We start from the raw sequence: 144,179 nt of genomic DNA, 5'->3' as shown, positions 1-144,179 counted from the left end.
GGTATGAATACTTGGCTGCAAAAAGACAGCTGTCAGGATCACCGGTATTAATGAATATATATTTGAAGACAAAGGAATGTCGATTTGTTGAGTTACTTTGTTGTGCTGATGCAATAGCTGTACTGCACACAGATGCATTTCCATTTTACTCTTGAGAAAACTTTACTAAAAATTATTGGAAAGTAAAGCCAAAAATCAGATGAAAGAGAAGCAACCAATTCCTTTAGTTTATATCATTTAATGTAAAAAATCACACTCTCTCTGTCAAAGATTTATAAGGCATGGCGGGGGGGGGGGCCCCCGGGGGGGGGGTGTTAATTACGCTGGATTATTACAATCTTCCAGTGCCACCTTGTGGCTTAGCATAAGACTGCAAAATGCATCCAACATTAAACTTCACATTTGCCAAGCATAAACACCCAATTGCGCATGTAGCAGTCCATAAGTTAACAAAATGCAAGCGGGAAGAGAGTTTTTCATCCTGTGTATTGAACAGCATTTTTCTCTGGTTACAAACAACATGCCCGCTTTTGCTGGTACAGAGTTGCACCCATCAAGCCTGATGCTAACATTTGGGTGTTACTCAAAGGACATGCTCCAAAGCATATTGCAGACAGACTCTGAGGGAGGCTTTCCAACAGGCAATATCAGAACTGCTTTAGCAATGCTCCATGTCTATACCATGCACTTTAGTACCAAGGATGTGCTTTTTGGTTTAAAACTGCTGTTCTTACTTTACCATGAGTGTATCACCATGCATGGCCTTACCACATTTGGGCCACTATTTCAGTGCTACACCACTCCCATTTCCTAAACCTACCAGACCCCTCTTGCTGCAATCTGAGGCTTCATTATTGAATCACACTTACAGAAATGGGATCACAGTTCCTGAGCAGAGACCATTGCTACAAGAGCAAAACCTTGCATAAATATGCGTAGTACCTTGGTGATAAGGGATTTGCACCAACAGATAAGTGGACTTCTTAAAGCTGGAACTGAAGAAATACACATTATCCAGAAATAAAATCAGCCCATTTCAGGTGGACATAACCTCTCTGAACAGGAAAAGCACACCTTCTAGAAGGGAAGGTGTGCAAGACAGCAGCAATGGCAGTGACACTGGCATTAGCTGCCGGCTGGTTCACACTCAGACCAGCACTGTGAACTCTGTTTCATGGGTAGGAAAGCACAGTTCCCAGGCTACCTCACCCACATCCTAGAGAAACTGCCATTTTCAGCTGTACAAAACTTGGAGCCATGGCAAAGACATTTAGAGGACATCAAAAATTAAACCAAGGGGAATCCAGTTGCTTGTTTTCAAAAAATCCATACAACTCACAGAAGGCAATTGTATGAAAATAATCTCTAGGTTGCTAAAGCTGAATTGACTACTAAGATCAAAATCATTCCTGGATAATTATGTCTCAAATGATCTTCCAGTGCCAGTCAACCACTATATAACAGCTCTTAAATTGGGATTCCTGTTTTGGAGAATTAACCATTTAGCCTACTGACAGAGCCATCTTTTACGTTTCAGCCCACACTTCTTACAAATCTGTGCTGCCAAATCTGTTGTTTCATGTCATCTGTCGATAGTATATATTATGTCATTTTCAAAGGTGCTGAGCTTATGCACTGTACCACTCATAAGATAATAGGATCATAAAACATAATTGTAAGAAGCACATTTTAGGAAGATTCATCTTCCTCTTGAGGCTATAAGATGTGTCCATGATTTTATATCCACACATAGATTTAAGGAGACTATCAGATGCTGACAGAAGCCTGATTTAAACAGCAATGTTAGAGCAAGGTGGCCATGATCACTCCAGCTCCCCAGGTAAATCCAGCCTTGTAGATCTCATTTTGTCTCACAGATGTGGAGGACAGTCTCAGTATGAATGACTGGACTATTTCTAGCCAAACACATGCTAAGTAGGCATCTATGTGCACTTCAGAACTTGGATGCACTATTTTACTGAGTTTAGATATCTCCAGACTCAGATATACAGTCTCAAATTACTCTGCAATAGGAACAGACTGTTTAGAATTAAATCTGCATTTCCAACACAGAAAGAGTAAATTTGGGTTCTAGCGATCAGAATTCTAGAATGTATATGTCCCTAGTCTTAAGGGGAATTACATTTCAAGTTAAGTGTGTGTGTGTGGAGGAGGAAATTATATAGTTAATTATGTTTTAAACTCAATGAATCTTTGAAACATTGCCAGCATGGCAGAATGCACTGAGATAAAACAGATGTAAGGAGCTCAGTTTTAGAACTTGTTCAGTATAAGCCCTTGTTGACTAAAATTTAGTAAATCCTGGAGCTTGGTAGTTTAAACTCTGACTTTGAATTATATCCACAGATTTAGTGAACAGTCTTTAACTAGATCAAGTATAAAGCTGGTCGGAGAAAATGATAAATAGGTACCTGTTTGTTTCCCACTTGAGTGCTGGGCACTGCAAAGATAGATTAATTACCCTTAATTAACTATCTCCTTTGTAGAAGCTTGAAGCAAACTATCTAATGAGGCCAAAAAGAGAGGGGAAGCTACTTGATTCACTTAATGTGCAGGTATCGTCTGCACAATTATCTGCCCTCTGAGCAAATGGGGTGCACTCATAGCAACCAAGCTCCTGGCCCTCGTAAATGTGACAAATAGAAGGAACTTGGGGAGACAGAAAACTACGAGTGCTCACAGAGACATCATATCACAGTGTCAGCTGTGGGCAAATAGCACCTGTGCTACTAAAGACAAAGCAAGTTTTGTGTAGGGGCAACATCCATCTGAAGAGGATTGAACATCTCCAGGAAATGTATTCCCTGAACCATACAATATCTCTGTATTCTCTTGAACTAAAGATATCAGTCTGAGGACAAGAAATCTAGCTTACATTGTTAAGAGGATACCCTACAGAGATTCAGTTGTCAGGCACACAGATAATCCAGTTTCTGATTCCACAGAGAACGGTCCAATGATTTGCCTACCACATGTAACAGTGATGGACCTCTGAAGGCATTTAGTCAGTTTTTTATGCAATGCCAAAAAGGATCTGGTAGCTGTGGAACATGATAATATCAATGTCGAGGGAAGAAGCAGAAAAGACAAAACATGTTCTTTTAGGCAGGGGGCTAAATTCTAGTCTGAAATACCCCCAGTACCATGCTCACAACCAGAGAAAAAATACACCTGAAAGAATGGTTGAGCATACAGCAAAGACAAAAGGCTAAATTTCTGACACTCTCTGGAACAGACAAGATCTACATCAGAAGGAAAGCAAAGCCAAATGAGAACCAAGTCATTGGTTCATTCAGAAAATTATGCAGAACTTTTAAAATAAAACTCAAGAAAAGGCAACACTTGTGAAAAAGCACCTGCTCTTTCCAATCCTCTGTAATGTTATAGCTCTCTTTCTTTTTAAGCAAGCCAAATGGCATTCCTCTTCACAGAATCCACAGCTCTGTCAAGACACCTTCATGGGGTGTCTACTGCCATGATATCTGAAGGGAAGCTCTCTTCCCTGTCCCTCAGAGGACTGATAAATTCTCATTAAGAAAGGATTTTATGAGTGACAACCCCTAGAGGCAGCACTGCCTCATCTCCATGATGACATGCCAAGATTAATCAAACATCCGGAGTAGCTGTATTTCCCAGTCCATTCACAGACAGCAGGTACCCCATTCTTGACTTGAGGCAGAGCTCGGAACTGTCAGCTCTGAGCAAACTTCTCAGTGCCCACTTTCAAAGTACCCTTAGACAGGGTGAGAGCTAGAGCACCTGAAGCTTTGGGAGGGTCTTGATAAACAAAAGACATGAAAGCACAGTGCTCTCAGGAACTAACTGGGAAGGTCTATTCTTTGCCCAGAGCCCACAGTTAGGGAGTTAAGGAAATAACATACAAGGATTCCTTATTTGTAAGGATTTGTAAGGAATGAATGACTTCTCTCTCCTCATTGATCTGAATACACTAGGGAAAGACTTCAGCTCCTAAATTTCCATTCATTTGACGTTCCCTCCTTCTGCTCCAAGATACTGGTGTTTAAATCAAGCAGAGTCTTTCAGTAGAGTGGAAGGATGGGATCATATGCATTTGATAAAGCATGGCCAGATAGCTGATAAGCATTATTAGGGCTTTGCTAGAGGTACTCAAAGGTCCCAGGGGACAGCTGTTGTACAGAACAGTGTTAGAGGTGCCTGCTCTGTCCTGTCCTCAGGACTGCTTTAGGAACAAAAAAAAAAAAAAAATGTAGACATGGCCCACTTTTGATTACATATCATAACAGCTCAAAGAGTCCACAAGAAAAAAAGACAGTATTGACTCAGCAGCTCTAAGAAGTGTCCTGCTTCAAAGAGACCTGCAAAAGGGCTGTAATATATTCTTATATTACATGCACAGTGACTATGCCCATAGGAGCAAAATAGTTCAAAAAATTAACATGAATTGTATTTGATTTCAAGAAAGTGAACTACTTAAAACAGAGAAAGATGGGGAAGAAGAAAATAAATGTGACAGGCAAAAGGGTAAACATTTTTGTACAGTGTGGAAATTGTTTTAAAATGTCATATTAGAGGCTCTTACTAAGCCAGTAATAACTATCAAAAAAAAATAAAACACTTTTAAAGGAAAAAAAAAAATAACAGGTCAGTTATAGTAAACAACAGGGTGAAGAAAGCTTATGAAAGTAAAAGCAACAAACAAGAAGTTTAATTCAAGTGACAAAAAAATCATAAACCTGGGAAGTTAAACGAAAAAAAAAAAAAAAAAAAAGCTACAAGGAAGTCCAAAATATTTTTAGAAGCAATTTGCTGAAGGCGTAAAAATGTTTCATAGAAAAATCTTTTTAAACACCTCAGAAGTAGGAAGCTTGCCAGCTAGTTAGTCAGGCAGATACATGATCAAGATGTAAAAGGAGTGCTTATGGAAGATAAGGCTGAAAACGTTTAATGAATTTTTCCACTAGTGTTCATGGTGGAGGATCTGAGGGAAGCTCAGGAAGCACAGTATCTTATATGGGGGAAGAATGTGATAATCTGTCCCAGACTGAAATGTTAGAGGAAAAGATTTCAGAACAAATGATACAGTAAGTTGCAACAAATCAGGTGCCAGGACTAAATAATGTTCACTCAAGAGTCCTAAAGGAATTAATATATGAAACTGCTGAGCAACCAACGCCGTTTTGTAACTTACATATACCAGCCTCACTACTGGAGATGTTAAGGGAGATGCCAATTTTTTTAACAGAGTTGTTGACCTGAAACTAGGAAATCTGAATTCCATCTTGGGGGGAAATTGGTGGATATTATAATGAAGAACAGAATTAATAGACCCAGGAATAAATACATTATGTTGGAGATGGGCCAATATGACTTTTGTGGAGGGATGTCATGCTTCATAAATCCATTACCTTTCTTTGAAGAGTTGATTAACATGTAAACGAGGATACTGCAGATCATGAGGAGTAAGTGGATTTCTTAAAAACTTTTGCCAAACTCTCTCAGTTAGGTCTTTAAAAGCAGTAAGCTTTCTTTGAGCGAGCTTGAAAGTCCTGCTACAAATTCTTTTTTTTTTTTTCCAATGGGGGAATTTAGCCATGGGTCTCATAGGGATCTCTGCGGGCATTTTTGGTGTTCAATGGATTTGTAATGATCTCGAAGGATCATGATAGAGATGTTCCAAAATTTACTGATTGTATAGAACTACTCAGGACAGGAAAAAAAGTGAAGTTGGTGGTGAAGAAATATTTCATTAACAAAGTGGCTGGCATGCAAAATGATAATAAATTTAATGTGAAATTCAAGGTCAGAAAGGTAGAAACTTATTTAAACATGTGCTCTAAACTAGCTATCTGCACTCAGGAAAGAGGTATGTGGAAAGTTCTCTGAAACTACCAGATTGACAGTCAGTGGAAATTGTACAGACAAATTGATCTTTAACATTTTTTGAAGATAAAGGGCAAACAAGTCAGAACACATGAGTACACCACTCACAAATGGTTACTATGTCCCCGTTGTTGACTGTGCACAGGTCTGATCACTGTATCTGCAAATGACTTTAACAGAAGTAGGAAGGCTGCAGAGAAAGATAAGAGCAATCACCACTGTGCTACAGTTCCCACATACGGAGAGCCTCTACAAACCAGGCTTCTCTGCTAGCAAAACCAATGGCAAAGGAAGAAAACGATCTGGAGAAGGTAAGCAGGCAATCATTTTTCACTATTTCTCTCAATACAGGAATGCCTACCCAGTGAACTGAGAAAGCAGTACTTTTAAAGGAACATGAAGGTCAAGATGTAAGTGAATTCTGGAGCTTGTGACTGAAGGACGTACAGGTTTTACATCTGAAAGGATGGAAAAAGAGACAACTTCATGTAAGATAGAGCCTGTAGATGCTATTACAAGGTGACAGCAGTCCAGTTGCTCTCTCTAGGTCTGTCAATGTTTAAATTGCTGGTTACCTGAAGCCGGGAATTTTTGTTCTTATACACTTCCATATTACCTGTTAGAGGCAGAGTTTTGGTCTAAACAGAGCTTTTATCTATCTAGCCATCTTTAAACCATGGAAACACAGATGCACAAAATACGACTAGAAGAAACCATTTGAATCACAGGGTCCAGTCCTTGGCAGGACAAGCCTCCAACAGCAACTACCTGGCTCAGAAAGGATCTGCTGAACAAGCAGTCTCCAAGGGCCATAAAAAGCCACACTTAAAAACTAAAGTAAAAGGAGAAAAGACAAAACTGCAGTGAATTACCAGAAGAGAACATACGGTGGAGTTCAAGATGGAACTTGATGGAAGAAGTAAGGCTAAAAGCAGTATTGCTACCCTGGACTTTCGAAGAGCCAACTTCAACATCTTCTGGGAACTGCTTGGGAGTATCTCATGGGCTAGATTGCTTGAAGGCAAGGGTGCTTGTGAGAGCTGGGCTACATTTAAGCAGCACTTCTTCCAAGTTCAGGATTGGTGCACCCTGAAGAGTAGGAAATTGGGGAAAGGGGGCAGGAAACCTGTGTGGATGAGCAAGGAGCTCATCGATAAGATCAAAAGGAAGAGGAAGGTCTATGAAATGTGGAAAAAAGGTCTGTCCTCTTGGGAGGAGTATAGACGTGTTGTCAGGGCCTGCAGGGATGTGACGAGGAAGGCTAAAGCCCACCTAGAGGTGAGGCTTGCAAAAGAGATAAAGGATAATAAGAAGGGTTTTTTCAAGTATGTAAACAGCAAAAGGAAGACTAGGGATAATGTGGGTCCCTTGCTGAACGAAGGAGGTGTCCTGGTCACAGGAAACACTGAGAAGGCGGAGATACTGAATGCTTTCTTTGCATCAGTCCTTGCTTCAACAACTCCCCCCTGGGACTCCTCACCCCTGGCAAGAGGACAAAGGGTCTGGGAAATGGAGAGCTCCCCCCTGGTTGATGAGAGAGTGGTTCAGGAGCGTCTGAGTGGACTCAACGCACACAAATCCATGGGTCCCGATGGGATGCATCCACGTGTGCTAAGGGAGCTGGCAGAGGCGAACCGCTCTCTATCATCTTTGGAAGGTCCTGGAGAACAGGCGAGGTGCCTGAAGACTGGAGGATAGCCAGTGTCACTCCGGTCTTCCAGAAGGGCAAGAAGGAGAATCTGGGAAACTACAGGCCAGTCAGTCTCACCTCTGTCCCTGGAAAGGAGTTGGAACAGCTTGTTCTGGATGTCATCTCCAAGCAATTGGAAGAGAAGAAGGTTATGAGGAGTAGTCAGCATGGATTCACCAAGGGAAAGTCATGCTCGACCAACCTTGTTGCCTTCTATGATGGCATCACCAGCTGGGTAGATGGGGGGAGAGCGGTGGATGTCATCTACCTTGACTTTAGCAAGGCTTTCAATACTGTCTCCCATGACAACCTGCTAGCAAAGCTGAGAAAGTGTGGGATAGAGGAGTGGACAGTAAGGTGAGTTGAGAACTGGCTGACTGACCAAGCTCAGAGGGTGGTGATTGGTGGCGCAGAGTCTGGCTGGAGACCTGTGACTAGTGGTGTTCCCCAGGGGTCAGTGCTGGGTCCGGTCTTGTTCAACATCTTCATCGACGACCTTGATGAGGGAATAGTGTCTGCCCTCAGCAAGTACACCAATGACACAAAGCTGGGAGAAGTGGCTGACACACCAGAAGGCTGTGCTGCCATTCAGCGAGACCTGGACTGGCTGGAGAGATGGGCAGGAAGAAACCAAATGTGGTTTAATAAGAGCAAGTGGAGTCCTGCACCTGGGAAGGAACAACCGGAAGTATCAGTACAGGCTGGGGGATGACCTGCTGGAGAGGAGCTCTGAGGAGAAGGCCCTGGGGGTCCTGGCAGGGCAGACAACAGGTTGACCATGAGCCAGCAGTGTGCTCTGGTGGCCAAGAGGGCCAATGGGATCCTGGCGTGCATTAAAAGGAGCGTGGCCAGCAGGTCAAGGGAGGTGATCCTCCCCCTCTACTCTGCCCTGGTCAGGCCTCACCTGGAGGTCTGTGTCCAGTTCTGGGCTCCCCAGTACAAAAAATACAGGGATCTCCTGGAGAGAGTGCAGCGGAGGGCCACAAAGATGATACAGGGCCTGGAGCATCTTCCCTATGAGGAAAGGCTGAGAGACCTGTGTCTGTTCAGCCTGGAGAAGAGAAGACTGAGAGGGGATCTCATCAATGTGTATAAATACCTGAGGTGTGGGAGACAGAAGGATGTAGCCAACCTCTTCTCAGTGGTTTGTGGGGATAGGACAAGGGGCAATGGCCACAAGATAGAGCACTGGAAGTTCCACACTGACATGCAAAAGAACTTCTTCATGCTGAAGGTGACAGAGCAGTGGAACAGGCTGCCTAGGGAGGTTGTGGAGTCTCCTTCTCTGGAGATATTCAAGGCCTGTCTGGATGCCTACCTGGGCAGTCTGCTCCAAGGAACCTGCTTTGAAAGGGGGGTTGGACCCGATGATCTTTCAGGGTCCCTTCCAACCCCTACAATTCTGTGATTCTGTGATTCTGTAACATGGGAGATTGAAGGGTTCCATCTTCTCCTCCATTGCTCCCAGGTAAAAGAGAACTGCAAAAAGCAGATGCCTACCCAAATATATATATACATATATTAATTTTTGCTGAACTACTGTGGATGAAAAAATAATCTCTTTTGAATGAAGATGCCTCTTTTTTTTTTTTTCTATTCCTAAAAGTACAGATGCCTAGATGCCTAGATGCTGTTTTTGAAAAGTCTGATGTTACTTTTTCCTTTCTGTATTGCAATTTATGTTTAGGTACATCTGAGTGAGTAGCACTCTCAGAAGGCAAAAGAGGTGCCAATTTTTGTAAAAGGAAATGGAAGTGCTGTTATTCAACTCTGCTATACGATCACTAAATCTTAAAGCTTGTCTCATAGTGGAGGAGCAGTGAAGCAAGAAATTGCTAATGCAAAGTATATAAGAGAAGATCCACTAGAGCAGGATTCAGGCCTCATCTCAAAAGCCACTGTTCCAAAGGAAAAAGAAAAAAAGAAATATGCGTGCAGCGGAGAGCCCTACGAAAATACAACAGTTTTTTTCTTAATAATAATAATAATAAAAAAGCTAATAACCATTTTACTACTGTATTCCAAGTTTAATTGTGTTATAATTTTGAGTGCAGTGTTTAGACTTCAGTAACACACATAGATGACAGACAGCACAACTCCCCAGAATCTAAACCACATCAGTACATTGATGTACAGGAGTGCGAGAATAATATAATTTGTTTTAAAATTGGTGATTATCTACCTGAGAAGACAGGCTGGTAGTAGCACTTCATATTTGAAGATTTGTAGCTGAAAGTTGCTTGCTGTTCCTATGGGGTTCCTTGGGACCCTGCAGGCAATGCTGGTGGACAGTCACTGGTGGGATGTTTCTGCAGACTCACTCAGAACATGTCATTCTTCTATGAATGAAGAGAAAAAGCTTTTAGATCTCTCTTTAATCTAGAGCCTTTAAGCATCTGTTTTAACTCTGCTAACTTCAGCACTACCATGTATCAATGATGCTGTTAGTACTCTTTAAATTATGCACACATTTAAAATGTTTTCAGGGTCACAGTTTGTATTCCTCCAGGCATGCGCCCAGCTGTGTCTGGCAGGTATAGGCATGTAGAGCTATGTAATATGATTGATAACTGAAACCATGTGGCTGCATAAGTCTTCCCAGTTTAAGACTATGAAACAGTTCACGTGTGGACAAATGACAACATGTTTTCCTGAGGTGCTGTAAAACATAATATTCCCAACCAAAATTGATTTCACACTATTTGCTCAATCCAGCTGTTGCAATTTCTGCAGTGAATACTTTCTTCTCTTCATGACATTGCAAAGGCATCTCTAAACCCAAAAGAGAATCTTCCCTATCCTACATTGTCTCTGGTGTCTTCTCACAAAAGGAAGGCTAGGAATCCTTCTACAACCCTACTAACTTGGCAAATATGCTACGAACAAAATTGTACCTACATTTTAGATAAACTATAATATCATCTGGGTTTTATGTATTTACTTATTTATGGAAAACATGGAATCATTTGCAAAAGTAATTTGCTGAAAATGTAGCCTTCAGGATGTAGCTGCAGCCGTAATTGACAGAGCTGTAAGCATATTTATGTGTGTGATACCTATATGGCAATATTTTAACAGGTCTTAAATACATAGTTATATAGTGCAGAGTACTTCACTGTCAGCTGTGTGAGGTGTTAATGCATCTTAATATTCAGCATGTTCAGAGATTCACAACTATTGAACAATTCATTCTCACAGTAATAGCTGAAGCAGAGTTTGGTTATACAAGGGAACAGTAAATTGGAAAATGTAAGGGATTGAACATATTCTAACCTTAGGGGGAAAAAAAATCTCTAGTTATTCCACATAAAGCTATGACTAGCTCCAGCCTCAAGGTTAGGCTGTGCACTGTACTTGTTGAAAGCAACTAACCTGGTATATCATTCTGTCAATAGATGCTGCTATGGATCTAATTTCCAAAGGTTTTGCTGGGTTTGTGATACAAAGTAAAATGCTTCGTATTCTTCACAACCCTTTGTGCTCTTTGGGCATGGACCAGGAGACTTTACTCTCTGAGGGACTGTTCAGCTGATCCTTCTTTCTTAAATATTGCTAACTGTATGGAGAGCCAAATATGCAAAAGGGATCTAATTTGAGCAGTTTCCATAGCTATCATTTCTGATGTGGGATTCATCACATTTACATGTAACCATCAAAAACTTTGGCCTGTAGACTTAGCTAGCTGTCTAGTCTTCACAGAGGACTAGGGCAGGAAACTCCATAGGGCAATTCATCTTGCCTAACTCAGACGTGAAGCTTTAAAGCATTTTGACATTTGATTTAGATTCCTGGCACCAATTAGGCACCTGCTTTAGTGAGACCATATTGCGCTTTGAAGATGCCGTCTCTCTCCACTGGCTGCAGAAGGGGGCTAACATAGATTAAGTTCTATATTTCAGGCAACTAAAGCTAGAGAGAATGAAACCCATTTCTTGTGTCCTCTAACCTGCTGGAACCATTAATTGCGGATTTTAAATGATGGAATCGAGGCAGCCCTTTGCCTGATGTTGCTTTCAGATACACTATACAGACGCTAAAATGTTAACCTTAAAGTTCAAATTTCTTAATGTTGAAGATCAGAAGCTATTTTCTAAAAGAAAAAAAAAAGAAAGTCCTGGGATACAAGACTGAAATCACCCTTGAAGGTCAAGCTTCAGTCTTCTGCTTTTTCTTCACTAAGAATATTAAGCGGTCGCTAGGTAAGGGATAATGTAAAGATGTTGATCAGATACAGCCATCTACATAATACCATTGTATATATATAGGGAATGAACCAGAAGCATTTACTGCCAGAGAGCAGCAGTTATTTCCAAACACAGCCAAGGTGCTTCCAGCAGTGAATTGTTCACATGCTGCTTGATGTAAATAAGCCCTTTTTACAAGCTCCCTGGGGCAGGGATCTATTCCTTTGAGAGGCTCACCTCAGCCACCTGGTTAAAAATAAACGAATAATACAACACACAAAGACATCGGGGATACCTTTGCCATTTTAATTCCAAGGAAAACAATTTTTCTTTCACTGTTTAGCATAAAGATTTTGTGGCTGAGGACTGTGGTGATACACCTACTCTAGATGCTTCCTTTGGCTGCAGAGCACACCATGCCCTAGATGGCCCTGATTTCTAGATTTCTGTCTTTGTCATTACTTGCTTAAATTGACCTGCCCTGGTAGGCACCAAAATGAATGGATGACATGACAAACAGTCTGAATATGGTAAAGAGCAGAGCAGTGGAGCACTCATTCAAATTTTTGTAGCATTTGGCCTCTTTCAGCAGAGGAATAATAGATTAATACTCACTGTGTAGCTCTGCTGGCAACGTTCCCTCCAGATTTAACTGCTGCCTACGAGCAAACCCAGAAATAAAAGACCAGTGTACCATTTGGTGGAGTTATGCCCACTTCACTCATCCATTGTCCTCATTAGCAAAAGGCCTGAAGAAAAATGACTCCATTTGTATTAATTTCTTAACCAAAATTCCCACTGGATACCCAGCTGTCAGAACATCCCTATGTTTCAAGGCATTCAAGCATTTCTGAACCAAGATTTGAGTTTTCCTCTGTGTTAATTACAGGAACAACATGCTGAGCTGATCTTCAGTCAGATATCTCCTTTTTACCACCCAAGAATGTGTCACGTACAGCTTATGACTGAAAGAAGTGAGAAGTCACAGCTGTATTTAGCACTCACATAAAATTGAACTTGCATGTTTGAGAGGGCATTGCAAAAGAATTTGAAAGATTCTCACTGGATCAAATCCTATAACAATAATCTGCACCAGTAGCATAACTTTGAGTTTCTCTTGCCCTAACTTTGTGTTTTCTTCTACTGGGAGGAGGAGATCCAACATTATGGATTTCCCAATGATCCTGCTGCCCATACTGCTGCCTACGGGTGAAAGAAAAAGAAAAATGAGATACAAGACCATTTCCAAATGAAGATGTAACAGCGATGAGATGTGACGGGACACAGCCCTTGCGAAGGAAGAGACTGGAAATGGAAGAAGCAAGTGAGATGAAAGCAAGAAATGGTTTATAATTGTAAACAGGATCATTGTAAAGGGAAGTGAAAAGGTCGTTGGACTGGAATCAGTGACTGACAAAGATGAAAAAGAATACTGTGTGATGAAAGGATTCCTATTATGTACAGCAGCGGCTTCTTGAAAATGGAAATACTGTACTCCTGTGTATCAGATGATGCTAGTCAAGCTGTTAGCAAAGGACTGTATGAAAGTGTCATTACTCAAGGAGAAACAGGTTTTTAAAAGTGAATGAAAAGACGAGAGCACGTACAGAATTGCTGCCAAACTGTTTAAAGAACTAGTGAGTGATAGGAAAGTGTCTGCTACTGTATGCCCTTATAAAATATTATCTGTTCATCAGAGCACACTGCAAAGGTAGCCATGAAGAAAGAGCTGCAAGAAATCACAGGGCAAGACTGTGTTCACTGTTCCCAAGAAAACAAGTTATTCGATCCACTGTTACCGGTAGAGCAACCTGTGAGAGGCTTGGTGAAAGGTGTGGGTGGGTGTGCAGTATGTCTCCGATGATGCCGGTGGTGAAGAGAGATGTTGGCTTGGAGCCGGTCATTATGTGAAACCATGGAAAGAAGGCATGCCAAACTGGTGAAGAAAATCTCAGGGAGGTGCAAGTGTCTGCATGGGTTCAGATGTAGAGCAGTATCTTGTCACAGGGGCTGCTACTGCGGTGTCTAGAATCATAGAAGAATCACAGAATCATTAAGGTTGGAAAAACCTCCAAGATTAGCTGATCCAACTGTCCCCCCACCATCAATATCACCCACTAAACCATGTCCTAAATAGAATTCAGTCATAGTCAAAAAGAGCAAGAGTAGCAAGCAGTAAGTGTACGAAAGTAAGACAGCAAAAAGGAATAGTAAATAGCAAGAGAAAAAAAAAATGTAAATGTCTTTGGAGAGTTGTGCAAATGGCAGTCTTGCCTCTTAGAAAGCTTTCTGGTAAAAATGTGAGGCACTGGTAGGTGAGATCAATCAAATAACTGTCTAAGCAGATGAGTGGGGAAGTGGCAAGAGAGAGAAAGTGTCAGCAGGCAAAATGTTGACTGCAGGAGAGGATACGCAGACCACCCAGGGCAGCCTGCAGATTGCCCTCATCTCTTGCCTCACCCTGGTCCTACGACAGAGCCTCAAAGGCAGACTGAAACCACCTCTTCTCCTTTTTCATCCCGCAGGAGGGGCTGCCAGAACAGCAGGTGCTTCCATGTGTGCAGATCCTGTCACTTACTCATGTAGCTCTTCATGAGCCTAAGTTTGCCTGCATGTTTCTGCCCACATAAAACAGAGGAGCCAGACTTCGATGACAGATTTTCATCTCAGCTAAGCTAAAAGAGTGAGAGATGCTAGCTCAAACGATGCCTGAAGGTACAGTGAGATTAGTTCATAGTGCTGAGCCTCAGCTGGACTCTCTGGAAGCTGCAGCTGCTGGGTAGTGTGGCTCTGAATATTAATAGGAAGAAAACACAGAAATGTCACTAGTATTTGTGCCTTATATAAAAAGTATTACTAGTGTCAGCTAGTTATTTCTGTGCTGTACTGAAAGGGCGGTGACACCCTGAGACCCTCTCTGTCCTCCACAGGACTGAAACCTGTGTGCTTTTCTTTTCTTCTCTGACTTAGCTTCCCATGGTGTTTCCAACTCAGAAATGATCTGAAATACCCCTTGGTTATCTTTGCATAGCTGTAGGGTGTTCTGTCATGACCACATACAACCTAACACCTTTAGCAGTTTCTCAGTGTTCGGAAGTTATGTAGAAAGTACAGAAAGGAACCTCCTGGATCACTGGCCATAGCTGGGACAAGTTGAGCTGGTCAGTCCACATTTCTTCTACAGGCCACCAGAAACACAAGTGAAAGCATTCTGCCTCCCTGGCATCTGCATGCCCATGGCAGAGAGTATCATGGCTCTCCTAGGATGCCACAGGGCTGTGTCTTCAACCCACAGTGCCAGACCCCATCAGCCCAGCAGGGAAGTCAGTCTCTGGACTGTGTGGTGTAGCACGCACCCCAAGTTCTTCCCAGAGGTGTACAGTCCCAGAGCTACTTCAGCAATGATGTGGGTGGAGGGCAGCAAACCTGACTGCAGCCTCTTGCCTGGCTTTGGGGGTATCCTCTGCTTTTCACTTCAGGTCCAAGCTACCACATAAAAACATCCTTCCACATTATACCTTCTGATGACAGCACCCCTTCGGCTTCCCTGAGTATGTGTGTGATTACCTGGGAACAACCAAGTGTCAACAAGTGACCTATAAAACTCTTAAAGAAGGTAATGTTTGGTCATTATGCTTTAAAAGACCTGTTTAGTTCTATTTATTGCAAGTAAGTGACACCTGTATAAAGTGAAATTTCAGATTATCCTCAGTCCTATTTTAACTTTCTATTTTTTTATTGATCTTAATTAGAAATTTATTTTGCCTTTGCAGTGGTTCTTTCTGTATTCTTCATAGAGCACATCATAAAATACACATTACTGTAAACTCTTGGTTTGTTAAGTATCATAATGATTTCAGGATGATTGGTTGTGACAAATGCAAGATGCTCTGTGCTACAGCTATCTTGAGAGGGCTGTAAGCATTAGCTGGCATTCCCTAAGTGTATTTCTCATTACATCCTATCATTTTACTGTCTTTCAACAATGATGTCCCTTGTCTTCATTCCAATGTTGCCTTGGGGATAAAGTAATGAGTCCTCAGACCATTTTCCTCTCTTTTTCTCTCTAAAGAGAAGGCAAACAAAGTACCAGACAGAGAAGAAGATAAAGTAGCTCATGTAGTAGGAAAGAAGAGAAAGAGATGGGACTATACGTCAAAGAAACTGACGATTTTATTCACGCTGGGTTTGGGCACCACTTGACTCATCTGTAATAGATACCAGCTTGGTATATTCTGCAAAACTCCATCAATATCATTTTAGGTTTCTCATGCAAACTGGCTCCTTTCTCACCACCTCAGCTGCTGGATTTCAAGTATCCCCTCTGAGCATCAGATCACAGGCTCAAGACAAGAATTCTATCAATTAGAGAATGCTGTGATAGACCTTGGCATTTATGAGATAGAAGGAAAGACAGGTAAGTTATTTTATTTTACACTGACAGTTGCTGGAGACATTTCCATGGTTATTACATCCTCAGCAAGTTCCAGTATATAATATTGAAACTGAATTATGGATAGCACACATCATTTTCAACACCTTTAGCTTTCACCTTGAGGCAGTCCTATGAAAACCATACATCTTGGACTCTCCACCATCTTAAATATGGCATCCTGCTCTCTGCTTCAAGGCTACATCTCTGTTCCTTACCATGTGGAGATTATCAGGACCATTCATTTTCTTCCCCTTCTCCTGGCACATCTCCTTCTGCTTCTCACTTTGTAGGTAAGCTGAAGGCTTCAAGCTAAATGTTCCTCCTCAGCATAGAGATCACCTCAGTCAATGTTTTTGTGCCTAGGACCTCAGGGATCTTTATTTTTATTGCCCAATGGGTATTTCAGTTTCCAATTCTTTTGTTCAGGAAATAAATAACACTGGTTCTTCTCTATGCAACTCAGAAATCAATACCTATTTGAAATTTCCGCAGTTATCAGTGCTGTTGTTCTCTTTAAAGTGCAAAACATTTCACAGCTTTGTACCCTAGCCATACAAAGCAAGGCAGAATATTCTGTTTAAAAAACATTTCTTCCTGCTGAGGATGCACAGAAGCCGTTATGTGTGATACAACATACACAATCTCATCACAGCCCCCCACAGCCCAGCAGCTTTCCTGACCTAAGAAACTCACATCCTGGGGAGGCTTGCAAATAGCTGTAACCTCGTGTGGGAGGCTCAAGGGCCACCCATAAACAGCCACGCAGATTGCCTGGGTTTACTCAGGGAAGTCAGAAATAAATGCGTGATTTATGGAAGAGGTGTGCAGAAAAAAAGGTAGTTCAAGCTCAGAATATGGCTGTTGTGGCACCTGAGGAATCATTTACAGAGAAAGACATTTGGTTTCCTTTCAAACTTATCCACAAAGAAAATATACAAAGCAGAGCTTCCATAAAGGCATTTCACCCTTTTCATGTGTCCAAAGCACTGCTTTAACTGCTTATTGGCAAATTATGTCGTTCAAAGCTAAAGAAGCCACAGACACTTCCAGCAGAAGTATACAAGCATGCAGATAAGAACAAAATATCCTGCCTCCTCATTTCTCCTCCATAAAATTGCATCTTGACTGAAATCCTGATTTTCTGAAACCAGACACCTCTGGCTGTAACTGGGGAAGAATCTCACTTGTTTCTGCTCCCCTGCCATGTCCCACCCAATGCCACCAGGCAGGTCCTCTTGGTCTGAGAGGCTCTGCTCACAGGCAGCTGTTTGAACAGCTGCTTCTCTCCGTAGCAGCACTGAGTAATTGCTCTGCAGCCGTACCTCCACAACAACTCTCAAGAAAGACAAGTGCAGCATGAATGCAGCAAGTGCTTAATCTTTGTCCTCATCTTCCTTCCTTCCAATTTCTTCCTTTTCAATCAAACGTGACCAAGCAATACATTTTTGTCCCCATTAGTTTACTTTTTGCTGAACACCTTTGGGTCTCTCTGGGGCTGTAAGGTGCTATTTCTCATTCCTCCACCCTCAGCTGGTACCTTGGGTGCAAAAACCCATTCCCAGATGGGGAGAGTTGTCCAAATGATCCTAGGACACCTAAACATTCCTAATCACTACAGAACCATGGATAAACAGGCAGATATGGGTTGTGAGACTCTAGGGAAAAGGAATAAACATTTTTGGAAGATAACCTTTCCTCTGGCATATTTCTGCGACGGCACTTTTAAACATCTGCTGCATCCTCCTACCTTGCATTGTGATACTGTCATAACTCATCAGCAGTGCCTGGGCAGTATTTGCATAGTGAACCCCTAAGGAATATCTCAATTTCTCCAAGAGGAAAAATGGTGATTTGGTAGCTTGCATCTTCCCCTCCAATGCTAATTCTCAGGCTGATATCTCAGGGCAATGTGAGGAGCAGTGAGCTGCAGAGGATTCTGCCTTCCAGATAACATGTAAATCCAGGAGTCTGCTACTTGCAGTCACTGAAGATACTATGCCACTTTCCTGTAAGGTGTATTATTTCCTTCTACTCTGGGTGAAATCCCAGCTGTGAACCTTACATCCTGCCTATCTATTTGCTCCTTAAAAATAAATTGGATAGGATGGTTTTCATTTCCTGTCCCCTCACTTCTTCTGTTGTTTGGCTACAGGCAGTTAAACAACCACAGTGTTTCACCCTGGAGGTGCCTGTATGTCAGTAACGGGTGAAATAATCCTTTTATGAAAAGATTTACCTGCCTCATAGGAATGTTGTGAAATTTAAGCCTTTTTTTTTTCTTTTTACCTTTTTTTTTCCTGTTTTCCTTTTTTTTTTTTTTTTTTTTTTTAAGAGGATTGAGATAAAAAGCACCATGGGTATACAGATGACCTGCATATTTGCAAGGAATTGATAAATTTTGTATGCAATTAACAAATACCATATTTTTTGAGATTTAAATTTCCTTCATAATTTTTGAGCGGAAGGAGTTGGTTTTGATTAAGCAAAATAAAAGCAGCTGAAAGATAATCCTGACAGGGAAGAAAAACCAACTGCAGTGCTTTTCTTTAAAGGAAATAGCTCTCTCTGCCAGGCAGGATCTCTACAGGATGCAGAAAAACTATTGTGAAGGATGGCTGTCATATTAATGCATTTTCAGGTCTTTTCCTACAGCCACTTTCAAGACATGTGACTCAGCTGTATTTCTTTCTATTCAGCAAAACCGGTGCTTGCTTTGAATACCAAAGTCAGAAAAGAAGGAAACACAGAGAGATCTCTGTCAGCAATCACACAGGCAGTGCATTTCCTGATGAAAATGATGGCAGAAGCCCAGATTTCATTGGTACCTCACACTTCCATCCCTACTTCATTGAGTTTTGTAGGTCTGGAGACTTGCCATCCAAGAAAAATTAACCCGTTGAGGTGAAACAAGGGAGTGTGCTTAAAATCAGGTGTTAACACTGATTTCAACAGACTTCGTAAAGACAGGACATGTTATTCCATGAAGCCCTGGCAGAGGGAGACATCAGAAACGTATCTAGTTATATTAGAGGATCTTCTGTGTTGGAAGGATAATGGCTATTATTAGTCACTGCTTCTGGCAGCATACAACATGATCGAGAGACTTTCCAAGCAATAGAGACCAGTCCCTAACCTTACAATCCTAAATTAAATACCGAGTGGGAGGTAAGGGAAGTAGTACAAAGTACAGAAGAGTGAGTGCTCCTTAGGACAGTTTGAACTTGTTAACATGAATCAGCCAGGAAGTCTCATAAGTAGCACTAGGGATTATCTTGAGAATCCTCCAGTCTATTTTAGTCATAGTGTTTGCAGAAACTGGATGCTTTACTCATGATGGATTTTGTCAAGTACCTCCTGCGAAAGTAGGTATACACACTGTAGAGAGAAAATTAAGTGCAGCCTATTCTCATTTATTTTCAGGAGAATTTCCCAACTTGCAGCTTAATGAGACTTCACTGAACAAAACCAAAGTCTTCCTTTTTAAATTCTCCGTGTAAACTCAACTTCTTTTTTTTTTTTTCAAAAGTAAATATACTAACTATGGCCTGGCCTCAAACATCAATCTACAAATGTTTTATATTAACCAGGTGTTTATTTTGTTTGCATTATCTCATCCCCTTCTTCCCTGGATATTTGAGGATTAGCATATGTTATGGACAAGATCAAAGAGATCAATTTACAGTTTGTGAGCTTTATTCAGGAATTATTTGATTTTTGCAAACACAACACAGCTGTTGTGTATGCAAAAATGTACTTACTTAATGGTAAGTAAAGAAAAGATTTCTATAGAGTCTTTTGTTTGACAGAATTCACTCTTCCATCTCCTACAAAAATCAATTAAGATGAAAATGCAACTGGACTGTGTATGTGTTTTTTTATTATTTTTTTTAATCAATAGACCCCGTGTTCCCAGATTCTATTGAATTAGGTTTTCAAAGCTCTTTTGTTCTCACCTGTCTATGAAAAATCATTCACAGCATCCTGGATCTCTGTTCACAGTGTCTGCCTGAATCCAAAAGGTAAAGCACTCCATCCCCAGGGAGGGCGCCAGCTGTCTCATTGATTCAGCATGGCTCTTGGATGATTCTGAAGTAGCACTGGCATAATTTCCAGAGAGAGGTGTATAATGAGGTAGCGCCATGTTAACCATTACCAGGGAGAAGTAGAACATCTGGTCTGGAACAAAAGAGAAGTCCAGACCTGAACTATCAGCATCAAAGCATGCATGTGTGGGGTAGCATATGCCAGGATTCACTGCCTAGAAGCAACAGATTTAGGGATGAAATGGGATGTGAAAATAAGAGTAAAAACAATAAGGAGGGAAAAAAAAATCTCATGTATTTATTTTCTAGAATGTATGTTCTTTCTGACTTAAAAAGTACTGTCACAATTCTTGTACGCTGATAAGGGATATTCAGAATAAGCCTCACTTTGTAAAAAGGCATAGTTATTTCCTGTACTTTTTTTTTTTTTTTTTAAACCTAGCTGTCTTTACTCCTTTCACAGACTGGGCTGCCACTTTGATGTAATCCCACTAAAACCCCAGCTCAGTGCAACATTTTCTACCCTTTGCAGGTTCCAGTTGTACAGCAGGAAGTCTGGAAATGCCAGGGAGCTCCCATTCTGTCAGCTGGGAGCAATCTCCCCATGCACTTCTCCCACAGTCTGGAGGGCTGAGGATGTAAACAGTGAAAATTCTTCATCAACAGTTGGTGGAGATGCTGGGGAGTGTTTTAAAAACAGAGTCAGAGGGAGAGAAAAGGAAGGATGTCATCATAGGCAGCCCTTGCTAGCAGGTGCATTCACACCAGGAGCTGGCTCTGTTCTCCACTGATTCAATGAAATCTCTGTCTATAGCAGCAGGACGCTGGCAGCTTTGTCAGGGGTATACAGATGCCTGGGTATGTACGTGCTTTTTTAGGGGTCAGGGAGAGGGGGGAGACTTTTAAGAATTCTGGGGTTTATATGAGAGAAAGGGCAGGGGGAGAGAAGAAGTGTTTTCCTATCATAAGAAATAAAATGATCTCTCCATCAGCTTCTAGAGTACCTCTCTCTCACTGGCTGCACTGTTGGGTACCCTAGTGAGCATATGGTACCTTCACAGCTCTCTCATCATCATTTTGGACATCTTCCTTACTGGCCTGAGTTGCCTTCTAGAGGACTGATAGTACAGGATCTGGCCAAGTCTCCTTGTTGCCAAGTCCTTGTGGCAGATATTTCATAATGAAATTCATCATTCCCTCTGACATTCATGGAAGGGGGTGTCTCTGCCCAGAGGTTTTCTGTTCACTCTGGGGGATTTTTCTGTCTCATGTTCAGCAACATGGCTTGTTAGTTGTGCACCAAGACTTTTGTTCTTTTGCCTGTTCATCCTCGGGAACTTAGCAAAGCAATATGCATTTGATTGCAATGTTATTACAATGTTAAATATGGAATAGTTAAATCTACCAGGCACTCTGTAATCAATATCTCTACCAATTTTCCAGCTGTCCCACCAGACTGTTCATAGTACAGATTCAATGTGACGGACTTAAATGACATAGCAAAGAAAAGTCCTGTTGGAACATAAGACTTCTGTGACCCCTTCCAACCTCAATCAGGACTCCCCAAACTCCCTTATTTCACATTGCAAGGAGTCAAATGCACATCAGGAAGTAATTAGCTCCTAAACCAGAATACCAATCCTTCATCTTCACCCATTTTCTCCTCTTCTATTCACAAACTGCTCCAGGTTCTTTTCTACTATAAATGGCCCATTGCTCTTCCTCTACTCCCCCATCTGCCCCTCAGAGCAATACTTCATCTCCTTTCCTAATTGTCTTTTTCTATCACACTTTTGAACTGCAAAATGTTCTGTGCCCTTTTGGATTTGCAAGTCCATAATTTTCTGTCAGCCCACTCTGCTCACTGAATCTTTCAGGCCCGCCACTCTTTATATACCCCCACATGATTGCTGGGGGTTTAACATATATGCTCTGTTTCTCGGTTTAGTGTTCTGAGTCTGTATCTTTATTACTTGGATGTGAACTCGGTAAAACATCCACTCTCTTCATCCCCTGATTGTTCAGATTGGCAGACCTGTTGGTGCACATTGTGCTCCACATTCCAGCCAGTGTATGTGTGTATTTTTTGTTTGGACATTGAAGCACAAAGAGAGAGAGGTATTTCCCCCAAGTTTTAGCTCAAGTAGCCAGAACGCTGCTGACATGTGCCCCCACAGCCAGGAGCTGAAAAATACTCCCAAAAGCCAAGGTACGGCTATAGCCAGAGGGAAAAAAAAAAAAAAAAAAAAAAAAAAAAAAAAGCCACTGCATTATAACAGGCTGTATAGACTATATAAAAAGGTTCTTTACAGACTCATCTGTAAGGAAAGTAACAGATCCATTTCAATGCTGATCCATTAGGGAAGCTGATCCATTTCCCTATAACACTTCTGATATCAGTAGCCTGAAAAGTTACTTGTGGGGAGGGGGTAAGAAATAACTCGTCATCAAAATGAACTCCTTGAGTATTTCCATTTTGGTGTAGAGAACATTCGATAAAAAGAGTCACTTGTCATCTCCTCCTTAAACATAGTCTTCTGCCTCTTGTTCAAGCCACTATAAGCGAGATAGCATATGCACAGGGAGTAAATTCTTCACAGGCAGGCATCTGGATCAGTATATTGAAATTGAGTCTATTTTTAGACAGCTGATGCTAGCTTCCCCATGAAACTGCATATTTGTAGTTTTCAGGCTTTCTGAAGTGGATTTTTGCCATAAATTGATTGTAAGTCGTTTTGAGAGCATGGGAGGAAGGGCCTGCTCCAAAGTCTATTGAAAATATATTAGAGTCTTTCTATTGATTTGAAAAGCTGAAGATCAAGCCAGCAAGGACTCATTCTGTCCATGTAAAATACAGGCAATTTGCATTAGAAATGCAACATAAATGTACTTCTTATGCAAAACTCAGCTGAACAGCACACTTCACTGCCTATCTAGCAAATTCCACAGCTGGAAATATTGTTCTCTCTTTTATATCCTTATTCTTTTTATCCAAATAGTTAACCAGATATTTGGGGTTTTCTCAATTGTTTCGTTAGGGGGATAAATTGATGACAGAGTCTGTGATTGCTCTGGTACAACCCATTTTCTTTACCAGGAACAAGCATAAATCCCTGATGCAGCAGGAACAAGCAATAGAATGTCATTTTTTTTTTTCTTTCAGCATCCTAAATCTGTCTTTTTAACAATCAGTCTGTCCCAAAAGCTGCTGCTTTTTGCTTTGGCTTTCCTTCAGTTATGCCACAGTTATTTCTCTGTCTCCTGCTTTTCTTGGTCCTTTCTGCTTGTTTTTCTCACTGCCATTGATTCTCTGTTCTATTCATTTGATCGTCAGGCTCTGAGTCTGCTTTCCAGAAATTTGAGGCTGCTGGGATTTGCTGTCACTGCCCATAGTAGCAAACTCATTGTGTCCCCTACTTCATATCTACTGTCACTTAACTAACACTCATTTACCTTAAGAAACGGTGATAGTCATGCCTAGTAACGTCGGTGAGAGCTGTGATTGTATCCAAATGAAAAAACTCTGGTCTATGACTATGTTACAACATATATGTTGTTACCTTGCACTAGCTGATCCACACTGTGTCCAAATATCCATGTTCTTAGGTAATGTCAAATACATAGGAAATTCATTTTGCTAAGTCTGCAAAGAGTGTCATCCAAATCAAAATAAATTTCTTGTTGATCCACTTGTTCTCAGTCCACAGAGACTCACTGAAGGCTATATGTAGATCAATAGGTTCACAAGGGGTCACATGAGAGCAGAATATGGTTTGAAATCTCTTCAGGAAATATCTGAGTAACCAACCAAGCCATTCCTCATTTTGTGAAGTTGTTTTACCTTGAATGACCAAAAATTGTAAAGTAGATGATATATATTAAATTATTACCTTTTGTGAACAGTCTAACTTAGCTAAGTCACACACTGTTAGGACTTAGGGAAACTCAGTGTCCAATGTAATCCTATTATATAATATTTTATATATTATATAATTATTATATAATATTATATCTTTATTATAATATATATCATATAATATATATTATATAAAATAGTCCTCCAGCTCAAGCATTTTTATTTCTTAAAGTTTTGAAATGCATGCAAAGTCATGATGTATTCTTAGAGCATATTTTAGTAAACAGGTGTGGTGTCTGATCTTGAAGGGAGCCTAGTAATAGAAATTCCTAGGATTTATTCTAGGATCAATCATCAATTTATGGAGAGTTTTGAAAACTCTTTATATTTGAATTTTTAGTCTTGTGTGATAGCCTGAAGAATATTTTTCAGTAGATTTTCAAATTCCCATTACTTTATAAATTGTGTTTATGACTGCACTTTTCAACATGGAATAAATTATGAAAAAAAAAAAAAAAAAACAGACTGTGTCTTGACAGTCAGAAGTAATTGCTGAGGTCCTTGTACAGCTTCTCCCCAGAAAAAAATAATAGAAGTCACTGAAAAGAGGGTCTGACAAAGAGCCCAGAAGTCCTGAGAACCTTAACCACAGTACCAATGACCCTTTAAAAATATTTAAAAATAAATAAATAAATAAACAGTGGAATTTGTTTCAACTTTTTGTATTTTTTTCTTACTTTTTTTTTCTTTTAGATCTACAAATCTTCTTTATTTTCCATTTCTTTCACTATTTGTATGCTTAAGTTCTTTTGTGATGGCTGAGTGTGTTTTGCTTCAGCAGTTGCAGAGCTCTGCAGAATTAAATAGCCTGTCAGGACTACCTCAGGAGGGCTCTTCTTCTAGACCTTCATGAAACCAAAACAGTTTCAGCTGAATATTATCAGGATAAAAAGTTACAACATGTAAAATTTATTTACCTAGGTCTTCTACCACCCAATGGAAGGATTTTACCTCTAAACCACCATTTAAAGTTGGGCACTGTTGTTCTCCCTATTCTTTCTCTGTACCTTCAGAGAAGAAATGGATTTCATTATTTTTTTCTAATTAGCTGGCATAAACAAAAGAGATACCTATCCAAGGGGCTCATCTTTCTGCATACATTAGGCACCCAGCTCCACTCCCAGAGCCAGTGCTGTTACACACCTGTACCTACGAGCCTGATTATATGTGAAAAGTTCAGATTAAAGGATTTGACCAAGGTCATGTAGAAGTCTGGGATGGAGCAGTGGACTGAAATTCTTTCCCTGAAATGGTTTCTCACTTTCTATTGCACCTGGAACAGCCCTGAGGACCAAAGCACTACCTATTTGTATAATGAATAACCCTTCTACTAAAAATTGCTCCAGGCACATTTGGCAGCAGTAGCATGGATAAGTGGGAGGACTAAGCTAGCTGATAACACTTGGTAAACTATTAACCAGCCCACACATGGGCTTGAAATGTTTGTATGTGTATATATTAATCTTTCCTTTAAACACAGAGGACAATTATGGACACAGTGGCTAAACTGCCGTTGTTAATAGATTGCTAACCCAACACAATTACTGCTGCACAACTCCCACAGAGATCTGTCCTTTCTGCTCAGAAGGACATCTTAGTTGGTGGGGAGTGTCTGTGTATATACATGTGTATACATTTGGTGTTTGTTTTGCACTGATAAATACTAGCAATATCACAGAAAAGTTCTTCATGACACCTAATATGGAAGATCGTCTTGGGGAGTGTGGGACTTGCCCTTACTTGAACATGGCAACTCCAGCATGCAGAATGCATGGAGGCTGCCATTTGCTGGCAATGGTTGCAGCAGCAGTTTCACAGTCTTGTTCAGTGGCCCCAGGTTAAAGAGAAAAGTTCACCTCTGCAGACGATCTGTAAACCATCCAGGTAAAGCCCCAAAAATATAAAAGCAGAGCACCTCTTGCATGGGTGTGTAAGTATCACGTATCAAAAACCCCACGCACAAATGAGTATGCATGTGTCTGCATCTGTGTACTTGTCCTCTGTGTCCTGGAAGACCCAAGATCCCAGCAAACCTATCACATCCCTCTGCAGTTTCTCTCCATATTCTGTCTTAATGGTTGTATGACATTGCTGGTGGCTGTGGAAAAGGTCTCTGTTCCACTTCAGGAGTCCACACATATCAACTCTGAGAAATGTCATTCTTCTTTATATCAAAACGCCTGGCTTCCTTTTGCAATAAAAGGTGCTATATAAGGCGAGATATGACAATATGAGCAATAAAACAAGAAATCCTAATCTCTTCATGCTGGGCACAGAGAGAAGTTTATTGAAGCTCTGGTTTACTGTAGTATGTTATCGAATTGTGATAAAGCGATAAAAAGGGAATGGAAATGGAAAAGTTATTAAACTAATTGTATCAGCAAGAATATTAATTTAATTTATCTCACTTTATTCTTGCCATCAAGCTCAAATGCAAATCCTAAAGTGTGAGTTAAATAGATGATTGAATTTAGTTTGGGTGGAAAGTAAAGGCTGAGAAATGATAAATGCTGTTTCATTATATTAATTTTGAAAAACAAATCTTTCCCCTAAGTGATCCTTTGATATCCCTTTTGTTTTCTAGTCTTGCCAGGAATTGTTAAAGATAACACTTTAGAGAGACCCCCTAAAGAGGACTAGGGTGTACAATTTTGCTTTACTGGACATAAACATACTCGCCTGACATTAAAACTTAATTCTCAGGTGTTTCAGTAGATGCTTAGAAACATATTGAAATCAGAAGACATAGTAACCTCAAAGAGAAATGTGAATAGTTCTTCTGCTAACAACAAATAAATAATATGCTCTAATTCATTTTTAAAATGTATTAGGGTATTGTGAAGCTAGCATAGCCTCAAAAGTATTAAAATTTGAAACAAATTGTGGGTGTTCCATGTTTCCGTTTCAGTCTATGAGGTTATTTCTTTAGATTTCATCTTTCTTCAAAGAGTTAAGGTTGGGTTGGGTTTCCTAACACTAAGTATTTAAAAGCCCATGTCTAAGGGAAAGCACAATAAACCAGTATTTTCTCATGGATTAAGGGAAATTTCAGGGTGTCACCTAAAGTGTAAATACTGGAATTTGAGATATTTATTATTCTGATGGATGGTATATCTATAATATATACCACAATTTGAAGTTACTTGCCAAGTGCAATTAACTCTTTAAAAGACCATTCAATTAGAATGACTGTGATGCTTCTGGTACCCAAGTACTTTGCTCAGAGAAGTGTGCTCCGGAGATATAACCAGAGCAGAGCCTTCAATCATCTACTTAATCCCTGTACCTTAGTTTAGTTGCTGACAGAGTGGAAGCAAGCATGGAACTGAGAATTCAGGCAAAAAATAGAATGTAAAAAATATGAGGTAACCTTTATTAAGTATTATGAAATTCTTAAATGAGAAGACTTAAGTTTTTAAAAAAAATACAAACAGAAACAAAATTCAAAATTTATTCTGTGAATTCAATCTCCTAGTTCAATTCTAACTTTTCCTCTTTTCATTCCTTATACCTATCACTTCTTATCCCTAGCAAGTTATTTCCAGAAATAACTTCCTATGGATTTATGTCCTACAACTGGGTTCTCTGGTGTCTCATCTGCTGTTGGGACTGTGCTCAAACTGTAGCCTTTTCTTGGAGAAAGAGGAAGACAGTTCTTTCTGTCTCCACCCAGCTACATATTTTATAAAGTCAGTGAAAAAAAATATCTTTGAGATTACTGTTTTTCTCTCGGACTGGTTGGAATAGACCAAGAAATTCAGTAGTTATAAGATAAGGGGACAGTAGAACACACATGTATCCACACATTAATCCAGCAATGATTGCAGTAGCCTCCTTTCTTTAGGAAACTGAGCTGAAAATGTTTTAAATAACTTCTAATAGTAGAAGAAGAAAAAAGAGGAATAACCATTCAGAATTGCAGTGAAGTTGATTCACTTCTGATAAAATTCAGACTACAGTGTATTAGATCAAGTCTTAAAACATGTAACGCTCGTTCTTAAGGTAATGCATTGAAATGGACTTCATGCCTAGAAGATTTATTAAGTTGCAGTCATACTTTGTCCTGGAAGTTCAGATTCAGATCTTATGAATTTCAAATAATGGCTAAGCCAAGTGTAGTCAATGTTTATTATTATAGCTGTGAGAAGCATGGTAATCAAAACCGTGGAAATGTCTGCAGCTGTACCCACAACATCCGTTCTGCAATGCTCCCTTCACTACGGAAGCTGTTGAACTAAGTAGATTGTTGCCTCCCATGCAACATACGCAGAAAGAATAGGGAGTAGAAAGCAAAATATCATTTTGGCTGCCATTTCTCTAAGTTAATAATCATTGTAGGAGCACATGTTGAGTTTTAGTATTAAAACGAAGGGTTTCATATTACAGATTATAGGGAGACTTATGTGAACAATGTGGCAGATATAGACAATCAAAGTGTCTATTGAGGCATGGAGCTGCAATACAAAAGCAATCAGTGCAGAAAGCAAGGCAGTGACAATACAATTTTAAATCCATTTGATAGGCAAACTATATCTGTTGAAATTTCTCAGGGTGAATGAGTATAAAACTCATTATCAGTATTGCAGCATGTCCCATGGCACCACTTTATTTATTCAAATTAAGATTGGAGAAAGTGAGTAAATACAGCATCCCTGTACTCTAAAAATTCTTTGCAGATAAATCCTTTGCTTATATTTGTTCTTTGCACACTTTCCATGAGTCTCTCATGCAATGTTCCTGCACAGTGTAGGAAAACAAGCTTTATAGAAAGTACAGAGCATACACCTGTGAAGAGTATTTACCATTTAGAATGGTCGGTGAATACATTCAGGCGCTGAATGATAGTGGAAAGGACTGAATCCTTAATCTTGGCTTTTATGATTTAATATTCTCAGCTGAGTATCTCAGATGTCTGTGAAGCATCACAGACTACTCAGTCATGCTCTTAAATGATGAGAGTTATTTGGCTGGCAGAGTCCACCCAGTCACACTGTATGGCAACTTCACATCTTGACACAAATGTTCATTTTTACCAAGTACTTTTCACATAACAATTTTCCCCCAGGACCCGAGGATCCCAAGAAGTTTGCAACCCATTTCAATCCATGTCACTGGCCAGCATCTTGGATCCTAATGTAGAGGGATATTCTCCTCCCATTTGAATATATAAACTAACATTACTGAAATATTTCAAAAGCACATGACCAATCACATCTATACATTTTTTCAAGACAGCAGAAATTTTAGAGATCACAGTGTCAGTGATCACCAGTGTTTTGGACTGTGGGTGTTTAGATTTTTGACATCAAAGCCAACACTACCCCTGATAATATATTATCCAAAGCCCGAGAGATCTCAGCACTTCTATGTGGGGATCTATAATTTCCATTTAGGTTTGTATCAGACTCGCATACAATAATTACTACAGTTTGCACTGTAGTGAAGAGCTAGTGAAAGATTCAGACTATGCTTTCTTTTTATTTTTTTTCTCTTCTCATCCTTGCTATAATCTCTGTAATTGTGATGATAACAGTCTAAACTACTTTGCCCTTTTCATTGTTGAGTAATTTGATTAGAAAGTAATTCCTATCCTCAAGCTCAGTAACCTTAGGGAAAAGGTGAAACAGAGAGGTCATTCAAAATACAGAGACTATCAAAAAAGGTTTAAATAACTGAATCATTACAATTCTATAGCCTCCTGTCCATGACAAAGATGGTAATGAGAAGAGGAAATAGCATTCCCAATGTATTCATTGGGAAAATTACTGTAATGAAACTTAAGCACAGGAAATAATGCAAATGTAGCCTGTTCTCATTATATGTGAAAGATTGACATTTTTGTATCCCTTTCTTCCTGTCATTGTTACTGTTGTATGAAAATCAAACCATGCTTTCATCTTAAAAAACACATTTTACTCAACATACAATACAAATGTATTACAGAAAATTGTAAGAACAGATAGACAGTCAAGTGGTCAGAGTATTTATTTACAGTTCATGCAAAACAGGAAACAAACCTTATGCTCAAATCTAAATGCAGTATTTATCATTTGTTATGACTGCATTCATTACGTTGTTTTAAGTATAGAGCAGGTTTTGGAAATATCCCAAGTAAGTTTCTATGTGCAACCTTTTTATGGATCACTGAGAATGGATACTGATTCTGAAGATCTACAAAACCCAATGCATTCTGCAAGAAAAATACCTTACAGGTTAATTTATGATTTAGTATAGAAGAACTGAAAAAGAAACTTTTAACTATCTGTTCAGGTAATAAGGCTATACCTGTCACCAATCTGCCTGTTTCATTGGCTATTGCTGAAAAGATACTGTTCCCAACATTAAGATTTTCTTTTTACAATGAATGAATTGTTCTAAGTTATTCCACTCCAACTTAACTCAAAAATGAAGACACCATTTTTCTCCTCAGATATTGCAAAGATATAACTCTTGCCCAAATGTCAGCCAGAGTCTAGTTCTGAAATCTGTACCTCCAAAGGTGAACATTTTGAAAAATAACAAGCAACTTCAAAAAAATCCCAAGTACTACAAACAGGAACACATGAATAAACTTATAGGCAGCAGTCACGAGAAATCAAGTGAATTCATTTCATACTGTGTGGTTCCAAAACACTATAAATACTATATGTACTGTTTCTTTAAGTAATTAAATGCAGTCAGCAGGAAGAATGGTAGAAAATTTAAAAAGTGTTTTAATGTTACATAAACAAATACTTCACAACAGCTAGATAGATGCCCAAAGCAACAAGAAAATAAATAAATAAATAAAAAGCATATATTTGTGCTTGCTTCATAACTACAGGAAATAGCAAAGATCTTTAGCAGTTACAAATATTTTTTTCTAATTTATTTTGACAAATTTCTGTAAAATTCAGTTAAACTGGATTTTGAAGCCATTGAATTCTAAAGAGGTTTTGTCCAGTCAACCTTCTTTTTCATCAGTCTAATTCTGAACCAACGAGTATCACTTCAGGTAAATTGAACCACTTGAGCCTTTCTCATTATAATCCAACCTGTTCCTTCTGTACTGACTAGAGTACAAAGATCATTATCATAAAATCTACACCCCTGAATTCCTTTCTGATTTAAACCAAGGCAGCTATAACAGCACCAAATTAAATCATTTTTCCTTAGGAGACTTCCATAAAGATGATCACTCCAGTTATCCACAATACTCATGGACTTATCATCCACAATGCAAAACAAGTAAAGTGTCACTGATACTTCTATAGCTCACTCTCCTTGTTGGCCTTGATCTACACTCTTTAAATCACAGAAAGAAAACAGCGTAGTGGGGCCCAGTAATCCTTACTTCATAGAACTGTATATGAACAATATGAACTCAGTGCAGGGTGGAATACTGTATGCAACTTTTTCATAATTTCATCTAAAAATGGATTAAATGAACAGGTATGTGTCAAATGATTCTTTGCGTGGAGGCACTAACAGACAAGAAGATGCCGCTTATTCTTTAGACTCACCTGTAGCAAAGTGGCACTTTATAGCTTGGGATTTCTTTTCTCTTCCCATCTGGCTTACTTCCTTTAAGCAAAATTCCAGCACTCCGTGCCTGGTAGCCCCCGCATCAGTAAACATCCTTATGTTGCTCATGTTACATCTTCACTTGACATAACAACAAATGGAAGTGTTCTTCTGTATATCCACTTCTTTTCACACAGCTTTGGCAACTGCCAGCTGGAATAGGAAAAGATGTTCTGATTTCAGTAGCTGACAACTGATATGCAGAGAAAGCCAACCAGTGCCAACAGAAAAGGAGCAGGACATTACAGAAAACCTGTATGTTAACACCAGAGTCCAAGGCCAAGCAAACCACTAAATAAGATTCAAATGTTGCCCTTTCCAGCCCCAGCTGTCACCAGGCATTGGACCTAAAAAATTGCTAAATTCATGTTTTTCCTCACTGTCTCATAGTCAGTGCTTCTGTATGTGGATAATGTAGTAGTTGTCAAGCACAGATCACATTGAATGCATTCTAGAAAGTGTTGGGAAAATGGAGAAATGAAAACCAAGTGAAAAGTCCTGGATATTCTTCATGGCTTCCACTATTCTCCTGTTCTCCTATGCCAGAGATGAAGATTATGAAATAAGGAGATAGAGGTATACAAGAGAAATTTTGAGAAATGCTAGTAGAGTACACAGAGGGCATGCAGTATAACATTTTCCCTGTGTAAAATCATGTCTAAGACTGGAATACTGCTTTTTTCCCCATTTGAATTCATGGCCCCTACTGCATACTTATATCTGTCCTTAGAAGGTGCAGGTGGCACTGTGTAGATACATCTAAGGACTTGGGGAGTTGGGAGCAAGGCTGTAGGAGTTGTCATGGACAGATTTGATGTGTGAAAAAGTCACGTTTTGATTAGAGTGACATAAAAATCCTCTGTTACTCTGGTAAAACACACAATTTGCTGCTGATCTCACTTCTACTAACTTCTGACTTCCTAAAACTTCAGTGTAGCAAATTCCAGGACAAACTTGTCTACAGAAGAATTTCAATGTATACAGAAACTTTTTTCCAACACTTCACATGATATTATCAGACATGTGACAAACCCTGGTTGGAGCATTTATGACACCTGACATCTAGAGCCTTTCCATGCCTTTTCAATGACAGCTGCTGAGAAGAAATAACATCCTCCAGCTGCACAACTTTATCCTTCCCTCACTTGTGAATTGAGACATTTTGCTTTAAAGTGGCACTCTATACTGTACTCTTAAAACTGCAATTGTCACTTGATGAAAGGAAGCCAAATGCTCCATCAGTGACATCTGACAGCAAATAAAAATCTCCTTCCTAAGGGCATAATGGGCAGGATGCAGCCATATCGTTCTTTCCTCTTATTAAATCACACTATCAGTGGGATTAACTATCAGGCAGTAGACACAAGGGCTCCACGAGAATATACAAAACAGAAGCAGGGTACAAAAGACCAGCACATGCCCCTCCTCAGAACTCAGCACCATGACATTCCATGAATAAATTAATGTGAATAGTCCTCCAAGGAAAGCCTAAGGAAAGCAGTCGGCACTAACACAAGGCCAGGTACCCTATCATCTTAAACCTGGCCTTCACAGTGGGGTGAAGCCACAGGGGAGGATAGAAACAGCAGCTCCTCCCTAACCAGATTCACTTGCAGGCTACATTTTAAAAAACAACAAAAACATATACACAGTAATTGCCAGATAGTTAAACAGGGATGAAAAGCATGACCAGATGAACAAAAAGTCTGAGCTTGTTCATTCTTTCCTCCCACAGCTGCTGTCTGACCACAATCTCCTTCTCAAGTTTAATTAGCAGGCCAAATTAAGCCCTCATGTTACTCTGTTCAGTGGAGTTTGCATGTGGCATACATTTGCACTAATGTGCTATGCTAGAGATTTTCCTAAGTGACTTTCTGTTAGAATGCAGATGTTAAAGAAATCTGATTTCAGAAAGGGCTTGAGTGCCCCTACACTCAGATTTTCTCTCTGTATAAGGACTGAGATGTCAAAGGCAATCCAGAGTGAACCAACTAGTTGCAGCTCTAGAGGGGATGTGGTCCCCATGTCAGACCTACCAGGCACATGTACCCTACAGCACCTTCAATGACACTTTGGTTAGGAACCTTAAAAGTTCCTCACAAGTCAAATCAAAAGGTTTCTGACTCTTATGCATGCTGTATGAAGACACAATGACCCTGAGTTATCACATTTTTTCAACCTAAAAACCAAAACAACAAAAAACAGTGCTAAAAAAAATCAAATAATAAGAGCTTTTTGTTTTTAATCTCTCCTTTATTTACACTTATGATGTTATTTTCAAATTATAGATAATTTCCAAAGGATCCACAGGGGGCTAACAAAAATATTAACTCTTGAATATAAACAACTGCAATACCAGGGTCAGTACTCCTGTCTCCTACTCCACTTGATCAAAGAGAAGCTGCTTAGCTGGGAGAACCTCACTATAAAAACAACCTGCCCCAAGAGACTGTCCCTGCTACACCCTCTCTGCAGAAAGGCTGACCATATCTCCCCTTCAGCATAACCAAGAAAACATGGGAGTCAACAGAATCCCTCTATTCTTATCTGTCCTCACTGCTGAGGAGTAAGGGGTCATCCCTGTGAAAAGCCCCCATTTCCTTTATTCAGTGATACAGCTTGGGCTGCTAAGACGCAATGTTACTGTTTCTCTCTGGCACAGAAAAGGCCAGATTCTGTGTTGCACGGGATAAGTGATGAGTGGATTTGGGCTTTCCCAGGCAGACATCTAGTGCAGACCTCAGACTAGAAGTGTCTCAGATAAGAAGGACTTACACGCGGGGTGAGGGAGGAGAGGACACACATCACTGCGCTATCTCTGACTGCACAGCAAGCCTGGACCTCCCCGATGCTCCAGTCAAAAGCACCATGCAAATTACCTTAACTGACCCCATTTTATTCACAGAGCATTTTATTCTAGAACATACATCCTGTGAATCCCCTTGGCAACTAGCTAACAGCCAGCAAAATATTCTCTGGCAAATGCCCATTAAACTTCACACAACGTTCCTACACCAAAGAGGCTTTATCTCTAGTTTGTAGTCTCATTTTTTTAAGCATCCTGCAGTACCAGATAAGCTTTATAAAAGCTGTTCATTATTTGATGTTTCCTTTGTTCAGAAAAAAAATGACAAATAAATTTGGGGAAAAAATAGGCACCACTTTGATATTTTCAGTGGTGCTATTCACAGGACAAAGAAAAGATACATTTTTAACATCCTTGCCCAGAATATTAAAGCCCTGGGTTTTGCCAGAGAGATGATTTGGGTATAGAGAGCTTCATTATCAAAGGTCTCAGCAGTTCTTCTTGTCTGTACCCTCCCCAGCAGCATCCAGGATGTCACAATCACTTTCTGGAAAACCAATTCTGATCTTTCACAGAAAGCTATTAAAAGTAACCTGGATCTTACGGATATAACACTGTAACCTAAGAATTTTAGAAAGCTGGTAGCCTTTCTTAATTGCTTAATGAAGGTTTAGCACTGGGTATTAGCTCCTGGGCAGAGTTGTAAGTCAAGTATATGTCATACGATTTGTTACTGAAGGATGAACTTTATGTCTGTTGTCACATTAGGAGACAGGCTCAATCTGGGCAATACTTTACTAATAGTTTGCAGGGTGGGAGGACTTTGAATTTCAATCATTTTAAATGATTCATTTGTGTTTTAATGTGGATCCAGGTTCACTTCACATCCTTGGGCCATTGCAGACATTTTAGCCCCCTGAGTTAATCCTGTGTTCATTCCCCAAAATGAATATTCATACCATTCAAATGCATTTTTTAATTAACTGCACCAGCAGCATTATCATTATTGCACCTGAAAGATCCAAAGCCAGATCAGAGAAATGTTGCCACAATAGAATTCACTAAATTCTGCTCACATTCCCTTCTAAGGCTGATCACCTTTAAAGTAATGAGAATAAACTGTGGGATAATATAAGACAGATCTAATTAAGATAATGAACTGGAGATTATGAACATTGCTACTCTGTGTCTGAAGAATTTTAATATATTAGTCTAACAGAAGGTTAAGGATTTATAAAAGGAAAGATATAGAAATATAAAATGTGTTTTTGTTGGACAAAGCTTGAGATTCAGCACCTAAAATGTATAAATGAAAGAAGGATAGAAGGAAATAAAGGCGCATATTTCAGGAAACGCATATCATAATTTATTTTAATTAATTTACTTAACACTTGCATAGAACACAGGATGAGAGAATTCTCCCTACAAAGTGTGGAATAAAAAGAAAGCGGGCAGGGAAACATTATGACAAGCTGAGAGGCACTTATAAGGCTATACTGTGGAGTTTTATCCCAGCTTCCATCTGATATGGCTATTATGGCCTTGGATGAATTTTTCTTGTGGGAGCAGCCTAATTAGCTTGCCAGCAGCAGCAAGGAAGGGAAAGGGAAGGAGGCAGACAGAGAGGAAGGGGGTAAATGAGCTGTTAGGTAAAATAGAGTTGGTATCAATAAGACCCACTGTTCCTGTGAAGCTTCATCTTCCAAAACAAGGCAGCAGAGAGACAAATGTTTGAGGCTGAAACTAGAACTCAACAATTTTCTGCAATCAATAGCAGATTGTCAGACATCGTCCTTCTCACGTTTGCAGAGGTACATTCTTCAAAGCCAGTGCCTGGGAACTGCTGCCTTGGAAAGGTACCCCCAGCTATTTCACTGTAATTATTCTGCCACAGATAAAATTTCAGTCCAGAAAGCATCACTATTATTTTCTAGAATAAAAACGTCAGTTTACAAGCATATTCATTACAGAATTAAAAAAAAAAAAAAAAAAAAAAAAAAAAAAAAAAAAAACTAGGCCAGGATGTGCTGACCCAAAGCTGCATATCGGGTGGACACCCATGTCCTCTGTAGAGATGAGAACATTGGGAAAACTGAATTCTTGAGGGGTAAGTCAGCACAGAGGCATGACTGCAGCACAGGCAGGCGTAAGCCACCCATCACAGACAGTGACAGCAGCAACCCTGCAGCTGCACAGCTTCTCTCAGACTGCACCACCTTGCCCACAGCTGTAGGTAGGTGCTGGGCTGTGAAGCCTCAGCTGCAGTCGAGGGACTGTTCCTTACACCCAACACAGGTAGTGCAAAGCCCCATGTCCCAGGAGTCCTGACAGTGCAAGGAGGGACACAGCTCCCAGGTGTAGGTGGAAGTAGTTTGGGACTGCCAGCCCAAAATGCCATTTCATGCTGTGTTGCTATAGTAATATGATATAAGGACAATGGAATCAAATTTTGCCTGATTAAAGACCACAAGGTTTAGTTTAGAAAAATATGCTTTGATGGAGAGAAGTATCTGAGAATAAAATGACAGTAATCTCATTCTGGTCCATTTCTACTGCTCCAAACAGGATGCCATGGACAATATGTAATGGCTCCAAAGTTCATTTCCAAAAGTACAGTTCTCACTGCTGCTTCCTGTCCAATTTTCATCTTGTTCCAGAAGCAAAGATTATACTATAGATAAGCATAATTGTAATTGGCTTCACTGAAATAGCAATGTTTTTTCTCTGTATTTAGGAACATACCCTTTCCTTGGAAAAATAGCCATCTATGGATCTGGAGACAGAAAAAATCAATTTGTTGGAGCTTTCCTTCAGATTGCTCTACTAAATAAATAAATAATTAAGTGATCAGCCTTTTCTCCCTACAGCACCAAGAGACAATATCCATAACATATTCTCTACAAAGAGGAAAGCCTGTCTGTGAAGCAGACGATTCAATGCTTGAGGTAAGCAAGAAAATAAGGACATAACCAGTCTCATTGCTCACATTCTGAACACCAAGCACATTGCTTTTACCCTCACTTCTCTCTTATTAGCACAGTATTAAAAATAATTCCAAAGAAAAACATTCTGCTGTGCACACTCATCCCCCTGAGAAGAAGATGAGAGAACAAACACACACCAGCTGTTCGTTGTGCTGCTCTGTGCTCTACTGCATGTCACTCTGTTTCTTTGGTCATGAGCTCAATATAAAACCCCAAAAGAATAAACTGGAAATCAAGACTGTCCTAATATCACTGAGCAGAGCCAGAAAAAAATCTTAGCGAGAACACTGAAGCAATTGCTCAGAGGTCTGTCAGCTGTGTACTACACATCAGCTCACCAGGAGAGGACAAATTAAATGAGATGGAGTCATCTTCACTCCTCAAATTTCAAAATAGACTCTTAGGGAATGTCTTGTAAAAAATCTGTAGACTTCAAGGGTGGATAAGCCTGATCTTTTAGAAAAATCTGGTTTATCCAAATGAGTTGTATTGACCAATCACAGCAGTAAATTGTTAATACTGACCCAATACATACACATTTAATATAGGCATTAAACATTATATACCTCCCTCATAATTTTGGTTAGAGAATATGGTGTTTGGACAACAAGCAAGGTGGAGAATCAATGAGACTTTAAGACACTGCTTGGTAAACACTTGGGTGATGCGAGGTTCCTTACCCTTAGGACAGTCTCAGCCTGCCAGTGATCCCACAGATTGTCCTCCATGCACTGAGGAGATAAAGCAATTCTGAATGCATAAAAAGTTAGGATCTCTATACCAGGAAAAGGCACTTAAAAATACAGGGGTATGTTTAAGCAGATATTGTCTGGAGGGGGGTTGAAGGTGGCAGGTAAGTCTGCCTTTCAGAAAAGGAAACAGAAATTCATGGGGACAAAGAGATTTGTTTTAAAAGCTTTTTCTCTAACTGCTGTATTCTTACTGCTGCCTTGGAAAAGTAGCAACCTAGTCACTAAATTCAGTCTAGCCACTGTCCACAGGGGATGAGGATTTGGTCAAAGAGAGGGAGAGTCGCTTGATTTTATCCCAAGAAAAGTTAAAGATGCAAAAGCTAAAACATGAAATCTGAGAAAGAAAAAATACAAGTAAAGTTGGCCTTCCAAAGTGTTACAGATTAGTAAGGGAAGCAAGGAAAGATGCCAGAGAAACTTATTTTCCTGCTTACTAATTCTGATGATTTTTCAGACAGGTATTATAATTATAGCTTGACCATTTCTGATGTAGCTCATAATCATCATGGAAAGATGAGATAGCACCTGTCATCTCTGATTTGCAGAACTAAAGTATTTTTACCAGTATTTAAAAGATTTGTTCATTCTGACCAAGATTTTTAGCTTTAAAATAAATAAATAAATAAAAATCCAACGTGATCTTAGCTCACACAGATACTAACTTACCTCTTGAATTCTGCCTCCATCTTCAGGGAAGAGAGAGAATTCCTGCAAAAATGGAGAACAAAGACCTAGCTGGAGTGTCACTTGAAGTGATTTCTTCTGATTAAACTGGAAATAAAATAAATTATTTGTTTTGAGAACACACTCTTGACTCCAAAATTGTTGTATTACCAATTATTTCTCTTTTACTGTCAGTGTTTATTGTCTTTTCAATATTACTGGATTTCATCATTTATAGATATTTTCCTTCCTCAATGTTTAAATCAATAGTTTCAAATACTCTTTTACTCTCCATTATCCTTCCAACTTTTGTTGCCCTCAAGACCATATTTCTATCCCATGCATATGCATGGAGATGAAAAGATCAAGAGATACGAGCTCATTCAAATCTCATCATCTGTCTTATATCCAATGTACCGTACATTAATGGAGCATTAAAGTTTTTGCATTAAATCAAGGTAAAAAAATCTATTATGATGATAAAGACTGCTCTAATCTAGCAATCACAATTTTAACTGCTGCATGAATACAAGAGCGGGACGTACGATTTGAATAACAATGGGAATATTGACAAATATTGAGTAAGTGTGAAAGTATAACGTTTAATATGGCAGCTGTGTTATTCTTTAAAAATGTAGGAAAACAGACACATCACCTGACCAAGAACAAGTCCTGATTTTCTCACTACTTCTATACTGATCTTTAGTTTGTTCTCATAAAACCAGACTCCATGTGCTGAAGCTACCTTAATGTTTTGAAGGCCTTTGTTATTGTGTTCTTTTTAAAGTGAAACAACTTAAGGAATACTCATTTAGCAAAAAGACCAAAAAGTATTCCAGCCAAAAAAACTCAAAGACTATGTCACTCTCTTAACATGGCTTTAACTTAGCAGCTGCCAAGGCAATCTGCATCAAAATCACCAGAACAGTGAGATGCAATTCCGACCTGGCATGAAAAGTGTGGGGAGGAAACATTGTCACGCTGACACAGCAGCCTCTGAGCAGAGAGATATTAAGAGAAAGTTTCCAGAAGTCTGGACTTACATTGCCATTGTAGTGATGTTTCTGGATGATGTACAGAAGATACTGTAGTTAAAATGAGTCATGTTCTGCACACACACACGCACACACACAATTCTCACTCCTAAAAACTAAAATGACCTAATAAAAAGTCAGGTATTCTGGTTTTGAATTCTTTCTCCTAATTATTTACTTTCCAGCATGGTTAGACATCCCCAGAGAACTCTAGACTCATCTCCGCTAGGGCCAACACATGGAATAAAATCCAAACACAATCTAAAAAGCCTACAATTTAGGGACACGTTAAAAGAAAAGCATCTTATACCTGAGACTTAGAGGGATTAAACAGAAAAGCCTCTTCTTTACTCTTATCCATCCCAAAGGAGCCCTAGAAATCCCTTACAACAAGTCAGTTTTCCTCAGCAGAAGCACTACGAAAAAAGCAATAAGCCTTGTTCCTAACATTCTTTCTCAAGGTCTAGTGTAAGAAGCATGCTACATTTTGGAGTGAGGACAAGAGGAACAGCATTATGGCTATTTCAGCCATGACATTTCTATTTCATGCAATCCTATTTCACATCCCCTTAGGACACTGCAGAGGAGCCACAATTTGAGCCGCATAGATTACACCAGAGCTCTCACCAGACCCCAGGGCAATCCAAGGTGAAAGGAGCACAAAAGTATCTTGAAGTTACTTTGGCCTATCTTCCTACTGGGTCATGACTTCTGCGCTCCTCCTCTAGAGACACTGCAAAGATTTTCACTCTGATTTGTTCAAAGGTTTCAGTTCAAGAACTGAATTCAGGTTTCCTGAGTTCCCAGTCTTTACTCTGCAAGAGCTGGGGCTGCTCAGCCCAGAGAAGAGAAGGCTCGGGGGTGTCTTATCAGTGTGTATAAAGACCTTCATGAGTGTGAGTAAAGAAGTCCGAGCCAGAATCTTCTCAGTGATTCCAGTGACAGACAAACTGAAATACAAAAAATTCCATCTAAATGAAAGGAAAACCTTTTTTATGGTGAGAGTCATCAAACACTGGAACATGTTTCCAAGAGATGTCACAGAGCCTCCATTCTGAGAGATTCTCAACACCCAGCTGGCTATGACCTGAGCAACCTGCTCTAGCTGACCCTGTTTGAGGAAGGACTTGAACAAGACAGTTTCCAGAGATGCCTTCCAACTTCAGCCACTCTGTCCAGGCAATAACTTTATGGTGACTTTATTGTTAGGAATTGAAAGGTATAAATAAGCATCTGGAATGCTTGGTTCAAAATATATGCTTCTCTAATGGAAAACAGGATGTGCTGACATTGAGATGCAAGCTGAAAAATGCAACTAGGAGCTGCTCTGGGATACCAAAGTAATTCAAAACTGTTAATTAAGAACTGCTAATGAAGAACACAGTGCTGGATCAATTTCTTCAAGGTTTTATTTCTAACTGCTCTAGCCTGATTCTCAAGGGTCTCTGAGTGAAAGATGGGCAGCAGAAACTTGGAACTAGAGGACTCCCATATGCTTCTGTGTGTCTTTAGCAATTCTCCAGTTTTAATGCTTAGTTATACATAGGCTTTCTTAGGACTAATTTCTATTATAAATTAATGGCAATTTGGACATCCTTTTCTTTGGCTGGTGAGGAAGATGCAGCCTGCTATATTTTTCCCTTCCTGTATGGCTCCTTGCAATGTGAACTACAATTTCAGTGGTGCCAGGCCATGAAAGGTTCACACCCCTGTAACAATAATAACTCACTGTGAGCCACTTCATCCCCTATGCTTCCGTCCAGTATCTCACAACTTTGGGAGCCATAGACTCCCAGGTTAGCAGAATGCAGCAGGTAAGGAACAGAAATTCTTTCCCAGAAAATAATAATAATAATAATAACCAACAAGACGATGTTGTTTGTTGTCCTAAAATGGTATAGTGGCAGATGATGAACTTATCAGGATTTTTTGCACAGCACCAAGAACATCAGCTTCCTTCTTACCTTCTTTTTTTTTTTTTTTTTTTTTTTTCCCACAGGCTCTGTGGCATCAGCTTATACCACTACTGTTCCCTCACCTTGACAAGCTGTCACAGAAAAAAAAAAATATATAGGGACTATATGCATGCCATTATATGTATTTTACATGCAGAAAAAGGTTCAAAGGTTCAAATCTTCACTATGGCTTGCCTCCATCCTAACAAAGAATTCCTGCCTTTCACTTTGATCTCAAACCCATTTTCTCATGCTAGCAAAATTTGAATTACATCTAGTACTCACATCCTGGATCTCCATGTCCTAGAAAAGCAGGACCCATAAGAACACTTACGTAGCCTTACTTTTGCCTGACACTGGCATCTGTGAACCCCATATTAAATAAAAACTGAACAAACAATGCAGTCTGTCAGGTCTGCCTGCCACAGATAGGAGCTTCTTTGACACTGCTGCAGAGCTAACAAACAGAAGGGACATTCATGGCATGCGCACACTTCTCAGGGGCCTCTGACTCTCGTTTCTCTGAAAAACCCAAAGCTCTTTGGATCTTTACTGCACACATAGCCACAGTGATGCTCAGTTTCTTTGCTTCCACACTGATATTTTGCAGATTCTTAATAACCCCTTAGTAAACAAAGGAGTGCCATTTCATACATGTTAATAAGAACGTAATGTTATTTCAGGGAGCAGGAGGTATACTCCTGCAATGAAGCCAAAACTTTGCCAAAATACCTCAGTATTCCCATGGGCACGTGAAGTATATACTTGAGGACAGAGCAGTAACAAAGCCATATTCACATGCGAGGACATCTGAGCATACATGGCATATAATGAATATGTGTTTAAGCATCTGAACAGAGTGCCTCTGCATAAAATGCTATGAAGGGATTAAGCCAAGAGAGTCATGTGGCAGTGACTCAATAAGAAAGATAAAGCGCAATCATTTAGACCCCAGTTCCCCCAAAACCTTAGCTTCAGCTGTTCAGGCTTCATTTACATTACCACATCTTGCGCTTCAGCTATTAACAGCATACTACATTGTGAGTGGGCTTTTGTGGGGGCACAAAAAGAACGAGTGGTCACAAGGAAACCTTTGTGCCTCTTCCATGGTTGCATAGGAGCTCCAGTCCTTGCAGTCCACAGCTGTATGGGGAGTTTCAGAGTTAATAATGCCAGCAGCAGAGCACTTTTCAAAGGAAAGTGGAGCAGAAGGGAGGGCAGCTAAAGATCTGCTCTCTTTCTCTCATATCAGCTACCAAACTAAACAGAGAGAGTTTATGCTGTGTCCCCACAAAGGAGACATACAAACTACTTGTCATTGCAGAAAGCCTTTCCACAGCACCGAGGCTTTCTGTCTGCCCTTGAGAGCTGACAGGCACGATGCTTTCAGGCATCACCCGCGCTGCAGTGCACCTGCAGCTCGCCCATGCTTTGCTGTGCCCTTGCTAGTGCCTGGAGAACAGGTATCATACAGGATTTACGCACGTCCTGTTGCTGGATTTATTTATGGTGTTTTGAAGCACCGGGCATATGCATGATGCTTAATAAGACATAAGCTTCAGATAGCCTCTGCCTGGAGGAGATTATTTGTTACATATTCATTCTGTGACTCAAAAACATTGCAAAGTATATTTTTAAAGGATGCAAGAAGCTTTATTCAACCTTAAATCAGTGTGTCCATCAGCACAGCTAACTAGCCATTTTTTGCCACTGATTTTTTTCCTAAATATCGAACTTTATGAATGAGCAATCTGGGAATTTAGAACTGAAAGCCCAAATTCTGAGCATGTTTTTTTTTTTTTTTTTTTTCCCTTTTTTTTTCTTTTTTCTTTTTTCTTTTTTTTCTCCTTTTTTTTCTCTTTTTCTTTTTTTCCTTAGGGGTGTGCTTATATTATGCCATATCACCTATAAGCCCCACAAAATAACTGCTCACAACCTATAGAAAACCAAAGAGGATAAACCGAGAAAGGGGACGATGCTGGAACACCAGAGGTCCCCTGATGCAGGGAGGATGCAGAGGGCTGGCTGAAATGGAGGCGGACGTGCCCCGCCTGCAGAAGCCGGGCGGCGGGCAGCTCTGCCGGCAGGTGTCAGCCTTGCTTTGCACAACCCGAGCCTCCCTGGCTCGCAAACCAACGCTGGCAAATTGGTTTGATCTGATTATTAATATTGACAGTAATTTTCTCGTGAGGAGCAACAGTCGCGCAAGCTAACCGCGTTATCGCAGAAGCTTATAGGCAGCGATATTTATATAGGTTCCAGTGTTGAACGAGCTGTTACCGTGGCAACTGCTCCATCGCCTGGATTATAACTGGGTGAAGGAGGGGACAGGAACAGCTTCCCGATGAGAAATTCAATTAATGCGCCGCTGTTCGCAGGCAGAAGCTAAACAGCAGTTCCTCTGAGTGGCCAGTCACGTCTTACATGAGATGTTTTTCCCCAAAGGGGAAACACTGTCCACTTTATTCCTTCTTCACGCTTACCCCTATGCCCATTTTCAAGGCATTCTCTTGCGAGTGACATTTATTTTCCTCCTACCAAATTCTGTGCAGGTTTCCATTCAGCATATCCACACCACACAGATAGCATTTTATAATGCCACATGTCCTTCTGCTATGTCGCAACATGCCAACAAAATATTTTTATGACAGTGTTTCCTTTATTAAAAATGCATTGAATATATATTTAAGATACAGCTTCACAATCAATCAATCAATCAATCAATAAAAATGCTGCTACTCACTCAGTATGCTAAGGGAGGAAAAAAAAGAGCCCAGTCCTTGTGCAATTTAGTTTCTGAAAGGCTCCTTATCTCCTGCTGTGCTGTAATTTTCACAGCACTCTGGATTCACGGGGATGCTGTCAGTCACTCTGATGGGTGCAGCACCCAACCCTGTTCATTTCTAATTTTATTTCTCCCCTCATGATCTTTTAAACCCCACCTGCACAGTCCCCCCCACAGGAAGCACCTGTGGGGAACAGACCACATAAGCAAAAATTGTGTATGTGGAAGAATCCTGACTCTTCATTTTCTCATCTGCATTAAATCACGCCATAATTTGACGTAGGGATTTGTAGTCATTTCTTCTGAGATCTTCAAATCATTTTTGGCCTATGCTCATATGAAAATGTCCTTTTGGTCCTGTACTTTAAAATCCTTTGATCTGCTTCAACCACAAAAACCTTCAAATGCTAGCTAACATCCAAGCTATCTTGTTTCCATTTGAATAAGAAATGTAGTACCTGACTCATCCCTTTCGTAACAAATGAATACAAAGAACATCAGTAGGAAAATATATTGGAAAGGTTTCCCACTTACAAATTTCTCAATCTGTCTTTCCAGCTAATCATCTGCTTAAAATAAGCTTTCCCCTCTCTCACAGTACTTCCACCCAGCACTACATTCACAGATTCCCTAGATCTCTGCTATTTATCTTCAGGCAGACATCTGCACCAAACTGATGCATCAGTCCCTGAAGTTGTGGTCAGTTTTGAGGCAAATCCTTTTGGCCACCCAGCCAAATATTCTACTTGGGCCTCGTCCAGTCTAACATCATTTTCTACTGCTTTACCTACCATCAAAGAGAGTGAAAATCAAGGACTTCCTCACCTAGAATAAGGCAGAAATAACTGTAGTAATGCACACCCAAAAGCATCTTTGAGGTCAGCCAAAGAGCACCACAACACCTTTCACACAGGATATGGTCAAACTTGTTCATAGTAAGCACACACCTAACATGAAGCTTGCTACCGTCACGAGTAAATCAGTGTCAGCAGATACCTATACGACCTCTGAAAATATCTGATTTTCCTTTGAGATTGTGTTAGTGTTTCCTTATCAGTGTAACTCTGTGAATTTGGAAGGTTTTGCTTGCAACCAGAAGGACTGAAAATAGCCTTTAACTTATCTGTTAAATTATGGTTGGTGCAGATTGCAGTTAGGTGGGCTCAGGGAGCATCTGAGTGGCAGATTATACTAATAAATAAGCCACTGGACTGAGACTCAGATGGCTGAGACTCAAGAGACTTGTCTCTTATTTTCAGCTTTCTCACATATCTGATGGGACCACAGAAAACTCACTTCCTATCCATATAATTGTTTATATTCTGCTATCCCTTTTCTGTCTTGCCTGCTAAGATTATGTAGAGACAGAGACTGCCTTTCATTTTACTTATATCATGTTTATACAGAAGGGAGTATATATTGTCTGGATGTCTGAGTACTCAAGCACTACAGTTGTGCTGCTAACAATTACAACAACATTATTAATAAATCATAGATACCATGGCAAATGTCAACTCACTGAAAATAGCTTTGCAATATTTGTCATACAAGCAAGGCCATCCATCTTAGGCTTTATTGATCTTTTAATTTTTTTTTCTTATAATATTGCATTAAACATTTCCTGAAATCGGATAATTTTTGGCCAAGTTCCTTTCTCTGCTCCCTTTACCTAATGAAAGAATCAGGCAGAAATATGTTTTATTATTAAAGAAATCATTTCAAAATATAGTCATACTGAGATTTAATACAGGCAATTGCTGTTAGTATGTTAAAATGCAATAAATGAGTTAATTGTCATATTTTTAATGTCAATGCAGTTTCATTATATCTAAATTTATGGACCTTAGAAGTGAAAGAAGTTGATTTCAATGACACTAAAGTATACTTGGTTTTCTTATTAGGCAGGTTATTATGAATGTATGTAATTTGATATGGAACTGTACACGATATAAGTCTAGAACCGAAGTTGAACCAAATCAAATAGGCAATTTTTGTGAAGATAAAATATTTTTATGCCATGTTGGCAATCATGTTAATGAAGTATAGGATAAATGTATAAATCCTAACTACTCCTTGTACATATTTACACCATGCAGCTGGGAGGCTAACAACATGGATGCAACATGTCTAAGTAACAGAGGAACCAGAACAGTATAAGGATGCTATCGGGACATTGCCTCTGCTTTAATTGGTGTTCTTTTACTAACTTGGAAGCAAGACCATGCCTACAGGATCATAGCACAGTCAGACATCAGCAAATATCCCTCACCTTGGTGAACTACTGAGTTTGCACAAGTGCAGGCCAGCACAAGACTGGGCATTTCTAGAAAGATCCACTGTGCTTTCTAGACATAGCCAAAGAAATGGTTTTGCTGGGCTGTTGCTATGGAGTACTGGCTTAATAACAAAGACTGACATTTACTAACACTTCCCAATATTTATCAAAATAAAAATAAAACTGTCGTCTTTTATACTTGCTTGTTCTTGTCTGCTGAAAATGCTCCACACAAGATAACACAATGTGTCTGTAGAAATTTGGGCACTTGTTAATAAGTTCCTTTAACCAGCTGCTTGGAGATTTTTGCTACATCATTTCAGGCCAAAGATCTTTCATAATCTACTACCATTTCCTGTGCTGTAATTATGAGTCTTACATCTTAACACAACCTACTGAACACAACCTACTGCTCCAGCACTCGCTTTTTTTTTTTTTTTTTTTTTTTTAACTAGATGTTTTTCCAAATTTAGTTTTCAGGAATATGTCAGTATCTGTGAACCAGATTTTTCACCTTGCGTAAAGTTATGCAGGTACAGGATGTTATCTGTGGCACAAATTGCAGGGAGCCTTAGATTTGTCCTGGGAGTTGATTACCTAACTGTCCTTTGTGCCTTAGAAAATATCCCGTGGGGCCCCATATTTATTTTTCTAATTATTTAGAACACTTTGAACCTGAGCCAGCAAGGTTCTTTAAGAGGCACTCAACCAGTTTCTTTATGTAAATTGCAAACGTCTTTATATACACAAAGATAGTGAAAGCAAAGAAAATGGTTTCCTCTGGACCAGCCACAATCCCCTCTGAATTAAAAAAAAAAAAAAAAATCAACCAGAAATAGAAGACAGCTAATTATTTTTATAAAGCTATAATTTTCAATTTTCTCTGTGCAGTACCTTGTACATGAAAACCCAAAGCACTATATTGAACTCATGATTCCTCTATGACTCTGTGATCAATAAAAATGATATGGGCTTTATATTTTGGAAATACAGTTACAATTAATGAAGTCCAAAGAAGGGGAAGGGGAAGTGTATGGAATACTGACCAAAGTGGATGAATGGGTGCTCTCACAGTACAATGTTAATACAGTCAGAAACAGCAAAAGTGAGATCATGGTAAAGGGAAGAAAAGGTAAATTTCAGTTTAATGTGCATTTCTTCTCACAAAACCAGATAAACTGGCAATGGGTGTGAGGAAAGGGCTAGACAAAAACACCAGATGAATTAGAAGACTGTTGGATAAGCCAAAGAAATGTCCCTCTCTCTGCACTGGGTGTGCATCTGATCACTCAAGATGACTGCTGCAGATTTACAGGGGGCTCAGGGAAGAGCTAAAAGGAAAATAAATAAATAAAAGAGAAAGAGAAAAGTAGTTTTACAGAGAGACACTGAAAATACTAATATTGTTTTTCCTCGAAAGGAAACTAGCAGAAGGGTGACAATAAAAGGAGAGTCCATTCTAACTCCTTGTAATACTACCCATGTCTACACACTAGTGGCATCAGGGTTATAATGGTTAATAAGAATAACAGATAAGTAGAAAGAAGAAAACTTTGTGGTTACGGTCTTAAACTGATGGATTAGGGATTATGTAGAGATCTACACGTGACCTACAACTGGCTCCCATATACTGTTTTGTGCCTTCACGTAGTGCTGGCCGTGGTTAGATAGAGAACAGCATACAAACCCAGTAATTCCTTTGTTCCTTTATCCAATAGACACATTCTATGCAAATGTGAAAATGTACAGGATTCCCAAACCTATTAACTGGAGTCCTTAAAAGGAGGAAATTGCAATTACAACACTACTCAAGTCTGACTTTCATTCCTGAATATCGGAATGTGAAAGTCAGTCATAACACATTCTGCTTCCATGTTCAGCACAGTCATTCCTTCTAGCTCTTTATCTCCAAGTTGCCTTGGATAAAACCTGCAGGAACTAAAAATAACAGCATTAGCTCATCACCACATTCTGGTCAATGAGTTGAGTAATGCAGACCTTATGAAACTGTACGTTTAGAGCTTTTTCAGATGAGCTGCATAACACAAGCCATTAAACATAACTCTATTGATCTAATTTCATTATTTTCAGCAGACTGGAGTTTAGAAATTATGAGCTCCCCTAATGAAAACCAACCACGGGAAAAAAAGGCTATAATTTATTATAGCTTACTTGAAAACGCCTAAAATGAGATGTTTGTCATTATGGATTAGGGTTTACTGTAATGTAAGTCTATGTTACTGCAAAATACTCATAGCCTATATTTTTTTCAAAGAGACATTATGAAGAAAATTGATTAATTCCTTCATGCTAATACCTGATTGCTTTCTAGTGATAGGGTTTGAAAATTTTATCTTCCTGGAAACATATAAAGGATGATAAGTTTAACAGAATAGTATGTCTGCATTTTTTTTGTTGAAATAGAAAAGAGGACTTCATAATGTTGTCATTAACTAAGCCATTTCTTCAGAACGGGTGGAGAGAACTAGCCATACAAAGCAAATATTTCCTTGCCACACAACAGCGGTATTTCTTCTTGGTGACAAGGGCCTCATGGACTCTCCTTAGCCACAGATGTTGGCTGGAATGCACCTAATCTGCCTTTTATCCGTGCCAAATATCAGGACTTTCATTGAATTCTCACTGAAAATTAGTATAATTTTACATAAGCAAGACCTACCGACTTCTTTGGGATTCACCATGGCAGCCAGACTTGCTTGATGCATTAAGGACTTGTTGACTGTTCTCTCACTTGATTATTGTAGCTTCATGGGTAATATTCCAGCTTCAGATAGAGACATACCCGAAACTCTAAATTCCATTCATTTCACATTGACAGCAATGTAACAGAATTTGGCTTTGATATGATGAAAGAGGAGCACGTAGCAGTGTTTACATGTATCTACAACACTGAAATATATGTATTTTTATGATAAAGCTTGTTTTTATTCTGTGCTTTAGAGCAACATAAAAGGTTAATCTGTGCTATTTTCTCTGAAGGCTGTACCCAGCTGACATGACGTTCCATTAGAAGTAAGATCCTGGCATGACTGAAGTTGGCACAAATATATTTACATTACTGCTCTTTGGAAGCCTGTCCATCAAATTGGACTTATACCTGGGTGCAGCACACCCATTGGAGGATGCAATATGTGGTAGGTGTTCTGCTTCATATCTTGATTGCCAGTCAGGGCATAGCATTGTTCAGATATGAACCATGTCACTGATTAATAGTTCTATTAAACACAAGTAATGTCCCTACACTTAAAGCAATTTATCATAATTAAATCATATTGCAGAAGAGATAATAGACGTTGTATCTGCCCTGAGCTATGTCTATGTATATGCATCAACTCATTAAGACACATGCATGTTAAGCAGCAAATCAGCCCTAAATTCCATGGCCAGGTTTCACAGTGAGTGCACGAGATTTATTTCAATTTATTTTCTTACTGAGGGAAGAAAAATTTGCCATTTCCCATCTCCTTAAAAAAAATATATAAAATAATATATATGTATTCTATTCTGTTAGAATCATTCCAAAAGTACTTCAGAGTGTGAAAATACAACTGGTTGTCTTGCTCATGTAGACTAAAGTCTTGGAGGGATCCTACTGAGACTAAGCGGATGTGCCCTCTGACATTTGCACAATACTGACAGAAGTTATAGTTAAGTGGGTTACAGCCCCTAACCAAACTAGTTTTGATGGCTGGCAGTATGTATTTTTGGAAAATGACCTTCGTGAAATCACAGAAAGGTTGAAAGGCATACGGGGAGGCCTTCTAGCCCAACCCACCAGCACAAAGTATGGCCTAATTCAAAGTCAGAAACAATTTTAAATTCAAATCAGACAAATTATATGTTTTATTATATGTTTATATGTTATGTCCAGCCAAGGCTTGAGTATCTCCAGGGATGGAGATTTCAGAGCTTCTCCAGGGACCTGTTCCTGTGCAATGAACTTGTGTATGTTCAGTGTTCCTTTTTCTAAGGATGTTCACTCAGCCTTTCTCTATCATGGATCATACTTCCCTCCCTGCATTTTTAACACAAGACTCAGGACCTTGGGAGGCCTGCAAGCAGATCTTGCCAACAAAGCCCTATAAAGATATTCATGATTGTACACATTCTTCTGTAGCTCTCAGAATGGCTTCATAAAGGGAGATATAAAAACAATAGGAAGGGAGGAGGCTTTAATTGTTTTTTTATGTTTTTGTTCATAATTCATAGTTCATGTTTCGCATGGCTAAATAGCTCAATGTCTATAACATTATTCAGCATAAACATTTGGCTCTGCATTGCTGTTCCTGATTCAAAAGAGAATTGTTAATTTGAGAGATGAGGTTATAGGCATGATAAATGTATCTTGGTTTAGTCTGGGTTACAGTACTAATGTTTATTTTAGACCATTTAGATTGCATTCATTTTGGTTTTAAGGAACTATTGGGAAAAAAAAAAAAAAAAAAAAAAAAAAAAAAGCTTATTACTAAGGGACTGAACAAGGCTCACTGGGCCTGACACTGGGCCTGAGATTCTAACATCACATAAACACAGGGCCTACATGAACTTTTACCAGTAGCCACTGAAGTCCTGAAGTCACAGAGACTTTGAATTAGGCCTGTAGTTCCTGAAAGCAATGTTTAAGTGGCTCAAACTCTCATTTTTTACTTAGTCACAGGGAAGCCATTCAGTAAAATGTTGCACTGTAAAGAACACCACTTGCTCATCCATATTACAAATACTGTCAAAAAAAAAAAAAAAAAAAAAATTCTAGCTGAAAAACTGTTGACTGCATTTTCAAAAAGGAAAGGTGACATTGGGGTTGTGTTGCTCTCTCAGCACATGTAGGTGTGTAAATGATTTGCCTTTGTACCAATGAGGAGGCTACTTAGATCTTGTACCCTACTATGCAGAAATATTAAATCCCAGTTATATTTTTCACTGCTCAGATTCATTGGATGGAGGATAGAGCTCTCTTTCCCTGACACAATTGTGAAGGAACCACCTCTAGAGAACAAACTAAAATGAGCAGTTGGTGTAAGCCAGTGCGAAACAGAAACGTAATATACCAAAGAAGAGTGTCTCAAGTCTTTGACCTAATTTTGAGCTGAGCTGATTACACACCATTCATGGATCAAGGTTGTGCTGAAACAAGCAGTCTAGCCCTGAACATTGCATTTTTCAGAATTCAGTCTAATGAATTCTTTCACTATATGGGTAACAGATTAGTAATAGACATGTGAGAATAAGACATGCTTTGCATTTCCACATGCAAAGGAATTTTAAACTACCAAAAATATTTACATATTTTTAAACTACCAAAAATATTTACAAAAATATTTACAAAAATATTTACAAGCCAAATTTTATCCTGATGGGAATTGAAATGAATGACTTAGGATCCTCTCCAAAAGGGACGTGATAATGCAAAAGGTGACATTTTCCACTGCAGCAGCTCAGCACGGTAAACTATTGTGGTACATACCACTGAGCTGAGAAAACGGCAAATTTTAGCCAGGCTTTATCTCTACAGCATTAGATGATTCACACGATTGGTAACTCAAAATGACAAATTATCAATCTAGTGTGCTTTTACAATAAACTCAATAATGTGATTTCTCTAAAATTACATGGACATTTTACATCTTCTTACTAACAAATCTGTGAAGTTTAAGAACCTTTTACAGGCCCTTCATTGAGATAAAAGATGAATCTCAAGATTTTTTTTTAACGTATGTTCCAAATTAATGTTGATTTTTCTTCAGCAGTAATGAGCAAATCTACGATACATCAACCTAGTGAGCAAAATGGTTTAATTGCCTATGACATTTCAGCTTTGTTAAATGCTCTGAAGGTGTTGAAACACTTCTCACAGAATCAAACTGAAGATAATGTCATGGACAACATGCAAGAAAGCTACTCAAATTTAGTTATGGGGAATATGAATGTATGCAATAGAAAAAAAGGAACAGCACAAACAGCAAATACTGAATATCTGTGAGTGTACAGTTTGTCTCCCGGGACAAATGATCCATATTGTTCCCAAAAGAGAAGGAAAAAAGACATAAAAATCATTTCATTGCTGAATAAGAGAGGCTGCAGTATTTTGAAGAACACTTTCTCTATTTAAAAGCACAGATCTACCTTTTTTTCTAGGTCCAACTCAATAATACTCCTATGGTGAGCTGAAGTGCTTTTCAAAAGCATAGTATGAAACGGGTTAGAAAATAGAATTTTCAATAATAATTGATATTTCTCATCACTTTACAAAAAAAAAAAAATCTGCCTCACACTGTAGAAAATTAAGAGGTTTGTTTTTCAAATGCAAAGATGTACTGGAGTTGCACTAAGCAGTATTTTCAGAATAGCAGCCTCCAGGGCTCTTGTTCAGGTAAGGAAATAAAATTAAAAAATAAATTGATTGGTAAAGATATTTCCAGAGATGGGAAATCTCGGGATAATAGGACATGAAATGTGTTCACCAATGTTCTGTTCCTCAATTTCAAGCAGTGACAGATTTTTTTTTTCTATTAGAGTGTAAAAATAACATAAATTTCTTATGTTATCTGTCCTTAAGGAACTGAAAACTAACTTCTGTCTCAATGTGGTTATCTTCAGACAGCCAGATCAGATTGCCTGGGAGGCCAAAGGGATTATATGGCGTGGGAAAATCTCACTCAATTTGTTGAGATCTCAGAGATTACTTAAAAAACATGATGTTTGGTTTTACTTCAGTTTTATCACTAAGAATTCTTTGTCGCACATGACAAAGTTTAATCAAGCACATTGACTTCTTTTTAATTTATTTTCAGGCAGGTATCAGAATACATGACAAAAGTGAACAATAACATGTTTTGGGAAGAATCAAATATTTAAATGAACTGCAGTTTGGATTGTTGAGGGTGCTTCTCAGTAGGAACCTGAGATACCAAGCCATAGTATTACATGGCTTGATATCAAATCTCTATTAAAGATAACACCTTCAGAAAATTCAGTAGGTATACATTTTATTATAGAAGCAATAGAGGAGCAGTTGAAAGCAAATCAATCTCTTTAGCAGCATGCAATAGTTAATGGGCTACAAGATTTATTTTTTGACATAGTAGAATTATTCTCACATTTCTGAGAGTATGCAGGGTCTACAATTCACAGCATAACAGCTGTTACATTTTTTATAATAGACTTTCATCCTCCTAACATATGAATCGTCTCCAGGAGATCTTTAAAACTGGTGTGACTCATACTCTTAATGAGCGAAAATATTTCAATAATGTAATTGTTTCAAAGTTTTATTTTCAATGGGAAAACTCTCATGGACACATCAAGGAGAACATGGTAACAATCAGGAGCTTCAGCCCATATTTTTTACTATGTATTGTGCCTTCTCAAGAATTGTATTTTCCAGAAAATATGTCATGTAGTTCATATTACCACCATGTAAATCTATTCAATGAACAATTATTTTTTTGATACGACCTCCGCCCAAGAAGTTTTTGTTTGTTTGTTTTTAAGTACCTCACTCCTTTCCCATGCTTGACCTTGTGGAAAAAGCAAGTGCATTTCTAGCCTCTGAAAATATTGGAAGGAAGACGGGATGGTTAAAAGCAGTGGTGAATGACTGTAAGAACCCTTGGCTAGCTCTGCCACTGACTTTTTTGACAAACCACTCTATTAATTTGTTTCTTAATTTCTCATTTACCAAGTAGAAACAACGATCCTTGTTGTCTCTTTCCTATTTTTTCATTTTCTTACAGACTGTAATCCACTTCAGGTAAGAAGCTACTATTTGCAACATGTATGTACAGAGCCTAAAATCTCCAATTTAGAATACAACTGATGACTATGGGTTGCATTTGTGTTTAAATTAACATTTTCAAGCAGATGCTTAGAAAGATTTTTTTTCTTTTTCTCAGATGGAGATCAGTGCAAATCACCACCTTGCCAGTTCTCATCTTCCTGCTGTGTACTTGCCTTTATTAAGGATAAACCTGGCTCTTGAATGCTTCACTAATTCTCTAGTGGATTTCCACAAAAACCAACTCCATCTAAACAATGGATTAATTAACACAGCTCTTTGATTCAAAATGTCATGTATGAAAAATAGATGGTCACTCCATGTGCTCCGTTCCTGCTATTCCGACGCAAAGTATGTGACAGAAAATAATCATATGCTGTTTGCAAGAGTATCCAAAGGGGTTCATAATGACAATTAGGGAGAGAATCAGTGTAGGATAGTAGAAGAAACCACAATAACAGCAATGCTCAGTGATATGCAGACAAGGAAACAGGGGTATTGCACACTTCATTGATCTTGAATTACATAAAAGAGTATCCACATTAATCTCCATTTGGACAGCAACATTAAAAGTTAGGACTGTAGGCAGTATCTAGTATGAAACCAATCCTGCATGCAGAAAGATCCTGGCACACCTATGCTCACACCTGTTTCATTTTCAGTCCACAGAAGTATAGGAAAGTAATGCTGAGTAAACTCATGAAAGCTACTAATTCGGGCTGACCCTCTGCCGTTTGGCAGAGTTTTGGTCCAACCCTGAATTTCAGAGATACTGGCAACACTCCAACCAGAGCCCTCAAGTTCCAAACCTGGATTTCTATTTCTGGGGTTTCAGTACCCTAGTATGTATTTTCCAATCTATGCAAATTAATTATTTATTTCCATTTTCAATCTCCGAAGCTGCCAATAGGCTGGAGGTTTTCAGCAGATAACTAAGCTGTAATCGCATTTGCCACAGGCAGAAGTGGCCAAACACTCCTTACATTATTTCCTCAGCTGACGACTAGAATTCATCTACATTAGCCTCTCATGACTGTTTGTTAGTAGGAATTTAACACTCTCCAGAGCCTCCTCCATCCTGTGTGTTGGCTCCTACTCCTAATGCTACTGCCCAAATGAATATGCTCTACTTTTTGCTGACTTTTCATCTGCAGGGCTGTCACACAAATGATACACGTTAAATGCCTTACAGAAGTAAATTATCTAAATATAGAAATTAATACAGAAGAGCATAAGGCAAAATGAAGAATTAACCATGATTAAACTGGATAGATACATTTTACTAAGAAATCTTTGGAAACAAAGATTGAAAAGCCGTTTGTAAACAGCAGTGATGTTCCAGACATTGTAAGCACTGTGGCAAGACAAAAGATGATCAAACAGATCAGAGATGACTGAAAAGAGTAAAAACATTTATCTAGAACTGAAGGGACTTGAAGGGAAGTGTCATTCCATAGAACACACCATGAAATGTTTGTACTTCCTTATGTGGATGAGAAAAAGAGAAGGCAAGCGTAGAGTTACAGGAAGATTACAAAATACCGATGTCTAAAAGTTCAACCAGCAACTACTGTAACGTTAAAGTCCAGGGAGGATGAGAAATCTTCAGTGTCATTTCTGGATACTGTACAATACTATACAATTTCCTAACTAATTAATTTCCTAATTCACAAATGCAACTAAACAGAGGAGAGAATTAAAACATACATAAACCTTAAGAAAATATATAGAAGGGAAAATGTTCATTCTTACTTTTTCAATTGGCAAACAGCGCACTATCATTGGGCTTCCAAAATACTTTAATTTCTAGTATACTCTCTCCCTCCGGATGGATTTCCATTCTCTTATTTTAACTTTTTTTCTTATTACTAAGAGAAATGTAATATCCTGGATCTGGAGGAAAAAAGCACACGCATTTGTTGAAATTATATAAATAGCATAGAATGCAGATGCAGGAGAATGTACCAAATGAATGACAAGAAAAGCATATCTCACAGTATGCTTTTGTAGCAATGTAATATTGTAAACACAACTGCAAAGTACGTCTCACTGACTCAACATATAATTACAATCTTTATTTGTCCTTTTACAGATTAAATGCAGCCAGGGCATAGTGTAACACAAAGCTCAGATGTAGAAAAGACCTTACAAGAAGAGGGATAATATTTGTTGCTAGTTCATCAAGTGATAAGACGACGGGAAATGGCTTCAAGTTGCGCCGGGGGCATTTAGGTTGGATATTAGGAGAAATTTCTTTACTGAACAGGTGCAGCATTATTAGAACACACTGCCCAGGGAAGTGGTTGAGTCACCATCCCCGGAGGTATTTAAGAAAAGCGTAAAATATAGAACTTAGTAGCATGGTGGGGTGGACTTGTCAGTAATAGGTTAAAGGTTGGATTAGATGATCATGAAGGTCTTTTCCAACCTGAATGATTCGATGATTCACCCTTTCAAAAGCTCTAGGTTTGCATGACAGAGGGCATGGAAGTCAGTTCTCTCCCCATAAACTGTGACCTTTCCAACTTTGGTGTGACTACCAGTTATACCTCAGAGGGCTGTAATTATCTTCACTTGTATCTTCCAGCGCTTCTGATGACGTCTTTCAGGGAATCAGTTTGCATATGGAGCTCTATAAAACAGCAAAAATGGTGAGTCTGGACATTTTTAAGACCACTGTATCAATTGGTTAGTTAATGTGAGCAACTAGAGTGCTTTGATGCCCAAAGAGGAAAAAGGGCAGTAACAGAATGAATGCAGCACCATGTTTTGGGGTGTTTTATGCATCCATTCAGCTTTGGTGAAGAACGAAGCTTGTGAAAAGTAGTGGGTACACCTCATTTCGTAAAGAAAACAGCCACTGCAAGTGATGTATTTCTGCTGCACTAAAAATATCCCCATGGGAGATAAGAGAGGTGCTAGAACAACCAGATGGCCCTTGCTTATATTTATAACATTCATGTCTGGTGATAAACTATATGAAACATACTAAAATACTAAGAAATGCTTGCAATATAGTAAGGAATAAAAGTTTAAAATTAATTGTTTAAATTTATAAAGCGATTTCAGCTTACAATTTAAGAGATTATCACAGACAATACTAGGTGTCTGTAACTTGCAGAATGCTAGGCTCATGTAAACAGAAATGAGCCCAACTCAGACCCTCATTCTAGGTATATTCATACTCACACATAACCGCTGACATAAAATAGCTCCTAAATTAGAAAAGTATAATGTTTTTCAGAATCAAGGTTTATTCAGGACCACTTGCCCTCCTACCTTACTCTGGTGCACCTAAGAAAAGTATTATGTTTAAATTTACCAAATAAAATCTCTCTTTTAGTCTTGGCATTGTTCCTACAGAGGTTAAAGTACTTAGTTCACGTGCTGTGAGATTTTCTTTGTTTATCCTTCTACAATCTGGGTGATTAGCACACATAAACTCCATTAAAAACACAAAGTTCTTCAGGTTCACTTATAAACAAAAAAGACTAAATACCAATGTCAGATCTTGCTGAATGGATCCCAGATCCCTATCCAGGGCAGACAGACCTTTTGTCCCTCATTAGCACCACTTCCCTTTGGAGTAAAGAAGTAACTCTTGTAAACAGCCTTGTCTTTGAAACAGCAATACCAATAATTAATTTAACTAAGTCAGTAATACCTGTAAGGCAAGTTATCCTTTCCTTGCCATGGGAACTCCAGTCAAGAGAATGATTAAACTCATTGGAAACTAAAGTCAGATAAACTACACCCTAACAAGTGCCTTGTTTTCCTACATTTGATTTAAAAATCTCTGGATGAATACAGCACAGACTGGGAGGGAGGCAATCTGCTGTTGGTGGTCAGACCAGTGCCGCAGAGGGAAACCACACAACCTTCCACGTCTTACCTGGAATTCCTCAGGTTATACAGCCATCACTATCTGACAGTGGCGTCCCATTTCTGCGTCTAGACGTTATGACTTCCAACGAAATGGCTCTGCTGCACCTCACAGAAACACTGAGGCAGTGACATGAATGCTTCAGACCACTAAGGTTCGGTAGATCCCCATCAGCGTCCTCATTTCCACCCTTTTTCTTTTCCCTTTCCTTCTCATTTTCCACAACACCGCAGTCCACTCCTCACCCCTTCAAACTCTACCTCATCTCCTTCACTCCTGCTTTTGTTTGAGCTAAACTTGCTGCTCTCTTCACGGGTCCCATTTCAGCAGGAAAGCCCTTTACTCCCATTCCTGCAGTTCCTGTTTCTCCTTCCACCTGTTCAGACTGATTTCAATTGCCACCTCTGAAATTCTCCTTTCATTCCAGGCTCAGAATTCAGCTTAAAATCCAACTCAGGTGCTTCACTTGAAGCAGCTCTCTCCAAAATCCTCCCTGAGCCGTTCCCGACCCAGCTCAAAGCCATCGCTCTCCCTCTGCCCTAACCGTTGCCACCAGTCCGCCCTGTCAAACAATCTTTTCCTTCACGACTCGGCTCCCTTGTGACAACAGCTGATTTGGGCAGCTGGAGCCTTTTAATATTTCCTTGTCTGGGACAGGCTGGGGCTGAGCAGAGGGACTCGGCTGAGAGCAGCCCCCGAAGGGCCCCAACCCGTGCGCCTTTCCCTGCCACATTCCCTCAGGCCTCGGACGGGGCCCGGCGGGGACGGAGGAGGAAGCGCGGCGCGTCCGGCCCGAGGCCACCGCCGGGAAGCTCCGAGGGCCCGGCGGCCGCCACCCTCCCGCTCCGGGCGCTGGGCGGGCGGCGGCGGCTCCGCCCCGCTGCGGGGGCCGCCCGCGCCGGCAGAGGCGGCTCCGTTCGCCGCTGTGACGCCGGCGGCGCTGGAACACCTGGAGGGGCGGTGGCGGCGGCGCCTCCGGTTCGGCCCTGCCCTGCCCTCCGCTGCTCGGCTGCGGGCAAGGTGAGTGCCGGGAGGGGGGACCCGTGCCGGAGCCTGGAGGGGGAACGGGCTCCGCCGGCGGCTGCCGCGGCCGGGCTCGGGCAGCGCCGGAGCCGCGGGTGGGAAGAAGGAGGCGGCGCGGCCGGCGGGCCCGAGGCGCGCGGTGCCCGGCAGGGCTCGGCGGCGGGGCCTCCGGGGGTGAAACGGGAGAGGCGCAAGATGGCATCTGCCTGTCCTCTCCGCCTGCCGATCCCCTCCCTCCCTCCTGCCGGCGGCTGTCTCGCCATGATTGCTGCACGCATCCGCTCCTGCCTGCCTTCCCCCCGGGCATCCTCTCTGGCCGCGGGCCCGCAGGGAGCGGGGAGGAGGGGGGAGAGCGGCCGGGGCCCTTCCCCGCCGGGCCCTCACCTGCCAGCCGGCTGCGGTGGGCCCTCGTGCCTTGTCCCTCGTACCACCTGCCGAGGCTAATGAAATGGGAATTAAAATAAAGTATATATATGCTTTTGTTTCTACACCTGTATTTTGGAAAAGGTTGATCTTGGTAATCAGATTTGACCTGCATCCATCCACCTGGCTCCTGAATGTTGGTCATTGGGTGCATCGTTCTGGAAGATAAAGAAGGAAAAAAGAAAATTACTTGCGGTGGTAGTTCTTAGTAAGGGGAAAGGATGAAGGGCACGGTGCTCTTTTATTGCCAGCGCTGTGTACACGTTCAGCACCAAATGTAAATAATCCCTTGTTCCGCGGTGCTGTGCCCTGTGCTGGCACCCCAGGGTCCTACATGGATCCTCCTCAAGCACGCCTTCAGTTTGCCTTGGGGGGTCCAGGTCTAGTTCATAAACGTGGAACCGAACTAGATACTCTCAGGAGCACATCAGTTGCCCCCCTACCCCCAAGTTACACTGTGTGGATGTTCTGGAAGGTTGGCGTTAGCGTTGTTCTTCTGTTTGACACTCTACCCACGCGCCTTGCTTTAAACCAAGGCAGTAGCTTATTTCTGGGAAGCACCTGTTTGTTTTTTGTTTTGTTTTGCTTGTGTCTCGTTCTGTTATCCTTCGCCTTTCAGTTTTGAGATGATCAAAGGGTTTTATTTATTTTGGGTCTCAGAAGGTAGCTGTGGCTCTTGTTCTTGAGCAAACTTATTAGAAGTAAGCTGCTCTGGTCTAGCAGGGACATTGTTGAAAAAAAACAAAACAAAAAAAAAAAAGTATGCTTGGTTGCTTTGCCAAAGTGTTAAGCAGAGAAAATGGTAGGCTGAGTTTTGGAGTCTGTAGTGTGTGGTGGCTTTGGGTATGGACTTCCACCTATTTTTATTTTTTCCTGATAACCAACTCTTTTTCAACTCTGTCCGTGCAGGGTTCCCAGGGAGTGAGTAGAAGTGTTGCTTGCTAGTGCTGTCTTTCCAGCACTGATCTAGGAGTTGTTCTTGATGGTGCTTATCTTGAAGTCTAGGAACATCTAACTGAGACAGTAGCATTTTGAATACACTATTCGAATAGCGTAGCCTACTGGTTTAACCTGAGCTGACTTTATGATTTAAGGTTTGTGTTAATACCACTGCAAAAGGAATTTAGCATAAAGCCACGGAGGTCTCTTGTGTAGTAAACTGCCATAACGGGTAAAACCAGTCAGGTTTTTCCCATGGCAATTTCTGCTAGAAGGTGATGTGGCAGTTAAAGGCTGCCAAACCTTGGTCTAAATTTCCCGTACTGTTTAAACTTCACGAGTGAGATATGGTTACTTCCAGAATGGTTTGAACAATGGTACGGTCAAAAGTTAGATGGTGGTAAATGGAATTTACCTGCTTCTTAATTGAGAAAGGATTGTTTTTAGGTAAAGGTGATTTTCTTCTTCATGAGAGCTAAGATTCAAATATACACACAACTGAATGTTGCAGGTTCAAAAAATCAGTTATGACTGTACAGAAGGGAAGGTTTCTTAAACTTTTTATTTACTTATTTTTCACAAGATTTTTATCATTGTTGGAGTGAGGTAAGGAGTCACTTAGTGCAAAGTAAAATTCCTGCTGAACCCTTTTGCAGGGCTGGGTTTTTTACCCTTAGTAGAGTCTCAAGCCAACCAGTCTTGCCCGTTCTTCTGCTATGTACACTTTACAGGGCTGCTAAATTGTTCTGATGAATTCTCATGTAACCTTTTCTGGAGAAGCTGAATAAATAATAGCTCTTTTCACTCTTAAGCTAGTGTTGAAAGCTGTTGGTATGAGTTGGCAGAAAAATGTGCTAATATCTCAGCTAACAGTAAATGTCTAGAAATGTCCTCAAAGATTCTTCTTAATACTTTTTTCAAAATCTTCTCCAAGTGTTGCTCTGAAGTCGTTGGTTCTTCAGGATGTTTTGCCATTGCTCAACCGTAAAATCACTCTAAAGACAAAGTTATACCACATGATGCAGAAGCATTAAAAATACAAAAGCCCGGAGAGTGAAGAATGTTAAACAAAGAGCCAAGCAGTCAGGAACAGTAGAAACCTTTGACCTTTTATGTGTTGCTAGTAATAGTCTCACAGTAGCTTTTCCTGCGGCTATTGTTAGCCGTGGCAAAATGAGGGGCATTTTGGCCGGTTATGCAATCACTTACGTCAACCTTGGGAACTGTCTGTTCCAAGTCACTGAAACAGTGCTTAGGTCTGTAACGCGAGCAGCTTCGTAGGGATCACCACTGCTCAGGGAACTGTCGGCTGGTGTGCCAGGATCTGAGAAGTTCCTGCTTCTTTGGCTGAGAAGCAGAGGTTGCGTGTGGACTGTGCATCTATCGAGAATATGCAGCCTGTATCGATCGTGTTGACTCAATGTGCAGTGAAAGAAGATCACCCTGTATTGCTGTTGCTGTGCATGCTAAAACTGTTTCGTTAATCAAATTTCTTACCCATGGATGTGAAATGATCTCCTGAGGGATTCTAGAGAAAATTATTTTCCCTGTTCCCTCCCCCTGCATCATTCCCCCTCAGGTATAATAGCATTGCTTCCTGGCTTCCGCACAGATGAGAAGGGAGGCAGACTCTTGAGTGTTGACTGTGTCAACAAATAGGGTATCAGAATAAGAGAGAGATTGGTTTGAACATTATAACCATGTTTATAAACCACATTTATGACAACATAAATGTGAAAATGATTTCATGAGTATTTATTTGTACATTCACTGCTTTTTTTCATCCATTCTGCAATGGGAAGGGTTCCTAAGATTAAGACTGTAGACTGTTTACGGATAGAAAGTGTCACAAAAACCATCTTCCTATTGTCCTTTATAATCTGTGCACAGCAGGTGTCCTGGACTGTCATGGCACTTTCTTTAATAGTATTTGGCTACGAAGTTTAAAAAGACCGTTTTAAAGCTGAAAGAACAAATGTGTATTACAAAACAATTTGATAGTCATTTCGGAGAAATGAAGCGAGTCTGCATTTAGAGTGAAATTAAATCCTGGATTGTATACATCCCCAGTTTCGTTCATTTGCAGAGGGAGGTTAGACCCATCACTCAACTTCTTTCATAAGACAGATACAGTACTTATTTACAATACCTATTCCTTCCTAAGGACATTTGCTCAGTGTTCTTCACATATACCAATGGAAAACTAGTAGTTGAGTGAAAGCTCTTACATAAGGACAAGCTAATACTATGTGCTGCTCTTACATTATTTCACAATCACCTACTGAAAAGTCAGTATAACATGGAAAAGCAGCCTAAAATTAGTTTTGCCTGTGTATAAATACATGTCTTTGTGTATATAAATAGTGAAGTTCTGCATGTAGTTTATCAAGAAAGGATTATCATTTGCTTATCTTCCTACTGTGAGTCTACCAACATTTATTTGAAATATTTTGTTCTGAGACTACACGTATTGTGTCACGACTACATCCTATCAGTGTCCTTGAGATAAACCACTATTTTTTTAAGAATTTGTAATTCAACTGTTTGAAAAACAGCTCAAAGTTTCATTTCAGTATATTTTATGTTCTGGAAGGACAAGATCGCTGAGTCTGTAAGTTTATCACTTGATTGTCTTTGGTATAATTTGGCAGGTGTATAGTACCCAATATACACACAATTGTTTTTTGAAGAGAAATACTAGCAGTGGATTACATCCCTGCACTTGCATGGGAGCAAAAATAGTTTTTTAAAAAACTCGATGACATAGTGCCAAATTTCTGTATCTTCATGTTGGTTAAAACTTACCCCTGGCAACTCAAATATTGAAAACCGGTGCAGCCCAGATGGGTTTATACTCAAGTTCTGGGTGTAAGTGCATAGTAAACTTCTATTGTGCAAATTTGCTGTATTTATCTGCCACTGCCTTCTATTAACTTGTACACAGTGAGAATAGAAAAATAAAAGACTCAAAATGATAATAAAAGAAATGGGACCCTGGCTATCGTCCTCTGTTTTGACTGCATTAGAAAATAAAGCAATTTCCTATGTTAATTGTGTATTCTGCAATAATTATTCTACACTAGAAACATAATAATTGCTTTCGGAATAAAGCAGCTCGTACAGTACTCTCCGCAGTAGCTGTTGGTCATCTGCCCTGTGGAGAGAGTATTAACAATGAGCTTAAAACCTAGTGAAAGACAGATCGTTTTATACTTAATGACAATAGTGCTGCACATTTTGTTGGGTGTTCTGTTTTCAGGCAGGTCCCTAGGTAATGCTACTAAATGCCAGAAAAAACACCCCGAACCTCCAGATTTCTTCATACCTTATGCATTGTTTCTAATGGTGCAAGTCTTTAATCACACAGTCTTAGTCGTTCAAGATACCTGTTTGTATTGCTGTGGTTTCTTCTCCCTGCAACTGATCGGCCTGAAGAAGGCAAAGAGAGTGTTACATTGGCTCAAACTACCTCCCTGGAAAACAGACTCCAATTTCTCTGATATTTTTGTTGTTTTCAGCTTGTTCTTGGTTCATTTGCTTTGCATGTCTAGTTTTGTTGTTAGTATTTCTTTTCTTGATGCTTTAAAGGATCAGGACAAACGAATAAATGGAATGGAATAAATGAAGTTTTTGCTGGGGTCTTTCATAAACCTTGATAGACCAGCAAATCTTCTGTTGGCTGCCTTTGCAGGGGCTTAGTGTTGAGAGACTTGTATTGTAATTTGGGCACCACAGTTAGAGAGATGACTGGGATCAAACTGCACAAATTTCTTTCCCTCTCACTACCCACCCAGGTGAAAACTGCAAAAGAAGTCCCCTCTCTGTGCAATGGATGCTGCTTCCCGTGTTTCTGTTACAGATGTGTGAAACGTCTTTGTAGATGTCAGCTCCTGAAATAGGTTGAAAGAGTCATTTTGTTGATGCATCTTCTCCCCTCCTAAGTCTGCAATATTTCTACTCCTGGGAAGTTGTGGGTAACACTTAACATCTCTCTTGGGACCAAGGAATAGACAAAAAGTTGTGGTGGATGCAAGGAACTGGTAATGCAGCACTTCCACAACAATTTTTAAACTTTTTGTATTAGTAAGTGCATCAGTGTGTAGTCTAACAGAATGAAAATATGGATTTAAAGCTAAGCATGGATGATTCAGCAGGATTAGAACAGCAGTGATGAGCTTTGGAGGAAAAATTAAATCTCGTCATTTGTCATATCAACATAAACTGTAGATTTGTTTTATCTGGATTACAGCAGCACCTATTCATGTAGTTAGACTAGGCATTATACTTGTAAGTCCATGTATAGTTGTGATGGTGAATGCTTGTAGAGACCCTGGCTTCAGTTTTCACTCTTCTCTTACGTTTGACATGGATAATTCAGAGCAATAGGCTGCTCTATTCACTTTTGCTTGTGAAAGGCAAAATGAAACGTGGTTTGAAGCCCTGACTCATTGGGTCTGCATGTTTGTAGAAAGACCGTAGGAGATATAACTGTGCCGTGCCTGATCTTCCTCTTGCAGTGAGACTGCCTCTTGCTTTGGAGACCCATTTACTTGATCACAGCTTTCTGGCAGGAGAGGAGAGAGGTTGTCAGGCAAGAGTTGTTAAAGAGGCACAGATGGCAATGATTCCCTCACCTAAGCACATCACAGATTTTCCTCCCATCAAAGTATTTTACATAAATGAAACCATCACTGTTTTACAGATAGAGCTCTTTGAAATTCCTTTTTTTTTTTTTTTTTTTGGTTACCCAGTACCAATGTACTGTTACTGTATTAAAAATTTCCTGGAGAATTACTGATTATGTAATGCCATATCTGTAGTTACAAGTTGTGGCATTTTTAAGGTGCAGAGAGTTTGAGGTTGGAAGACCTTCTGACCATGTTAACTGCTTCGAAAGGACAGTAAACTGAGAGGACAGTGCTAACTATCAGTGAAAATGCAAATCCATCTGTCTTTTTTCATAAACACATTACTTTCCCATCAGGCTTGCTGAATTCTGCTCTGCCTCTCATTCTGTTCCCTTTTGTTGCTTCTGAATGCATATCAGAAGAATTCAATTTACTGCTTTCCTATGTAACTATGGTAGGTTATCTTTGGATGCTACATTTCATCTTCAGCATTTATAAAAGCTTTGCAAGGATTTCAGCTCAGCTCATCATTCTAAGAAGTTGCGATTGGATCAACACAGTTTGTTTTAGATACAATTTCCATGGATGAAAGATTCCTGTTTGCCGAGTCCTGCTTCCTTCTATGGGATCTGCTGGCTACTCTTAGTAGTGTATTAGTGTAATGCTCAGCCAAGGACAGATACTTGAATGAGGAGAAAAGATTTTTTATTTTTTTTTTCCCATAACTAGGAGAGCATTAAGATCAGAATTTCACCTTGCTACATGACACATATTATTTTTCTTTTCCAATGAACATTAAATATATCTGAGTGACATTAATACACAGATAATGTTGTTCAGCTCTTGGAAAACCAGACATCTTATGCTGCAACAAACTATAATATAATAAAGCTAAAAAAGAGAAGCAAGGAAGTATGAACGTCATACAGAGGATGAGCTGGAAGGAAAGCCTAGGGAATGTTGGAGTTCTAATCATTCAAAACACCAAGCTAGCATTGTCCTGTTTGCACAGGAGAATGTTGATGGTGTAATCAAATGGTTTTGGAGGGGTGCAGAGAATCAGAGGATTTTCTGTAGTTACGTGCAATAGAAGTGCCATTGGCTAATGAAGATGTTCTCCATCACAAGCTTCCTTCAAGCACCATGGCACCACTAAAAGTTCCTGGTAGAAAAACTGGGTAATTCAGTATTCCAGAAATATTATGAAGTCCTGTAACATTCCAGATATTTGGCTACTTGTGGAAATAATTTGTGGATAAATAGCTCACAAACCAGATAAACTGCCACAGATGCGAAGGTGCCGTAGCTGGCCATGTGCAGGGCCATCTTGGTTCCAGCATGTCTTGTTAGCTCTGGCGGAGCACTGGTGAGTGCAGCTGTACTCCTTCTGAAGCCAAACTGAGTTGTGAAACACTGGTTGTATTTCAGTGTCCAGGCCAGTGACTGTGCCAGACCCGAGCTGGCTGCATGTAGTCCTGTCTGGTGTCTGTCTGCACACAGAGCGGTTTGTTGAACGTGGTGCTGAGGCTTCTGGGTTGTTCCTCAGAGGGCCAGCTAGGGATTTTCAGGGGGGCAGCAGAGCTAATGGGCCCAGCTGGTTCCACATGGAAATGGATGTTTCAGCACTGTGATCCACTGTCCTCCAGGTAGGCTTGTTAAGACAGGGCCAGCTCAGGTTTAAAGCTGAAACCGAGGTAGCATCTGTCTCAAAACACTGGAAAGCACGTGTAGAATTAGCAGCATGTGGACATACTCAGACAACCTCAGATCCACTGCTATACAGCTATAACCATGGGTTTGTGTACAGTCAGCTGTAGCGTAGCACTGTTTTCCCTAGCAGGCTCCACAGCACCTATGTTTGCTCTTTTTTTTTTTTTTTCCATATTATCTAGAGTATCCCTACCTTTTGTTAGCCAAGATAAAGGCTGTCATAGAGATCACTTGTGAGTGTTGCATCATTCTTTGTCGTCAAAGATAATGGAAACTTTCTGATAGAAATGTTTTCCAATGAGGTGGTGGATGCTATTTTTTTTGGTCAGTGTCAGCGTAACATTATTTCTTGAAACATCTTTTAGTCTTAATACACTGGGAGGAAAACCGGAACAGGAAAAAATAACAATCCTCTCACGTTAACTTCCCTGTGGCAAATTAAGCTTAGTTAAATTCTATGATAACAAAGGTTAATTTTAAGACTGACTGCAGTTTTCAGGTCCGGTATTGGTGTGCTCCGGTGAGTGTCATGTGCTTTCTCTTGTAGTCAGTTTTGGCAAAGAACAACTCTTGTTACTTCTGTCCAGGACATTCAAGCATTATTCTTTGAAAGCATAAGTGTTCAAAACCTAAAGTAGTTGAAGGTTGTGTGCTCATTCATTGGTGTCTTTCTGCAGCCTCAGGGTCAGCCTTCCCTGACTGTGGGGTTTCTTTGTTATGTGGTTATGAAGTTTCCTTTTGATTCCTTGATACTTCCCTGGACTGTTTCCAGTCCCTGTTTGTTAGCATCTCTCACTTTTTGTGGCTAGACTTATGACTTTGGGTTTTCTTTAAAAAAAGCTCACTGCATTCAGCTATGCCAGATGCTTTCAATAATCTCCTTTGTTACAGCTGAACCAATATCTTAACCCTCTTTTGTTCCTGGACTTGGAATAGGCAGTAGTAGCATGTGAAGTTACAGACTATTCCAAAAATAAAAAATGTACGGCCCTTTTAAATGACTGCAGGAACAATTTGCATTGTAGGTGTGGTGATATCTGAAAAATGAAAAATGTTAATCTTCAAAGTTTCTGTTTAAATAAAAATAATATGACCAAAAGCTGAATGTGTTGTAGATAACTCTTTGAAAGCAAACATTCAGTACTATTTTTCTGTGTGTGTGTGTCGCCAATGGTCATGGTACAATGTTATTCTGCTGTCTGCTTACAGCATGTTTTTAAGGAAAGTTTTCTGCATTAAACGAAAAGTAGCAGCAAACTGTTGCTCGCCAGTCTAATATTTTACATTGTACAAGTTGTCACGGACTCACATAGGTATCACAAGAACCTGTAAGGTTTCTGTGGGACACCATGACAATGGCATTGCTAAAATCAGCACACAACATCCCCTGCTCTCCCTTCACTCACCAGAGGCAGTCATCTCATTGAAGGCCATCAGGTGAGGAGTGACTTAAATCCATGCTGGCTGTTTACTCTCTCCTTGTCTTTCATGTGGCTGGGAATAGTTTCCAGGAGGGATTTCTCCAAGGTCTTTCTAGGAACTGAGCTGAGGTTGATGGGCCTGAAGTTTCCCTGATGCCCTTTCCTGTGCTTCTTGAAGATGGATACAATGTTTGTCTCACTCCAGGCATCTCCTATGATCAGTATCCAAGAGAACAGAACGTCCTTGCAATGACATCAGCCAGCCCCCTCAGCACCCACAGAAACATCTTACCTGGTCCTGGGAATCTGTGTACATCCCAATGTCTTACATATCTCCTGACTCTTTCTCTAGTGTGGGTAATGCTTCATACCCCCAGACCCTGACCAGTAGGCTCTCAGAACTAGCAGGCTGAAGGGCAGATCTACCAGTGAAAAACAGCAGAAAGGCACGTTTGACATCCTATATTCTTTGTCACAGTGGGCCTGTGCCTTCCTTAACTTTTCTTTCAGTGCCACTATCCTTATAGAGCCATTCTTCGTGCTCTTTGTATCCCTTCCTAGTTTCAACTCCAGCACAGCTTTGGTTTTCCTAACTCCATCCCTACGTACTCTGGCAATACTTTTGTATTCTCTTGATGAGTAACCTGACCCTGCCTCTGTCTTCTACATGTTTGTTTTGCATTTGAGTTCAGTCACAAATCCATCAATGCTGGCTTTCTGCCACAGGTGCTCCGCTTTCTGTGCATTGAAATGGGGCGGTCATGTTCTTTGAGGAAGCTGACCTCAAAGATCACACAGCTGTCCTGACCTCCTCCTGAAAGACCAGTTTAGGATATAACATAATTAGTAATACTATGTTTCTTAAAAGAAAATCCTAAAATCAAAAGCTAAAAATGTATACATTTGCAGTTGCACTCAGATACAAACATGAGAATTCCTGTAACAGCACATCTGCTACATCCAGCTCAAGTAAGTATTCCTATATTACGTTTTCCTCTACCCTTGATTCTGATTTTAATGTCTACATTAATAAATACTATTTCCATTTCAGTAGACCTTAGCTATAATGCTGAAACAAGAAATGTAAATTAGTATAAAATACTATAAATATCACACAAGCGTATCTAACTTGAAACAAGGTCTTTGTGAATGGAATCATTTAGGGTACCACTGAGATCAGTGGGACCCAAACTGAGCGCACTTTTGTGGTCTAAATTAACAGCTTAAAAAAATGGCATAATAGTAGTGGGCATTCAGGTTTTTCAGAGCATTCTCAGTCAGTGAGAAAGGTGAAGCTCATCTGGGACTTCCAAAGCATAACTGGTTTCATTATGAAAGTTCTTTGAACAGCATCTGGGATGAATGTGGTCCAGGAACTCTTCATGATGGAAACTGCAGGTGATACAGCTTTTGCCAATGCTTATGGTATCTGATTCTTTTCAAGCAACCACAGTTCTGTTTATTCAATGCCGGTGCTCACTAAGCCATCTTTGTACAATTCTCATTTAGGACCAAGAGCTAATTCTGTATTGGTTATATAAGGGGTCCAGGTACTAAGCTTGAGCACGGGGCTGTTTCTTGTTCCTGCTGTCTAATTGCTGCAATCTCCCTGGAGTGATTTTTGTCTATACCACATAGAGCTCTCTGGGGCCCTTCTATCTTTTGGCATGTTCTGGGGGATACAGCATGCCAGGAGCCATATCTAGTAGACAGCTTAGGTAAGACTCCACTTCTGTTTCCTTCCACCCTATACTGCCATACAGCACTATCTCAGCAGCCTTTTGGCCTCAAACACCTCATGTGCCTTCATGTCACACAGCGGGGCCAGGAGCTCATGCCCTCATTTTCATACCATGAAAACACTGTCCTAATAACTGTGACATGGTCCTCACAGGTGCTCTGAACTAAAAAAAAAAAATACCACACAAAGAGTATCTTATGGGCATAGGGGCACTGTGTAGAACTTGGAGTATAACTAAGAAGATCCCAGAGTCAAATATAATTGTAGGAAAAAAGAAAGTGAGCTATGCTTGCAAGATGAGAACTCTATGTCACCATGACCCTTATGTCTTCTTTTTTTAGAGACACTGGTTTCCAGGAAGGTCAGGTGAACGTGTACAGTGTTTAAGGTCAGTGCCTAAGACCTGTTCCCCTTGCTGAGCTACACTTTGTTCCATATTATATGCATTATTTCACCTAGATGGGCTGTTCTTTGCTTCCTGTCCAGCCAAGCATGCTGCTCAATAACTGAGTCATGGATGTGCGTACAAGCCAAATCCTGCGTTCTTATCTCTCGCACACACCCACTGTTGACTTAAGCAGAACCTGTATTAAAACAATGAAGTTGAGCACATAGGTATTAGAAAACTGGAGTTAACATTGTCTCTGCCTTACGGCTCTAGAAACTACAGCAAAGCTGTGGCTGTTGCTGTTCATTCTGTGTATTGTCTGACATGACAGTGCTGTAATGCAGACAGCAATCCAGAGCAGTTCTTTCTTCCTCTTCATTATTTGGCTGTTGGCCTTACAATTAAATGCTGTTGAAGACAGGGTTATGAATTTATTTATGATCTATACTGCAGTGCATATGAGCTCTTCACAAAAATTCCATTTCAGGAAAATGTCCTGCTCTGATAAAATCTTCCAGCATCTCATGGAACTTCGCCAGGAAGTTTCGCAGGTACAGAGCAGAGAGGCTAGAATCCAAAGCCTGGGATTTGGCTTCAATTGGCTGTAAATGGAAGTGCAAGTGCTTCACAGTTGCAGGAAGCACTCAGGTTTGCATTGCCTTGTCCGAGTCCTTGGAATCTGTTCCAGTCCCGTTACCATCCAGTGCTTGCCATGCTGTCTTTAGGCAGCACCTTGTTAGACGTGTTGCCAGAGTCATGGCTCCCCATTGCAGCCCCTTTTCTCTCTCCAAGATTAGTGCCAGAGAGTCCTTTCTGAAAGCAGGAGAAGCCAGGTGCTTGGTTTTTTGCAATGAGTGTCTGGCTTGACTAGTAAATTTGGCCTGGAATGAATGTGCTCAATTACTGATGATGGGTGCGCCATCTGGTCAGCTCATTGTGTATCCAAACTGGAGATATTAACTTTTAAAATTTAAAGTCCAAGTACATGCAAATCATATTCCATTTGTGGGAACTGTGATGTCCCTCTGAGAAAAACCAACTGGTGGTTAAATTTTGTATCCATTGCTCAAGACACAAGGTAGCTCATGCTTTTCAAAAGTGGATCAATGGGACATTGGTGAAAAGAGTAGCTGAACTAGGTTGTGGTTAAAATTCTGGTTTTTAAAAAAAAAAAATGACTGGGGATTATTCCTAGCATGTACACTTTTGGCTTGCCCTGTCAAAAATGACTGAGTTAATGACAGTGAAACTTGTTTCTCTGGAAAACTTGCTAAAATACAAAAAAAAATCAACACCACTTAAATGTGTTTGTCATGGATTTAAGTGAGAATTGTGTGTTACATGAGAAAAGCATTGGGTCTACAGATGGAAAAATTTTCTGTTGTAATGTGGTATACAAGATGATAAAGTATGGTAATTTTTACATGTGAAAAGGTGGGAGTTTTTCTGTTGTCTAAATTGAGAATTATATTTTAAAGATGTTAGTATTAACTGATAATTTCTTATTTTATTTAAGTGTCTGAAGAAAATAAGAAACATGGAAGGTCATAAGTAGTAAGTACCTTGGTCGTTTTTTATTATTCTAAAGAGTTAATCGTGTTTGGCATGTTGATTTGTGACTGCATAATCATGCGTATTATGTTCTGGCATCTAGTATTTATATGAAGTCACTGGTAGATGTTCTGTTTAAAAAGAATAAAAATAGAAAGTGAAAAACTGCCAGCTTATCAAAGAATGGAAAAACAAGTGAATTGACGAGATGGAAAAATAGCATATGTTATCAATTTTCTGCTTAATGGCAAAAACTGTATGAACTATCTTATTTCAATGGATTTATCTGTGGTCGTCAGCATTAGAATAAAGTAGATCCTTCTTTTAGTCATATTTTTGGTTGTTTAGTAAAACTTAAATATACCCATGACTGCTTGACAAAATCCATTTTTAAAGGTATTGACAAGAACCTTTAAACCTTCAGAAAAATTGTCCACCTACTATTTCATTAAGATAATGATTTATAATCACATTAGGCATAAACAGAAATTTCTCCAAAGGAAATTAAAAGTTGATTTTGTCTGCACTGGTAAAAGATTGTTCATATTCTTCCAGTTTGTTTATCTGTGTCCAATTCAGAAATCTCTATTGATCCCAGGACTGTTTTTTGTGACCTTACATTAATGACTCATTTTTATTTTTTCCATCCGGTCCCTAGAATTTCTGGTGACCTCAGGCAAGGTAGCTATTAAGGCTGGTTGACAGCAAATGAATTACAGTGTTTTCTTTGTTTGATCACTGAACTGAGATATCAGTTATTTGCACAGCTGTAGCACAAGTTAAAGCACACAACTAGCCAGATAGCTAGGGTCTTAATACTGCCATGTGATCAGTTTGATTTTATTTATTTATTTTCTTTTTAAAGTAATGTTAGTTTTATTAGTTAAGCTCTCATATTCTGCTTTCTCATAATGCAGGGGGATTTGGGAGATACCTAAATGTTCTCCTCATTTATTAGAGGTACAGCAAGTCAGGTCAATACAGGCTTCACCTAACTTGATAGGCTGGAGTTGTCAGGGTATGTGTAATGACTTGTTTGTGCAAAGCTGCATGTGAAATGCGGTGTGTTTTGCAAGTGTTGTTTATTTTGTACTGTGACACCAAAAAAGTGTCTTATTCTAAGCTTAATGAAATTCGTAAACTAAGAACTTTGGACTGATGCTTTGGCAAAATTAAATGGGTGAATACCTTTTCTTTTAAAGTTTGGGGAAGAAGCCAGGAAGTTCTGTTGCATTTTGGCTTTTGTCTTTGCTCATTTCCAGTGCAATTTCTTACCATCTCTTTGGAATTTAAGTCACTGTCTCCTAACTCACTGATTAGAAATAACCAAAGCAAATAACAAATCCCTGTCAAGCAGATTTTCTTTTCAGGATGAATTGTGTCATTAGTAACTGCACAGGGGAGAGCTGCCTCTCTTGGTGAATATGGTGCCAATGGTTTGTTATTTCAGAACATCCGTAATATTTCACAGCAAGTGTATATATCTGTGTGTCTCTCTGCATGACTTGAGGTGTATGTTGAGTCTGAGGACTCTCTGGGGTAGCACCAGTGAGTTACCTGTGTGTTGTGTGTATTGTGCTAGTGAGCAGTATCTCAGTAATGTAAAACAGATGAAGAGTATCTTTACTTGAAAAATAATTTCAACCACTTTAATTTTCTTGGAATATTTAATATAATAAATTTAAGCAACCATGTATTTCCAAAAAAAAAGCTGTAGTGATTTTGCATATCTTAATTTATACACGTAAGGGAAATTAGTGGAATAACTATTACTGAAGGAAATCAAGATTTCATTGTGAAACTGTTAATTTGTATGCTTCATGTGGTTTAAATATTGTGGAATATACTGGCCAAAAAGGAAAGACCTGTTGCAGGGGTTGAGGAGGGGTGTGTAGCTGAGCTAGGCAGCCTGATCTGCTCCCAACATATCAACTAGTGCAAATGAGAAAAGGTGGCAGGTGACAGCTGGCTCTCTTCTGAGAGGCACAGACGCACCCTTTTGCTGACCTGATCCACTCTTGAAAGAAGTTTGCTGCTTACCAGGGGCTTGTATCAAGGATGTCGCCAGGAGACTGCCAAGCCTCGTACTGGGCACCAGTGATGCAGCCAGGAGCAGTCTGAGGAGTATCAAGAGGGATTGCAGAGCCCTGGGAGCAGTAGGTAGTTTTTTCATCAGTCCTCCTGGTCAAAGGGAAGGAGACTGAGAAGGCAAGTCAAACGTGTCACATCAACAGATGGTTACAGGACTGGTGCCACAGACAGGGGTTTGGCTACTTGGACCATGGGACTTGCTTTGAGAGCTTTGGTCTGCTGGGGGCTGATGTGCTTTACCTGCTGGAGAAGAGGAAGAGCATCTTTGGTCATAGGCTTGCCAAGCTGGTGAAGATGCTTTAAACTAGAGTTGCAGGGGGAGGGGAACCTCAGTCCATCCCACTCCTTCCAGTTTGATGCCAGTGTCAGTGATAGATGCCCAGAGCCTGGAGAAGGGTCATGGGTCAGCAGGATTTTGTGGATCTACCTGAAGAGCATAAAGGAATTCCAGCCAGTAAATCATGTTCATTGGGGCCCAATTTCAATATCTCTATGCTAACGTACATAGCATGGGGAATAAACAAGAGGAGTTATATGTATGCACACCTGCAGGGCTATGACCTCACTGGCATTGTGGAGATGTGTTGGGATGACTTCTATGACAGGAGTGTTGGAATGGAAGGATACAGGCTCTTCGGGAATGAACAGGCAGGGAAGATGAGGAGGTGTCATCACCCTCTGTGTCAATGTGCAGCTGGAGTGCATGGAGCTCCTTCATGGGGAGTGTGAATCTCAAGGGCAGCCTTGGCTGCAGTGACCGTGAAGTGGTGCAGTTTAGGATCCTGAGGGCAGTGAGGAGGCAGCACAGCAAGCTCGCTACCCTGGACTATAGGAGAGCAGACTTTGGCCTCTTCAAGGGTCTGCTTGGTAGTATACCATGGGACAAAGCCCTAGCAGGAAGAGAGGCCCAAGAAAGCTGGTTAATATTCAAGGATCACCTCATCCAAGCTCAAGAGTGATGCATCCCAACAAAGGAAGTCAGGCAAAAATGCCAGGAGGAGGCCTGCAGGGATGAACAAGGAGCTCCTGGCCAAACTCAAACCAAAAAGGGAGACATACAAAAAAGGAGGGTGGAAGAAAAAACAGATAACCTGGGAGGAGTACAGAGAAATCATCCAAGCAGCCAGTGATTGGGTTGGGAAAGCCAAACTCCTATTACAATTAAATTTGGCCAGGGACATCAAGGGCAACTAGAAAGGTTTCTGTAGGTACAACAGTGATAAAAGGAAGATTAGGGAAATTGTGGGCCCTCTCCAGAAGGAAATGGGAGACCTAGTTACCCAGGGTATGGAGAAGGCTCAGTCTTCCAGACACATATCCTGGGTCCCAGAAGGCAAAGGCAGGGACTGGAGGAAAGAAGAACTGACCACTGTAGGAGAAGATAAGGTTCAAGACCAGCTAAAGAACCTAAAGGTGCACAAGTCATGGGACCTGATGAGATACATCCACGTCTCCTGAGCTAAATGGCAGATGTAGTTGCTAGGCCACTTTCCATCATATTGAGAATTCGTGGCAGTCTGGTGAAGTTCCCACTGACTGGAAGAGGGCAAACATAACCCCCATTTTAAAAAAGGGGAATAAAGGAAGACCCAGGGAACTACAGGCCAATCAGTCTCCCCTCTGTGCCCAGCAAGATCATGGAGCAGATCCTCCTGGAAACTTTGTGAAGGCACATGGAAAATAAGGAGGTAATGGGTGACAGCCAACGTGGCTTCACTAATGGCAGATCGTGCTTGACAAATCTCTGTTTTGCACCTACATTATTGGTGATTGCACAGTGAAAGAAGTGGGCTATCTTGTATATAGTGTGCTCAAAAGAGATGAGTATTCTTTTGTTCAATTAAAAAAAAAAAAGGCTGTAAGTAGTCCAACTTCATTCATAAAATGTCATAAAACGTACTTTGTGAAATCCTGACAGTACTAAAATCTCATGAAAATTGCTGTCTGCTTAAGCAATTCCACTAGCGCTCTTTAAACTTTCCTATTAGCTATATAGAAATAAAATTTTCATTCCAGGAGCTATAAATCATTCCCTAACGCATTGGGAAGAACTCTTTGCAGTTGATGATTTGGAAGTACTGTACACTAAATACATTCATATTATATGCAATGTATTATTCTCCAAAGGAGAATGGGAAATGTTGGTGGAAATATATTACTATTTTAATTGGTTTGTTGCTAATGCATAATGAGGAAATGCATACTAGAATACATGTGTCTACATGTAAATGCAGTATTCCCAATAGGGGTTTATTAATCTAGCGTTAGTCTTATTTTTAAGTATCCTATTGAAACTTTGTAATTTTCTTCCTTAATATTTTAGTAATTATCCAAGGGAATTTTATGATCAGTATGCTCAAAGCCAAGAAAAATCTGTGGTCAATAAAATGCAACAGAAGTACTGGAAAACAAAACAAACACTTATAAAAGTCACAGGAAAAAAAGAAGATGAACATGTTGTGGCTTCAGATGCAGATCTGGATGCAAAGCTAGAGGTTTGTAATGTCTACATAATGTGTGTTCTCTGATAACTTTTAAACTGTTTTCATTTCCATCAAGCTGCTAAGATGTGTACTTAGAGATACCAGAAAATAACATATATAAATTTTACAATTATAAATTTTACCACTGTTTTTGTGTAATATCCATTCTAATTTTGGACAAACGTACTTATACAGATGCAGGGAATGTAGTGGAAGTTTGTAACACAAAACTTTATTCAGAACTTTACATTTCTCACACCTGTTTTCAGGTGTTGAGGGCAGGTTTTTTTTGTGTTTTTTTTTTGGTGTCACTGGGAGCAGGACAGCACCCTTTGTATCAGCCATCCTTATCCTTTCCTTATATCAGTTTAAATCATTTTTTAAAATACTAGACTGTAGTATACATAAATGATGTTCTTTTTTATAACTTTGAAATGCCATATCATAGCATAGACCATAAAAATATGGAGTATGCAAAGAAGGAATAGATGCACATTGCAATCTGCTCTCTGAGGCTTTTGTGCAGATTACTGTTTTTTGACATGACCAAAGGCAGATTCTGAAAGTCAGTGAAGTGTAACTGAGAGTAGAAATCCTACTGGGTGGTATCTACAGTCCTACTGTCAGTACCCTCAGTCCTGCTGGAAAAGAATTAAGGTTCTAGAAACTGAAGAGCTTAAACATCTTTGACACAAATCAAAAGACAGAGAATGGACTTCTGAAGTTAGTATCTAGCTAAATTTTACTTCTATCATTTTGTTATATAAGAGTGAATATTTTGTCATGATTTTTCTTAGAAAATTGTTAACTTAGGAATCTGTTTCACACAGGTTTGAACTGGAATACAAGAGGCGCTTTTACAACAAGCAAATTTTTGTAGTCTACCTATTATAAAGACAACTTATAAAACTTAGAAGATTCTAACTATGTGTGTGGCCTTCATGATAGGTTTTAAGTCAGAAGTATTGGTGCTAAACAAGCTGAAGAAACTGAAATAGTATTTTATAAATATATACCTGATTTCCCATTGTGCTTGTTGTGTGGCAGATTGGTCAGGAAGGATGCTTTGTTACTTCATGTGGGATTAAAAGTAGGGCAATTTGTGTATACCAGATAGAAAATGCAGACATATTTTCACTTGAACAGTTTCAAAACTGCAAGTGACGCTCTCTGCTGAAAAGACAAGATCCTAGTAAACATACAGGAGGTTAAGCAGATGCAAAAGGAAGACAGTTACTGTGCCAGAAGTCCATTTTACTAATATTTGCATGGCACTTGATATAGCGGAGCTGAGGTTTAAATTACAGTCTAGAGGTTTTAGATGAGCAGAAAGAAAGAGTAGTAATTTCTGTTCTCCTGTTAATTCTCCAAACTTAGTCAAGAGTGACTTTTTTTTCTACTTTCTTTGAAAACTACTACTCTGTCAATTTGGTTAGAATACCAGAGCTGTGACAGTAAAAAGTCCATTTTAAAATCAAAAACCTTCCTGTTGGCATACCCATGCAAGTTTCTTCCACTAGATTTTGTGGTATTAAAAATTCAGTATACATATTGCCACTTATCACATTTCATTGCAACTACTGGCAGCCTTTTGTTCCGTTGAGGGTTGTTCAGAATCAAAGATTTATGCATCTTCATATGTATCAAAAGATAATAATAATAATAATAAAAAAAGTAGTTTGGTTAAGTATGATCTATGGAATAGATCTGTTTCCAAAATTATTTTTGCTTTTGTTTACCTTTATGTTTGGGTTGTCTGTCTATAGATTCAATGGGCAACTTGATTGAAAGAAAAGCACAATTAATAAGGAAAAAATACTTTCAAGCTTGAAAGATTACTCAGTGTTCAAGAAGGAAATACCGATCCCTAATAATTTCTACAAAACTAAAGACAAGCTCTTTCTTGTGTCTTAATCTTCACTGTTTCTTACGTACACTTTTTTTTTTGTTGTTTCTATTTCAGCTCTTCCACTCTATTCAGAGAACATGTATGGAGTTGCTGAAAGCAATAGGACTTTATCAGAAAAGGATTTGTTGTAAGTATGAACAAATACAGTAGTTGATAAGGAACTCTGCAATATGAAATCATCTAACAAGTAAAAAAGTAAAAATGAAATTGGAGAACTATTAGTTTTGTCCTAGTTAAAATTAAAGGTAACATTCCCTGCAGACAATTAAACGTAGAGTTCTTTAACTGCTTAAAGATCTAGTTTATGTTAAGCTTTATATTTGATGTTATACAGTAAAAAGTAGCAATTATTATGGGAAACAGCTTGATTTTTGAGTTTTTTTCCATTAGTTGCTGTGCCTATCTAAATTCAGAACCGTCTTGCTTTTGAAATCCCAGCTCCCTTCTGAACTCCTGTGTTTTTTAATTGGGATTAACAACAAAGAGTATTGGTCTTATTACTAGTTTTATAATTAAGTAATCTGTGTGATTATGATGAAATTGATTATGCTGACTTGGCTGCAACAGGTAGGTGTTAATTAGTGGCAGTCATTAATGAGAGAGAGGAACCTCATTTGGGAAGTTTCAAACAACAGGTTGTATTAAATGACCTAAAGAAGTTCCCTCCAAACAATATTTTTGATTCTCTGACACTGTGATTTCTGTCCTGGAAAAGAAAATCAGCTATGGATACATCTTTTAATTTACTTTCTTTTTGTTGAATTATATGCATATTTTCTCCATTCTTTCCCTTTTCTTTTGCCTGTCCAAAGAGGGTCTGCGATGATGTTTAAGGATATTAAAGTAAAATTGTAATACAGAATTAGTAGTGTATTTGAGTTCAAGAAGTGTTCCACAATAGCAGGTAAAATCTCTTATGCAAAGATGCATGTGCATACTCTGGCAAAATGTGCTGCTATTAGACTGCAATAGATTTGACTGTCAGGATTTAAAAAATGACAAGAGGACGTAAAAGACCTTTTTTTCAGTATACTAGACCATTTTCCTCATTAAGCCTGGGAAAAAAATAGGCTCCATAGGAGACAGCCACTTAAAAAGACTAATAGATGAGGCCACAATGAAATGCTTTTGTAAGGATGTGAGATCGTGAAGACTTATTGTTCCAATTTGGAAGTAGCCAACATATCAATGCATAAACACTTTCATTTTTCTTGATCCTCATTTAAAAAACGAATTCAGAAATAGTATTTTTCATATTTAAAAAAATCTGTATTGCAGTAGAACATGAAAAATGGAGACCAAGAGAAAGAGCAGCTAAAAAAGTTTTGGGTAGTATAGCTAAGAATTAGCTTCAGCGAAGTTACGCTAACTAAGATCAATGGAGGTAGTTCATGTACTAAAAAAGGATAATGAAAGACAAAACAAAACACAAGACAAAAAGATACTGTAATCAAGCCTCAAGTGGGCCCTTTATGCAGAGTCTAACCAAGCTATTTTTTTTTGTTCAAGAGCAAAGTAGCATGTTTCTCCTACCAACTTTAAGCACTGACAGAATTTTGTGATTCTTGTCAAGTACAGCAACCCCCATCAACAAATGTCTCAAGTGAATCGTATTTTCTGATTGAAGATATATATATAAATGCAGAAATTCCATGGAATTATTTTTTTTCTGTGCTGCTTGGATTTGGAGTGACTTAAGGTATTTGATGTTAGGCCAACTTTAAAACTGTCAGAAACCTATTAAATTACATTTGACCACTCATTTATTTTTCATTAGTTCTGTCTCAGGAAGAAAATGAATTGGGAAAATTTCTTCGATCACAGGGTTCTCAGGATAAAACGAGAGCAGGAAAAATGATGCAAGCCACAGGAAAGGCCCTCTGCTTTTCTTCTCAGCAAAGGTGTGTATATCAGCATTACCATCTGATTACATGGGATAATGGTAGTTGATACATCATTGCCACAGTTCATTTTGCCATTTGAGATACGAGGAACCAAGTGGTACAAAAGTTGTTATCAACCAGAATCGCTACAGTATTGGCAATATTACTGCCTTGCTGTGAGTAGTTTTGCCTGATCCTAGTTTTTGTCCCATGGACATCTGTCTCTGGATCTGCATGCAGATTTCCCCACCTATGCCTGTTTAGATCAGCACTTCTAAAGCTGTACAGGTGCTATCTGCATGGCCTTTCTATCAGTGGGACAGTAAAGGGAGCTGATATCAGTTCCCTCTCCTGCTTGATGGCAGTTCTCATTCAGAAAAAAGAAATTCTGCTACAGCAGGCCTGTTGTAAAAGTGTCTGGGTCCTGGGAGAGTAGGAAGTGCCTTTTTCTGGACTAGAGTCTCATGCATTGAGTAGACAGAGAAGAAAGGAGTCTGCCATTTCCTGCTTTAACCTTACACAAAAGCCTTCAGGAGGAGATCCTAGGTTGCAACCAAACTTCTGCAGATTGAGTAGGAGCAAATTGGTAAAAGGTAAGGAATACAGAAGGACTCATACCCACGTAAACTTTCTTATACCTAGCGCTCTTGATATGCTGACCCTGTGTTCATTCAAAGAGTTTAAAAGTAACAGTACTTGATGGTGTTACGGATTTTACTTTATAAGGGTTTCTTTTGGTTTTGTGATTTTTTTTTTTTTTGTTGGTCCCCTCCCGTTCCATATTGGTACTATGGAAGCTTGAATTTCACCATCATTCAGAAGGGAAAACTCAATTCCATGACAAATTACAAATTCTGTGCTTTTACAGGATTTTGGGGGGTTCTTAAATCTGGAAAGTTGCACGATAATTAGCTTAACAGCACAGCTGTTTGGCTCAGAATAAAACATCACATACCAAACACTGAGAATTTCATGTTTATCTTGGGCTACATTTTGGTCATTAGCACGTCCAGTAAAAGCTATGAGTGGGATCTTCAAAATACATGTAAGGTACCATTAGAAACTTAATGTTTTTTTAGAAATCCCACTGAATGACATGTCTACATAAGCTGAATTTTTCCTTTAAATGGCTGTTTGTCTGCTTGTAAAATGTGAAGAAATGTGCATTGCACCTACAAAAGCCCCAATAAGAAGTTCACATTTTGTCATCTGTCTTACTTGATGCATTTTTAAGGCATCTTTATAAACAAAGAACCATAAAAATAGAACCAGTTGTTTGTCTTCCTCCTCTTCTTGAGCCATCCCCAAGCTCGTCTTAGAGTCAGGACTGCTCTTATTTATGTTGTATGCCAATAGCAAGCTGGATAGCATGTAGATGAAATTTGCTGGCTATTGGAGCTGAAATTAGAAATTCTCTCATGCCTAGGAAGTCCCTAAGTGGCAAATTAAACTAGCTGTACACTGATGTGGAGCTGATTGAACCCATTCCAGAGAGGTGGCTTCTGGCAACAAACAGGAAAGCAGAAGCAGCAGGAGGAAACAGCAAAAGTTGGAGTAATTCTGTCTAGTTCCGAGATCCCGTTAGGAGCTGAAGTGATGGCATAGGGAAGACAACAGTGTCCCCTACTGCCTTTCCAAAGTGTGGTATCTCGAACAAACATGTAAGAAAACGCCTAAAACCATCCCAAAGATAAATGTCCTTCAAAGGAATTGTTCAGATTCTTTAAAAAGAAAAAAAAATATCAGATAATTATCCACTTGACAGATGACTTCTTTATTTACACGTACATTTGAAGATTAAAGGCTAATAGAAGTACTTTTTTTGAGGCTTAACGTGACAATCCTGATGCATCTGTGGTATGTATCCAGTAATAAATTATCTCAGATATATTCTTACATCTGTTAAATGCAACTGACAAAGAGGAATTTTAATAGCATAAATACAAGTAGTTTGCCTAAATAAAATACACACGTTAGTAAAAGTTCCTTTTCCACTCATGTCTAAGAGAAAGGAACTGTAAAAGGTAACTCTTTGAACAGGAGTGTTGCAAGCACAGCATATGTGTAAAATTACCGCATTAATGCATACCTGTAACTAACTTGTAGAACTGTCTGAACGCAGAATAGCAATTACATGAATTATTTTAACTGTGTGTCTTTTGATTGCTAGCAAAGTATCAGGAGTTGTATTTCTGTACTTTTGTGGAACGGCTTCTTTAATGTGTTATTTCATTCATTCCTTCATGCCTTCCCCCAGATTAGCACTGCGTACTCCTTTGAGTCGATTATATCAAGAAGTGGAGACTTTCAGATACAGGGCCATCTCAGACACATGGCTAACAGTGAACCGAATGGAACAGTATCGGACTGAATACAGAGGAGCTCTGCTTTGGATGAAAGATGTGTCTCAGGAGCTGGATCCAGATCTTTATAAGCAGATGGAAAAGTTCAGGAAGGTATGACATTTCCAGTAGTTTCCTAGAACGGGATACCTGATGAATGACAATGGAGCGTGATTTTGATTCTTCTGAGGAAGACATAACTCAGCAGCGCTAAGGATGCCATTAATCGTAACTAATCTTTTCCGTGTGACAGAACTCCAATTTTTCTGATATGGAATACAGTATCCTTCACAGAAGAGTGGGCTGTAAGGGAAGATACGATAGTAAGAAATAGCATTTTTCAGTAGTCAATTCAATTTCAAGCTAAATCTTCATTCTTCATAATTTAAATAAAATATATGGTTTAAGGAATGTTATCTAATTTTAAATACTTAGCTGTGATGCCTGAGTGACTAATGGAAGAAGATTTGTCTTCTTTCAGCTGGGAAACTGAAAATTGAATTTTGTAACTAAAATGGACAGAATAACAGAAATGCCATAGCATCAGCTGATAAATCTTTGGGTGCAGTAAAATGCCAGCATTTCAAAATTGACTGTTGTAGGATTTTGGGGAGGAGCTGCAAGGTTGGAATTTAAGTTCCTCATGCAGTTCAGCGTAACTCTTGGGCAACCACTAAACACTAAAATAGTTAAGAATGCACTCGCTATAAATTGTCTTCCCTCAGTGTCTCTCAAGTTTGCTATACTCCTCCCCGGCCAAAGGGCTTCCAAAAATCACAAGTTATAGAGGATAGTCTGCAGATTTTCTACCAGGTGTGAGGGTGGAATTTATTTGGGCTGATTCTGTTCAGGAATGCTCAGACCTTTGCATTTGTTAGTGAAACTTAAAAGCTGTTTTTTTTTTGTTTATTTTTTTTTAGACTATAATGTTCACAGTTTGCTGTTTATAAGTATTGAGTATTATGAGGAGTTAATATTCTAGCTATAAGTTGGTGGCTTGTGCTCTGAGTAAATGCAGTAAAAAATAAATTACAAAAACTGCAATAATTGAAAACAGAGGCCTAATAACAGAAATTGCATTAAAGCACATGCATGTGCATGTAGCCTAGAGAAAGGTAACAGAAAAGAGAATCCCTGTTCATTTATGTCTGTAAGTGAAAGTGTTTGAAGATGAAAGATGCTTAATTTGGGTTTTCAAAAGCTTGACTAAGCCATCCTAATGGGAAGGAACCTGTATGCATATAGACCATGCCATTTTTGTAAACTGAAGTGGTGACAATAGCAATTAAGAAAGGGGTGGAACAGATGAAACTCCAACTAGTCATCTAATCTTTATTTAATATCCTTCAGTACAGGATATTCCTGTAAGTCTTGTGGCACCAGACATGTATTTTATTATGCCTTGTGGGAAATGTTTATAATGGCAAGTTCTTGCAGGTAAAATAATTGGTATGGTCTTGGCCTCAGCCGATTGCTTATGTAAAATGTTTGATTTATTAGAAAAACACTTAAAAAATGGAATGTTAGAATGAATAAAGCAGTGCTGGTAATGGTCATACAAAACTGATTTATAGCTTTCTTGCAAAATAAATGCTATGGAAGGTATAAATTATATAAATGACAAAGTAATTAAAATAATGTATGCCTTGACTTGTGAGCTGCTCTAGTTAAAAAGTTACATGTGAAATTTCAGCCCTCTTGTGTTGCTGTGCTTCAAGGTCAGCAAAAATATGACTTTTTAAGCTCTCCTAAAACTTAGTAGCATTTAGAATTTTCCTATTTTTACCATATTAAGTATATTTGAATTATTTCTTGGTCTAAAATGAGTTATGTTCTGACATAAAGAAATGGTCAATGTGTTAGATGTTGATTCTAAAAAATTCTGTAGCATTTCCTTGAATAGCTCAAAAATATCTTGGAGAGGGTCTTTGAACCTTTCTTTTCTCTGGCTGTCAGCACAAAACCTTTCAGATCACATTGTATTGCGAAAGCAAAAAGCTCTATCTTTTGTAGCCAACCAAGTAAAGAAATGCTTTTGGTATCAACTTTCCTGTGTATTTTAACACCTGTAAAAAGTAAACTTTTTCTTTATTCATTTTGGAAAAACTTTACAAAAATAAAATACTAAAGCATAATATACCTAGATGGCTGTTGCTGAACAAGGCGCAACAGTATGTTTCAATTGCTTTATGAATGTAGTAGACAAACGTAACGGTGAATACTGCAATCCTAAATAGTTATAGGAGTTCTTTTGTCTTTTTGTTATATTTTTGCTTGCAGATCTTAATGGTACCATAGTGTGGCAGTGTAATGCTGGGCTTTTAAGGCTTATTTGGATCTCTAACAACAGTTTAAGTCATGCTAGCTTTGTGTTGAGAGAGATGTTATAACTACATATGTAGGGGTTTAAATTCTAAAATATACCATCACCAGAGAGAAGTGTTTGATCTGGAGCTGCTTATGTAGGGATACACCAGCAAGTAGTTAATGAAGCTGGACCTGACAGAACACTTGAAAAAAAGTTTTCTTCAGACTTCTAGTTGTAAAAATCCTAAGTATTACTTCACTAAACATCTTTTTTTATTTCAAGTAAACAGTGCTGGTTTAGAGATTTTTAATTTACCTTGTGCATCAGCAGTATTTATGTCACTTGGCTATAGGACTGTTTTTCAAGTTTGTAGCCTTTTATAATGTAATCCTAAATATATCACTATGTATACAGATACGGTACTTGTTTTAAGAGACCAAAGCTAAATCAATCCAGATGGGTTTTTCATACCTTCCCTCAGAGCAGCTCAGGCTAAAAGATCAATAGTTGAGTCAGTATTTTCAGAGCTGATAAAATCTGAGTTAAAACACTGACATTTTTGTAGCTCTCTTTCCAGACAGTGGGGTACTTGAAAGAATTTTCTAATGCTGTTCCCAAGGCATCAGTGTAAAGATGCCAGTTCCAACAATATTGCAACTTTCAAAATGTTCCAGTGTTGATTTTTCAGCAATAACCTGCAGAACAACCCTTTTACACTATTATTTTAAGATCCTTGTGATAGTAGCTACTTGAATCAAACCAAGGAAACAGGTAAAGTATTTACTTCCCCACAGAGTTCTCTAAATGCTATGTACCTCCATTGTTGTACCCCCCCCATTTGGGGACATTTGTTGTTGTTGTTCCTGTAAACAGAAATTATGGATGCTCAGGTGTAGTACTAGTTCAGTGACCTGTCATCCCCAGTTTGGAGTTTGAAGTGTTGCTGGAGAGAATCTAACCAGTGCCTTGCTGTGCGATGCTGTGATATTTAAAAGAATTTGAACAAGTTAATGTCCCCTTACCAAATTCTCCACCACTGATCAGGTTTGTAAGGCTCTTAAGTTTAAGCTGTTTTACTGACTGTACACTACAGCATGAGCTCTGCTGTGATACTGTAAAATTACAGACCAAGTAGCCCAAGTGATGTTGGTCCATGTGTCTCCTTGCCACAGCTCTGAAAAACAAGCAAAATTTTCCATGCATTTCCTGAGAAGGAACATACTAATGTGCAATGATAAGCTATGCCACCAGGCAACAGCATCCCATGAGCTGCCTATAAGGACCACGGAAGAGTTTCTGTTCAATTTTACTTAGCTAAGGTGCTTATACAGTGTGACACAGAGATTCTTATCAAACCTAGAAATTACAGTGCCTCCCATAACACGTAAACAAACAACAACAAAAAAAGCTAATTAAAAAAAAAAATCATGCTTATCTTCAGGCCAACTATAAATATATATATAATCTGTCAGATATGTATATGTAATTGTTACGTTGATAGAGCAAATTAATCCTTTGCATACATATGGTTTTTGCTTCCATCATCCTTCTGCTGTCTACCTCCCCTTCATTCTGAGGTTCAAAACAAAGCTGGGGCAGCTTGGTAAATACCAAGAACAGCCATACTGTGATCCTGCAGCCATGCTGTGCTGCCTTGGTATCCTGAGAACCGGGCACATGAGCACTGGGGCTCAATTTCCCCCTTCTATGTAGTCCTCTCTGCTGGAACTGCTTTCCTAGGAGCTCTGCTTCTGTAAGAACCAAGCAGAGTTTAGGTAAGGGGAAGAAAAGTTTGAAACTGCAAGGGTAAGAAGCAGTGCATGGTCTGTTTGCCACAGAGCTTTGTAAATGCCATCAGATTCATCTGCTTGAAATATAGTGCAAGTCCTATCTCTGTGGTACTGAGATTTTGCAGCAATAAATATGTTTGTAAGGCATTGTGTATTAGGCAGGGGTACTGTCTGGAAGAAGAGCTGGTTCTTAATTAATACATTTGTGTGGCAGCTGGGGGGAACAAGAAGTGTGGTTTGTACTGGGCCTTCTTGTTCTGGGAGATTAGACAGGCCCTACCCTACAGTGCAGCACCATAAACTACTTCAGTGATGCTGAGGAAGTGGCATAGATCCTACTGTGGAAGAGAAGTTTCAAGAATATTCCCGGTTCCCCTAAAGATCCTAAGAGTTACAGGACCCTTAATGTCTAGCTGTTACTTTTCATGCAGCTGTGAGAAACTGGCAAGCTTGCAGCTGAGCTGTTTGGGAGCTGTTTATCTCAAGTTCTTCCTAGTTGTAGCACTCTATATACCTGAAACAAAATTAATGCCCTTAAATGGCATTTTAACGTTAAGCCTGGCAAAAGAAAAGGCAAAGCAGTGAGAAACAGGAAGGCTCAACAAGAAGGATTTGTAATGACTTAATGATCGTTTAGACTTGTTTTTATAAATGTACTAGTGTAAGGAGTGGCTGGTCTGCACAGTTCTCTGTTAAATGTCTTTTAGCAATGAAAAAGTTAAAGCTTGTGTGGACAGTTGGGGAATAATGAGGATCTAAATAAATTCATTGATCAGAAGGTCAGAAGGGAAACATTTAAATATATGTATATATTGTAGAGATTTCAGCAACTATGGATAAGATACATCTGCCACAGCCTTACAAGGAGGGCTTAGGAGGCTGTGGTCACCCCTACAGCTTTGTCTCTGCTGCCTCCCTTGCTTATGAGCTGTGCCTGGTGTGAGTACGCTTTGGCTTGTGTGGTGCTGAAGGGGCTGCACGATGTTACAGCATCATCTGCTGCTCTCCTTCTACCCCCAGCCCATTGACATCACAGCTGCAAACAGCCCTACAAACCTGGAGGCACTATGGAAAAGTGCTCAAGGATTGTTTTTTTTAATTGTCTGTTACATTTAAAAACTCTTGGAAAGCTGAGGAAATGCAAAAGCCTAGGGAGGGGAAAAAAAATAATATGGTACTGATCTTTGAAACAAGACCAGACTTGGCAGTACCTATCCTTGTAAACTTAATTTCAGTTCATGGTAAAATGATGAAAAGAAAAATCTGTAGGCATTTAGAGGGTAACAAAATGAGGAGTAGAAAACAACACAGGTTTATAAATAACATTACAGAATTTTGTGATGTTATTTTCTATTTTTGATTCAAATTATGAAATTAGTAGAAAAGTGCATTACATGTAATAAATCTGGATTGTTCAAAAGTACTTGTTGCATTTTCTTAAAGATTACTGGGAAAATAAATTTGAACTTGCTAAAGTACTCTCAGGAGTTGAGAATGTTGATTGAGGAATGTTAAAAACAAGCTTCCGAAACTCATAGAAAACAAGGATGGAAAATACCTTGTATATCAACTAAACTGTATTCCTGCCAGGATAAAATTGTGCATTTTGTAATACATTTTCCAAATGTTCATCTAGTAAATATAATTCAGTTGAGGGTGACAGTCTTAGAATTTTTGTGGGTATTGGTTGTGTTCTAGTTTAATTAGTTAAAATGTCAACCAAAAGAAAACTTGCTAATGGTAATTACTTCTGCAGATGACATTGATCTGGAAAGTGTTTGGGTTTTCCAAGCAGTAAAGTATACCAGTACCTCAAAGAAAAACGTCTTTGGCCTTTGCAGTCACAGTGGTGTAATCAATAGACTTTCAACTGCCATAGTTAGAAATAGCACTGTAAGGGATTCATGTTTAGACCCAGCAGTGGTATTCACTGTTTACCAACTTCATTAAAAAATAAATAAATAAGTAAAGTTATAAACAGTAATTAGCTCTGTTTCTGTTTTGATGATACTTCCACGTTAACTTCCAAGTTTAACTTCATCAGCAAAATGTAAAGCTCTTTTGCCTTTAGGTGACAAGAATATAAGAATATAGGTCTTTGCATGCGATGATTATTGTTGCTCCCTGGAAATGTCAGAAAGACCTATGTGTAGCTTTAGTAGACTGCACATTATAGTGCCACAAACATCTCATATCTAATGTGAAAAATAAAAATAATGCTACCTTTTACAATACCTATTAGGAATGTGGGATGGTAGAATCTGTCACTTCAGTAGTCCATCTTTATTATTCTCAGTTCAAAACCGATATTTTTATATATTGAAATATATAAATCCAATCAAAACAAAAAAAAAATCCAATCTATTTGCTAATTTGGAATGCTGCTACTCATTAGATGAACAGGTGAGCTTCCGGGAGACCCAATAATTTTGCTGCAAGATAGCTGCATACTCCAAAATTAGTAAGACATTATCACTCTGTGCTCAGAGATCCACATCTCAGTGTAGCAAGTGATGGCAGAGATAATAGCATGTTCTTATAATATGATGATGAACAATGCCTACAACCTTCACTTCTTGTGAGGTGCTTGTGGCATCAAGACTACATTTGCTTTCATTCTGGTAGAGAATAACAGAAGGAATGTTATTTCTTTTTAGCATTTTTTTTATTTATTATGGAAGTATATTATTCTGGAAGTGTTAAATTTAATGATTTACCTGGAAATCATGGTAATGAAAATCAAAACATGTAAAAAGTGCTCCTTTCCACGAAGAACTGGTTGGTGACCTGCTACGGCACTTGGATGTGCACAAGTCGATGGGGCCGGATGGGATCCACCCAAGGGTACTGAGAGAACTGGCAGAGGAGCTGGCCAAGCCACTATCCATCATTTATCAGCAGTCCTGGCTATCGGGGGAGGTCCCAGCTGACTGGCGGCTAGCGAATGTGACGCCCATCTACAAGAAGGGCCGGAGGGCTGACCCGGGGAACTACAGGCCTGTCAGTTTGACCTCAGTACCAGGGAAGCTCATGGAGCAGATCCTCTTGGGAGTCATCATGCGGCACTTGAAGGGCAAGCAGGCGATCAGGCCCAGTCAGCATGGGTTTATGGAAGGCAGGTCCTGCTTGACGAACCTGATCTCCTTCTATGACAAAGTGTCGCGCTGGGTGGACGAGGGAAAGGCTGTGGATGTGGTCTACCTTGACTTCAGCAAGGCTTTTGACACTGTCTCCCACAGCATTCTCCTCAAGAAACTGGCTGCTCTTGGCTTGGACTGGCGCACGCTTCGCTGGGTTAGAAACTGGCTGGATAGCCGGGCCCAGAGAGTTGTGGTAAATGGAGTCAAATCCAGTTGGAGGCCAGTCACTAGTGGCGTCCCCCAGGGCTCGGTGCTGGGGCCGGTCCTCTTTAACATCTTCATCAATGATCTGGACGAGGGCATTGAGTGCACCCTCAGTAAGTTTGCAGATGACACCAAATTAGGTGCGTGTGTCGATCTGCTCGAGGGTAGGAAGGCTCTGCAGGAGGATCTGGATAGGCTGCACCGATGGGCTGGGGTCAACTGCATGAAGTTTAACAAGGCCAAGTGCCGGGTCCTGCACCTGGGGCATAATAATCCCAAGCAGAGCTACAGGCTGGGAGATGAGTGGTTGGAGAGCTGCCAGGCAGAGAAGGACCTGGGAGTGATAGTGGACAGTCAGCTGAATATGAGCCAGCAGTGTGCTCAGGTGGCCAAGAAGGCCAACGGCATCCTGGCTTGTATCAGAAATAGTGTGACCAGCAGAGCTAGGGAGGTGATCGTCCCCCTGTACTCGGCTCTGGTGAGGCCGCACCTCGAGTACTGTGTTCAGTTTTGGGCCCCTCGCTACAAGAAGGACATGGAGGTGCTTGAGCGGGTCCAAAGAAGGGCGACGAAGCTGGTGAGGGGCCTGGAGAACAAGTCCTACGAGGAGCGGCTGAGGGAGCTGGGCTTGTTCAGCCTGGAGAAGAGGAGGCTCAGGGGCGACCTTATCGCTCTCTACAGATACCTTAAAGGAGGCTGTAGAGAGGTGGGGGTTGGCCTGTTCTCCCACGTGCCTGGTGACAGGACGAGGGGGAATGGGCTAAAGTTGCGCCAGGGGAGTTTTAGGTCAGATGTTAGGAAGAGCTTCTTTACTGAAAGGGTTGTGAGGCATTGGAACAGGCTGCCCAGGGAGGTGGTGGAGTCACCATCCCTGGAAGTCTTCAAAAGACGTTTAGATGTAGAGCTTAGGGATATGGTTTAGTGGGGACTGTTAGTGTTAGGTTAGAGGTTGGACTCGATGATCTTGAGGTCTCTTCCAACCTAGAAATTCTGTGATTCTGTGATTCTGTGATTGTAAAAAGTCATAGCTTTTGCTTTGTCACTGTCTCTCCGTGTAAAGTCAGGTGGAGTTTAAGTGCTGAGAATGTCTTCTTTGTGCAATTTCTGCTGTAATGTTTTTTCCAGGTTCTCCAATGTCAATTTCAGTAGCTTTAAGTGGAGAAACCAAAACAGTCCAAGATAACCTTACATACAAAATACTTAAGCATTTTTAGTTGGTTGTAAAAGATGTACTTCTTCTGACAGCATGACCTTAAGCAGAAATGTTTTTCACAGTGTAAGTATTTTATAGTCTTATAAATTTAAATCACCATTTCAAGTACTATTTATAAGAATCGCTGTAGACAATGAGATAAAATCAATGATTTTCTGAAGCCATTGCATGTATATTAAATATAACTGATGATTGTTACTGAGTTAAAAGCAAAGTAACAATTTGTGATAGAGATGCCCTTTTAAAAGCATAATAAAAGGATGCTATTTAAAAATAGAAGCAAGCTTCTTGGAACAGATTACATCATCTTAGGATGTATTGCTTGTAGAATATAGTTGCTTCCAGAGATTGATGCTTGCCCTTGAGACGTGGTTCATCATCTCTTCAATTATTTTTAAGAAGAATCTGAGATATGAGAGCCAGCAAAATGGCTGTAAAAAGAATAAAATGAAGTGTCAGACTACAAATATGATATGTTTTTGAATGATCTTGTTTAATGTAACCTAGCTGAAATGCAAAAAAGGTGGACTTGGTTTAATTCTTGGGCAATTTCAGACTTTTATGTATACCAAGAAAAAGCAGGCTAAAACTGCTGTTCTTATAATTAGAAGAACTTGTAATGCTTCAACAGAATATAGCAAATAAAAGTATATAATAATAATTTAAAAAAAGGTAAGTGATTGAAATCAATAATGGTGTTAAGTCAAACTTTAACGTTGGGGTTTGTAACAATAATTATTGCATTAAACAAGCACTCTCAAATACGATGTGAGAAACGTTGTGCTCCAACAATATTTCTTAGACTTTTACTAGACTTTTTCTGAAGTCTAATAATTATTGAATGTGTAACCATTCAATGTAATCCTGAAATTAAATAAAAGGGGGGGGGGGGGGGGAGAAGAAAGGAACTACCAAATGCTGTTTTCACTTAATTATCCTACTCTGTTTTGATCTTAAAATCAGAAGGAAATGATGATTGCGTAGGCAATTTCAAATGCTCGCATGAAAACTCTAACCCTGCAAACCAGTCCGTGTGGGTAAAGCCCCTAACCCACATGGATCGTTATGTGAATTCAGAACCTAAATGAAGTGTAAAAATGTAAACAAGATAGGTTGTGAAAGGAGAAATGAGATTTGGAAAATTCCCTCAGTCTTAATAATCTGGAAGGCTAGGAGGATAGCTAAAGAAATATTTTTAAAAAATAAATGAAATACAGATGTGACTGAACTGAGAGAATTCTGCAGGAGAGAAGAATAAACAGGAAGGGGAATACAGCTGTTGGGGAAAACATTGTTTACACAAGAGAACCAAGTTTTTCTATGGTCGCCACTGCCCAGGAATTCCTTTTTATACTTTCCTAAAATGCCTGGGCACATACATAATGTAGTCCATCTGCTTTCACTTCGTAAGGCCTTTGCTGTTCAGTTATGTGCTACATAGGCTTTGAATCTTTACAAAGATGCTAAGTTTGATTTTTCTTCTTAACATACTGAAACCAAATTGAAGATATGAATGAAAAAGAAAAAATAATCTAAAAAAAAAAAAAAATCTAACCAGAGAAATGGCTCATGTGACATTTCATTTTTTTTTAATGAATATTCTACCTGAACCCTTTAAATGTTTTCTATGATAGAACAATGTAAAGTCAAAAAAGCAATGTAGAAAGATTGGGGGATTTTTATAATAACTAAAATCTTTCTAAGTTTGCATCTGGACAAAATATAATTAAATTGTTTTGAGGTGTACCAGTGAGATAAACTCACTGGTGTGTTAAACATCAACTGTGAAACCTATTAATCATCATGCATTTATTTTTCTGTTTAACAGCATTGTCATTTCAGGTAATATATAGCTTAGTTGTGTTTCTCGCTGGAGCAGTAGTAGTGTACAGGATTATGTATAACTATGCAAATCAGTAAGTATCATTCTATTATCTATGCAGAAAAAGATTAAATAGAAAGCAAAACCTGAAACTCAATTGTACAACTTATTTTCTTGCATTAGCACTGTAAACATGGTGGCTTTATGCTCACAACAGTAAGAGTTTCTAAGGAGTAAAAATTGAAGGCAACCTGGTCATCGTGATGATGTTGCAGGAATTTTTCTTGGAGTGTTGGTGTCATACTGATAAGATCTGCAGTGTGTCAGTTGCACTCCCCAGCATTATCTCATATCCACCCATCCCAAGTATACTGCCATCCTTTGTGTTGGCCAAGAGGACCTTGAAGGTCAGCTTAGTACATTATGGTGCTTTAACTGGGGAAAATGCTACTGTCCCTAAGCGTGAGCTTTTCACATCCCATTCCAGTTTATTTACTTTCCCTGTCTGCCTACTCAAAAGGGACTGTGAGTCAAGTAACAGTCTTGCCCAGGCCCTGAAGAATTTAATCTGGAGGTAAATAAATGAAAAATATAAATGACATTTTCTAATTGTGATGATATTACACCTAAAGGATTCAAGAAAACCACCACCATATTCACCACTTCAGCAAATGAGATAGAAACTGAACTGTATAATTACTAAGTGAATAAAATCTTGAGCGTAGTAGAAAGTTTAGTTTTACACTGTATTGCAGTTTTCTTTACATCACCCTTCTTGCTGGTCTTTCAGTCCCCAAAAGTGATGATAACCTGTCTCTGTTTCCTGCAGGGGGTAACTGCCTAATTGCTCTCCTCTTGCCATCACCTCCCCAGTTCCATGTGTGCCAACCATCCTTTGCTCTCCATTTCCATAATATAATCAGCACAATTGACTTGTGGAAAAAACATGGAGCAATTCTCAGTACATTTAACACTAAGTCCAGCTTTCTTCTGGTTTAGAGCTGGTAAAGATATTTTATACCTGAAAGCTTTTTTCTTTGCCTTTGCCATCTCCTTTGGTTGGTCCACTTCTTGCTGAAAATCTTTACAACCATTTTGGCATCTTGCAGACTTGCATCATACTATCCCCAGAATGACTGGATTCAAACTGTATTGAGTCACGTGCATGTGTGCAAAGAACTGTTGAATTTTATCAACTCCCTCACGGTCATTTGAGGAGATGTTCTGAGTTACCAGGACCAACCTCTTCCCTAAAGAGGATGTATATTCTTGTACAAAAATGTGCACTTAAGCGAGTGTTGTCCTGTTTGCAGTTAAGAGTTTCCTGGTCAACAGAACAGAGAGATCATTGGTAATTATTTTCTGTGCATGTCATTGCTTCAAGGTCTGTATTCGTGTCAATACATTTTTTTTTTCAGCTTAGTATAGCACACATCCTGAGTTTGACTAATACTGAAACTTGTCATGAACAGAAAGCTGAGGCACGTATGTAGGCTGCTTAAAGTAGAAAAAGCAGACCTGCTAGGAAGGTTAGATGCTAGACGGTTACTGCCTTCCCTTCCTTTAAATTGTCATTTTCTGTTTGTTCCCTTCTAAAAACAATTTCCATATTGATCCAAGCTGTAAAAATGAAGTACTGTGAGAAATCTTACCATTGCAATTGCTTGAGTGATATGTTATGTGTTGGCTGATAATCAAAGAGTAGCCAGAAGGTGTTTACCGTCTGAGGGGTAAAATTGCTCTTCCACACAGTTTATGCCTGTGAACTCCTCTCTTGGACTGGAAATTATTCCTGTCGCAGGTTTGACAGGGATTTGGTCAGGTAAAGAGTTTGAGTGAGGCTTCATCAGCCAAGTGAATCGAAACAAAGTCCATCTTCCCTGTACAACAAAGCAAAAGACTTTGAGGGAGGATGTGGGTGTAGAAAGTTGCAGCAGGCCAAAGCCTGCAATCACACAGACCTAGCAGTTGTGTGAGTGGCTATGTACTGCCCAGCTAAGGCTCTGCATGTCACTTTGGCCACCCTGTGTAGCTGCCCTGGATGTGCTCCTGCTTTGTGGTCCATCCACAGCTGCTGTTCTAGGCTTTTTTTTTATTATTATTATTATTATAAAACCCCTTTTTGTCATGTAAATATCAGATGGCCAGGGAAACTGCATTCACCCAATGTGAGCAAGTTTTGAATGCTCTTAGCTGTCACTACCTGACTGTATAGCAACTGCCCCTTCTTTGGTGCAGTTCAAAGTTATACAGATTACTTTAACCCGAAGAAGTTTGTCCGTATGCCAGACCAAAATAGAGAAGAAGCCTCATGCAGCCAGCAGTGGTGTCAGTGGGGATGGAGCTGCTGACAGCACCCCAGTGCTGTCCCATGTCCTCATCTGGAGCAAGAGCTCCTTGAGTCAAAGCCCCTGAGCGTAGACCATACCCTACATACAGTGTAGGCACATTCATTTGGAGTTCATTTCTTTCACTCTGCACAGGCAAGAGATGTGGAAGTTGGTAGTTAACATGTAAAGAGTACAGAGCTATGTATTTGAAAAGCAGGGCAAAATTTTTAGAAATAAAAAGGCAGTAGTACCAATAGGAGGTTTATTTTTTTCTTTTTTTTTTTTTTTTCTTCTGGGAAGAGGAATGGCTGTACAGATGCACTGCTCTTCTGAAAGATGGTGCCTAAATGTAGTTTAACTGGTGTGAAACTCAATGCAAATGTTCACTGTGTTTTGAGAATAGCATATATGAACTTAGCTTAAAAATGTATTCTTCACAGCTTAAATCAAGTAAACAAAGTCTTGTTTAAACATGCTTAGCAACTGTTTAATTCAAAATCATTTTTAAAACACTTTAGTTAAGCTGCATAAAAGTAATACATCTCTTCCATCTCTAGGACTGAGCGTGGAAGATCTTAAATCTTGCAAGATGGTGTGCCTCAGTCATGTTTTTTGCTTTGCCTGAGTTTTAGTGTGTGGTTATGTTGTGCTGTGATCTTAATTTCAGTAATGATTTTGAGTGTGCATCTGATGGATTGAAGACTGTTGCTGCTTTTTGCTTCTTAAAGTTAACAGACTTTCCCCTGTTTTATAGGAAGTCATGATTGGAGTGATGAAAGTGACCCACGTCTCATGTCTGAGAGTTGGTTGCATCCTGTATTTGATAGATCTTTTCCTTAAAGCTGACTTACTGATTTTGCTTTGTATTGTGTGATTTGTTGCAAATAATTCATTGCTAGTAGAGTGGTTGAATTCATATTCTGAAAGTGCACTGTGGTGCTATATTTGTAAAAGCTGTTGTGAGGCTTATAGCTAAAGATTTGTTTTCTGGTTTTTGGCTGGTTGAACTTGCTGGATTGTGCTGAGAAATGTAACTTTGGTCAGGGCTGTGTCCAGCTGCTGGTTATGTGGAAAGGATTCAACAGAGGCTGCTGTCACCAAATAATATGCCCTTGTCTCTCTGAGTTGGGCCATGCTAGAGGGGCATGGGAAATCGGGAAGGAATAAGAAAATATCTCCAGAACCCCTTAGCAAAACAAACTTAAGAGTTTTTCTGTTGCTATTGGGCAGTACCTCTCAGCCTGTTGGTTTTGTTTTGTTTTTCCTCCGAAGGGACTAAATTATTTTTTAATAATGGAGGAGAAAGTGTATTCATATTGCTGCAGGGCAGTTGTTCAGAAAGTTATTTTGTACAGAGAGCAATGTTACTCGCCACAGACTGTTTTCATGTCTCAAAGATATTTGATTTGTATGTAACAAAATTTTGCTGCTGCAAAGATGCATTTGGATCCAGGTCTTTGCACTACAACAGTATTGATAGTAGGGTGGAAAACATGTCAGATTCAACTCAGAAAGTTAAAGAGACAAGGAGAAAAATGCACTCCTGAGATGTATTCAAGTAGAATACCTTGTTGGTTGAATACCAGGAAGACCTTGGGCATATGAATTTGGAGTATCTTTAACTGATGGACTGGTTCTGATTAGAATATCTAACCCAGTAGTAGGGCTCGTCTAACAATATTTATTTTCAGCAAACTACCTTGGCACAAAATTATAAAAAAGGAAAAAAATAAAAATTAGCTGTATATATATTTTTTTCAGAGGATTCTTGTAGATTATTACTGTTTAGTGCACCATTCCCCTTTTAAATATCATGAGTACAAGTTTCACTCAGCAGACAACCCTCTAGGACTTGAACAAGAAGAGTGTTGCCTGCATGCTTGGGCAATGGATGCTGGAAACCAAGCTAGACCTATCCAGTAGGTTTTGGCAGTTCGCAAAACTGAAACCCCATGTCTAAATATATACATAGACTTCGGTGCAGTGGTGTACAAAATGTTTTGAAAATGAAATGCCGAGATCTGGACTTCTCTCTGCACTGCAGTTGTAATTGTAAAAATGTTGGGGCATTTGAAAATTGTTCCCATCCCTTCCCCAAATGAATCTGTGTGAATGCAAAGCTTACTTGTAGTTACAATGTAGGGAGCATTTCTACATGCTTTCTGTTATTTAGGCATGTTAGGGCATAGACAGTGCTTGAATATGCCTTAGCAATTGAAAATGAACACTCTTAGAGTTACAAAATTCTTTAATTCAATGTGCTTTTGAATCTTCATAAGGGAAAACCTGCTATTACTGCAGTGAGAAAGAGATTGCTACCTTTTTGGAAAAATGGAAGTATCCGTGGTGCCTTACATAACAGAACAGCTTTCAGACAGCACCACAAGAAGGCACTGAGCCTGTGAGAGTCGAGCACAGCACCTTGCTCACAAAGCCACCTTGACCTGCCTCAGGGTTACCTTATTTGTAAGGATGGATACATTAGCTCAAACAAAAGTCCCACCATCTGTCCATCATCTTTGTTTGTGGCCAATGGTAGCAACCAGGCAGTTGCACAGAGCAAATACATGGTGACATTTTCTTGCGATACTGTGGCCAATGGAAGTATCATAAGCTGCAGTTTTTTGTTACTGTTGTTTTTGTTTTTGTTTTTCTATAAAATTGACCGTTTGCCTTTTGAACTCTGGACCTCAAAACATTGCTGTGATCTGAGAGGTGCCGTACTAACACAGATGTTATGCCAAAACTGCTGGTGTAGTATAGTGCTCTCTGCTTCCTGTGTTGGCCAATGTATAGTCTTTTCTAATGCTTGTATATGCAATCTGATGGCCTCCCAACACCCTCCTCATTCAGCTCTTTTTTTCTATACTGAAAAATCGTAATTATTCTTCTCAGAGAAGCTAGTTACATCTTTGATCGTACATTTGTTCTCTCCTGCCTTTTTCCCCTTCCTGGCATCCTTGCTTAGTGGAAGAGGGGAAAAAGACTACTTCCCACAGTGTTAAGTCTGAACTGATAAGCTTTTGCAGATCCATCTTGGCTCTGGGCAGAAGAAAAATACAGAGTGGGGAAAAAAAAATCTTCATGTCACTGTATAATATTAATGGAACCAAATGCACAATGTGCGAGGAGGTTCTTGTTTTTCCACATACCTAAAGAGACACAAGAGAGCTACAGTGTAAAACAGCAGGAATAAACAGGGCTAGGAAGGAAGTGAGGTGGTAGAAAAAGGGAAAGAGAAAGGAGTAAGGTGTTTCTGTATTTGTGTAAACCAGAGAGGAAAGCTACTCAGTAGGATTCAATTTCTGTGATAGCCATCTTTGAATATGTAAGAAGATGGTACAACCAGCCTTTGTTTTTTTTGTGGGGAAAAAAGGAAGAATATTCAAGTCAGCCATAATTTTATATCCTCACAGGGGTCAGAGAATTGCTCACATCTGCTGATTGTCAGTGGTTATGAAGCAAGCAGCCTTGACCATGGCTTAGTCATTACTGCCAGGCTGGAGTTAGATGGCATGTAAGCCAATAGACTCCGGGCAATAAAATTTTTACAGGCTGAGTGCTGAAAAACTTAAGAGGCAGATTAGACAGAAATCTGAAACAAAGAGCAAATTTCATATTCCACAAAAATGATGGGTTGTGTCCGTGACCTCACTGTTTTGTAAATATATTAGTTTAATATCCTTCAGAAAAAAAAAAAAAAAAATCTCTATTGGGATTTAAAAATAGCACTGTTTCCAATAACATATTTTGTTACCTTATATATTTTTATATTGCTCTTAAAGAAAAAACAAAATACAGGAAAGTTCATTAAGCACTTTGCTTCTTGCCATGACGTTGTCCTTGACCCAGGTGGCTTACCACAGAAGAACACGTTGCAGACAACCAGCTAGGTGACATGGGTTTCGAAACAGGAAGAAAAAGGCAGGTATCTGACCCAAAGTAGTCGGAGGGTAAGGGCAGGGCTAGAAATTAGGAAAAAGCTACATGGGCAGGTAAAAATATAAAAGCATTAGGCAGTTAAAGAAGAAAACAGAAAATGGAAATTGTAGCTTGGCGTATATTTATACCCTGAGCCTAATGACTTCATCTCCATTGACTGCAGATACTAACAGCATGGTAGCATCTGCTTGGAGTCCTGTATTTAGGAGCTCTTTTGTGCATTTAATTGTAATCTCATCTCTTTGTATATTCTTCTTTAGTGCTCTCAGGCAGCAAATTGCTAATTGCAGTTATGCAGCTGCATTTGCAAGGTGTCTGCACCAGTTCTTGTCAAGATCTTTTGTGAAGATAGGTGTAGCTTAGCCAGCAGCAGGAGTCTCTAGGAAATGTTTTTTTTGAGCAGTCCACACCTCTGGCTTGAAAAACTGGAGGGGGAGAGAGAGAAAAAGAGAGAGGGAATCAGAAGTATAAGAGGTAACTTGAGGACTAGGGGAAATTGCTTTAGACAAGGTGTTTCTAAGTCAATCTGTCTCATTTATCAAAGAGAAGATGAAGTTGGCTTGACTGTGGTATGTAAGGTCCTGAAGCTCCTCAGTCCCCTCTTCAGGAGTTTAGCAAGAATCATTTCTTGGAAGTTTATACTAGATGAATTCAAATAGTAGATAAGCACATATTTAAATAGTTGGGGTTGTTATTAGCAATAAAGGAACTTGTTTTATTTCCGGACATCACTAAGGTTAGGATTCCTTGCCTTTTAACTTCTAACGTTAGCAGTGTAGGTGTCAGCACTTAAGCTAATCTTAATCTTTGTAATAATACAAAGCTCCCTTTGTAGTCCAGTGGAGAGAAATGGACAGTTTTAGCTTAACATGAATCAAGCACTAGAGTCAGTAGTGTATGGAGATCTATCTGGCCAGCACAAACTAAAAAAGACTGCAGAGTTACAGCATAGATGGCAGCAGCTGAGCTAGTCGCGCCTAGTATGTCTTTCTGGAAGATGTGTCTTAGGGCAAGTGCAGGAGTGATGTTTTGTGATTGATCTGTTCTGTCCCTAAATTCTCTAGACAAATACATAGTAGCTAGCTAGGAAGACTTCTAGAAAACTTCTCAAAGCTGGATCAGGTATGAATGATTTGCCTATGCATAAGGGAAAAATCTGGCAAAATATTGACTACAGTTTTAAAGATTACTATGGGAGTTACAATGGCTCTCAAAGAATTGCTGAAATTGGCCATGTCCTATCAGGATATGTGTTGACAATCGCAGAATCACAAAAAATAATGGATCCCTCTTAGTACTTCCTGGAGTTTAAAAGTTTGTTACCACAAATACCTGAACGTTTTAATGAAGTGCTTTTAACATATCCAAAAAAAAAAAAAAAAGTACAAAATTGTTTTACTTAAAATCCAAAATTGGAATATTTTAAAAATTGTTAGTTCAGCTAAAGCTAATGACAAATCTGAAGTGTTTTTTAAGCTCTGAAAATTCAGTATATTTGCTGGCAGCCAAACACCACACTGCAGTTCGCTCACCCTCCCCCCTCCCTCTCTGGGATGGGGGAGAGAAATGGGAAAGTGAAGCCTGTGAGTTGAGATAAAGACAGTTTATTAAGATAGAAAATAATAATGATAATAATAATAATATGTACAAACAAGTGATGCACAATGCAATTGCTCACCACCCGCTGACCGATGCCCAGCCCAACCCCAAGCAGCCAGCCCCCCCACCCCAGCTAGCCACCCCTATCTATTGTTCAGCATGCCGTCAGATGGTATGGAATACCCCTTTGGCCAGTTTGGGTCAGCTGTCCTGGGTCTGTCCCCTCCCAGCTCTTGCTGCACCCCCTGCCTGCCCGCTGGCAGGACAGAGTGAGAAGCTGAAAAGTCCTTGGCTTGGTGTAAGCCCTGCTCTGCAGCAATTAAAACATCAGCATGTTATCAGCACTCTTCTCATCCTAATCCAAAACATAGCACCCTACCAGCTACTAGGAGGAAAAATAACTCTGTCCTAACTGAAACCAGGACAGCTTCGCCTATTACCTAATTATGTTGTTTTCTAGGTAGCTAAGGTTTTAATGTTGTAATTACTGATGGATTTAAAGTACAGAATGTTATCATTCAACCTTAAAAGATTTTCAGGCTGTTCTGTTCCATTCTGGGAGATGATAATGATTTCTAGTGATAAATATGTATATGTATGTTTGTATATACAGTTTAGGTTCCAAGTAATGCAACCATGCAAACTTTCTTAAATATAGCTTCTTAAAAGGTTCTTAAAATTTCCCTTTCAAATTACAGTATATGTAGTGCCTCAGGTCAGCACAGCATGTTAGAGGCAGAAGTAAGAGCTGTCAGAATATGATCAGTTCCCTGATGAAAAAATAATTAAAACCCCAGTTCTGTGGTGTAGGGTCAGAGACAGTGATGGGAATAGAACACAATATCACGAAATGCGTTCTTTTATTTCTGTTTTATTTCACGGGCCTAAGAAACTCAGTTGTATTATCCATTGCATGCCACACACTAATTTAGAGCTGTACATTGTGTCCGAGCTATCACGTGTCAGTGTAAAGTGTCCATGTGAAATTTAGTTCTGTCATGTAATCCTTTCCTTGCCTGGTGCACAAAAATTTTCCTGTCTATAGCACCTTTATTATCACTTCCAGAGGGGGACAGAAGGAGAAGAAAGAGGGAAGTTTAAAATGCTATGGCTTCACCCCTGAGAAATGGTACACAGTGTGCAAAAAAGCCCCCTACAAAGCCTGAAATTTTAAGAAGTACTTTGAGTTCAGTTTTATCTTCACTTTAGTCAGGATACATTTATATTTTTATTACAAAACAGTAAAAGCAAAAGAAAAATCCAAGCCCTTCAAACTCTCCTAATTATCAGACCCAGGAGCACAGCTGAAGGCTGAAGTTCATTTGAATGTGTTTTGTCCAGACACCCCGTGGCAGCTCTGATGCTTTTTAGTTGGTTGGTGTAGTGGTAGAGTTGTGCACACGTGCTGGTGTGTGTACTGCACTGAAGGTTTAAGAGAACTGTACCACCCAAATCGAGAATGGTGCATGCTGTTCACGATCATGGCTACAAGATAGGGATGTTTAGGTGTTTCATTTTGGAAAACGGAAGAAGGGCTTGCTACCTTGTGAAGGAACCTTTTAATTTCTCCTACCTTCTGTGTTTTGTGCTCAGCCTGTGTTACCAAGTGCCTGACTCCACTACTTTGGAGATGCCCAGGGTGGTCTCATCACAGGGCTCCTTTGCAGGTGCATTGCACGGTCTCTTACAGTGTGTGCTGGTGCTGGACTTGGTGCTAGCACAGCTGGCATCCTTGCTTAGTGGAAGAGGGGAAAAAGAAAAGTTTTACCACGGGCTACCACATTCTGGTGGGGTAGACTCTGCTATCCCCAGGGCAGGAGTCATCCCTTAGGTACCCAGCAAGGTCTTGTTTCCCAGTGCAGTCCCAATTTAAACCTCCATCCTTCAGACAATGGGGCTTGTACTTCAGTACTGCATATCACTGGGGCAAGACCTGTAACTTATTTGGTGCTTTTAGTTGTCTCGTGCAGTGGGGCCCCATCTCATTGAAACCTCCAGTAACTGCTGCAATACAAACGTTAAATAATAATGAGCAATAGTATTGAAATCAAAGGGGATAGATGAAAATGGGAATTATCATCAAAGACTATTGTTCTTATGTGAGAATTAAAACTATTACAGCTGTTACTTTGTCTCACATTTTGATTACAGAGGTGAGTGAAAAATCCTGTCTTTGACTAAATCTCATTTTGTGAAAAGGAAAACTGAGTGTGAGAATGATGCTAACACACAAATTCAAATAGGATGAGATAGTGAAAATGTCTATAATAGAGCTGGTTTGAATGACAGAATTTGCATGCAAGCTACCAGGTTTGGGGGAATAACATTTCTATTATAAAGTGACTTTTTACTAGTTCTTTTCTTAAGACAGCTTCCTCAGCGTGAAAGCAGAGTGAAATGTATGTCAGAGTCATGGAGATTCAATTGTTCTGACTAGAAATGAAAAATATTGTGATTAAAGGAAAAAATAATAATTAAAAAAAAAAAAAAACTTTTACCAGCATATGACAAAGACTTTATGGTCATTTTGTTTGTACACGGTGTTTCAGATCTAGTTTGACAGAGAAAGGTGATTGTTCTTTGTCCCATTAAATACAGCGAAATGGTGCTACTGGTTCACTAATCCGTATTAAGCTGCGTTTCTCTATATTCTGCTACAGAATGCTATAGCATTTCTTCTGCTTCCTCCTCTCCCCCCCTTCTTTCTTTGCAGTGCTTCTAGCACTCTTGCTTTATTGCGTATGTTCAATTCTGGGACTGTGCAAACATGCTGCAGTGAGGACTCCGAACAAGTGAATTAGATGTTCAATTAAATCTAAAGTCTCTAGGTAATTATGTCAGGTAAATTGCTAGTAGGTATTTGCAATTATTTGAATAGAGATTGATTTCATCACGTTATGTTGGATATCACTGTTTCAGTTGAAGGTTTAATGTTCTTTCCATAAATGTTTCAGCTGCTAAAAAAAAAAATGGTCTCACATGACTGAAAAGTCTTTGTGCTGTGTTGTATCTTATGATAGACTTGTCTTGATCAAGTCCATGCATAATGAGAGTTTTATGCCACTTTTGGATACCAGAACGTTTTCTCAATCTCCTTTCCAGAATCTTTCTGGTTTACAACACAACTGGCCTAATATACGTTTAATTTAGCTTTCACTTACATCTGTTGTCTTTTCTCATGGATTTGCTGATACACAGACACAACCTTGAAACAGGACGTTTTGGGTTTCAATAACGCTGTTCCAAAGCATTTTTTGCTTGTACTGCTGTAGTGACTGGGATCGGAGTCATGGGTAGCAATTCCACTCTGCTAGTCTTGTATAGGAATAGAAGAAAAAGGCAGTTTGTAGGGCAGGCATATCTGCAATTTTTCCACTCATCACACAGAATTAACCATTACTTCAAAGCTGATTTATCTGCTGTTCTTCTGTGGCAGAAAGGCTGACGATATTTTTTGTTCCTTTAAAGAGTAAGACAGGTAGACAACTCATGGTAATTAAGTCCTTTATAAGAATTGCAACACGACTGCGAATTTGCTAAATCAAGCTTAATAGGGTGAGGTGCCTGGGAATATGTGCACAAGCAGGAGAAATTGCAATTAAGTCCAAAATGTCAAACTTGAGAAATGTATCATTGGAACTTACACACTTTTTTTCTAGGTTACTTAAACTCATACCTCTTTCAAGAATTGTTCCACTTCTTGAACAGATTTGGTGTATGTCTGCTTAGCTTCAAACCTGGCAGATATTATTAGGATCTATTACACTGTTCAAGTGGTTTTCCTTTCTAGGTAGGCATTTCTCACTTTGTAAATTTCATCTCCTAAAATTAATTTTTATCAATGTTTCTCATCAGTTCATAAATGAAGGGCTAAGGCAGATGAACAGAAGTTCGCTACCTCTTCTTTAAACATTGTTTTTGTGTATTATTCCTACAAGTTCATGGAACAGAGATTAATACATGCAATAAATACTATTCCCACTCAAGGGAACAGTTGAGTCAAAGTATAGCCTGCAAAATGCAGAACATAGTGAAGCACACTAAAATCAGGCTTAGTACTGTGCAAGACTTAGGAAGTCCGCATGTTGCACATGGAATAGTTTAGTTAGTCATTATTTTGTATAAAACATTACCTTTTATGTTCTCAGACTATGTGGCATCAATCTTGACCTTAAAAAAAATAAAAATCAATCGGTGCTTGCATGTGTTGGTGTTAAATTGTAATGGGTGTGCCTTTTCATAACTTCGTAGCTTGACTGGTGTTATTACGGTTATGTGGGAACTGTGATAACCTAGTTCCTTATGCTTTCTGTGCTGTATGCTACTTTGTCCTTAAACTGCAGTCTACTTTAGTTTCCATTTCAGTTTCCCGTAGTCTTTACAACAATCAGGTATGCCAGAAGGTGCTACACTTACTGAATGCGGAGATTTGTGTCGATTCCATCTGCTGGTGGAGTTTACCCAGAGCCCCCAGCAGGAAGGTTTGCTATATTCCAGGAATTTTTCCCTCTTGATTTACTTCCCCCCCTTTTCCACCCTGTACACACAGTGTGCATGCTTTTCAGATCAAGTAAGTGAGAGGCTGGGTGACAAATTAGACTGAAAGCATCTGTTTCTGCTTCTATGCTGGAAGTGCTGAGACAAAAATATACAGTATATAGAATGAGTTAGTGCATTTATCTGGTTTGGAGATGATGCCTCACTAGCTGAATTCTCCCTGAAACTGGGCTACTAGTAGAAATAAATTTTGCATTTTACGATAGACTAAAAGAAAGTAGTAACATAGAAGTACTATAGAAGACACAAAGTTTCCTTGAAAACACATGAGAAATCCATATTTCAGTAACTGAATGTACTGAACAGGATTTTTGATTGCGTCTGAACATTTTTATTTTTATTTTTATTTTTTATTTTTTGATGATAGCACTCTTGAAAGCTGGGCCTTTCCTGTTGGAGTATAGATTTAGGAACCTGTGTTTGCAAATATTTGCCCTTACAATCAAGCATCCCAGGGTCTGACTTTCAAACCCCCAGGATTTAGGATCTTAACACTGATTATTTATTTATTTCAGTCTATTAAAATTATTTCAGTTTTATCTGGCTTCTTAGAGTTTATCAAGCTATGAATTTAATACTTTGTTTTCTCATGTGTTCTCTTTAAAGAATTCTGTCTCTTAAATATTGTACTTTGATATTTGCTTTGGAAAATTAAAAGCAGATTGTTTTTCCATGGGAAAAGGAAAATAGGGAGGGTAATGGTCTTCTTTTATGTCAGTAGTGCCATGGCAAGATTTTCTTGTACAGCATAAATCTCATAACTAGCACCTATGTCTTCAGATGCTTCAGAGCTTTTTTATTGTAAAATGTCTGCCTTGCCTTTGCCTCAGCACAGCTCTTAGTCAGTAAAATCCCAACACTTCTCAGACCAGGATTTTGAAGGAATTTTTTATGTTGTGCTCAAGTGAAACAAAACATACAAATAAAAATTTGCAGGACAGAAACCACAATGAAGTCCTGTTTGTAGTGTCTTAAAGAGTAATTGCAGAGAAAGGAGAAGATTAATATGTATTACATTAGCTTTCCATTGAGTAGAAAAGCAAAGGTTCGTTCTGATAACTTGTGTGATATTAAGCAGATTACTCCTTGTAAGTATAAAGGTTTTATACCTAATTCTTGAAGCCACAAGTGATCTTAAAAGATGTCTAATATTAACAATTAGAATTGAAAATGCACTTATAGACATACGTAAAAGGCAAAAGCTTGTGCTGATGCATTCATTATGTGGTGTTCTTCCTGGGCTGTCCTGCACTGCTGCTGTGAAATGGAGAGTGCTTCTGCTGATAAAACTTTAAGTATATGGAAGAAGCTGAAAAACGTTCTTCATTGAACAGTTCTTATACTTTTGCGTCTTCCCTGGTTGGCAAGATAAATGTGTGTCCCTTGGTAACAAAGCACAGCATTAGGTATTTTGGATCATCTATATGGACATATCGAGCATATGTGTTTGTATTCTACACTGTGTTATGAATCCTTTTTGTCAGTGTTCTAGGTTTTAAAAGAGGCAATAATTGCAGGTTAAGATAAAACATTGATGTTATTTCTTGCCAAGTGTCGCTGAAGACTGTTTATAGCAAGACTGCAACTAGAAACTTTACAATTTTTTTGTTTTCTGGCCTTTTTACTTGTCTTTTAAGGAGTTGAAGACATGAAGTAGACCCAAATCCCAGTCTGTTGTATGAAGTGGAAACCATGGGTGCAATTTCCTCCTTTCTGAGGGAATTCAAATCTGTCTCTGCCTCACCAAAACATATCCTAACTGCCAGAGAACTCTTCCAGCTATGGACAGTCCTCCTTAGTTTGAAGGTCTTCCAGTATGCTAAAATAACACAAGTAGAATGGAATCATAGAATCACAGAATGGCTCGGGTTGGAAGCAGCCTTAAAGACCATCTTAGTTCCAACCCCCCTGCTGTGGGCAGTAGTCAGTAAAATGCTGTAGTCTAGTGGTTAGAGCACTGGATCAGGTCAGAAGTTCAGGATTTCGTTTTGTGACCAGAAGTCTCATGTAGTATAAGTGAGTTTGGGTAAATGTGATTGGAAATACGGTAACCATAACGCTTCAGATTATGTTATGAGGTATGTCTCTGTCCTTCGCGTGTAAAAGAGCACAGGTACTTGCTGCAAGGTGCTGTATTCACTTCTGAAGACCAGAAGCATACAAGTTTGTCATAGCTTGTGTGTTAGTCTGTGTATTTTGAACAAAGTAAGTTTACTCTCGGAATTAGGCAAGTAAAGAAAAGAAAATGTATTTGATTTGAGTTTGTTGTGGGTTTTTTTCCCTGAACTGTTTTGGGGTAAACATTTTATTATGACAGTGAGAGTTATACAAAAAATTATCACATTTTCTGCTTTGATAATTTCATATTTACTTGGATGAAAACTAGATTGTGTACAAATTTTGTTGTATACAAAGTCCTCTGCTAATACAATATTTAGGGTATTGTACAAAGCTGTTTTAAAAATGAGGTATCCTGTGCACAAAGTACCTACATCAACTGTCTACCCTGATATGTGATAATGAGAATACAAGTCTTTTTGTTAAATGTGCTGTTTGTGTAACAGACAGTATCTTGTATGCACCTAACACTTAGCAGAAGAATCATTTGAAAAACTAAAATTCTTTGGAACACAAATTGATTGCTCCTAAGAAAGAGGGCCATGATGTTTGTGTTATAGCAATGAACCAGGATAAGCACTCCTATTTGAAGTAAAACTTTAATGAGAGAACTTTTTCTAACAGTTCAAAGTTGTTGAAGTGTTATACTATCAGCAGGAGTTTCAGACTGCCTTTAAAGTTTGTCAGTATAATTTGTTTCCTACTGTAGGTACATGGAGATGTCTTCACGTGTGCATGTATATTATGTTATAAACTTATAATTCCAAATTTGTTGGCCAGGATTTGAATTGATATTTCTACAGAGAAAGATCGAAATAAGTGTGTTTTCTAGTTATTATCTTCCCAGTGTGTATATATAATACAACTATTCATCTTATAAACAGGTTAGAAAAGTCTCTTCACTGAATATATTAGAAAAGTAGTAATAATCAATGATAGTAAGAACCATATTTTAGCATGTTAGCCTGCCATAGCTTATTTTCTGTTGAACAGATACTATAATAAAATTCTATATAATTTTTGATTGAGTCTGTTCAGAATTTTGATTTACCCCAAAGTTGTATGTTTGCTCTTTCATGAGAAAAACACAGAAAAAAAATCACTACATAAACAATTTTCCTTTGTTTGAAGGTTCAAGCTCAAGTGCGACATGCAAAACTCAACTTTGACAAGCTGAAGACTGATGTCTGTCAAAAAGTCGATCTTTTGGGAGCGAGCAGATGCAACCTTCTTTCTCATGTGTTAACAACATATCAGGTACCAAAAAAAACAAAACCATGAACCTCCAAAATAAGATTTCCTGTTAATATATGTTTTTAACAGGTTACTATAGCAATTTTCAAATACAAGAATATGTAACTAATATAGAAGGGGAGATGTAAAATCTGTAAAAGCAGATTGGTGTTTAAGCTAACATTGCCTTGAAATTTTACTCCCCCTTACAGACAACACTTCTTCATTTTTGGGAAAAAACTTCACACACGATGGCAGCTATTCATGAAAGTTTCAAAGGTTATCAGCCATATGAATTCACTATGTTAAAGGTAAGGAATACATCAGTATGTTTGTCTGCCCAGTGATAACAAATAAGAGACCGTATAACCATGTAGAAAGCACACATTCACATTTTGTCCATATGTTGTCTGGCAATTTAATCCCTGTCCCATCTTTTCATTTAAATACGTGCTTTCTGTCAAAGGCATTTCTGGCTAGTAAGATCAAAAACTGCTTGTAGAGTGTAGTGATAAAGGACATATTTCAAAGGAAGACGATATTCAGGGCTACAGTTAAATATGTGTTCAACTGGGATTGGTTTTGATTGTTCCTGAAGAATCGTGAAGTCCAGCAGAATTAGGGATTTATGTTCCCCTCCAAAATTCCACAATGAATTAATACTATTTTGCCTTTCTATCTGCTTTTCAAAACTCCCATGCTGTAAGAAGACCTTATCAGACTAAGTGTAAATACAGGGATGCTCAGAGTCTCCACACCTGCTCTGAAGTACTCAGACTTTCTACCCCTTAACTGCTCTGGGAATCACTTTTTTTCCGTGACTAGTGGTTATTTGCTGATCTTTGAATATGGAAAATGTGCAGTATCTGACTGAAGTCAGAGTTCAGTCATGTTTCTAAGAAATAGGCACGTAGCATTGTATGTTTTCCTGGGCATGTCTGCCCCTGCATAAGAGATTGCCTTGCCCATTGTATATTGAAGTTCAGTAGAGAAAGAGGGAAATGGGAAAAGGTCACTAATTTCTCAGTTATCCACATAGATGTCTTTGTCCAGTAGTTGTTTTTTGCAACATAATAACTGTGTCATTGGCTGATCCTATTTGGATGGGAGAAAAATAGCATTTGTCTGAAGAAGGTCTGATGGAAGGGTTACCACTGGGAGGAAAGTGAGGAATGAAGAGCCTGCAGCAAAGCACTCTTTACTTGGAGAGACAGCCCAGTTTGAAAGCAATTAGGAGTCATCACCTCAATCTGTGAGATGTTTGCGCATATGACATGCGGAAGTGGAAGCTGGTCTGCAGTGTGCTGTATAGCCTGTGGCTACCCCAGAGCTCCTGGAGAACAAGCACCTGAAGGTATAAAGTTCACCCCAGGCTACCATACTTGCCCGTACATGACTGTGCTATATTTAAAGTTGTTTTCTAGAATGTGTTTTGGGAGGGAGTGGTTTCTGAACTTTGAAGTGCATAAAAGAGCTTGTGGAGACTGTTATTCCTGCAGCTTGAAACATCACAACAAAACAACCAGCCAAAAACATTTCAAGCTTCAGCCTCTCCTGACCAGAGGACAGAAAGAAAAGGAAGTTCTGGTCAGGACAGCTTTAAAGACTCAAAAACTTTTCCATCTTACCCAGTCTCTGTCCTGCAGGAAAAGTCTGCATATGCTATGAAGCTAACAGAACTCTACACTTCCTTCTCACATCGTCCATACATGGGTTCTAGCCAGAGTGTATCTCCAAATTCCAACAGGAGACAGTTGGGAATAGTTATCTTGACACTGCCAGTAATTGCCTACAGACTCACCAGTTAAACTCTAAATCAGAAAAAAGGTCCTCTTTGTTTCCCCATCATCACTTCCCATGGCAGTGACGGCTGGTTCACAGCCTGGGTTTAGCCAGAGTCCTGTTGAGGAGCCTGGGAAGCACACGATGGGGCTGTTCTGCTCCTAACCTCTTGATGTTTGAAGTTTTCTGAAGAATTTTTTCTCTATGCTTTTAATCAAACTCTTTCCAATCTAATTTGTGCAGATACCCAGCAAAAATATAGGCTATTTATTCTCTTTCCTATCTAAAACCATGATGATTTGAACAAGACTTATCACGTTTCAAAATGCATAACATTTAGATACCTTGGAAAGAAACTTGTACAGAAAATGCACTGCTTCTGGAGCATGAAGTACCCTTGTGATGGAGAATGAGAAGTACCCTCGTGTTGGAGGATGAGAGAGATTTTGGAATGCTTATTATCTTTTGAACTTTCTCCTGTGAAAGATTTTACTATAATCTAAATCTGGAATTAAATTGGGAATCTGTGATGGAGAAATGCAATCTATATTGTGTGCACATGTGCAACAAGCACTCCCTGGAACAGAAAGTAATTGTAAAAATGATTGTGGATATTGTAGTATGTTTAGGGTGAAGCCCTAACTTTGTTATGAGAATCATAACCGTTTTTATTGCTGGCCTCCTGCTCTGAAAAGATGTGATTTCCTGTTTGTGCAGTTATATGTATGCTGAGAAATAATGCTAATCAGGGGTTAGTTTTATACTACAGAATTTCATGGAAGTCTGTGCTTGCAGAAAACAGCTGCTTGGGGATAAGATTCTGTTGCTGCCTTTTAGTATCAGTTCTTTATTTCTTTTGGTCTCTGGAGTGTGGGATTGTTCTTTTAGTATATCAAAGTTCAGTCTCCTACATGATCTCTTTTGCCTCAATTAGTAGTTTCTGTTTGTTTACTTTAAATGGTTGCTGAGAAGATTCACTTAAAATCTGTTGGTTGCATCAGTTGAGATTCTGTTGCCTGACAGCTTGGGTGTCTACTGCTGCTTTAGGTACCTTCAGGTCAGTCTCCAAACCTCCAGAAGGGTGTGGACTCCCTCAAGTCCCATGCCTTCTCTGCTAGACATGAGTGTGGAAAAACAAGAGATGTTTATGGTTAGGAACTGATCCTTGCCAGTCATGTCATGTGCTTATGCCAGAGTTTAAGGAGTTACAACCTACTTAAAGTATTATTTTTTTATAAAGTATAATAAGTGGCTTTAGGTGATCTCGGGTAGGTGCAGTTTCTAATGGAGAAACTTCTGGTCAAAAATTACTCAGTGAAGATATCATGTCTGCTGTTCACTTTATGCATTAGAAACATACAATTGCTTAAAATGTACGTAAAATATTTTAATGTGCCCATTTCTAGATATTTAACTGGGAGTTGTCTCAGAATATTTTTCCTTGTCTTATATCTTTAAAGAGATCTTTTCTAAAAGTAACAGTGAATTTGGTGCTTGCAAATCATTTTGGTCTTTTATGATTCTAGTTCTGTTACTAGCAGCTTAACTTTACTCATTCTTAATTCAGAAGTGGTCCTGTTGAATAAAGCTAAGCTTACATGTATGTAGGGTCAGCATTTTACTTCAAAACAAGAATTTAAGGAAACAGTGTTAATATTTGACTTAGATGTAGATTGTCTTACTGAAAAATTAGAAGGTGCCATGTACTGGAAAATTACTATTTGTATTTTGTAGTATGAATGTATTCGTGTACTAGGTTTACCTCAGGAAGGAGACTCTTAAATGCCTCTCAGGGTTGTTTCTGGAAAGAAAACATTGTCTTTAGAGATGTTTGCCAAACTCCCTTAATGAAAAGCAGCCCATTTGTTTTCTTTGCTTCAGGGTATATGCTGAGAGTAGTATAATTGTGCTTTTGCAGCTGTATTTCCTAACTGCTAGTGTTATGCTTGATGAAAGATGATTATTAATGTGCTAACAAATCACGATGTAAAAGTATCCATTACTGCAATGTTAAAGATGATGGGCTGTTGCTTTGCTAAAACCTTTAAGGTTTCATTGCCTTGAAATCACTATATATCAAAGGAATTCAAATTTATTTCAGGGGCTACTTTTCATGAATGATACCTATTTCTAATTTCTGTCACTGTTTATTTGTCTCTGGTACTCCATGAATCTTTAGTCACATTGTTTACATTTCAGTACTCTAATACTAAACTTCCTGAAGAGTTCACATGAGCCTAGAAACAGTAATAGCCCTGGCGAGGGAGTCGAAAGGCCTAAATCTCCATGCATCCATTTGTGTGCAAAGTGGAAGGCTGCTGCTTCTGCTGCTTACATGGTTTGGAGAACCCTGCCCTAACAGCTACTTCAGTACTGCTGCCTTCTGCTGACCCTTGCTGCAGACTGGTATCCTTTCTCATTTCCATTTGTTGCATCATGACTTTATTCCCTAGGCAGAACTGCATATAATTTTACATCTCTATGTTCTTTTCTTTTTATTTTCTGTTCTTTTTTTTTTCCATGAATCTCCCTGAGGAAATACTGAAGTTACCTGATTTTCCTCATCCCTTTCATCCCTCTCCCAAAATGAAGCAGATCCAAGCTTTTGTCTCTTCAGCAGTGTTATGCTTCTCTGGATGTTGTTATGGTGTCCTGGGATGTATCTCTGGCTCCTGGGGCTGCCATTAACTATGTTACTTTGATTCCTTCTCACTAAAGAGGAAGAACATAAGTTGTCCAAGGCACTTGGGAGGAACTGTGGGCAAGCTGAATGTATTGTCAGCACTCTGGTGATTTAACTACAGAGGACAGGTTTTGTGTGCAGTCCAGATCATCCTGGCTTGTCTTGAAAGAAGCCGTAACGTAGGTGGAGTTTCACGTGTAGCAATCAGCTTAGGAACAGTGCCTGAACTGGAACCAGAGCCACCTCGGTGGTGGAGGAACCTCACAGTTAGCTGGCTGGCATATTCAGTCTGAGTGGTGGTAGCAAGCAAAAAGTCCACTGGGTGACTTTTGGTTCCAGAGTCAGGAGAGGCACAAGGAATGACTGTGAACTTGCATTACTAGTGTGTACGGTCTTATCCTGATTTTTATAATTTAAAAAAGACATAATGAAGCTAAGAAGAAAGCTTTTTAGATCTGACACCTTTGCTCACATACCTGTGTGGCGTACAACAAAGTCCATGTGAGTTCATGCAAGCATCCAGACAAACGCTGTGAAGTTACACATCTGTCCGTTCGGAGCCAATGAAGTCAATGATGTTTCACACACCAAACTGAGTGAAGTGTGCTTGCTTTTGTCTGAATTCAGTCTGCATCTTACAACCGTGTTTAATCATTTTATTTCCTAGATGATGGGAGTTCTTCCTTTCTTCAGATGTAACCTGAAACAACAGAATGTCACAGTGTCGTTTCTATGCATGTTGACAATAGTGATCACATTACTGTGGCTTTCTGTTTAGAAAACAGTTGAGAATGGCTTTTTAACACTTCTTTCATACCCATTGTCTAGATGTGTTTTTTTTATCCTTTTAAAAAGTTATTTCATAGTACACACTGGGATGCAGAGTGGAGGAGGCAGGGGAGAGAATAGTAATTTAATTATTTGCTGTTAGAATTGGATAAAATATTACATAAATGTTAAAATAATTAGGTAAATTGAATTATTGTTTTAAAGTACATCTGCTAATTTTCAACAATTTTATCATAATCTCTATTTAAACTGAAGCTATATTTCAGAGTTATATTTATTTTTCTAATACAGGAAATAGTAACTCCCATTATTATCATGCTGTTTCCTTCCTGAGGTACTCATGAACTTCATTTCTATATTCTGTTTCTATGTGCTGTTATCACAGTCCTTTAAAAATGGATTTCCTGAAACATTCTTTAACAATGAAGGAAGCATCATAATATAGTTTCTTGAAGAAGGATGCTGATTGCTCTGTATTTTTCTTGAAGATGCAGAAGGTTTTACTTCTGATAATTCTCTAAGTTGCACAAATTCTCTAACTTCTGCAAGTTAGGCTGTAGTTAACGTAGCTGTTTGTTGTTTGAAACCATTACATCCTTTTGGGGGCAGGCTCAGTGCTGCTGATTAGCTGCAGAGCACCACACACTGTTGCAGCATCACCTCCTGAGTGCAGTGCACAGTGTGCTCTACAGTGGAGGTATCCAAAATGGGTCAAGTGCCAGAAGCACTGCTGTCTTTCTCTGCACTGCAATTTTGTGCATATGTTTCTGAACTTTAACTCAGGTTCTCTTGGAATCAATGGATTAATCCCCACCAGTTTTAGTAGTACGCAGTGCGATCTAATCAACAGCTGGTACAAACACAGCTCAAGGGTAGCCTTCATTCACAGTCCAAGAAGTACACTTACCAGTAGTTCTGGTTAGCACTGTTACAGTGTTAAAGGAAAAAAAAAAAAAAAAGTGGCAACCATAAATAAGGTACATTTCCTTAAGGCCTTTAGTTACTATTGCTGCTTTTGTGATCCCTTGTCTTCTGACACATGATGTCTGCAGTACTCTAGGTGCTTATGACAAGTTAATCCATAGTACTAGATAGAGGCATTAACTTACTGAGAGGAAAAAAGTCCAACTGCACTATATGACAAGTCCGTTGGTTTGGTTTCTAAAACACAGAAGTATATGTCTCCATACAAGTACTAACAGAAACAAACTGGAATGCCCCTTCTGGTGACTAATGCATTCTGGTTAACAGGGCAGTGCATACAAGAGCTACAATGTGTGGGAATATTTTTCTCACAGCAGGTGAGCTGGGGACTCTAACTTTTATTCAGTAGGTGAGACAGACGTAGCAAACATGTTAAATAACCTTCAGTTATTTAAGTTTTCATGCAGCAGCCCTAATTAATGCATAACATTAATTATGGGGAAATTTAGTAGTATATTAATACTTCATAATCTCAAACAGTCAGTACATGATGCTTTATGTGTTGGCTTGTTCGCTTGCCCATCTTTTGGTTATAAAAGTGCAGACCATGAAACTGCTCATTGTTATCTTATAGCCTGGTCTTTCACATTGCAAAGGGTCAGCAGGCTGTGGTAATATCACACCTGGCCTCTATCAAATGATCCAAGATTTTAACCCCTGCTTTTGGATTGAGGATGTGAGCAGTACCTTTCTACTGGCACTGCAGCTGCTAAGGTTATGTGAAGAGTTGGGTCAGGAAAAAAAAAAAAAAAGAGAGAGTGAAGAAATAAAGAAGCAGTACAAGGAAAAGATAGGTTTAAAGAGTGCATCTATTCATTCTGTTTGAGTCAGATATGCTTTTGATACTAGATTAATTTATGTAGGCTTTATAGTCTGGCTTGGCCTTACACGGCACATTTTTGCTTCCCTGAATCTTTTATTTCTTCTGTCTTTTCATTTATAATGATTATGATCTAGAGCTTGCAAGATCCTGTGAATAAACTAACAGAAAGAGCAGAAAAAGAGGACCTGCAGATTGAGAGCACCAAATCAGTAGAAGATCAGCAGAGTCAGTAAGTCACATGTCCTGTATCTCAAAATAATAAGTAATTTTATCTATAATCTTCTTTCTTGTTGCTAAAGTCACCAAACATTTAAAACTGGAAATGTAGACACAGGTAGTCTGACCACACTAGCAAACAGTAAGCTTAATACAAGCATTACTGAAATGATGTACGGTGTGTATGAAAATTAGTAAACTTTATGATGAGCTTAAAAGCTTGAAAAGGACCCATTTAACCTTTATACGTCACTCATTTTTCTTAGCCATCTCTATTTTTCTGCTTTTGCTTCATTTTTTTGTTAGTAAAAGAAGTGGTAAACAGCATCACATTGGAGAAGATATATTGCATTTCGCCCTTCAGCAGCGTCTCCTTACACCTGGGAATAGGATATGGATTCCTGATTGCTTTGAGCAGCGATTAGTTTTTGTAATGTATACATCATTGGTTAGTAATCCAGCGAAGTAGGAGGTACTTAGTAAAAAGTACATCTAAGTGAACTGATGCTATCGAGGTTTGGGTTACCTGTAGCTCTGAGGTGAGAGAGAGTTATGAATGGGCTGCTATAGAGAGAGAAGAACAGGAGAATGAGATGTGATCCCTCCCTTATGGGACCATCAGGATTCAGTTGCAACAAGATGCTATGTTGATACAATCCTGCTGCCACCTGTTGTTTTGACTATCCATGGTTAAGTGAAGCACCCAGCTAAGGATCAGTTGTCAAAAAGCAGAGAACAGCTTGGACGATAATGAGTGTATTTTGCTTGGCTATTTATAATAACAGTATTTGAAAGAGTTCAATTTTCAGTTATTTTTGCTAGCTTAGATTCACATCCACTGACCAAAACCAGTTTATAAATTGGTCAGGTTTTGGATTAAGCAGATGAGAAATGACTTGGCCAAGTACCATTTGGTAGGTGGCTGTTTTCACAGCAGTTCCTTGAGTCTGATGCCTCTCATGTGATAATAATAGAGAATTTCAGAAACAATTGTTTTCTTCAATGTTGAAAATAAAATTCTAGAATAAATGCATGATTAATGCAAAATCTATGCATTGACATCTACCAGCAAATGCATCAGATCCATGTAATGGTTTCACTTGTTTTTTATTTATGTGTTATCTTTTTCCTTTCATTAAACTGGGGAAAATAACATTTCCTTAACATTTTGGTGTATCCATCAAAGCATAAACATGCATCTAAGATTCTAGAAGAATGATGCAAAGTAAAATAAAGCTTTTAAAATCTTACTGATCTTTCCATTCATACTAAACATTCATTATACTACGATTTGACCTGACTAACTTTCCTTTGTGTAAGAACTGCTTGTAAACCATTGTGTTTTTTTTATTATTATTTTTTCTTTATGCCAAGAGCTTTTTCATCAACACTGCTGATCTGGTTCTTTAGAAACCTGCTGTCATGGGACAAAACTCACCTGACTGTTATTTTTATTTAGTCACTGTTACAAAGTTAAAAAGAGGGGTGCAAATTGTTTTTCTGTGGACCAATTACACCTCCTTAGTGGTATTTATGAGAGACCAAATCTGGAAAAGCAGAATATGCTATGCTTTTCATTACAGATAGTTAGGTAGGTGGTAGGTTTTGACAGTTGGTCTTCAATATTATTGTGGTTTTCAACAGACTTTTTGCCAATGAAGCAATAAAATTTAACAACAAACCAGCATATACAGCAAATGCAGGAATCCATATGAATTAGTGTTTATTTGTTGTCAATATGATTCTGTAATGATTGACCAAAAAGAGAAAAATATGATAACATTAGAATTGTTTTCTCAATTTTTTTTCTTACTTTTTCAAATTAAGGTTGATTTCATTAGATGAGGAGAGCCATACCAAGGAATCAAACTATTCAGGTATTTTATTTCATGTGTTCATAACTTCCTAAATGCTGTAATTTATGTTGTTTTCATTTCTGTTATTTAATATACATTCAGCTTCAACAAGCAAAGCCATATAAATGCATAAAACTTAAGGCCAGGAAGATATGGTAAACATAGTATCTTATATATTGTATCCTAATGAATTTCACTCAATTACTCTCAGACAGGTCAAATAGTTTGTCTTCCAAAGTGTAATTCTTACACTGGGCATGTCCTCAAGGAAGGGATTTTCTGATTAGTAGATGTCAAGACAAGGAAAGTATGCCACTTAGCTTGCTAGTTTATCCCAGTGATTAAATATCCACTCTGTTAAAAACTTGTTAAATTCGGTGGAACTTCTGGCTAAGTTAGGCAAAGTCATATTCAGCTGCTGCCAATGACCCGGTGGATGGTTATTACCCAGTGACACAGCCAGGCTCCAACTGGAGGTGCACAGTGAAGGAATGGGAGACAATGGACACAAGTAACAAGAAGGGAAATGCTGGTCAGATACTCAGAAAAAAGCTTCACCTTGACGGTGGCAAAGCGTTTGCAACAAGTTTGCGCAGAAGCTGATGAATCTTCATCCCTGCAGATGTTCAAGACTTGATCTATCCCAGGGAAACCTGATCCAGCTTTATAGCTGGCTGTACTCTAACAAGGGGCTTGGACAAAATGTCTCCCAGACGTCCTTCCAGCCTAAATTATGCCATGGCTTTATAGTATATTTTATCTAATAAATTAACAGAGAATCCTTTCAACATGGAGTATTTCATCCTCCATAAAGGTGCTTAAAAAGTACTACATTCAATTCAAAACTCCCCTCAAATCTTCCTCTTGATAGGTTAACCATATTAATGTCTTTAAGACATCTTCTCTAGGCCTTTAGTTTTGAAGCTTTTTTTTCCATTCCACTTGCCAACATTCCTTTTAAAATTTGAAAAATACTACTGTACAAAACATTCCTGATGTTGGTCTCACCAGTAGTGTCACCAGTAGTGTTTATAGAAAGTAAAATCACATTCCTTTGTCCAACTCATCACCTTCCTTTTTGTATTTCCAGGAATATTTCATTTTTCAGTAACAACATACTAGAAGCTCATATTTGATTTTGTTGTTGTTTATAAAAACTCAGGTCATTTTGGTCACAGATTTCCACGACTCATTCTTCCATTCTGGAGCACATCTTGTATTCCTTATTCCTTGAGATATAACTTAAGGCTTAGCGGTATTAAATTTTCCCAGCTTGACTATAGGAACTCAATGACTGGCCTGAATGACCACCTCTAACAGTCTGTTATAGTTGTTTGTACGTTTTATTCAAGAGGGATTCTGTGTTTACTTCCAGATGACTGTTAAAGCCATTGAAGAGCAATGGAAATAACACCAAACCTTGCAGATCTAAACTAGAAACACTTCTACTTTGCAGTTGTTCCTGCTAACAACTTTTTTTGACATCTGTTAGTTGTCATGTTCCTAATCCATTCAATATGTTCCTTATAGTTATTATGCAGTGCTAACTTTTTAGCTGGAAGGCTATGCAGTGCAAAGTCAACTTGTTTCTAAACAAATATCTTTACTAAAATAAGCTCACAGTTTCATCAAAGAACAGAATTAGTCATTTTGTATTTTTTTTTAAACTAGGCATGCTTTCAATAAAAATACCTTTTATAGGAGCATTTATTATGCTCCTATTCTTCTATTGCATCAGTTAATGTTTTGCCTTGGAGTAATGATGAGCTATGAGCCCCTGGTTACCTACAGTTATTTGAATCACCCTGTTAATTACTGTTGTTGTTTGCGTGTTTTTTTAATAGTGGCACCATATTTGGACTTTTTTGGTGTTCTGAAGTTTCATCCATTTTGCAAGTAATCAGTCAGATCAAATATCTGTTTTACCAGATATTTTAGCATTCCTGGATGCAAAATCTGACTTTTAAAATATTTTAGTAGCAGACGTTTTCTAGAACCTTTCTCAATTATTTACAGACTAATATATTCCAGCATCATCCATAATGTAAATACCTTGTTCTGTCTCTTTCTGCGTCACCTTTAAAAGGAACTGAAGTATTCTGTAATACCTCTGCTATTTTTTTCCATTTCCCTATACTAGTGAGTCTAAGATGTTTATTTTTTTTTCTTGAAGTACTCTGTACATCCTAAAATAATAGACATAGCACTGCTAGTGATGGAGCTGTTTCGTCATAGCATTCCTCATAAACTGCTCCAATTTTGTAACTTCCAATCTGTATCATTTGCTCTGCATTTGCCTTTAATGTGCTATGGATGTTTTTAAGATTGGCTCCATCATATATGCCATTCAACTGATGTATGGTCAAGAAAGGCAGTTTAAGGAACAATGGGCACTTTTGTGCTCTCTCCTGCCCTGTGCAAGTACAAGCTTCTGGAAAAAAATAATAAAAATCTCTGCTTCTGCAGAAAAGCAGAGACCTGTCTGATTCTTGCATTTACCTCAGCTGGGTGCACCTAGCCTGGAGATGGGCTGTGTGGCAGGTGGTAATTCAAAGGAAGATCTCCCCTTGTTATTATTCAGAAATTTGACTTGCTTTAAAATGCTTACATCTAGGTTGGGTCTTTCATCAGTTGCGATGAGGTTAATTTTAAACATGAATACCAACAACTTTTTCATGTTGAACTTACAGTGACATTGTTTATGAACATATATTCTTGTGCCAAGTGCAATTTGACATGTTTATGGATCTTGATTACAGCTGCCGATGGCAAGGATGCCCTTTCCAAGTTACAAGGAAATTGTAATCACAAGCAGAACTCAGGTGAAGTGTCTTAAGAAAACTACCTCTAAATATATATATCATAATTGCCAGAGTACTGCAGGTCTTCTTTTGGTACTTTCTAATTTTTTTTCCTGCTCTTAGGTGCCATAGATGACCTATTAGACCTACAACCTGAAGAAAATGGTATGAAACCTTTGTGTATATCTCTTTCATTTGCCTTTCCATTGTAGGTTTAAAGTATAATTTTAATCCTAGATGTCTTTTTTTTTTTTTTTTTTCATAATTTAAAGGGTTCATGTGTTTCTGAACAAAATTTTTCAGTTACAGTTTTTAAACAGTTTTAAAAGAAGCTCAACTGCATAAAGGTACGGAGGCACTATACCTGATGTTAGAATATAAAGCATACCTTACTGGTATGCAAGGGGTGATTCAAGGTTATATTGTGTTTTCCCCATTAAAGTAGGTTCCACTGTAAACCTACCTTTCTTATAACTTTTCAAAATCTTTTATTTTTAGTTCTCTTGTTGCACCCCAACTGTTCACTTGGCAATACTTCGTAACTACAAGATTTTATATCAGAAATGGACATATAAGAAATAAATGATTAAATTCTCTTAGAAAACATGTAAGAATGGGTAACATTTACAGCCACACAGTGAAATAAATCTGCTGTGCTTTTCTCAAATACCCATGCAAAAGCAGTCTTTAATTCCAAACTTTACTCCTATTGTTAAACTTCTGTTAGATTAGTGGCAGCTCAAGGGGATATGCTGTACCAAAGGGGCTGGTTTACCATGTAATATATGAAATATCTAGACAAAAATTGATACCAAGTTCTCACATGGAGTAAGGATGTTACTCGTAGTTTCTTTATTTGCTCTTCAATTCATTCATCTCAGAAGAATGAGCAAAAGCAGTCTTAAGAACAACAAAAAGAAAAACCTGTGGTAAGGCAAAAAAAAAACAAGCGAAGAAAAAATCCCTCCATGTGGTTTAGTCAGTCAGCCTGAGAGTGTTACTTGGAGTACTTAAGGCACTGCCTTCATGTTGGGTAAGGAACAGTGGATATGCAAACACTTTGACTTTGGATTTGCCACAAGCAGTCTCTTGCACTGAGGGGAAATTACGTCTTCACTCACGAAGGCAGAAACAGGGAAAGTTTCCTCGGCTACCTGTGCAGATAGCAGCCCTAATCTGTGAACAGATAAGGTAGTGATTACTTCTTTTCTGTGGTTAATAACAAAAAGGTCAGTGTGTGGCCTTTTTCCTCCTGGTTTTCCCCTTAATCATTTGCATTCCTTCTTGGACCTTCTTAGAGCAGATACAGATAATGCATACAATTACTGGTCATACAAGTTTAGCCTTGTCAGTTGGAAGTGTTTTTTTTTCTCTCTCTTTTTTTTTTTTTTTTTAAGTGAAATAGCTATGTCAATATGAAAGCAGTTGTGGGACAGCTACATCAGATAAAGATGCTTATGTTAATGTTATGATATCAGCTGTCTACCCTAACTTCACACAAAAGCTAGCTTTAGGCTATTGAATATTATGTTATTTTAATTGCTCCCAAACACACTTTTTTGTGTTTCATAATGTAGTCTTTATCCTATATTTCAGACCACGTATCATCATAAATCTTTTTAATTTCTCTTCCTATGAATATTTTCAAATACCAGCAAAATGAGGCATCTTTGCAAAGGAGTACGAGGATTGTTAGAGGCTTGTTGAAATAACCACAAAAGAGAATATAGTGACATTAGTTTTTTTTCAGTGTTTTACTGGAAGGTTTTTTTTTTTTTTTTTTTTTTTTTGTGGACATTTATAAGATAAGGGGCAGCATGTGAAGGCAAAGAAGGGATCTTGACTGTGAAAATGGGCAATGAAAACAGAGAAACAGGAAAAGAAATAATAGAAGTTTTATGGGTGAGGTGAGAAACTCCATATCATTCTAGTAATCTAGCAGAATAGCACATGAGCAATGTCTTGATAAGCAAGACTGGTTTCAAGATAACTTTTATTGCAAACACGTCAAACTTACTGCTGTTTACTTGGGGTAGTCTCAACATAAGCATCACCCTGTCCTCCCCTCCTCTGTGTACATTTTCTCCCCAGGAAAACCAGAAAGACTGCTGAGACATTAAATGTGTCACTCTTCTTTTCTGGTGGTCACGTGGAGTACAGCAAGATCTAACTGCTCTTCAGATGTAAATCTATGTTTTGCTTTCTCCCACAGCAATAATGGGACTACTGCAATGGGACAGCCAAATGAAGCACAGTTTTGCTCTGAGCTGTGTTGCTGCAGAACTTCTGTTCCATTATAGTAAACGTAATTTGTGGTTAGGCACACTCTTGGTGGTATGTTTCAACAGATCTGTTACTAAGGATGTTCGTTTATGCATCTCCTTCCAAGTTGATGAAGGGGCCTAGTGAAAGCAGTTTTGAGATGGTTGCTGTCCAGTAGAAATTACAGTTCTTACGTGTCTTAGAAATAGTAATTGTCTTTTCCCTATGGAAGGATTCACCCTGCTTCCTCACATGATGGAATAGCTACAGGCTTGAGAGAATTATAGGTGCTGGGAGAACGTTCACATTCATTGCCAGTTATCTGAAGTTTGGAAAGTGCCTGAAAGTTCACGAGAACAAGTTGTTTTATATGGTTTTAGTTATAGTCTAGTGGGAATATTAGAAGAATTGATTTGTTTGTAAAGTTTCTGTTTCTATTTTTTTGGTTCTGTCAGGGAATATAGAATGTAAATTAGAAAGGAGCTGAACCTCAGTGTTGGCTTCAGCAATTTAAAAAATCCTTGTATTATGTGCTGGCTTATTTGTTTCTTAGTATGTAGGTGTGTATGTTGACTCATCAGCCTATTTTTAAAACAGTATCATACTTTTTTTCTCCTATGACTCAAATTCAGCCATTTCATTACAAATGATTACAGCTTCTATAAGGGAACTTTCCCGAGAAGGTAGTTGCATTTAAATCAAATGACCTGTTGCTCTGATAGCAGCCACTTTGCTGCTATCCATCCTTTGTCCCAACCCAGAAGGGTTAAAACATCTTTGCAAGCTGTATGCAGCTTGGAGAGCTCAGCTGATCTACCAGAACTTTGGAAAACTGAAGTTGTTTCTGTGCCTTACCACAAGTTTTAAATGAGTGTAATTAAGATAAACTGATTTGGGGTTTGAGTAACATAGCATTATCAGCGTTGTTAACCACCATTTTTGTCCTCCACATACTCCCACAGTGGAGCTCTAAATGTTTCCAAGTAAAATAACACTTGGGATTCCTTGATAGTTCTTTCACTCTCCAAAGATTTTATAAGCTGGAGAAAAGGTTTGTAATCCTGGTTACAAGCTTCATTTATTTTATATAACTGTTTAACATTTCTAAAATAGGAAAAAAATGGCTTTTAAGGAATGTCAGCTTAAGATTCCGCTGCTGCAGTTTTGGTACTAGGAAAACTGGTAAGGGTAATCAGAAGGAAAGTGGCCCCAGTTACTTCTCAGTGGCCTAAGAAAGAAAAAAAGAGTTACTATAGCATTGAACAGTGTAGAAATCTCATTTTGTGTGGAGTAACCTGTTCTCGAGGGGAAAAAAATAAACAACTTAAGCAATGAATAGAAGGTCATAAAGGCTATCTTAAATATGTTCTCACAAAATTCTAGAATCATCCCCAACTGTTCCTTATTTTCAGTTTGTACCAATCTGATTTTTTTGAGAGGAACTTCATATGATGCTTCAAAACAAAGTAGTTTTCTCCAATGATTTTAAGTATTGGACTATGTAATGGTTTTGGTGGGACGTTTAATAGATTTTTAAGTGTATTTTTAGTTGTTTTTTTTTTTTTTTAATGGGAAATGAGTCTGAACAGTGAAGTTATCTAAGATAATCAAGGAATAATTTGTTGCATAAGCTACAGCCCAACTGTTCAAGAGAATTGGTTCTAAAAAAAGAAAACAACAAATATTCACAGAAAAATATCCCATCTCAGTTAATATATAAAAACTAGATTGGATTTTTTTAATGTTCCTTCTATTCTTTGATTGTTTAAAAATTGATTTATCTTTACTCTCTCTTTTGCTCTGAGACAGCATCGAAGGATCAGTTTGTGAGGCCCTTGGAATCAGAACCTAGTGATAAGGATGACATGGTGTTACTGAATGAGATCCTCAACGCTTCCTCCCTGGATGAGGGGGAATTCAGCAAAGAGTGGACAGCTGTTTTCGGGCAGGTTGCGCTTACTGATCTCACTACGAACTCTTCAGCGGGAGATGAGGAGAACACTTCATCGTCCATGGCATCAACACCATCAGGCTATTTGCCCTCACAGCTGTTAGACCAAAACATGAATGACTTGCAGTCATCTTTACACGGTGAGAGCTCATCTTGGTTTGTTAGATACTTGTTTCTGCTTTTGGGCTTTAGAGTATGTCTTTCTGCTACTTATAAAGGTGGTGTTGTCTCAGATCACGTCAGAGCTGCAGAAACCCTGAAGTTAAAGTAAGGTGTGGCCTGGAGAAAAATAAGCATATTTGTTTTTCAAGCCCACTCAGTGTTGAACAAATTAGTCTAAAGCATGAAGTACAAATAATCATCTTAAATATTTTCATTAAACTTTCTGAAATATTCTGTAGGCCTTTGAGATGTTTTTTTTCTGTAATAGAAAATATGTTTTGGGTAGGTTTTACTGTTTAAATCACAGCTGCTGTGTCTGTTAAGGAGTGAAAGAACCAAAAATGATTACTGTATTTTGTCTGGAAATACTATTTTTAAACAACTTAATGAAAATCAGTTGTGGTCATTCGCTGCCTTATTTTTAATGCATCCAACTCTCTCCCCCCCACCCACCCAAATGCAAATACTTGGGTTCACTGACTTCAATGATTAGATGGGAACTGGGCAAGTGACATTTGCAATGCTGCGCAATTTTGTGATGATATATAGGAGGATATATATATATATATATATATATATATATGATATATATAGTGGTATACGCACATAGGGGTATGATTAATGGAGCAAAGAGGGACTGGAAAGGATTTGACTCCATAAAATATGAACAGAAAAAAATCACTGGGTTTAGTCATTGCATTGTCAAACTGAACGGTTTCTGACCAGAAGTAGTCATGCTATCTACTGAAAGGAGAAGAAGGAGCAATGAAAAACACCTTTTTTTTTTTGATACAAAGATGTAAACAAATTTTAAGCAAATTACTAAAAATAGCAGATGTATTGTGAGATTGGGTTGTGTTTTGTGTTATTATAGTTTAGTTTTTGCATGTTTATCTTCAAAATCATGTTTACATTTAAAAAATATTTTTAAGGTGTAAGTGGCAAACAGACTTGTATATCCTTTCTGATGTTATCTCTTTTATTTGCATGAGAGTGTCATTGGCTGTGTTTTTGCCACTTCAAAATCAGAAGTCAGATATATGGCATTCAAGAAACACTAGAAATAGAAAATCAGTTCCAGTCAATATAATATCCCAGAATTGTTTTGAATAAGAAAAAAATATAAATATGTATTAAAAGAGTAAAATATGTTGATGTTTTCAAATGAATTTCCAAGGTTTTGGCAGAAGATCATAGTAATTGATCTACTGGCATTTGAAAAGTCACAGCTAATCAACTCCATGATTGTATCTGATAATCAGCATGTTCCCAGATGACTCTAATTGCCAAGTGAAATACATTATTTAAACTAACTTTTACAGAATATTTTTAATTTTTTCCATATTTTTAACTGAAGGTGAAATTCTATCCATTTGTGTTTCAATTTTAATTGTAAACTGCATTTAATTTCACGGCACTTCTTTCATCATTTGCCCTTGCCAATAAATTTGGGAACAGAGACTATTTTTAAGAAAAACAAAATACTAACTGCAGAGTAAACATATCTAAACATTTAAAGTTGAAAAGATTAGAGAATACGATTTACGGATATTTTACTGAGGACCTGTGATACATATTTTATACTGCTGTACTCTTTTTTCCCCTAATTGATAATGCTTAATAATTATTCAGTGTGAGGTGCTGCAGTAGAGCCTAGATGGTGCATGCTTCCTGTGTGAATTTGGCTTTAAGACCATAAAGATTCTTAAAACTCACATGCTTAACTTTAAGCACATTAACTTTTCTATTAACTTCAGTGGGATTACTTACTTATTTTACGTTAAGCACACTCATAAATCTTTGGGGCTTTGTTTTCTCTCTGCCTCAGATCTTAATCTGTAAAACAGGCACAATGCTATGCAGGTTATAAACTGTTACGGGCAGGAATTCCCAGCTCCGAGTTTTCTCTGGCTGTATTTATGGACAGGATCTAGCACAATGGGACTTTGAGTTGCTATGGGACTACCAGGTGCTGTTTTAAAATATGTATAAATATGTATAAATATTAGAAGCAAAGCATGCTCCCAGCAAATCTTTTATATTCCGCTCCAGATACAGCTTTGTAATTTGGTTGCCTTGCCATTTTTTTCAGACAGCATTGGCTTTCTCTTTCGTAATGTATATAGCCCTCTTTACTTACACCACCGAGAATTCCTCTTTATATTACCTACACATGGTTGTGTTCTGGTTGGTAAGAAAATGTGCAGTGCACTGGTTCCATTTCTAAATTTAATTGTGGCAGCTTTTGTGAAGATGCTAGCTGAAAAGAAAGCTGTTTGGTTTCCTTGCTGTCTCAACGATAATCTTTTGTCTAGTCACGTAATGAATCCATCCTGTGAACAGGCAAACCTGAGTAGGCGTAGGGCCAGCGAGAGCTTGCGATTTGATAAAGACTGCAATTTGGTTTTGAAAGGCAAAGCTTTTCTTCTCTGTAACTCACAGTGAGCGGACACTAAAAATAAAATTCATGGAAGTATTTCATAAAAAAGCAGTGGCAATCTTTCCCAAAGCCTTTGTAGATCCCTAAGTTCATTACGAAAGCATCAGCTATTTTGTGGAACAGTTTGGGCTGGATTTTTTTTTTTCCTTGGTTAAGTCCTTTTTGTTTTCTAAGCGGAGCTTAAGCTAGCTGTGTTTTAATGAACAGAGAACTGGAGCACAGCATCTCTCATGGACATGCTGCTTGCCAAGACCCAGGCCAGGGAGTCAAAAGGAAGGCTCCAAAGGAGTTAGGTGCCCTGCGGAGTTTTGCCTCATGGTTCGCCAGTTGCGTCAGTGCAAACTCACCTCTGTGAGTCCTTCAGAGACATCTCCTGACCTCACTGAAGGCAGTGGAACTTGCACAGAATGTCTCTGAGCAGCACTCCTATTCACTTACATGAAATTTGAATTTGGCCCTGTTCATTTCAGCCACTCAATTTATCCGTTGCCATCCATTATATATAAAGCAATTTCTTGCAATATATCTGGAAAGAAAAAAAAAAGCGTTACACTTCTTCTCTAGCTGTTTATAATCTCCTCTGCCAGTCTTCTCTTCTGTAGCACAAGAGGGAAAATGCCTGAAAAAGTATGTCATTCTGAAGTGGTAATGCCATACTTTTTTATTAGTTATGATTCAGATTTGCATATTTGAAAGATTAAACGCTTAAAACCTCATTTTTAGGAGGCACAATCTGGCTTACAAACCATTATCACCTTTGCCTAGAATAAATGTTTGTGAGCCCTCTGCATCCAGATTTTGAACAAGTTTTTGTTTCCTCTCCTTGGAGATACAGAGGATGTTTGTGGCTTAAAATTCCCTTTCTAAGCTATGTGATTTTATGGAAACATTCTTCTTGCCCCCTTTTAACAACACTGCTTGGGCCTCGAGCCCTTTAAAGTCAAGGCCAGATCAGAGAGTGAAGGGAATAATCTGTTAGAGGAAGGAAGGGTTCCTGTGACTTAGCAGCTGTTGCAGGAGCTCTCAGGATGCTGGGTACCAGTATCTGACAGCAGCCTCAAAGATGGAGAAAGTAAGGGGAGGAAGGAAGAAGAGAGCAGAAAAATGATGTGGGAGCATGAACTTGTAGACTGAATAAGGAAATGCTAGCTGTATGTACAGATGAATATCTCGTTTCTGATACTGCAGAGTTAGATATAGCAGCTCCCTGTGATGGACAGATAATTGACCAGGCAACACTTAGAGGAGACAGAGTTGAAATAAGAAATAAAAGCTATCTATACAGGCCTGCAATGTAATATTGGTGTTAGAAATGTGAACGCTTGTCCTCTAAATGTGATAAAGCATAAGAATTTAAATACCTTAAACCGGGGATAAAAATGATCCATTATTTCCTAATATGTATCCACACTATGCCATCCCTAGTTCATTTTGCCAGCCTAGAGCATCCAGCTTCAATAACTGTAGTTATCATTACTCTCTTGTGGATATGGAATATGCATGTAGGAACAATAAATTGTGAATACAGTTTCACTTTTTCCCATATAGTTGCTCTATCCCTGCTGAGAAGATCCTTACAAACGAAGGATAACTAAAAAAATTTTCAATTAAAACCTAGATTTAAGTTAACTGTAAATACTGCATCTAGAATTAAATTCTTCAGGGCGTTTTGCAACAAATGAACTTTTTCAGAATTAATCGTTTAAAAATTAATTTAAAAATCCAGGGTCTCAAAATATGTGTTTTCTGGAACAGCTGGAATGAAAGCCTTTGGAACTGTAAAAGTAAAGGAAGGAGGAAAAAATGTGTAGTATGTGTGACATTTTTGCCCAAATGTAACTGATATTCTTTGCTCTACAGCTGTGCTTGACTTGATTACTGTACTGGCATTTCTGTGAACAAGTATTAGCTGTGACTGGATAATAGAATTGAGAAAAAAGTCTTTGTTTAGACATACTAAAGGTTTGAGGAGAGTACAGTTACTTGGATCTGGAGATGAAGAAACCACTCCACAGCTATTCTGTTCTCAAGGATGATGGTTGTCTGCAGAATCTGACTGTTGATTCCTCGTGTATGAGGAAAGATACAAATAGCCATAACCAAAACAGATAACTGCTCCTTCACCTGGTATGAGCACTGTGCTGCTAGACAGTGGGGTGGCAGCATTGACAAAATAATTCTTAATGGTAACGCTGCTATATTATTGAATTCTAGGATGGGCAGCTAACAGTGGGAGCCCTCCATCTATACCACGGCCCTCTCAGAAACCAAACAGCCTGAATGTGAATGCTAACAAGACGCCAATGAAAGGTGGTAAGTCATTTAGTTCTTCAGTTATTTAGCTTTTCCTGTTTAGCTGTGACTCATGCATCTTTCTAGTCTTCCCACCTAACCTACCATAATAAAACTTATTTTTGTATTAGTTACATGTCTTGTCTTGTGCTTACTGCTAAATTACTCTTTCGGTGTCAGTTATACATATAATATGTGTGTGTGTCTGTGTATTGTCTGTAGGCTTCAATGCTGGTAATCTGTCAGAAGAGTAGTGTGCTATATAAATAACAAGGGAGCTGATACAACAGCTTATTCTACTAATTTGATTTTGAGTCATGCAGAATAGCATCTGCATGCACTTAGTCTAAGCTAAACACTGTTTTGAAGCTCTGGGAAGACACTGTGGCTAAAATACAGGCTCCTGATAAGGCAGAAGAGCCCTGATTACAGATTTCATTGATAACACGCATCATATCAGTAGTCAAATGAAGCAATTCACTTGTGGCAAGTGAGCCAAGAGTCCCGTCATCAACTGATACCAAGCCCCAGTATTTTGACTTTTTGCCACTTATTGCCAGTTTGCAGTATATTTTCTGCATTCATATTCAAACAAAAGCTACATGAAAGGTGTTCAGTGCAGAAGGAAGGAGCAATGTGTATTCCTTCCCCTGCCTCCTGGGATTAAAAGATTGACTAGTTTCAGCCCAGCAGAAAAAGATGGTTAAGATGTTTTGGGAGCTCTTTTGGGAATGAGTGAGATGTCACAGCCACAATAGCTCCACCAGAAAAAGGAACAGCCTTCAGCCACTTCAAAATCTGTATTTGTGAAGGTGACGATCTTCTAGCCTTGCAGACACAAAGATGGAAATCATGCCAAATTGAGCCTATTCTGTCTGAATTCCTCCTAGCACAAAGGGTGCTTTCATTTAGCATGCAACGTTATCTTTGAGTAGAATAGCACATCTCCACATCTTATTTCTCTATGAATATAATGTATGTTGAGCATGAGATCACAAAAAAAGAAAGTGGTGATATAGCTTCTTTATAGCAGCTAAACTCACATCCTCTTTAATTTGAAAATCTGCTCTTTTGCAACAATCAGGTTCCAAAGGAAGCAGGAAGGTAGGAGACCTCTGCAACATCTGTATGTCAATACAGACACAATAGATGCAATAGTCCAACTGTTGCTGGTATTCAACGTATTCCTGATTCACTTTTTTTTTCTTTTTTTTAAATATAGATCAAAAAAATATACCCTAATACCAGAAGCCACACTTGGGACATGACTAATGACATTGTATGGTCATATACAGGGGGAACAGGACAGTCACATGAACTGGATTTAGGTTAAGGAATTCAGGCCTGTAAGATGGTAAGGTGAAGTAGCGTTTGCTTAGCTTTTGGTCTTTCACAGGCCTGCAGGTGCACACACAAGTAAAATACCTTTCACTAAACAAAGCTAGACAGAGAGAGATTGTTTCTATTTTTAATTAAAGTGTTCCTGTACTTATCATGGCAGGAGGTATATAAAGCACACAGGCAGCCAGATGTAAAACATTCATTCTTACTAAAGTTCCATATTCTATTAAAGGTGGTGTTTTAAAATGTAATCACTCATTCTGATTTTCTTGTCAGAAGTGCCCTTAGTAATAAATTAAACAACAGCATGGCGTTTGTTTTGACCTCAGTCAAACTTTCAATCACTTTTGTTTTAAAATAGCTGACAAGCAAGAATTCCAAGTTTGTACTTTTCCTTTTTTTTTTTTTTTTTTTTTTTTTTTTTTCTTTTTCCAGAACCTACAAGGAATCCTAAAGACTTGACTGCCTGGTTCAGTCTCTTTGCTGACCTTGACCCATTATCCAATCCTGATGCTGTTGGGAAAACTGATAAAGAACATGAATTGCTTAATGCATGAGTCAGCTGCCTATGGTAACTCACATTCTTCCATTCATCAATGCTATTCTGGGGTTTTAAAAAAATTAAATGAAAACTAGTATGCTGTTGTGAAACTATGAAGTATGTGCCATGATAACAAAACTAAAGGGAATGAATCCCCTTTTATATACGTACAGTTATTTGCTCTTGTTTTGTATAAAGACTTAGCATTTATTTTCTACGTGGATTTACAAAAATGAGGTTAAGAATTAGGGCAGATTTCTTGCCAAATTAGATTATCTGCTGAAACACTGTCTTTGCCTGAGGTGATGCAGAGCTAACACTGGAGTGAAATACAAATTGCAAACCTATTTTTTTATAATGTTTCTTGAGTAAATTAAAAAATACATATATCATGTAACTGAGGAGGCTGCATGAGTCAAACATCTATCACATCTATAATATATATATTACTGCTATGTTAAGATGTCAACTGAATTTGTTTTGTTAGTACTCACAGTGAAAAATCTGTGCTGGAGCTAATTACAAGAAATACATTTGGGTCTATGCAGCCATGGAAATTGTGCCCTTTCTGATTTAAATTATTAGACAAACTGTACTACCTAAACAGAAGTAATGCCCAAAAGGCTTCTTTTCTGACTTTTTTTTCCATTGCACCAACAGAATTTGCACCTGTTTGCAGAAGTTTCTTGCAACTGATGATTTACCATGCCTTCAAAACATATTTCTGTTCAGAGTGTTTTTCATCAAATTTATTTCTGAAGCATGTGTTATTTTGAGCTTGTTGTGACATTAACTCTTTAATAAAATGATTTTGACAAAAAAAAAAAAAAAAGATATTTTATTCCCCCTGGAATGTTGGTGTGCTGTTGAATTGGTACGTAACAGGCATCTGAAGATAACATGTATAACTAGTTTTTAGAAAGTACCTAATAGTTCATACCATTAGCTCACACTCTTTCTGAATAGTGATGCAGTAGGACAGTAAGAAAATCTGAACTTGGTGGTCTCTGGCAGTAGCCACAATATCACAAGTTCTGCATGTTTGCTATGTGTGCCGTATAGGACCTGCTTTGCAATTTATTATATTTGACCTTTTTTATTGATTTATGTTTTACATTGAAGTTTTTCATCCCCAGTTAATTTGTATGCTCAGTTAGTTAATCGACTTCTCATGATCTATTAGAAAACTACGTACCTACACTGTAAGCCTCAAAATAACCATGTAAATATAAGCCTCAAAATAACCATGTAAATATAGAAGTTGTCTGAACTGTCCTGCTTCTTAAGGACAGCAGAACATCATCTGGTGGCTGCACTGAGCAGTATTAATGTGTGATTGATATGTTCTTGCTAAAAAGCTACATGCTACTTAGTGGATGGGTAAGCTGGACTGACTGGGATCCACCTGACTGAACCCTCAGCAAGTTTTAATCACCACTGTACAAATCTGTAATGTTCAAAATCCTTCTTACGGTGCCACATAGCTGGAAAGTCTCAAGGTACTTCCATGTTTGCCAGAGATGTTCTTCAGCTGTTTAGCAGTGTATTATTACTGGATAATGGACAGACTGGTCTTCTCTTTACGGAGTACCCAGCCGATACCCAACAGTAATCCACACGTTCTATCGTGTGGCAATTAAGACATGGAAGCTGATACAGACATGGATACCTGTTTGCAAAGACCATTGTTTCCTGCTGTTTGGTAGTGTCAGCTCCTTGCTCAAAAAGCTATCACCTGTGAAGTCTCTCCTGAGATGTGTAACTGTCTTGAGCACTAGAGCTGTAGCCTGAGGTCCTGTCTTTGAGCTGCCATCTCTGGCATTAAGGAAGGCATCTGCAAAGAGGATTAACTGGGAAACACCTAACAATTGTGCTGAGGTGCATTTACACTTATGAGTGCTAGTTTGCACTCATAACACAGGATGTTTGACTGAAATCCTCTTCCTCTCAAACTGTATTTATCTGCAACGCCAAAAATGTTAGCAGCTCTAGAATACACAGGCTGCTGGCATTTTCAGCCCAGCTTGGTTACCACTGAAATATCAAACAGATTCTTGCAACATTAAGCAAGTCTGTGGTTAGTGAACTTGTTTTAGATTATGTTTGTCTCAATACTTGTTAAAACACTTCTGGACGATCTATTCTAGCATTTTTAATGGCTAAAGCAGTTCTGATAAAAGCAAAGGTGAGGTTAAAATATGGCCTATATTCAAAATAGCTAACTGTACTTTAAGTTAGAATTAAGATTCAGAAAATGTTTGTGTTGTTTTTTATGTCACAGATTCTAGACTTTCAGGATGTTTAAAACAAACAAATAAAACCCTCCTGTCTTGATTGGGAAAATTAAGGACATTGCACAAGTTTCAGCTAAATGTGTTGTGAATCCTTGTCGTGTTTTCAGGTAGAAAAACAGCTGAATAATCATCCTTTTTACACAAGAGAAACCACAGCTGCAGGTTTTTTACCCCAAGCTGCAATACTGATGAGTTCATATTATGCATTTTTTTTGTAATATGTGATTTTTTTAAAATTAAAGTTAGGCAGAAAGCACAAAATTCAAAGCTATGCATTTTTTCACATTTTTAAATTAAAAAAGAAGCCAGCGGTTTTTAATACATAATTAAATTCGCTTAAAGAAAAGCAATTGCAATCCCTATGTACAATGCGTTACTATCACGATCATTATTTAAGTAGAAAACTAGAGCAAGGAAAGAAACACCCTGCAAATAGCAATTTTTTAGGCAGAAAAAAAAATCTTAATTGTAGTTACAAACAATACTTCCTTAATCAGAGAGAAGTGTATGGCATGCAATTCTCTGTGCAGTCTGGGCTGCAGAGTAACTCCAAGCCACAGTGCCATTGTTATAGGATTTTCTGTGATGTGTGTGCAAGCTCAGCAGTAATTGGGACAACAGGGTAGTTAATCATCCTGGTAAAATTACAGATTGATTGTTCTACATACATAATGTTCATCTTGATTTAATATGCTTCATTCCAGTTGCATATTCTTGTTTAGTAGTGGATTGTCTTAAAATAAAAACAGCTGCAGAACCCCTATGGCAGATGAAAACAGTGGTAATTGATTAACTGTCTTTATCAGGAAGTTTATTAAAGTTGATGTAATTGATTTAGGTGAGTCTAGGATTTTACAAATTTAAGAACAACCACTTCAGGAGAATTGGACTGTTCACCTTGGGAAGTTGAATAGCTTATGGAGTAAGTAACATTCCTGACCTCCTTAAGTGATCAGAATTCACTTCCAACATAGTAATATGATGCAGGTTGTTCCTTTCTATTCTTTCCATATACAACACTGCATGGGCATGAAATTGTTGTTCTTACTTTGAAGCAGGACCACCTGGTCATGACAACTCCAAGATCTGAGCCTGGAAGGGCTCACTAGAGCAGCAGATTGACGTGAGGACACAGCACCCAGGCACTGTCATGCTTCAGGCTGTTTTCCCAGGGCCTCTACCATCTACCATCACAAGCCCCTGCTAGGGCTACTGGATCAGCAAAGTACAGTGATGAATGGGGTTGTACTGTCCCTGGTTGCTGCTGAGAGCACCGTTGGCAGCCTGCAGCGACACTTGCTCACCTCGCAGGATAGGATGAGTTGAAGAGCCAGACTTGTGCATAACCTGTGGCCATCCCAGGGGTCCTGTGCGTTTGTAGGCTTTTGACCCTCAGGTGTGTACGTATGGGGACATTGAGCCCTCACTGAAACCTATGGTTTGCTGCACCCTACTCTGGTTGACCTACTTTTACAATTTATGCTCTTTGTCAGTGCCTTATTTTTAAATAAGCCACCATATGGGAAGGCAGGAAGCAGAGCAACAGCTCAGCTTGCCAACAGCCGGCAAGCAGAGGGTTTGCCTCAGCTGAGAAGCAGCAATGCTGACAGTCTAGCGCTGCGTTGGTGAGCTGGGCCCAAATGGGCTGTTAGCTCTGTGCTGCCGTCCTCACTCAGCCTTTGCATGGTGTGCAAGGGAGGGGAGACTGTCCTGGTACTCTGTGCTCCTGAGACCCCAGCTAGAGTGCTGCCTTCAGCTCTAGGGCCCCAGCACAGGAAGGACATGGACCTGGTGGAGCAGGTCCAGAGGAGGGCCATGAGGATGATCAGAGGGCTGGAGCACTTCTCCTGTGAAGACAGGCTGAGGGAGTTGGGGTTGTTCAGTCTGGAGAAGAGAAGGCCCTGGGGAGACCTTACAGCTGCCTTCCAGTACCTAAAGGGGGCCTGCAGGAAAGCTGGGGAGGGACTCTGTGTCAGGGGGTGCCCCATCCCTGGAAGCGTTCAACGCCAGGCTGGATGGGGCTTTGGGCAACCTGGTCTGCTGGGAGGTGTCCCTGCCTATGGTAGGGAGTTGGAACTGGGTGATCTTTAAGGTACCTTCCAACCCAAGCCATTCTATGATTCTCTGATGATGCTGTGGAGCAAATGAGGCCCAAAACCACAGGTGTGGACCCAGCATCATGACCTGCTGACTGCCCAGCACAGGACATGGGGACGCAGCCCTGCAGCCATGCAGTCACTGTGACAGGGAACTGCTAGTCAGAAATCCAGACCTCAGCCCTATAGCAAAAGTTTCTCAGTTAACAGAAATCCTTATTTTTCTGCCATCTGGCTGCATTTATTGTCCCTGGGAGTGCACTTGTATTTACACATGCCAGATATGACCCAGGTGGTTTTAGGGCAATTCACCTGCACAGCTGCCCTCAGCAGTGGCCACGGGTACCATGACCAAAGGAGCTGGGCAGGCTGAGCCCTTTTTTGCCCTTGGTGACCACCAGCCCTCCATCTCTCAGGCAGCCTAGCTTTGCAGTCAATCACCATGCTAACCAGCTGTTTATTAACAGCGTTCTCCTAACCATTACACTGACTTTTCCCCTCATTCAGTAATCATAAACCTAATTATGCAGTTAAGTAACACAAGGTATTTGTCTGCACAGGAGCCACCATGAAGCGAGGATGCTGCCACTCACTCGCCAGGGAGCAGCATCCAGCTCCTAGGACCTGCATCAACTCTTCTGTCATATTGAAAGCTTATGCCTGAGCTCGTGCTGAGCCATAGTGCAAAGGGGTGGAGTTTTGGCTGCTTTCAAAAAATTACAGAATTTAAAAAGAAAGGGAAAAAAGGAGGAAAAAAAAAAAAAAAAAAAAAAGAGAGAGAGAAGCATGCTATAGCTTGGAAGTGAAGGTCTGTCTCATTCTACCTGCCAGCTATTTACACTGGGTGCTTTTGAAACCTTTATGGGGTAATGAACACACACACAAATAGATAAAGAGTTTAAGAAATGGCTAAATGCCTGCAGACCTACCTAAGCCATTAGGTACATTAGCTGAGCTCAGCCAGTCTTCTCTTTAAACAGAAGTTCCCAGAAACCTTCTCTGTAGGGTGTTTCTTTTATTTTGGACTTCCATAGCTATTAAGGCAGCAGGAAAAGCCCCAGGACAGGTGCTGGAAGCCATATGCTTCATGAACAGACTGGAAATAAAAAAGAATGTGCTATAATATGAAATCATCCATCCTGTCTCCACCTATTTGGGTAGATGATAGCGGCTGCAGGAAACAAGCATGCTGAATATAGCAGGAGCAGGATCCAGTGAGGAAAACAAACAAAAACACTACTCTTATTCCAAGTGCACTCATCACTGTAGCAGAGTTTAGTCTGATTCAGTTTTGAGAAGAAAACAACAATTCTGATAATGAGAAACACCCTGAAGGGATTTTTTCTGATCTATGTCACAGCTCAGTCTTGAGCCAGTCTGACCTTTCTGTGGGGTTGCCCCTGAATTTGGTGACAGCAGCAAGGGCTGCAAACAAGCCATAAACACACAAGTGTTCCAAGGCTTTTTCCCCAGAATGTCTGCCCATACTGTTAACTCACAGAACCCTGCCCAGGGCTCAAGTCCATGAGCAGCCCCAAGCCATAAAAATGGGGGCCACCACTCTCCTACCATCAGCCCCATGGTCTCATAGCAGGCACTTTCCAACTACTAAAGAAGAGCTTGTGATCTGGCTGAAAATTTAGGTTAAAAAAAAAGAGAGAGAAAAATGTTTGAGCCACCACAGTTCCACACAGGCACATGAGCAGTGTGGATTGGCAGCAGTGGCACCAGAGCCTTTGGCTATTTGTCTCCAAAGCACAGGCAAGCTTACCTGCAAGGTGTATACAGCCATTGCTGCTCTTCATGTAGGGAAATAATTATTATGAAAAACCCTTAAATGAACAAAATCTTCTTACTATCCACCCTTAACCCACTCCCATGCTGAGCACTTTACAGCTTTTTCTTTCATTTTTAAGGGAATGGATCCAATCCAGGTCTCCTTGGAATTAGAGGTGCTCCTGGCTTCGCTGGCCTTTGCCACTCATTAATTCTTATTGTCATGCTTTGAAGGCTAGAGGGACCTCAGAGAGCATCTGTCTGTCTCACAGCTTGCAGTTTAAGGAGTGGGAACTTTGCCAAGACAAAGTAAAAGGGAAACAAGATTAAAAAGCAAACAGAGACTTTCAGGAAGGTTGCACTGCCTGCTTCAAGTCCGTCCTGTTCCCTGCACTCGCCTCCATACTAACAGCCCACCCTATTAGCAAACAGTGAACACAATTGGAAAACACACAAAGTCCATAATGGGTCATTTTCCTACCTGAGCATTTAAGGAGCAGGTTGAATAGCCTGTCCTGGGGTTGTTTTTAGAGAACACTACAGCCTGCCTCTCAGTGGTTTGGCTTCCACCTCCATTCCCTATAATCACACAAAGTATCTAATGGAGGGAGGGCTTAATTGAGGTGGAGGTACATAATGTGGTTTTCTTTGACAGCTGTTATCTAAGTGAAAGAAGGAAAGTGTTCTAAGATACAGGAAAATGCTTTTATGGCCCTAAAATGAGTCCTCCCCTTGTGCAGCACTGCCAGAACAGCACAAGCTCCTTTCCACAGTGTGTGCTGCCAAAACAAAGCAAGTTCCTTTACACAGGGAAGACTTAATGCAACGTACACACCATCAGCTTGACAAAAACCTCTTAAATTTCTGCACCAGGGCATATGAAAAAAATGCCTGATCCACAGCAGTGTCAAGTCCCTTGGAAGCCACTTGTACCACAACTCACAGGTGTGATGGTTCCTGTCACCAGCTTGTCCCCAGAGCCTCAAACAGTGCTCTGATGCTGCTGGCTTTAAGTCTTGAAGACTGCTGGTGACTTCTGGCACCAGGACAACAGCTGCTCCACCTGCAGATCCGCAGCTCCAGAACTGCCCCAGTGCCCCGGTGACATGCCAGGGGATGCAGCTGTGTCCAACGAAGCACCCACACCAGCAGAGCCATGCAGCAGTACCAGGAGGAAGCAGCAACTGAGAGCAGCAGCAACTCCCTGCTGCCATCCCAACCTCTCATCTAGGGAGGTTTGCAGCATCCCAGGAACTTGGATCCAGGATGTTATGGAGAGACTGCTGAGGCCTGTCCAGGCCTCAGATCCGCAACCAGGTGACAAAGTGGTCCAGGTTGTCCAACATAAGGGTTTCAGACCACGTGGACAAGAGAGACCTCAGGGATCAACCAACATGGCTGAAGGCCCATCCAAGATGTAGGTACACTAGTAAGGAAAGTCCCAAGACAACAGCATTACAGGATTACGATGGATCACAACCCTGGACTCCACTCAAGGAGAACATCCTTCGGCCTCTTTAGGGACCTGCTTGGAAGAATCCCATGGGATACAGCCCTGGAAAGGAGTCCAGGAAACCAGGTAGATTTTAACCTCCTCCAAGCTCAATAGCACACCAACCCCACAAGCAGGAAATCCAGTTAAGGTGGCAGGAGGCCTGCATGGATGAGCAAGTAGCTCCTGACAAAACTGAAACACAGAAAGGAAGCATTTAAATGATGGAAGCATGGTAGGTGACCCTGTTCAGTCTGGAGAAGAAAAGACTCGGTGGGGGTCTTATCAATGTAGACACATGGACAGGGAGGCAGGCCTGAAGGGAGGCAGGGAACAGGGTGCCAAAAAAAAAAAAAAATAGAGCCAAACTTTTCTCAGTGGAGACAATGGGCACAAACAGAAACACATGAAATACCATTTAAACGTAAGAATTACTTTTTTACTGTGAGTGCGGTCAAACACTGGAATATGTTGCCCAGAGGGGTATGATCTCCATCCCCAGAGAGACTCCAAACCCAACTGGACATGACGTGAACAACCCGTTCCAGCTGATATTTATGACAATTACAACATTTATTATCACCAGGGTTACACCCACAAATTGACTCGTCATGTCCAGAATATTCTTTCAATTCTATTCAGCAGTCCCTGATCCCAAAGGCACACAAATCTCCACACATTTCAGTTTCCCTCAATGCATTTCCACAAGCACCTACACCAAGGGCAACTATGCAGATACCAAAGACGTCAGGCTACTGGGGTGTCCCACACTGAAGTAGTCACAGGATTCACAAACTTCACTCTTTCCTCAGCATCTAGTTTGCTGTTCAGTCTAGTAGGTATGCTGTGTCACTTAGTGGATACATTTTTTGTCACTTTCAAAAAACAATCATGCTACAGTGCTGCACTCAACAGCCTATCGGTTGGGAGGCCACCAGGGACACAGATTGCAATCTACAAATGGCTTGATTTGGGGAATGAGTTACACTTATCCAGGTTTATGCTCCTATGGAGTATCAAGACATCTGCTTTCTTCCTAACCCAAGGAACATCCTGTATGTATAAATATGCACATACAAGACAATCCTCCAAATCACATAGAGGTGGAACCTAGGCTGCTTTTGTTCTCCTGTTACTTGAAACATGAAAGACATATTAACATCATTTTTGTCCTTAGGTTGTTGGCATTTCCCTCAAGAAGAGGGTCAAAACAGGAAGTCCTCCCTGGTACCTGAACTCAACAAGTGTCTAAACTCTCCTTAGTATTATCCACCAGAACAGACAATGATCATACCCTCTGTTGTACCCAACTTCAGTTAATGAATAAAAGCCCCTGAATGAGGTGGCAATCCTTAACATTCACACACACCATCTAAGATAAGACCATGCAGTGAAAGCCTGTAGTATGGTACCATCCTTGCACTATCATAGAGGTAGGTGTAGGCTACACCTTACACTTATTTTTGTCAGAGATTGACATTAAAACTACATCTTTTGTAGTTTTAGATGCTACATCTTTTTCAGAGCTTTCTCAGGAGGCGCAATGAATTAGAATTAATCCAAAGGAATCACAAAAGCAGAACCAGGCATTTGGTTTTGTTTCCTAAAAACAAGATTTTGTTTCCAAAGGCAACACCCTTTCTTCATTCTTCACAAGAATGAGTTCTTCCTTCCTGATGTAACAAGCCCAAAGATACCACCAATCTTATGGAAAGGGAGGCTGTTACTCCCGGAGAAACTTCTGCATAATAATGATAGGGCAAAACTTGAATTTCTTATCCAAATAAAAATCAGAATGGAGGAATTGCATCACACCATTTCTTGGCACCAAACCCCAACAAGGAATCTACTCTCTCTCAGCTTTTTCCTCCTTGGAGGACGAACCTCCTTTTGCCAAAATCTCAGTGACATCTTAGACCTCAGCTGCTCTTTCAGCAAGCAGTTAGACATCCATAATTACTTAACGTGACCACTATGCCTCCCAGTCTGGATTTAAATAAGGCTATTGACTTGCAGCTTATTTGGAGAGCTAGAAGTTAAAAACAAGGGTGCAAGAAACATATTACCATGAGTATTACAAAACATATGCTGCCCTGAGCAAACCCAACCAACAGCTGTACAAATCTCTGCAAAGTTTAACCACGCACTTCACTAGACACACAGACACACAAAATCCAACCACCACCAGAAATTACTCTTCTACAGGCATAGTTTAGTATAATTGTGCTTCATTAACAAGTGCAGTCTCTAATTCCAAGGGAAGAAAAAAAGATTAGAAAACTTCCTGTTCTCCCAGGCTTTCAGCTTTTCTGTTTCTGAGTTTCCAGGCTACAGCTCAAGGCAGCCAATTTAAAAACAGAACTTGTTGCAACCTGACTTCAAATTTCAAGTTCTTCTTTAAAAAGGGGGGTCATCTCTCTATCAAGCTTGATCCGGTTGCTATTCTTCCTTGTTGAATTAGCAGTTTAATATGCTTATTCACTCACCTCCACTTATGTCTTTACTGAGGAAGCACTCTACCTTCTCAATCAACATCTTCCTCAGTTCTAATTGACACATTATTTCTCTGACCCAGTACAGTCTGAAAAGGCACCATCTACTCTCTAGTTCCTTGCCATCTGTCCAAAATCACAGCGTTATCAAGGAGGCAACAGAAATCAAAACAACTCTAAAGCTAGTCAACCACCTCTGCTTCACTGGAGGCTTCAGTCAAGTGTGAAGCAAACCAAAAATCTTCAGAAGTTATCTTCAAAGAACATTACAGAAAGGTTTAAAAAAGTGTTAACCCCCCAGCTAAAAAATATTTCAGGATGCTATTTTTTCAGTGATGCAAGAATGTTTCAGGTAGTCAAAAAATGCCCCTTTAATGGCAACTGAAATGTAAAAAGTCCAATATAATCATGAGTTACTAGGACTTAAAGAACATTGTCTTCTGTAATTTACACAGTAGCAGCATTTCAGTTTTCAGAAACTGATTCTTCTTTGAGTGCATCCTTCATCACGTCACACACACAAAGCACACCAATGCTAGACAAACCACTTTTCCAAGATAGCCCAATACCTGACTAGCCTTAGTGCTAGAAAATAAATCAATTCACATTTCTAGTATGCATTTATCCAGCTTCATGGTCTGTCTTATCTTGCATCTTTTAAATTTAAGTAGTTTGGTACTAAATATATCCTATGCAGGTATTTACTAACTGAAATTAAACCACTCTGCATTTGTTAAGTTAGATGCAAAACTTTGCTGTGTGTTTTTTTCCAAGTATCTCACTCATTCCTAGAGCCCTTTCCTGAACCTTCTCCAACCTTTTATGGTTTTTCTTGAACCAGATAGTTTTCCTGGAGCGGTTACACTAATGCAAACAGAGACAAGATACACATTTTAACTGCTTGACAATCTTTGATCAAACAACTTCCTTTAGCCAAGCACCACACGAGGAATGGCAGTACGTGTGCAGCCCATTAACAAATGTACTTTCCTAGCTTCAATCACTTTTTCCCTGCATTTAGGTTCTGGAAACACATTGCCGGAACTATGGCTATTTCCTCCCAGTCGCGCAGCTTCAAATTTCTGTTTGCAGGGCTGCACTTTGCAGAGCAAGCCAGGCTGTTTTACAGCAGTAATTGATTTATACTTCTACTGGCCGCCTGTCATCTCCAGGCTGCTTGGATTCTTGGATTTTACCTCAAGAAACAGTTCTACATATCGACCTGCTATCACCAAGCAAGGCCCAGAGAGAGTTTGCTAAGACTCAGTGGTCTTTGCCTGCAACTGCAACGTCAGCCAACATCTCTAATCCATTCCATTTCTTCTGTTTATTTTGTATTACCCCAGGCTTATGTTTAAATACTGGGAAGATATTGAGGCTCTACCCACAGGCTGCTATCTGGCCCTTCCCAAGAGGTGATTTGCCAGGAAGCCATAAATCATTTCCCTGACAGCGCCCTGCTTCCTAAAACAAGCAGGTCACTATCTGCTGCCCCTAGCCCAGCATCCTCAAGGGCTCCCCTTACACACTCCTCCACTGCCTCCAAAGGGTCCCATAGGGTCCCGTGCCAGAGCCATGAACTGCTAGGAAACTTAACATGCACGTCAAAGAAAATCCTTCAGTCAAAGCCGGGACACAAAGCAAAACCATTCAATTACTGCTCCATTCTCAG

General features: G+C 39.2%; 1 protein-coding gene across 4 annotated transcripts; it reads left to right on the top strand.

Annotated features, from left to right (window-relative positions):
* The first annotated feature begins 59,485 nt into the window (after nucleotides 1–59,485).
* ICA1 (islet cell autoantigen 1) lies at nucleotides 59,486–134,891 on the top strand. Of its 4 annotated transcripts, none has more exons than XM_035317594.1 (17): nucleotides 59,488–59,666; nucleotides 70,873–70,919; nucleotides 72,436–72,473; nucleotides 76,885–77,056; nucleotides 79,008–79,080; nucleotides 80,731–80,854; nucleotides 83,094–83,292; nucleotides 109,333–109,458; nucleotides 109,647–109,745; nucleotides 116,630–116,724; nucleotides 118,539–118,588; nucleotides 121,327–121,389; nucleotides 121,492–121,533; nucleotides 125,440–125,721; nucleotides 130,398–130,496; nucleotides 132,252–132,387; nucleotides 133,708–134,891. In XM_035317594.1, exons 3-16 carry the CDS (start codon nucleotides 72,457–72,459, stop codon nucleotides 132,371–132,373), a joined length of 1,563 nt encoding a protein of 520 aa, XP_035173485.1. In that variant the 5' UTR covers nucleotides 59,488–59,666; nucleotides 70,873–70,919; nucleotides 72,436–72,456; the 3' UTR covers nucleotides 132,374–132,387; nucleotides 133,708–134,891. The 4 variants fall into 4 exon arrangements, with proteins under 4 accessions (XP_035173487.1, XP_035173485.1, XP_035173484.1 ...); XM_035317593.1 differs by lacking the exon at nucleotides 133,708–134,891 and adding an exon at nucleotides 133,018–133,210; XM_035317596.1 differs by lacking the exons at nucleotides 121,327–121,389; nucleotides 133,708–134,891 and having other exon boundaries at nucleotides 59,486–59,666; nucleotides 132,252–133,210.
* The last annotated feature ends 9,288 nt before the right edge of the window (nucleotides 134,892–144,179 follow it).

The sequence above is a fragment of the Oxyura jamaicensis genome, chromosome 2 (assembly GCF_011077185.1).
Source record: "Oxyura jamaicensis isolate SHBP4307 breed ruddy duck chromosome 2, BPBGC_Ojam_1.0, whole genome shotgun sequence".
NCBI classification, from domain to species: Eukaryota; Metazoa; Chordata; class Aves; order Anseriformes; family Anatidae; genus Oxyura; species Oxyura jamaicensis.
The sequence above is the reverse complement of the archived record's forward strand: the minus strand, read 5'-3'. Positions and strand labels throughout refer to the sequence as shown.

Bases quoted from the DNA above. Each gene is read 5' to 3' on its own strand.
- ICA1 (XM_035317594.1), top strand. The intron at 77,057-79,007 runs GTTTGTAATGTC...TTTCTATTTCAG, and splicing joins ATCTGGATGCAAAGCTAGAG to CTCTTCCACTCTATTCAGAG. The intron at 109,746-116,629 runs GTAAGGAATACA...ATTATGATCTAG, and splicing joins ATGAATTCACTATGTTAAAG to AGCTTGCAAGATCCTGTGAA.